The 131,209-nt window shown below is 33.3% G+C and overlaps 3 protein-coding genes across 4 annotated transcripts; 1 reads left to right on the top strand and 2 right to left on the bottom strand.

The window, feature by feature from the left end:
- Positions 1-74,461: 74,461 nt before the first annotated feature.
- On the bottom strand, positions 74,462-82,081 carry LOC106664669 (cyclin-H). Its single transcript, XM_014390603.2, has 7 exons — positions 81,876-82,081; positions 79,400-79,519; positions 77,762-77,955; positions 75,994-76,195; positions 75,705-75,933; positions 75,301-75,412; positions 74,462-74,716 (listed from the first exon to the last, which is right to left on the bottom strand). The coding sequence occupies exons 2-7, from the start codon at positions 79,514-79,516 to the stop codon at positions 74,572-74,574; spliced, it is 999 nt and encodes a 332-aa protein (XP_014246089.1). The 5' UTR covers positions 79,517-79,519; positions 81,876-82,081; the 3' UTR covers positions 74,462-74,571.
- A 1,142-nt stretch (positions 82,082-83,223) lies between these two features.
- Positions 83,224-106,910, bottom strand: LOC106664463 (homeobox protein MSX-2-like). Its single transcript, XM_024228656.1, has 4 exons — positions 106,754-106,910; positions 90,010-90,167; positions 83,667-83,803; positions 83,224-83,573 (listed from the first exon to the last, which is right to left on the bottom strand). Exons 1-4 carry the CDS (start codon positions 106,908-106,910, stop codon positions 83,405-83,407), a joined length of 621 nt encoding a protein of 206 aa, XP_024084424.1. The 3' UTR covers positions 83,224-83,404.
- A 7,561-nt stretch (positions 106,911-114,471) lies between these two features.
- Positions 114,472-130,651, top strand: LOC106664563 (GRIP and coiled-coil domain-containing protein 2-like). Of its 2 annotated transcripts, none has more exons than XM_014390402.2 (21): positions 114,472-114,637; positions 117,651-117,765; positions 118,689-118,744; positions 118,845-118,928; positions 119,011-119,179; positions 119,282-122,508; positions 122,593-122,673; positions 124,193-124,400; positions 124,470-124,564; positions 127,267-127,410; positions 127,620-127,798; positions 127,856-128,060; positions 128,125-128,292; positions 128,369-128,575; positions 128,635-128,864; positions 128,921-129,101; positions 129,438-129,614; positions 129,673-129,769; positions 129,832-130,055; positions 130,185-130,293; positions 130,360-130,651. In XM_014390402.2, exons 1-21 carry the CDS (start codon positions 114,611-114,613, stop codon positions 130,410-130,412), a joined length of 6,036 nt encoding a protein of 2,011 aa, XP_014245888.1. In that variant the 5' UTR covers positions 114,472-114,610; the 3' UTR covers positions 130,413-130,651. The 2 variants fall into 2 exon arrangements, with proteins under 2 accessions (XP_014245888.1, XP_014245887.1); XM_014390401.2 differs by lacking the exon at positions 114,472-114,637 and adding an exon at positions 114,660-114,770.
- Positions 130,652-131,209: the final 558 nt, after the last annotated feature.

The raw sequence follows: 131,209 nt of genomic DNA, 5'->3' as shown, positions 1-131,209 counted from the left end.
AAAAAAAGTGTTTATATTTTTTTAGTCTAGTTTCAAATTTTTACTTTTTTTTGAGAAAAACTATACAGGCAACTCAAGCCCTGTACAACTTCAAAATTTCGAAAATATTACCCTATACATTGTGACAGATCATTTTAAAGAATTTTTTATATTGAAAAGAACGATGCAATAGGATTTCAAAACGGTCAAAAAATGATAAAGTTGTGGCAAAAAGTTTGAGAAAAAAACAGTCATTTGGTTTGCTATTTACTAATCACATTTCATGTTTGAACTGCCTGCCTTGCGTAAAGATGTAAAGATTTGCTCTTTTTAACCTCTTGTCACCGGTGCTGAGATCGATAGAGTCTGGGGAGATGGATTGACAAGGAATTTCTTTCCTTTGACGCAGTTCTTCAACTGTGGTTGTAAGGTTATGATTGGAGTAGACACTGTTTTTTAAACTGCCCTACAGAAAATAGTCAAGTGGAATTAAATCGGGTGACCAAGGAGGCGAACAGATCGGGCCATGAAGTCCTATCCATTTATTCCGGAAGTGACGATTCAAATAACATCTCACCTGCGAAGAATTGTCTTCCATTAATCTGGAGAATCATTCCTTGTTGTTGTTTCGTAGGAACATCATAAAACAGAGATGGTAAAACCTCCCTCAAAAAATTGTGGAACTGAGCACCATTTAAATTATTTTCCTAGAAATAAAGACCAATTAATTTATTTACGAGAAGTCCACACCACGTTGATACTATGAACCACCAGAAGATTTTTTTAAGAGATTTTAAAAAAGAAACATTTTCTTTATCGTGCCAACGTTTCGATCTTTATTGAGATCATCTTCAGGGCCTGGGATTTACAAACATTGTTTACATATAACAATTACATTTTGGATGTGGAAAAGTGAATTTATACAATGCAAAATAGAAATACTTTGATTGAATATATAAAAAATATATTTTGCATTGTATAAATTCACTTTTCCACATCCAAAATGTAATTGTTATATGTAATCAATGTTTCTAAATCCCAGGCCCTGAATCTCAATAAAGATCGAAACGTTGGCACGACAAAGAAAATGTTTTTCTGAAACCTAATCACACCAGACCGCACCTCACGATTTTTAAATAAATATCTAATTTTATTTTTTGAAAAACCTTCCAACATTTCAGGGAGAGGAATTCGGATGTTCGCGAACATACAGTAAAATATTCAACTTTTCGTCGAAATTATTCTGTCGGTTTGATTTTGCCATAACTTACTGAATGTAACGATTAGGTCCTATTGTAAAATTTATTTGCTTCCAAAAATTAAGATTTGCTCTCATAATGCGAGTTTTACAAAAAAATGGCAATTAATGTTTATTTTAATGCAGAAGTAAATTATTGGGATTAACAACTATACAAACGAAATGAGTTTTTTAAAACTTTTTGCCATAACTGTCATTTTTTGACCAATTTAAAATCTGATTGCACCATTGTTTTCAGCGTAAAAAAAAAACCTTTAAAATAATATATAAGGATGTGCGGGGTCGTATTTGACATTTTGAAGTTGAACACGGCCTGAGGTATCACGTAAATTTTTCTCTAAAAAAAGGAAAAATTTGAAACTAGACTAAAAAATATTAAATATTTTTTATATTTTTTATAGCGTCATTGGTTCATTCGAGAGAAATTCAGCCGGGCCATCTAAAAAGTACACAGTTGTTATAATTCGGTTAAATGGTTAATATATTTGTTTTTAACTAACTATAAAAAATTAAAATTCTAAAATGTTTAATCACAGAACCAACACAAAATCTTAATCACAAATGTTTTTTCAGTCTTATGTAAAACCTGTACTTTCCCAATTTGCGCTGTGGTCCTATATAAAATTGAAAACAGTTTTCCACGCTTTAGAACGATTTTTAAGTTTTGCGCCGGCGAAAAAAGCTGGCAGTGGAACGGCGCGGACTCGCTCCATACAAAAAAATAAGACGGGCGGAAAAGAAGGTGGAGCCATTTTGTGATCAGCCATGTTGCCTGGAGGCCACCCTATTGACCGAAAACCGTTTCTCCAGGAAACGATCATCCTACGCTATCTCTTGGCTGCAAGGAGAAAACAATTTCCTATCTTTGCAGGGTAGAGAACCTACCGTGGCTGCTTCTAACTAAACTACCGATACCGTCCGTTCTGAAAACATAGAGGGCTTTTTTTTATGCGATGAACCTTTGGCCACTATCTTTTACCTTGCTAGATAGAAAATTATGAAGAAGCTGAAGGACAGAATCGATATTATATTGATTCCAGAAGAATTTTCTAAGATATCTTTGTGTAACTAAACGAATTTGCACAATTCGGACATACCAAAGAAACTTGAAGACCAAAATCAACATTCAAGCTTTCAACTTGTGGTTTGGTCGTTACCGATCATTTTGCGCTGCCTATAATAACTAGTTTGGTCTGTCATACGTGTTTCGGCATTTCGACATCTTCAATTATGGGTTTGTTGTTGAGAATTAAAATAAAAGACGCTTTTGACAGACTAAACCAGGTGGTAAGCAGACGAAAACGATTTGACGGTATTGTTGAAAAAAAAAACCTGTGCACATTAATGTTGCACATCATTAATTTTCACTGCTATTTATTGCATACAGTTAGGAAACTATAAATATATTTATTTAGAAATCATGANCTGTCACTAATCACCACACATATAAATATATTTTTGAGAATTCGCGTGTTAAAAAGAATCTCGTATTTAGACACGTCATGTTCAATGATAGCCAAGTGTTTTGTATATGAAAACATATTTCGATATACAGAACAACACGTCAACTATAAAATTGATTGGTACATGTATGAATGTATAATTCTTAATGAAGTTGATAAAAACTTGTAGTTGTCATATGGTTTTTCAGTTTTCACAGTTTACAGCTGACTTTAACAAAGAGCCAATCGATATATTTCAAGTATTATAATTCATACTGCGCTTATAAAGTTGGAATTTTGTTTATACAAGTTCCAACATGTTAGCTATTAACGGATATCATGTTGCTTTTTGCGGCTTTGTTTTATTAAGGACTAATTGAAATATTTCATCTGTTAAACAGGCAGCTATTATTACACTTACACAGACCGGTTGGCCGCTGAGGGTACTATAATAAAAGCTCTCGTGGAATGAAAACGGCTCGAAAATTGGACCTTCAATATGAAGGATGTTCTTTTGTTTCTTTTCCCTTGCTTATTATGTAGTGAAGATGGTATTCTAATTTATAACTAAAGTCATACATTCCAAAATGGCCATTCTCCAATTCTCTCAACGGGGTTTAAATTGCGTTTTAGTATTTTTTGACTAGGAGTAGATTTAAATGTTGGTTTTTATATGGTTATAAATCTCATAGAGCAATTTATTTAATGTTAAGTAGAGTGTTACTGTTGAGCTTAAAAGTATCACAAAGGCGTTATTTGTTAATTTTAATATAATTAATTTAATAATTCCTATATATGTGCATTTGTAAGAAAAAAGGAAAAATCAATAAATCGATTCATTTATTATGGCACAAAAGGCTCAACAAAAAAGTCTTTGTTGTTTGACTTCCAAAACCATCAATCCCATTTTTAAACATAATTTGATGTAATTTTTTTTTTAAATTTACCCGGATCAATATGCGAAATTTTAAAAATAATTACTATAGAGGAAAATAAATGTCTTTAAATTTTGTACCCTTTTAATTAAAAGGCCAAATTCAAATATTTCATGTCTTACATTTATTGTAAAACATCTTAAAATAATTATTTTATCTACATATCCTAATTCTAATAAACTTCCTGGCAGTACGCATTTCTGATTGTTCTCCTTATGATGCTGCCTCCGGACTGATGTATCATCATTGCGATTTTAACATTTGAAACAGCTGTATGAAACAGATCTGCTGAAATGAATGTAAACCATTCACCTAGATTCTTCAACGAAGACGTTCTTCTTCTTCCTCTGCAACACTTACCTTCAATTTTTCTTTGCGATCAGTCGTAAGATTTCAAGTATTTCTCTTCGTTTTAGGTGGCCGTAGTAAGTTAATTTCCTCTTTTTTATGTTGAAAATCTATTCTTTATCTTTTTCTATGGACTTTTCTTCATTTTGATATAAAGCCAACCCGTGAAATTTAAACATTCTGCGATAGAGTCATATCACAGGCGGTTCAAGCTTATGTAAATGAGTCTGTTTCAGGATTTTATGTACAAAACGCTATGGAGAAAATCGGGTCATGAAAATTCTTAAAGCTAAATTCAAATTTCAAAGAAGGCTTGAAGTTTTATAAACGCCTATCGAGCAAAGCTAATTCTTCTTCTAATTTCTGTAGTCTGGTCGTCGTTAGCAGTGAATAATGTCCCCAGGTATTGATATTTCCCCCCTCGCTCAACTATACAGGGTGTCCTAGGTAAATTTGAAGGGGGGGGGTAGAAATAAATCAATTAGAACTCGCTTTGTAAAATAAAAATGAAAAAAATGAAATCAAATTTACCTTAGCTCACGTTTTCGAACATTCAAATGTTATTTTTCAACTCTACAAGAACGTTATTTAAAAACCTGGATATATCAACGTAAAGCATATTAGATGAAAAAGTTTTTGTGAAATTTGACAAGTTGTAGGTATATTTTTGTAACCTCAGTAGAACGTGCAATCATGACCAAAATTTTAAATTTTGTAATTTTGACATGTTCCAACTGATATTGGCTAACATTTTATGTCATTCAGATTATTGCAAAGAAGTACCTTACAGCAAATCTAGGGTTCTTTCAAATGGTGTAATTGGATTTGTTTTAGTCACAACATTTTGGAAGTTGTAAGCGTTTTTATATGGTAAGGTAGTGAAAAGTTGAAAAAACCTAAATTGACGAATATCTGCAAAATAGAGAACTTTCCGAAAATTTTCTCCTGAACATTTTTTGCTCCAAACGAAGAGTAGAATCGATTCCCTGAGTTTCGTCAGAAGGAACTGGGACACCCTGTATGATTATTAAATTCACTAGTTTTCGTGGTCCGCTTGACCAATTGATATATTTCAATTGATTAAGGTTTTTAGTTGAGATAAAAAAGTCTGTGTCACACGCGGGATTCGAACCCGCGATCTTCGGCTGAAAAATGGCAAAAAGGAGGGAAAATTCAAAAGTTGAGGTTAAGATGGGAAGTTAGTGTCAAGATCGTAGGTTCGAATCCCGCTCGTGACACTGACTTTTTTTTATCTCAACTAAAAACCTTAAGTAATTGAAATATATGATTATTTATGATTAAACTCGGAGCATAATCATTAAATCGTCTTTCTTACTATCATATATTTGATCTTCTTAGCATTAATTTGTAGTTTTTTTAATGATGATTATTTTAAACTATAACTGTATGTGTTATTATTTTTCTGAAAAACCTCATTTTTGGAAGATGTTGCGTGTACTATTATACTGTATTCCTATTAAGCCTACACTTTAGATAGACATATTTTACTAGTGAAGACTAAATTCTGTTTAGTAGAAGAAGACTCATTTGTAGAATTATTGATAACTATTTATTTGGGTAAGGTATCGAATTTTCATCTCAAATCTATATTTATTTTAAAAATACACTCTTTACCTTCAAACAAATTAGTTTACATTTACAGGTGTAAAGTGAGCTCCAAGTTTAGGTACAATCAAAGTACAAGTTTGTCCTTAAACAGATGGAAATATGATGTAACGAAGCGAAGGACGTCCTAGAGAAGAAACTAATGCCATTAGGGTCTTGAGGTCGTTGTGGTTTTTGAAAAAAAATTCATGTTGGGTTCGAAGTGTCGATAGGATTCGAACCCGTGACCTTTATCTTACAGTGATGTGCGCCCTGTCAACGCCAACCGTTGCGGCCACCGAAACCCGACTGAATTATAATTCACATTAAAAAATATTTTCTTGTTAAACGTTTATCAAGTTCTTTTATTTCGTACTTTGTTTTGCAGATGTGTCTGTATTATGTGCCGATAATTACAATATTTTAAAAAATTGCAGTATAGCTACGTAGCCTTGGAAAGATTATAATTAATGTTAGTAATTGATAATTCTAGTATAAATTGTGTATGTATGAATATGAATGTAGGTTTTTATCTGGTGATAACGCTTTTTAAATGGGCGGGTCATTTTGACCAAGGGTTCATAATAATAATGAAACTTCTCTGTAAAGCTTCCGTCTAATTAAAATTAAGTTCTATTGTTAACTTTATCCTCCGTACTTCGTGGGATAAATTCTATTAATTGACAAGGTGAGCACATCCTGTCCTTACTTGAGGATCTTTTGATTGATTAAGATGTTAACTGTGCTTTTGCGTTAATGTGTTTGTTTTTGCTTTTTAATATTTTAATACTGTATTAATTTTTAATGAATATTTTATTTACGTTTAATGCTATTTACATTTTCTAATAATACGTCGTTTTCGTACTCATTTAATTTATTATAATAGTCTTACTGTATAATTATAGTGACTCTATATAATTACATATGTATATGTATTTTCTCACATCATTTCAATAATAAAAGCACTAACGGTAAGTAATGTCATCATTTTATTTATGATGAAGTGCTAAATTGCAATTGGTCACAATCCAGAAAATGTGTGGTAATTAGTGACCGTTTATCGATAATTAGTCAGAAATCGTGAGATGCGGTCTGGTGTGATGTAGGTTTCAGAAAAACATTTTCTTTATCGTGCCAACATTTCGATCTTTATTGAGATCATCTTCAGGGCCTGAAATTTACAAACATTGTTTACATTTAACAAATACATTTATGATGTGAAAAACTGAATTTATACAATGCAAAATATATTTTTTTATATTCAACCAAAGTATTTCTACTCACTCAAAATGTTTGTCTTCTGTGCAATTGTGCCATTTTTGTGTGTCGTGTTGAGAGTGGCAGTGAGATATTGCTGTTTTATGTTTATATATGTTGGATTTTGAAGGGTGGGGAAGGGTGTTTGTAAATCCTAGGCTCTGAAGATGATCTCAATAAAGATCGAAACGTTGACACGATAAAGAAAATGTTTTTCTGAAACCTACATCACACCAGACCGCATCTCACGATTTCTGACTAATAATCCAGAAATTGTTAATTTATGACAGAAATGTATGAAATTAAGATTTAAAAAACAGTGAAAATGAAATTAATAGCAGGTCCAAAAGGAAAACTTGAAAAAAGACAAACATGTATTATAAGCGAGAAATTAAATCACCACTTTCTAATTGCTTCGCATTTGAATTAATTCGATGGAGGTCAGCAATGGCAGCAACCGGTCGGCAAACAAATTATACGAAAGACGAAAAAACGAATATAAACGTTTGTATAATCATTACAATAAGTAATTTAAAAAAATTATATTCTCCCACTCTGCCGGGTTGAGGCACAATACATATTTTTTAAATATTAATTTTTTTTACATTTATATCAGCTTGTTTTTTTTTTCCCTACAGGTACGGATATCTTTAGACTGCATTATATGCCAGAACAATAGTTCCACAATGATTAATATTATAATGAAATACAGTATAAATTAGTTATGAGGGTATTTGAAATTGTAATGGGTTGAATTGTCGTAACAAGATGTTTCCTAACTGGGTGAGGAGGCCCCCTCGATAGTTTGTAAGTATTTATTTTTATTCGTTTCTTCCCAATGATTCATCGGCTTAAAATTCTATTTCACAGCTGCTGCCACTATTAAAATTGAAATCAGCATGCTTTTTTTCCACCCCTGTGCAAATGGTGAAAATTGAATAAAAACTCAACTTGAGTTTTGTTACATGGCAGCAAATAATAGAGAACAAAATAAAACTGGCTGATATGGATGAAAATGAGGTCTTGATACTTATCCCTGCTTAAATCATGTATAAAAACTACCGTGTAAATTATTTCCAATTCTATTCCATTTCAAGTACATATAAACGAGTTTTATGACTACATTAATACGTTTTTTTAGTAAAGTTTGTTATTTACATAAAATATTTATAGTTGTCATTCACGTTCAATTTATAATTGTAATACAAACACATTAACCACTTCATAAATTGATTATTAATTACATTATATAACACTCAGTGAATCAGAAGAAAAACAATTAAAATCATACTACTTATAAACAATAAAGCTGATTAACAGTACTTAAATTAAGTCATTAATTTATCCTAGTTTTTATTAAGCTTTCTGACAAATGTGAGATACATTAATTCAGAAGAAGGTCAATTATAAATTTACACCGTTAACTTAAGTAATAATTATGAAAGTTTTCATATTGAAAATAACATTTTACAATATTTTTCAACTAATTAAGGTTTTTTAGTTGAGATAAACAAAGTCGGTGTCACGAGCTGGATTCGAACCCACGACCTTCGGGTTGACCTCTTTTTGAATTTTCCTTCCTTTTGGCCATTTTTCAAATGTGTAATCTGTAAAAGGTGGGGCTGAGGTGGGAAGTTAGTGTCCGAGTGGTTGGAGGTCACGATAGCTCAAGTGTAGAGCAGCGGCGTATCTAGCCGAAGATTGTGGGTTCGAATCCCGCTCGTGCCATTGACTTTTTTATCTCAACTAAAACCCTTAATTAATTGTAATATATTAATTGGTCAAGCGAACCACTAAAAACTAGTGGATTTTGTAATATATTCTAGACTCACCGCTGACCAGGTTATCTAAGTAAAGTAATTTGAATAGCAGATTTATTGAAAGATAACAAAATATTCTTATTTTATCACTACGCTGAAGTTATACTGAAATAGAATATTTCCCAATTATTAAGCAATAATTTCTTATAAAGATACACTTGTTTATATGTATATTTGAGCTTTTACGAAATAAAAACAATAAACTTTTTCCCTTTTTTTTGTACTTTTTTTTCGTCACGGTTCTTAGCTCCAGCAATTATCCACGAACTACAGATGCGGCGCGGAACTGGTTCTGTCAAGATAAATCAAGGGCTGAGAGGATAAAAACTATATTTTCCGAAGGGGCCCCATGGTCGGATATTAGGTCGACAATTTCAGGGTTTTGGGGAGCAGATGTTTGCCCTTTAGTTTTTTATCTCGAGAAAAAAATTTTCTTCCCCTTTACACCAAGGTTACAAGGAGTCAAAACAATAGCATGTACTTAAATCGGCACAGGTCATAACTGGGCGGGCGTTTTTATCCGGATGGTGGACTTCGTCCCGGCCAATTCCCCAGCATTAATTATTCCCAAGATTAAAATTATAACGGTCTGCCCTTATCGGTATCTGGTACTGGGGGAAATCGGCAGAAATAGGACGGTTTACAAGTTCCCACCGTACCAAATTATTGCCGGACTTTCTTTGAACTAAGCGAGCCTTCGAAGACCTCGCAATCTTTATAAAAGCAACTTCCAGCAACGACCAGACTGCAATTTCTGTATTTATATATTTTTCTGTAACTTTATTCTGTTAAATTTTCATCAAAAAGTTAAGGAAGGATTATCCGATTATCCCGTCTGTCCAGAGCCTACCAAACTTCATCGTTGCACATGGAATGCAACATGTTTCGCATTCGCACTTGAAATGTACCTACATTAATAGATGCACTTATATACATGTAATTAATTTTTATTGCTTCCTTAGTTTCTCAAGTAATAGTCAATTAAAAATAATTTCAGAAGTTTATTACACAAGAAATATGGAAAGAAAAAGACCTAGATTACCAGATAAAATGAAACAAAAACTACTATGTAAATTATTAGTGGAAAATTCAAAAATTTGACAAGAGAAAGAGGATTTTTTCCTATTATACTACTTGACTTGTTGTAATTATGTAAGTTTTTTTAAGTACGTGAAATTATAATAATTGTATTTTACAAAACAAATGCTAGCTTCACAAAATTTTTTTTTTAAATAAAAAATACTGCTACCAACAAAAATAGGTCTAAAAAGCATGAAATGATCCTTAATGAATAGATAAATTTCAGCCAGAAAATAACTTTAGGGAGTTAGCCCACGTAAGTGTCCGGCAAGTAGAAAAATGCTGCTCGACCAGAACTTGGGACCCAAATATTCACCTTTCTAAAACTCAACTGACATATCGCGTGGTATGCCTACACGCGCTCTGTACAAAGTTAAGAAATAACACCCTTTAATAAAATGAAGCACATGTTATAATATTTTTCAATTAATTCTTTATATAAGGTGTTGGTTGAGATAAAAAAGTCAGTGTCACGGGCGAGATTCGAACCCATGACCCTCGGCTAAATACGCCGCTGCTCTACCATTTGAGCTATCGTGACTTCGATCCTCTCGGACACCAACTCTCCATCGCAGCCTTCAACTGTTCGAATTTTCTCTCTTTTTTGCCATTTTGAAATGTCGTGTAATCAGAAATGGATTCTCAGCGTTAGTGAACGGAGAGCGATTACTGAAGTGATACTTCTTTTACTTATTAAAATTTAATCCATTTATGTTTTAGAGGTCAATTGACCAAGTCACTTGTTTCAATTATTCTTTTTATGTAAGGTTTTGATTGAGGTAAAAATCTAGGAGGATCAAAGTCACGGTAGCTCAAGTGTTAGAGCGGCGAATTTAGGTGGGTTCGAATCCCGCTAGTGACACTGACTTTTTTTTGTCTCAACCAATAATCTCAACTTTATATAAAGATTAATTAATTGAAAAACGTTATTATAATATGCTCGTTGTTTAGTAAAGGATAAGCGTCTCTGCTAATCTGGGATGGTTGTCTCGATGCTCGGACTCGTAAGTCTGGAGGTAAACAAAAGGTGGACTAGGCCGGGACACCCAACCTCCGGACATGACCACCGCAATCCGGCTCTCAGATGCTAAAAATACAATAAAGCATGATTGAGGGGGCGTCGGTGGCCGCAAGGTTTAGTCTTTGACACGGCGCTCATCACTGTAAGGTAAAGGTGCCGGGTTCGAATCCAGTGGCCCTGCATTCGAACCGGACGTACTTACAAATGGGCTTTTGGTCTTTTTTTCAAAAACACCGGCACCCTGAGGGTTTATATGACCTCTGCTGTTGCGAACCCTCATAAAAAAAATAATAAATAAATAAATACATAAATAAAAATAAAAATTGAGAAGAAAGGCAGTGTCGGTCGTTCTCATTTTGGTTCTCATTTCTCTCAAACCCACGTCATTATAGAAAAGTTACTTGATGTGTCTTTCCTTGACTTTATAAAGAATCTTTATTTAAGGCATTGGTTGAAATAAAAAAGTCAGTGTCATGAGCGGGATTTGAACCCACGATCTTCGGCTAAATACGCCGCTGCTCTAGACACGTATTCAAGTGTTTGATTTCGATCCACTCAGACACCAACTTCCCATCTCAACCTACCTTTCGAATTTTCCCGCCTTTTAGTGATAGAGCAACGGCGTATTTAGCCGAAGGTCGTGGGTTCCAATCCCGCTTGTGACACTAGCTTTTTTATTTCAACCAATACCTTCATAAAGATTAATTAATTGAAAGAAGTTATTTGGTCAATCGGACCACGAAAATATACTGGATTTATAAAGAATGATATGATCATTGTGCTTGATCATGTAAATTAATTATACATATCATATAGGTAAAGGAAATCGAATACTCCACCATCCTAATTGAGTGAATAGTATGTAAATAGGAAAGAATGTGAAGTTTTTCGGAGGATCTACGGAAGAGGTCAACACAAAGAAAAACTTCTTTTCGGTTTTCGCCGAGCTTTCGACAGTTTTTATACTGTCATCTGTAAAAAAACTGTCGAAAGCTCGGCGAAAACCGAAAAGAAGTTTTTCTCTGTGTTGACCTCTTCCGTAGATCCTCCGAAAAAACTTCATGTTTCCAGCAGGTCTTTAATCTAGCTCATCGTTAGGAAAGAATGTATTTAAGAATGAGTGAGAATGTGTGTGTGTTTGTGCCTTGATTTAAAAACTGCATGACCCAGCTGTTAACAGCCCTTGGGAACGTAATGGGTAAGATGGTAGGTGATTCTCGCGGCTTGTCGGGAATACTTGCAGGAATACATAATTTTGATTTTTTACAAGTGTGCACTTCTTCAACTTAAATAAATATTAATCTGCAGTAAAATTTTTACCATTATCAATGTTATTTGACAGTTATTTGTTTTACATAAACCTAAATCTAGAAATGGAGAAGAGCGTCAACAAGACTCAATTTAAAAATTAATACCAGCCAATTTATTAAAAATGCAATGGCTACAAGAAATTTCAGAAGTAGAATCACTTTCATTTCATACGTGCGTACGAACAAGGATCGTTCTGTTCTGATTATAATTATTACGGGTTAATTCTAGACATTCGTTTGAATTACTTTGCCGGCCACAACCAATTATTAAAATTTTCCCGTATATATTTTTTATATCTTCTCCCAGTTTGAGGAATGCAGACTAATTAGAGGGGTCAGGATCGAGTGTAAAAAGGATAAGACAGTTTTTATTTTCTTCTTTTTCTTATTTTCCAGCGTAAAACGTTGGCATCAACGTCTATTCATGAGTCGTAGAAGAGCTCGTCTGTAATTTCGCCTTCGTTTTGGATGTCGGTGGGCACACCTGAAAACAAACAACTTTAATTACTACCTGAGAAGGTTCAGTTCTTAAACTAAAATTCATAGGAAATTCGATTTTTTCCGAATATTAATTAAATTTAACAAATTAATTAAGCCTATTGTTTCGCTTACATAATAATATATTTAATACGCGCATTTAATTTATCGCTTTAGTGAAACCGCAAAAAAAAGAGATCAAAGGTTAAAAAAAAATATAGCTGCTGCTGTAGCACCACTGATGATGTACCAATAACTTGTTCCTCAAAACATTAAACATTATAATTGCATTCAACAATTGATCGTAGAAATGTGTGGTGATTAGTGACCGTTAGTCTTTGATTATTCGGAAATCGTGAGATGCGGTCCGGTGTGTGTAGGTTTCAGAAAACATTTTCTTTATCGTGCCAACGTTTCGATCTTTATTGAGATCATCTTCAGGGCCTGGGATTTACAAACATTGTTTATATATAACAATTACATTTTGGATGTGGAAAAGTGAATTTGTACAATGCAAAATATATTTTTTATTTATTCAATCAAAGTATTTCTACTCACTCAAAGTTCACTTTTCACCTCAAAGAAGCCGACGCCTTATACAAAAATGTCTTTTCTATAACGACATCCTTCCCCACCCTTCAAAATCCAACGTATATAAACACAAAATAGCAAAATCTCATTGGCACTCTCGACACGACACACAAGAATGGCACAATTACACAGAAGATAAACACTTTGAGTAAGCAGAAGTACTTTGATTGAATATATAAAAAATATATTTTGCATTGTATAAATTCACTTTTCCACATCCAAAATGTAATTGTTATATCTAAACAATGTTTGTAAATCCCAGGCCCTGAAGATGATCTCAATAAAGATCGAAACGTTGGCACGATAAAGAAACTGTTTTTCTGAAACCTACATCACACCAGACCGCATCTCACAATTTCTAAATAAAAATTGATCGTAGTTTACATTTGGTGAATGGAAAGTTGGATTAAATCTGATTTCTTAAAAAAAAATACATGTGTAAGTAATATTCTCCGAATTCAAAATAGCTAGTTATTCAGATATCGTGAGATGCAGTCGGGTGTCTCAAGATATCTGAATAACTAGCGATTAACGGTCACTAATCTCTACACATTCAAAATAGCTTTAATTTATTTTTTAAAACGTTCATTTCGTTTAAAAATAAATTTTACTGAAATTAAAAACTTATAAAAGGCTTAAAATCCTCAGATTAATTCAATTTTGCACTATTTTTATTTAATTTTGTAAAGAAATAGTTTTGTAGGTACGTTTTTATTGGTTAAAAAACACTGTTTCATAAGCAAAAGTTTCGATTTAAGAAAATGACTCCTATCAAAATAACTTTATTTGATTAGTTTCAATCCATCTCTAGAGGATGGTTGTATTTTTAAATATTAACGGCGATGTTTTTTTTTTGTTTTTTTAAAGTGATAAAAGTACTTCTTTTCTGGCTGAATAATCCGTTATATTGACTTGATGTGCAAAAGGCTTCCACACTTTGAGTAAGCCCCGACTCTATGTTCCTTATATACATAAAACGCCCATACATAAAAAAAATTTATGGACTTAGTTTTTTCTCAATCCCTTAGGTGTTTTACTAGAAAAATATTTAATTCTATTGTATAATCATTTTTACTATTACTTTGTGGTATGAAGAAAAGGTTTGATACCTTATCCTATTATTATAATAATAAATGTGCAATTTCATAACGAAATAATCTTGGTTTGTTGTAGAAAAATACAAATAAAACAGTTCGTTTTTCAATTTAAATCTAACATTATTTTAACTCATGCTGAACCGGCCTCGAGTCTCTTATTTGGTTTTCTTGAATTACCAAACGCGTCGCGCCATCTTCAGTGAAGAATTTGCGGAAGGAACTGACAGTAATAGTCATAAGGGTCATAAGTGACCCTATGCTGGTTCAGCATGAGTTCACCGACTCGCAGACACCATCAATTATTATCAACTTGTGAAACTTAGTTTACTTAAATTTCCGTACTACACCATATACAAACTTTATATTGGCTGAAAAAAAAGTTAATAAATTGGGTTATAGTTTTCTGTAAATGAATTTTTGGGAATATGAATCCGCTTTACAAGGCCAAATTTTAGTTTATTCAAAAAATATTCGAGCTTAATTTGATTTAAATATGTAAACCTCAGTTTGGGGGAAAAAAGAAAAAAATTAAAAACATGTGTTCAACGTTTTTGGTGACAATAAGAGTGTAGTAACTTTTAATAACAATAATAAATAAAATTGGATCTGTCCGCTGTACCTTGCAACACCAAGCACGTACATTTATCATTAGCAATTCACTATTTTTCTCCAGAAGGAAAATTTCTTTTATTTGATCCTTAGATGGTGTTCAGTAAGATGATCGTCTTGAAAATGGATTCCACATTTGGAATGTTGGCCGGTAGTTTGCGAGTCGAAATCCCTTTAGCAATTAGCTCCATCCAAGTTAGATATTGGAGGCGTCGGTGGCAGCAACGGTTAACGCGTTGGAGTCAGCAGCCGTTCGATCCCGACATACATTACAAATGGATTTTTGTTCAAAAACACCGGCACCCCCGAGGGTTCGTATCGATCAATCAATCAATATAAACTGACAAGCAAAAAATTTCACCAAATTGATTTTTTTTCATTTTCTCGACAAAAGAGACAAAACTTAATCTTTAATCCAAAACAAGGATAAAGGATTGTTCAATGCTTACTTTTTACGAAATTTAAAATGTTTATTCAGGCTCATTTGAATTCTAAGCAGTAAACTGTTTAGTTTTCATCTTTGTTTTCTTAATTTCAATTTTTAATGGCACTTATTATGATGGATGTTCCATCGTGTATGCGACTATCGGAGTTCCCTACGAAAAACTGCGAGACGCCGTTAGAACAAGATGACCGTTTTGTGACATTGAGAATTTTGCGAAACAGGCACCGTACGATTGTTCAAGCGATTGACCAGCTGTAGGAAGTTTGAGGTGTCCAAATTTCTGAACGCACTGCTGGAAGAAGTAAATCGATACGGACTGATGCCTTTTCGCCCAGTAAGAGGACCTGAATTAAGCACACACTGCGTTGCACGGCTACAATTTGCTCGAGGACACATCTATTGTTCTTTGGACGATTGGTCTGCTGTACTTTTCACAGTTGAGTGTAGATTTGCTCTACGATCTCGTGAAAGAGTGTGGGGAAAGTGAAATGAAAGGTACGAAGCCTGGAATTTTTCTCAGAGACCAACCTTTTCAACGTAGTTCAGTGATGGCGTGGGCCGGAATCTCAATGGACAGTCCTAAGGAGTTGGCTGTTGTTAGTAAATAGTTTTGACGGCCACTCCCTATGCGGATGAAATTTTGGAATATCATGCGTTGCCTATCCTCTATGAAATCAGCGACAGCCTGTTCTCTTGCACGATAATGCCCGTCCACATGCCGCTCTCATTGTTAAAACGTACCTTCAACAGCAGAACATCAGGGTCTTACCCTGGCCAGCCCGTTCTCCAGACTTGAACCCCATCGAACATTTATGAGATAACCTCAAAAGGTGAATAAGAGCACGTCCATCACTTCCTGATACACTCCTCGTTCTTGACAACACTCTTCGTGAAAAAAGGGCTAACCTTCAGCAAATTGTCATTTCCATGCTGGTAGAAAATATGCCGAGGCGTCTTCAAGATGCAATTAAAGCAAGAGGAGGAAATACGCGATATTGAAATGTTAAAAATCTAATTAAAACAAAATTTATCTGTCCGTCTTTTTTTTTTCATTTTCCTTAGCAATTTACTTAGACAAAGACACCATTATTAAACGTTAAAAAACGTCAAACTTTGATTGATATATAAAAATATATTCAAATCAAGTTATATTACAAGTGGGTGGAATTTTTTGCCTGTCGTATAACCTGGTGGTTGAAATAACCTCGAAAGAAAAAATTTAAGAAAATTATTTTAAACAGATGTTTTTTTTTCTAAAGTATATGATTATTAATCGTTAGGATAATGCACTAACTAGATGTTTTATATACTATTATAAATATTATATAATAATATTTAATATTCTACAACAATAAGCATGTGTGGATTAAAAACCCGAATATTTAGATCAGATAAAAATGAAATAAATGTAGATTCGTGTTATAACATTGTCGAATATAGAACTCTCTCTCTCTCTCTCTCAGATAAAAATGAAATAAATGTAGATTCGTGTTATAACATTGTCGAATATAGAAGAAACTAGAGGAAATTAAGTTAATCATGTACAGACTAGTCGGGCATTTTCTACAAGGAGGAAAACAGCAGATGTACCTTCTGAAAATAGCATACGTCAATTGAGAAAGTTTTGTGTCTAGGTTAGTCATTATTGGCCATATCTGACCCATTCATAAGTGTGTNTAATACATCACTTGTAGTTGTAAATACCAAATAAATGTAATAAAAAAAATCAATAATGATTTAATAGAAAACAAATAGTGGAAAATTTAGGGTAAATATTGTTTAAAATAAACCCGCTATAAGATATCATTTGAACATAAATTTATTTTTTATTATTATAAAGAATATAATAAATAATAATATATAATAAAATATAATGATATTGTTTAATTGAAAAATATGTTTCTCTCTCTCTCACTCTCTCTTTAATCCCTCTCACTCCGCTGCTTTAATTACTCCTAAGACCAAAAGCAATTTTTTTACTCCGTAGAGAGATGGCGTGATCGCCGACTTGTAATATTGTAATGCAATACATTACATTAGACAGGACTTGGTTGTAATTACATCATCCATCGCGTGCCCCGTGCCCCAGTGGCACTATTAGATCTACTACCATAGGCCAATACACTTTAACCAATTAGCTTTAGTACTTGTAAGATATTGCTTTTATGATTGAATTATTTTACATTTTTAACGCCCACTCGGGCATAGATAAAAATTGCGCGAGGGGATGTTCGCACAACTTAAATATATTATCAATTATAATTTTATAGTTGGTCAACATAATAAAAACCAAAACCAATAAATTATGACGTATATTCCCCCCTGTATAAGTATCCGTCAATTATAGACTTACATTGTATAATTACTTTTTTTTTCCAAGTGAGTGTAAATGTTCAAGGAAACGGAACACCCAAGTTTACATATATTATAAAAATCGCATGACAGAATTGAGCGTTTTCGTAATAATTCCAGCTTATTATAAGTTTTGATAATTATACATTCCAGAAGGATCGGAATATAGGTCCTTACCATGTATGAATATATTTTTATTGTAATTCAACATCTTTGCCGTAACGAACCGACGTTACACTGCAGTCATTAACATAGATTTTTAACGTTTGCCTCATTAGGTTCGTTAGGCACGTCAAACCGTCATTACTATACCGAGCCTTCAGCAGTCCTCAACTCGACTCAATTACCATTTCCACACAATTACCTAGGCTATATATTACTTAAGAGAAACTGTTCGAGGTGGGCACGTTTGGAAAAGTGCCGTTAACAGCAATTTAAACAAAGTTTCAATTACATATTCATTAGAAAATGTAAACAGTGTACATTTTTGTAACCTTGTCAATAAACACTTATAAAAGAGTATGCATCCTAAACTTGTGAACTGGAACAAGTCTTACATTCAAATAAATTTAATAAAGCAAATTCATAGCATATGATAATCTTTCTTTATAAGTCACTCCTCTCTCTTCCTACGTCNACACACACACACACACACACACCCACACTTTCTATGGGGATCGCAGTACCGAGTGGTTAACGTGATAGACTCTCTGCTTGTAGACCCCACCGTCGTGGGTTAGATTCCACCGTCGCCCGACTCTTTTATCCACTACCCTTCCCACCCTCCCATAAACACACAAATACATACGTAGATGTATATACAATACTCTTACTAATAGCCAACTATATTTATGAGCTCTGTACGTACATACCTCCCAGTTTCCACTTATGTGTATACATATTCCACTAACCCCAATTCTTCTTCTGTCTTTTTACCGTACCAATCCTGCCGAATATTACTTTTTGTGCGATATTACCTAACTATAATAATAATTAATATTTATTAATAGACTATAATAGAATTAATACTAATTAATAACTATAGTAATTAATAAATGTTTATTCTTTCCCTGCAGTCTTTACTCCAATCTACTTCCCATAATTTGGTCCCGAAAATCCTACTCGAACATTTAATATAGTACTAATAAGTTTTCACCAAAATATACATATGTTCAACCTCTTTATAGAAATTAATTAAGGTTTTTAGTTGAGATAAAAAAGTCAGTACCACAAGCGGGATTCGAACCCACGACCTTCGCCTAGATACGCCGCTACTCTACCACTTGAGCTACCGTGACCTCGATCCACTCGGACGCTAACTTCCCATCTCAACCCCATCTTTTGAATTTTCTCTCCTTTTTGCCATTTTTCAATTTATTTTTCTTTACAAAAAGGTGATGCGATTCTTCTTTTTTTCTCTAAGCCTGTATTTGAAATCAGTTTTTATCTAATTATGTATATTTTTCGATGTTATTGAACTTTATTTTAAATTATTAAAACTTAATTAACTGCATTCTTTATTTTATTTCAATGCTCCTGAAGTGTGAAACTAAAACTCATGACTTCTCATTACGCTCTTAGCGCGCTGGGATGTTTGCCAATAATAAAATATAAAATGGCTTCGACAAATTTACATGAGTATTAAACAATGTCAATGATGAAAAAAACCTTAAAATGAATATACAAATGATTCTACTTTGGCTACTGTGTGTTGCGTACTTACTTCAACATCAATAAAATTTTAATAATTTACAGATTTGATTGAGCAAATGTCTACTTAAATGGATTCAATTATTGAGATAATAGTATTTAATGGAATTGATTTTAAGTTAGATGGTAGGAAAGACGGGTAATTAATATAGAAAACGCTTTTCGATTGAAATTATTATCAGCTGAATCGGTTATAGGTCGATTGAGTAATTGAACACGCTGAGAAATAGATTAATTGATTGTAAAAAGGCAATTTTTCCACGGAATGGGAAAAATTACTTAGAGACACAATTATTTAAAAATTTATTTTTCGCAGAGAATGATATGATTGTCAATTAGCTTTATGTGATTGGGGGAAATGATTACTTTTTTTGGGAAAAGCACTAATTGAATTGCGGAAAAGGTTATTCCTTGAGGAAAAGTTAAAAATCTATAATTTAACCATCACTTTATTTTACTGCGAAATATTTTTTTTTTCAATAAAATGTTTTCACATTATTCTTAAAACGATCTACATTTATTATAAATTAATTAATTTTATTGTTACTTTATTGAAAAATATGTGGCGTTAATAACCTTTAGTTTGATTGAGAAAAATAATAACACACTAACGCTCAATGAGGATTAGGTACACTATTTTAAATTAAAGATGGAATGTAAGTTACTTCAATTGAATTTAACTGAGCAACAATCCAAACTTACCCAAATCTAAACGCACTTAAACTTTAAAAATCTTCCATGGTCAAAACTTTGGACCGAGGTAAATCGGCTAAGTCTGGTCTTTCACTTTCTTTCATTTGTCGCCGAGAATCAAATAGATTACACGACATTTGAAAAATGGCAAAAAGGAAGGAAAATTCAAAAGGTGGGGTTGAGATGGGAAGTTAGTGTCCGAGTGGATCGAAGTCACGATCGCTCAAGTGGTAGAGCACCGGCGTATCTCGCTGAAGGTCGTGGGTTCGAATCCCGCTCGTCACACTGGCTTTTTTATCTCAACTAAAAACCTTAATTAATTGATTTAATTTAATATTGTATTATCAATGTTCTAAAATGTGTATTTTCATTGTTTTTATAATTCGGTTCTTAAAAATGACTTCAAATAAAGTCGAAAGCTTGGCAGAATTGTCTTTGGATTAAGAAACATCCCCAACTCTGATCTCTACATTAGTACAAATACAACTGTTGGTTGATACAAAATGTTTTATTGTCCAATACAATTTTATAGATATTTTATGTGCAATGCAAGTATGAAAGTGTAGAAGTTTTTTTCGAAATAACATATAAAGCATAATTAAGAACCTTTGAAATTTTTTAATTGCAAAACACTGTACTTTTTCAATCTCATCACACTGTAAGCCATTTATGAAATGACGTCAATATTGAGTATGGGGCGTTTCTCCTTTTGGCTTCACCATGTTCCGCATATGCGTTGGTCTTCGAACGGATTTCGTGCCGGAGGAAAGTTGAACGATTGAAATTCCACGCTTTCCCAGTTCCGATGTGTTTTTAAAACAAACAGTATTGGAATGCGTGAATGGCGTGCAAGGCTCAAGTGGCGTGATCTCCTCACTACAGGCCTTGGTATTAAATTAAAGAGAGGGGGGCCCTAACCACAGGTCCTTATCTACAGCATTGTCTTCCTCCCCCGACCATTCTCTCTCACTCACACGTTTTTCCCTTTCACCCTCTTTCCTACGTTCTTTGAAAACAATGCATACGCAGCAATTAGACATTTTACATTGAAACTAAAAAGATAAAAAAAATCCTCTCGATTAACTTGGTACCTACGCTAACAATAGTTTGTTATTACTATCGCAACACTACGTAATTCAAATTTTTAGAAATTAGATAATGTACGGCATTCAAAAATTTTCCTCTAGTATTACACAAAATTATTCAGAAATCGTGATATGCGGTCTGGTGTGATGTAGGTTTCAGAAAAACATTTTCTTTATCGTGCCAACGTTTCGATCTTTATTGAGATCATCTTCAGGGCTCAAAGTGTTTGTCTTCTGTGTAATTGTGTGCACTCTCAATACGACACGCAAGAATGGCACAATTACACAGAAGACAAACACTTTGAGCCCTGAAGATGATCTCAATAAAGATCGAAACGTTGGCACGATAAAGAAAACTGTTTTCTGAAACCTACATCACACCAGACCGCATCTCACGATTTCTGAATAATTATCGATTAACGGTCATAATCACCACACTAGGCAGTATACGAAAATAATAATAATAAGTTTATTGCACCAACACATGAAGAAAATAAAAATTATAGACAATTCAAACAAGAAAATAAACTTAATTCGGCAAGGTAACCATCTGCCAGTTTTTGGATTAATTATTAACTAAGTCCTATAAAGTAAACATACAAAAAGAACATTAAGCTAAATAAATACAATGATATGCTAAATGTAATATTTAAAACAAAATATTAAATAATAAACTAAATATTTACCAATGCATCAGTAGTACATTAATAGAAATAACTATACAGAAATCGTGAGATGCGGTCTGGTGTGATGTAGGTTTCAGAAAAACATTTTCTTGATCGTGCCAACGTTTCGATCTTTATTGAGATCATCTTCAGGGCCTGGGATTTACAAACATTGTTTAAATTCAACAAAAACATCTGAGCAACATGGGCATATAACGATGATCCCATCTGCAGATTGTGCAATGAGGAGGAGTATACAACCACCAATATCATCTTCGAGCATGCAGTAAGAACTTAGGGAATGAAATTTGTAGCAGCAACAGTCAATGAACTAATACTTCTGAGAAGGATTGAGTCGATTGCACTGAAGTAGGGAACTGGGAGGGACAGCAAGCCTGAAGACTTCGGAGTACAAACCTCGCTTCTTGTTTCATCATCATCACAAAATGTTTAAATTTAACTTTGTATCGTCACATCATCTTGTCATTGCTGTAAGCATTTCTCTCAAGTTTAAATTAATCATAAAATCTGCGGATGTGATATTCTTGAAACATGAGTAGATACAAAAATTGTAGCTGTCAAGGACGAGAGGTTATTTCATGGTGAGGTACCATTTCAACTTTGTTTAGAAGCATCCTTTCCCATCATTCATTTAAATCACAGATAGGTAGTTGATTTAAAAAAAAAAAAACATAACTATTAATTTTTCTTTGTAAATTGGAATATTTATCATTATAACAAAGATTTGGACGGTTTCGTTTTACTAGCATCTAATCAAGTGGGATCTTTGACATTTTTTCTCGTGTATTAAAATTATATTTAGATTTAAGATAACAAATTTGTCAGCATTACATTGAAGGGTAAACACATTCATTGCAAAGATACGTTTTGTTACAGCCTTGAAATTCGTTCGTTATGACAAAAATTAAGATTTTTTACCGACAAAATGATCAGAATTATTTAAAACAATAATTTACTCATACAAAAATAATGCTAATGCTTGAAATGATAAAGTATAATTTTATTCCAACGGCTACTTTTGGTTCGTTTCGGTCACGGGGATCCGGTCTCTCTCTCTCTTCACTTTCGTTTCTGAATTTAAAACACTTTGGTTGGAATGGGTGATATCAAAAGTTATTTATTTGTTTCTCTGTAAACTATATTTTTTCAAATAAATTTTACAACGGTATTGCATTTTGATATAAACTTAAACTTTTGTTGCACTTTGGATCAAATATAAAAAAACATCTGATCAATTATGCTGCGGTACAATGGATAAGCTTAGTAATACTATTTATTATTATTACATAATAATATTATATATATAAATACATATATATGTAGTGTTCTCTTTTTTTATTATATGCCCATTTTATAGTCTCTAAGACCCCCGGGCACTAATAAAAATAAATTGTGAAAATTTCATCGAAATCGGTTCAAAAGTTTTCGTTTTTATGATTAACACACTTACAAACTGTCGGGTTCGAATGCAGGGCCGCTGGATCCGAACCCGGGCCCTTTACCTTTCAGTGATGAGCGCCGTGTCAACGCCTGAACCGTTGCGGCCACCGACGCCCCCTTATATATTGTTAATAATTATAATTACTTTTTGTCATGTTTTTCTGTAATTTTAAAACTTGAAAGTAAGTTTATTTTCAAGATTAATGACAAATGTTATAAGATAAATTAATTGTAAAAATATCATGTATCAGCCAACCAAGGAAACACAAATAAAAATAGTTATTTATTACCATTTTTTGAATACTGTCATGTTAAACAAACTGAAATGAAAATGTGGATAACTGTAAAAGTTGGTTATCGGTTATTTCTGCGCATTAGAATTACAATGTCATTTATTAATTACAAGTACAATTTTTTTCCACATCCAACATGTATTTGTTAAATTTAAACAATGTTTGTAAATCCCAGGCCCTGAAGATGTTCTCAATAAAAATCGAAATGTTGGCACGATAAAGAAAATGTTTTTCTGAAGCCTACATCACACCAGACCGCATCTCACGATTTCTGAATAATCAATTTACATTTATTATACAAAGTAACTTAGTAAAACTAATGAAATGAATTTACTTATTGTAAAGCGGTTTAAATTGTTATAGTACATAAGAGGCACAAAACAGTGGCCATCATTAATATTTTTAATTATTTCTTAGGCAAACCTCTAATGATTATCTTACAATACTTGGTCCGTTTTAAAGGATTAGAGATAAATAAAACCCAGAAAAAAATTCACACTTGTTTAAAATGGGATTTTGTAAGTAAAGCTTTAAATAGGCAATCTCTTTTTTGTTTGTTTTTCTGTAAAACATCTTTCTAACTTTCCGCTGGTTTGATTTTTTTACATTGTATTATTTTGAAGTTTTTTTTGTTTTTTTTTTGAGTAATGGTTTTAGGTGATACAGATTCTGCTTGTATCATAGCTTTTTGGTATGTGGAAGAAGTCAAGCGTATGTGGCCAGGGTAGTTAACATTCCTGGAACAACTGTCCGAAGCGTTCTTCCATCGCTACCAAGCCAACTGGCCGTTACTCAAGAAGGCATGGGTCAGGTCGTCTCAGAGAGGTGATCGTTTTATTGTTTCGAATGCATTCCGTAATCGACATACCGTCTACAAGATCAAGCTATGACCTCAACAAGTTAGAAATGTTAATGTCAGTTTACTCACTGCAAGGCAAATAGAAGCTGGCTTACTTATGACACTGCTCCGGAACTTCTGACAAGTCACAGAACAGCTCGGTTAACTTTCGCAAGAAATCACAACAATTGGTTTGAGCAATATTGGATTAAAATCTTGTTTTCGGATGAGGCAAGGTTTTGTTTGAAGTCTTCTGACTTCTTAGAGAGAGTTAATAAGTTTATATCCTCGCAACATTTTCACTTCTTGAGGAGGTGGTGTTATGATTTGGGCAGGCATTTGTATGGAAGATCGTAGAAACATAATCTTCGTTGTTCCTTAAAAGCCACTAATTGGGGACGGTTTTATTTTTATGCATGACAATGCAAGGCCCCACACAGCTCGCATCGTTCGTGACTAATTGGAACGGGTTTCAATTCAATGCTGGGTTTGCCAATATGTCCTGACTTAAATCGAACAGTTTTGGGACGAGTTGTCAAAGAGGATAAAAAGACAATAAACGATGCCAGAAAATTTGCACTAATTAAAAATTTGTAAAGAAAATATTCCACAGCACTAAGTTCAAAACCTCACAAAATCGATGCCAAGTCGAATGCCAATGGTGTTCAATTAATACACCTAATATATAATAGCAAATACACCTAACTGAATTGAATGTTTACTTCATTATTTCCAAAGTGATATTTCCGGTAAAATAGTATTACTAAGTTAAGGTTTGTAGTTGAGATGAAAAAGTCAGTGTCACGAGCGGGATTCGATGGGATTGAGATGGGAAGTTAGTGTCCGAGTGGATCGAAGTCACGATAGCTCAAGGTGGTACAGTAGCCGAAGTCGTGGGTTCGAATCCCGCTCGTGACCATGACTTTTTTATCTCAACTAAAAACCTTAATTAATTGAAAAATATTAATTGGTCAAGCCGACCACGAAAACTAGGGAACTAAGTTTATTTTTTTTATTTGGCTGTACCCTACATTTTTCTTTAAAAATATCCAGCAATCAACAAAAAATTAAAATTGTAACGATTGTAAATATTTATTTTTTTAAAAACCGAGGGCCACTTTTTTGCTTATAAGTGCATAATATTTTCATTGCTGCTTTTGTATTGAAATTATTAAGTATTAAAGCAGTTTTCGATTATTTTATACACTTGGTGTTTGTCAATACTTTGGTAAAACTTTTATTATTGCCGGGCCAAAAGTAAAAAGGGAAAGACCAATAAACGCATCAAGATTTTTAACCTAATTTACGCCATTTCAACGCGGACATTAATTATTTTAACAGCCAATTGTTGCTAATACTGGACTTGGGAAACAGTAGCAATTCAAAGCTCTATTACCGTTATGGATTTATTATCGTTGATAGATGAAATGATCCGATTGGAATAATAACGGTCGTTACCGTCGAAAATGGAAGGATCAATGGCAGTTTATCAGGCGTAAATTGGTAACGAGCAGATAAACATTGATTGTAATTGTTCAGGTAAGGTGTGAATTAAGTGGACGTTCAAATTAAACTTGACAGTAATTGTGAAGATGGCCCGTTAATAATATGTTATCGTTTTAATAGAACCGAGGTATCATTAGGTCGGGCATAAAGATAATAATTGGATTATGTACGCAGGCGTTTTGCATATCGTTGAAGGATTCGTATTATCTGGAAAGGAATTTTCAAAAGTTGACATTGGCCCACTAACCGATCCGTTGTGGCTCGTAGGTGGCCCAAAGAAAAATCAAAAGACAAGATGGCGAACGGTCACGAAGAGGTTGCTCAGCAACCGGTCAAGGGTGAGGCCCCTCGTACCTGAGCCACTTGTTAATATGGAGAACGTTTACTTAACTGTATTCAAATCAGATATTTTCCTATTTTTCCTCTTTCTTGATAATTTATAAAAAAATATTATTTGAATTTTTTTTTATGCGTTCTCAAGTCTGTTCGTTTTGACGATTTTGTCTATGAGCATGGTATGTTTATAGACTGACAGACAAAAAATTCCGCCCAATTGATTTTTTATCATTTTCTCGATTAAAAAAAATTGTCCTAAATTTGTCTCATTGTTTTACCAATAAATATTTGTTTATGCTATGTTTTCAATTGGGAATATCAATTAGTGGTAAACACCCTTAATCCTTAATCAAAAACAAGGATAAACGATTTTTCAAAGTTTACTTTTTACGAAATTTAAAACGTTTATTCAGTCTCATTTGAATTCGGAAGGAATAAATTGTTTAGTTTTTATCTTCGTTTTCTTAATTTTAATTTTTAAACTTAAACTTATTTTTAAAGTTAATTTAAACTCAGCCACTATGTGCTGAGGATGTTGCGCGCGGTGTGGCACTTAATGATGGACGTTCCATCAGGTATGCGGCTATCGGAGTTCCCTACGAAACTATGCGACAAGCCGTTAGACGTTTTTCGAGAAACTGAGTCCTATCATAGAAGGCCCGGTTCTGGTCGCCCTAGGGTAACAGAACCTCAGGATGACCGTTTTTTGACTTTGAGAATTTAGCGAAACGGGCACCTTCAGTTGTCCAAGCGATCCATCAGCTCAAGAAAGTTTGAGGTGTCCAAATTTCTGAAAGCACTGGGCGAAGAAGATTAAATCAGTACCGCCATAAATCGCCACGTAAGAGGACCAGAATCGACCAGAAAACAGATTTTCCCGGCTTGCATTTGCTCGAGGACATAGCAATTGATCGTTGGATGATTGGTCTGCTGTACTTTTCACAGTTGAGTGTAGATTTGCTCTACTTCTTCCAGATGGGCAACGAAAGAGTGTGGGGAAAGCGAAATGAAAGGTACGAAGCTTGTGATTTTTCCCAGAGCCAACCTTTTAAACTCAGTGATGGTGTGGACCGGAATCATCAATGGAGAGTCACAAGGAGTTGGCTGTTGTTAGTAATTGGACAGCCATTCCCTATGCGGATGAAATTTTGGAACATCAAGCATTGCCTATCCTCGATTAATGCCCGTCATCATGCCGCTCGCATAGTGCAAACCTTCAACAGTAACATCAAGGTCATAGCCTGGCCAGCCCGTTCTCCAGACTTGAACCCCATCGAACATTTATGGGATAACCTCAAAAAGTGAATAAGAGCACGTCCATCACTCCACGATCTTGAAAGGACTCTTCGTGAAGATTGGGCTAACCTCCAGCAAATTGTCATTTCCAGACTGGTAGAAAGTGTGCAGAGGCGTCTTCGACATGTAATTAAGACAAGAGAAGGAAATACGCGATATTTAAATGTTAATTAAAAATATAAAAAAAATTTATCTGTCCATCTTTTTTTGCATTATCCTTAGAAATTTTTTTTTTTTTTCTTTTTTAGACAGAGACTCAACTATTAAACGTTAAAAAACGTGAAACATTGATTAATATATAAATATATATACAAATCAAGTTATATTACAAATGGGTGGAATTTTTTCCTGACAGTGTATATTACAAATGTTCCAGTTAGTTAAATTCACTAATTTCGTGGTCCGCTTGACCAATTAGTATATTACAATTAATTAAGGTTTTTAGTTGAGATAAAAATGTCAATGGCACGAGCGGGATTCGAACCCACGATCTTCGGCTTGATACGCCGCTGCTCTACCACTTGAGCAATCGTGAACTCTATCCACTCGGACACTAACTTCCCATCTCAACCCCACCTTTTGAATTTTCCCTCCTTTTTGCCATTTTTTCAGTTAGGGTGAAAAACGAATTTTCCTGTTTCTAATCTTCGTTCAACATTCAAAAACTAGCGACGAACTGGTGGTATTAAAGAGCGAATTTTTTTTTAATAGAGACTATCAGAGATGCTTAACAAAATAATTTAATTCAACCACGCATATTTCATTAAAGTTGTATTCGTATATGAAATGAAGAAGTTAGACTATAGTAATACTTTTAGCTGGACAAATGTGTTTGTTGGTTCGTTAAGGTTTATTGGGATTCTTCTTTTTTTTAAACACTGATGAGGCGACGATGAGGACTAACAAAGAACGACCTATGTGGGAAGTTTAGAAGCCGACAAATAACCGAGGTCATCGCCGGCTCTGTGCGTGTTTGTATGTAAGTCTTTTCCTTGCCTTTGTATTTTTCAACCTGCAGCCGTTTGAGCGTCACGACCTTATGCCTACCGACCATGCTTCTATATGAACAAAAATGCAAAATATTGTAAAATAAACAATTTGAAAACAGTTAAAACATATTTAATTATGAAAAGGGCTGCGTATATTTTAAAAAATCTTGTTTTATTCTAATAAAAGTAAGTACAACGTGCTTCCACCTCTATCGTATCCTCATTATCTGATTTCTTCCGAAGATGCAACACTGGCCATTTCCGTTCTTTACAAGACGCATCCTTTATGTAAATAACCTTGAAATGTATTTAATTATTTAATATCACGAAATATTTTAAACTACGTGAGGATTTTTTCTGGTTTTTAACAAATGTGTGGGATAATATGAAAATCTACTGGAGAAGAAGATATTTTCAGTCAAAAGTACGTACGTTGACGCCGGACAAGTCGTGAATTGTTCTTGCATAATTCCCGCAAGACGAATCTCATCGTTTAGCTGTTCGAATATATGAACTTCGCCGGCCGAGCACGTCAACAACATTCTCGATCTGATGTGTTATTTCATCGTATGGAGCCGTCCTATAAATAAAAAAATTGTTGGATACATGAGGCCTCTAGGAGGAAATTTATGAGACCGCATATAAATTGACAATTACGCCTATCCACTACATGATTTATTGCCAGATGGGGTTCTCGTTGGCCCCCTTTTTTCCCTTCTGCATTTTTAAAAAAAGTCCAATATTTTAAATTTTTACGTTTATCGAACCACATCAATCTCTGTGATTCAGTGCGACCATTCATTTTTTTAATGCTCTCGAGAAGAATATGTATTTTTTAATAAAGGCAATATAAATATGTAATCTATAAATCCGAAGGTTCCAATTTTAATTTTCTGAGAAATTTGAAAGAAATAATAATACAGTAAGAAAGTGGATGAATAATGACTGTTTTTATTTTGTTGAAAAAAAAGTTGTGGTTTAATCTTGGAATAAAATTTAAAAAAGCAAAAGTTCAATGGATTTCAATTAAGGGGACATCAAACTTATTGGAACGACATTGGATTGATTCTGACGTTTCAATTATATTTATATACACAAAAACCTATGTGTAATGTTCAGTAATTTTTAGGCATTTTAAACTATGTAGCTTTTTTGTGCAAGACGTTGACTGAATTGCTACTAACTAAATCTGACCAATTTTTTCTATTGAACCTGATTTAAAAATAATTTGTTCAATAATAAATTAAGAGGAAAAATTTCTTAGTAAATTAATTTGAAGTACTATTAGTATTAAATAAAAATGGGAAGGAGCAGAACGTCAAGGATAAAAGTCATGTTTAATTTAATCACTCTTTTCTAATAATTTCCAATATGTTAATGTAATTCTAACTTTTTTTTTACTTTTCCTAAATTATAAAAAAATATTTATTTAGAAATCTGTGATGCGGTCTAGTGTGATGTAGGTTTCAGAAAAACATTTTCTTTATCGTGCCAACGTTTCGATCTTTATTGAGATCATCTTCAGGGCCTGGGATTTACAAACACTGTTTACATATTACAATTACATTATTTGGATGTGGAAAAGTGAATTTATACAATGCAAAATACATTTTATATATTCAATCAAAGTATTTCTACCCTGATTGAATATATAAAATATATTTTGCATACTTTAAATTCACTTTTCCACATACAAAATGTAATTGTTATGTGTAAAAAATGTTTGTAAATCCCATGCCCTGAAGATGATCTTAATAAAGATCGAAACGTTGGCACGATAAAGAAAATGTTTTTCTGAAACCTACATCACACCAGACCGCATCTCACGATTTCTAAATAAATATCGATTAACGGTCACTAATCACCACACATAAAAAAAAAATTAAAAAATTTCTTTCTTGTGAATCGCGACGGATTCTCGCGTTGAACATTGTCAAATCCTTGCTGTTATTCATATAATCAATTAATTTTATCGTCTTGTTATTTATAAATTAGGGTAATTTTTTTTAAAGATACCAGATTTTCTTTAAATCACAATCAAAATTGGAATATTTTATGAGAAACCAGGGCAGACTAATAAATTAAAATGCCAAGCCAAAAATTTACAGGTTTGTAAATACACACAGTATGCTAGTAATGAATATTAATTATTTAATCCTGGAATAAAATGTATAATTTTTTTTAATTTTTAATTTTTTTTAACGAGGGTTCACAACAGCAGAGGTCATATAAACCCTCAGGGTGCCGGTATTTTTGAAAAAGCAAAAACATTTGTAAGCATGTCAGGATCGAATTTTCTGGATCGCTGGATTCGAACCCGGGACCTTTACCTTACAATGATGAGCGCCGTATAAACGCCTAAAACGTTGCGGCCACCGACGCCCCTTAAAATTTATAAAAGCAAAAAGCAAAGTTCAATGTAACCATGATGGATTTCAATTAAGGGTACAACAAACTTAGTGAAACGATATTGGATTGTTTCCGAGGTTCCAATTACATTTATATGCACAAAAACATGTGTGGTATGTTCAGTAAATTTTAGGCATTTTAAACTATGTAGCTTTTCTTGTACATGAGGTTGACTGAATTGCTACTAACTAAAACTGAATTTTTTTTTTGTTGAACCTGATTCAAAAATATTTTGTTTAATAATAACTTAAGAGAAAAAATTTCTTAGTAAATTAATTTGAAGGTTTACTATTAGTATTAAATGAAAATGAGAAGGTGCAAAAGTCAAGGATAAAAGTCATATTTAATTTCTTCACTTTTTTCAAATAATTTACAGTATGTTAATGTAATTCTACCTTTTTTTTTACTTTTCCTAAATTATAAATAATTTTTTTTAAATTCTTTTCTTGGTGAATGGTGTCGGATTTTCGCGTTGAACATTGCCAAATTCGTCGTACAGGAAGACAGGTTCCAGGATGATCAAATCAAACAACTGATCAATGTTGATAATATATAATCTCTGAGTTTCGATTTAACGATTGAATTAAATTTACAACGGCCAACGTTTATAGTATATCATCCCCTTGACACAGTTTTGAAAATTGAATTTCACTTCAATTTCCGCTCAATTCGAACTCGTTCTGCAACATTGACAGGATCTGTTTGAATAAGGATTTTTTATGTAATTTAGCCGTCAGAATATTTAAAGTTTGTGATACCTATTTTAAAAACTAAATTTCGAATAACTCTACGTTTCAAGTTCATTGACATTAGACAAGAGATCAGGCAAAAAATCGAGCGTTATACATAATTTTAACGATTTTTTGACTGTTATTCATATCATCAATTAACATTTATCGTATTTCAATTTATCAATTAAGGTAATTTTTTATTATATAAAGACACCGGATTTTCTTTACAGCACGGTCAAAATAGGAGTATTTTATGAGAAACTCGGGCAGATAATCAATTAAATACCCGAGCCAAAAATTTACCGGGTTGTAAATAAACATAGTAAGCTAGTAATGAAGATTAATTATTTATTAAATATCGGTATTAAATAAATGAAAAACATTAAATTACTACGATTATTTTTGGACAGCCTAATAGGATAATAACTGACCTCAAATTAATCAATACGCTGTCACTTTAGCTTGAGCTGATCAAGTTATAATTTAGAACAAAATATAGTGTTACTTCATATATGTAGAATTTTTAAAGAATGAAATTTGACACTTGAATGGAAGGAACATAAGATCGTTTTGTTTTATTTTTTGACCCCTTTCAATAAAAATATTGATACACCACGAACGGTTCACATTAAATACGAATCACGTGGCCACTATTATATTTTACTGTATAATAAATTAATAACTATTACAAATTTTTAATCGAGTAAGCAAATAGGTTATAAAGGTTCGGCCAAAATATACACTCAGGCACAAAAAAAACCCGGTCACTCGTATTTTGTTGTTTATTTCAAACTATTGTATTTTATCGTTTTATTAATTACAACGTATTTGTTTTAATGTAAACCAAATTAAACAAGATTAGACATTCATGGGTTTTAACGAAAAGTTTTTAATTATGATGGTTTGAAAGAAAAATCATCAAACGTTGGAAAATTATTTAGGGATATACTAAAATTTAATTAACAATTTGTTACATGGTTTTGATCTTAATAATTCGTATTACCTCCTGACCTCGCGGAGAGCCTCAAGTCTTCTAATAAGCCATGGATTTTGCCTTGTGAAACAAAATCCCATTCTTCAGCAAGGTTTGAAGCTGATCAACGCTTGTTGGAAACTGCGAACGATGTCTGACCCGTCTGTCGCGAACGATATCAGGCGAACGTGCGGGTGATCCTCCAAGCCTGGAGCTACATGCGATCGAGCATTATCATGCATAAACACGAAGTTATCTCCAATTTATGGAGCGAATGGCACCAATCGGTTCGGTACGTACGTCTTGACAGTCATGGCACATGAAGCAAACGTTCTTCTCTACACACGGCCCCATTCATCAGATTGCCACAAACAAACCCGGCACTCATCTGTGAAGAGAACAGCCCCCCATTTTTCAAGTATCCAAGCGAGATCCTGATTTGCGGACAGCCTTCTACTCGATACAGATAGCAAACCAGATACGGGACATCTAGAGATTAGGCTATTCCGCGAAGCCCTATGAGTGTTTTAAAGCTCACCCTTGTATTACGAACCGTTTGTAGGACTTGCGTTAAATGACGGTTCCGTAGTGCGGCAAGAGTAACAAAACGATCATTAGTACAGCGCCGTCGACCACTACCTTATCTTTTACCACTACTTTTTATCAAGACTTCCGGTGGACCTAAAACCGGTGCAGACCATCGACTACAGTAGAGCGCGGCACACCCATGTCGTCGACTATGTAATGACGTTGGCCAAAGCATGTGCCGAGATCTTCTCGACTTAAAACAGTACTTTTGAACAAACACAATAATTAAATTTTCACTCAAATTTATTGTTTCATTAAAGAAAACAATTAACTCACTCGACAAGTTGGCTCTGGAAAGGAAGAAATTGAACATATTTTCTTTGATTTTGATCTATGGAATGTCAAAGGATTAGTAACTCTAAAAGTAAACGACAAGTTATTAATGTTCTGTTTACGTTTTAACTCAACCATTAATTTCTATACCTTGTCATTATGGAAAAAAACAAATAAATACAAGTTCCGGTTTATATCTTTAAGTATAAAATGCATATTTTAATCTTTAGACTAAATTATTTAATTAATTTATTCATTTATAATAATTTTGTAAATAATCTATTTTATAATTATAATTAGTTAATTAATTTAAAAAATTATCATCTTAAACTTAACTGCGAAATTTCATTTAATTGCTTTCTTTTTCAATTTTGACAGTGCATATGGCATTAAAGAAGTAAGAAGAAAAAAATCTTAGCTTTACTTCCTCATTCTTTGAAATATCTATTCATACTTTATTGATATAAGCAATAAATCATTTAACTTAGACGGTTCGACATTTATACTTTTGTGTAATCAGATCGAGTTTAGAATGCATGATAAATCTTATATATCAGACTGATTGTAAGACCCCGAGAAAACACAAAAAAATGCGTGTAATTATATATAGTTATATAAAGTCTAATGAAAAACTTTTAATATTAACCTTTCAATTTTTTATATTAAGAATAGTTTATTTTTTAAAAGTAGGCAAGCTCTTGAATTTTATTGTGAAAAATATTCTTTGAAAAAAAACTATATCTCACGTTTTAACTTTTTTTTTACTAGGTGCTTAAACATTATGTTAATCTAAAATGTGTTTTTTAACCTTTCAATTTTTATATTAAGAATAGTTTATTTTTTTTAAATAGGCCAGCTCTTGAATTTTATTGTGAAAAATATTCTTTGAAAAAAACTATATCTCACGTTTTAACTTTTTTTTACTACGTACTTAAACATTGCGTTAATCTAAAATGTGTTTTTTAACCTTTCAATTTTTATATTAAGAATAGTTTATTTTTTAAAAATAGGCAAGCTCTTGAATTTTATTGTGAAAAATATTCTTTGAAAAAAACTATATCTCACATTTTAACTTTTTTTTACTACGTACTTAAACATTATGTTAATCTAAAGTGTGTTTTTTAACGTGGTGTGATTAGTAGGCCGTTAGTCTTTGATTATTCGGAAATAGTGAGATGCGGCCTGGTGTGATGTAGGTTTTAGAAAAACATTTTCTTTATCATGCCAACGTTTCGATCTTTATTGAGATCATCTTCAGGGCTCAAAGTGTGTGTAGGCACTCTCAACACGACACGCAAGAATGGCACAATTACGCAGAAAATAAACTCTTTGAGCCCTGAAGATGATCTCAATAAAGATCAAACGTTGGCACGATAAAGAAAGTGTTTTTTAACCTTTCACTAAAATGTTAATACTTAATACTTCTTTATAAGTATAGTCTTTGGGGATCGTTATAATTGAATAAAATTAAATATTATGTGTATGTGTTTCTATATATTATTAACTTCGCATCATTTTTATTTGCGCAGTTGTTATTTGAAACTAGTTTTTGGTACAAATCAACCATTCCGTTTTGATAGTTTTTTTTTAAATATTATTATTACCTTCTAAAGTAATATTCGTTCATCAATATCGGTCATTTTGAATATCGTCATAAATTAAAATGTCGGGCATGAGGGTTCATTTCTCACACAAGGATAACGTCCGTCATAAAGAATGATCTTCGTTTTCCCCTCCATTTTGATGGAATAGTATTCAGAACCGGTTCCTATCCCCCTTTTTTATTACGTTTGATTTATTGTGATAGAGGGTGGGGCCGATAGAAAAGCCAATCAAAAACGGCATCCGTTTTTAATTGGCTTTAAAATTTATTGTCCATTTTGATTGGGTTTAATAGGGCCAAGTATATTTGACAGTATTTTGTATCTAAGAAACGATCTTTATATCATCAAGCCGGCCAGTTTCCGTCCAGGAAGCAAATACTAATTTATATTAAAATAGACGTGATTAAAACTGGGAACTTTAATTTCTTAATTCATATTAATATCACGTATTTACATAAAAGTCAATACAAACTTCCTTTTATTTTTAAATAGAAAAATTACACACACACACCTCTATGAAATAAATCCTCGCTGAAACGGTTCAATGATCATAAACAAACAGAGCAGACGTATAATTTTTTTTTTAAATTTTGTAAAACCTTTTTACATCTTATAGCTAGCACAAAAGTTGATGCTTACTAATTATCTTAAATCACTTTGTATTATGATATAAAAATTCATTTTTGGGTATCATTTAGCATATTGATTATAATTAATCAATTAATTTAATATATTAATAAATTCATAATTAATATTTGGAAGATATATAATTATAAAAAGACTAGAACCCAATTCAGTCTTGATGAAAAAACAAATTCACTTGTTACTGCCAAGCTTTCGACCTATTTTAAGGTCACCATCAGGGCAAAACGATTTAATATATGCTGATATTGAATTTTTTTCCCCTGATGATGACCTTAAAATTGAAAGAAAGCCTGACAGCAAATTTTTTCATCCATTCCTGAGTAAAAAAGTGATCGATACATCTAACAATTTAAACAGGATTGATACTTCAAGTTGCACAATTGGTGATTTTTTTTCATAATTTATGTTACTATAAGTAGAAAATGAAATGAAAAAAAAGATGATTAAACTAATTATATTAAATAATATTATCAAAAATACGCATCGTTTAACGCGTGTGATCAAAACAAAGGAAATAGATTGATCAATTGATCCAGAAACCGTTGGTAGTAAATCATACCAACACCTAAGATAAAACATGGAACAACTTTCACTCTTCCGAATAATATAAACTATAATGGATTTAAATTTTTTTGTCTTCTGAAAATGGGGCCAGGTAAGTTTGCCATTATTGATCATATTTTTGATAACCATGCCAGTTTTTTTCCTGACGCTTCGCCACTGCATCTTTCCAGGTATGATAGCATGGAGTGGGACAATGAACATTTGAGAATTTAGCATTTTAAATTCCAATGAAACATCAGCAAATTATTGGGGGGGAGTTGGTATAGTTGTAATTTGTAATTTCAATCATGTCTAGGGTTTTCGGATTTTTCCCCTAAAGTTCATTTTATGTTAATTTTAATTTACGAAATATTTAATAAGAAGAATATAAAATGAATAATGTTAAGAAAACATTAATTAAGATTTTTAGTCGAGATAAAAAAGTCAATGTCACGAGCGGGATTCGAACCCACGACCTTCGGCTAGATACGCCGCAACTCCGCCACCTGAGCTATCGTGACTTCGATCCACTCGGACACTAACTTCCCATCTCAACTCCACCTTTTGAATTTTCCCTCCTTTTTGCCATTTTTCAATTTATTTTTCTTTACAAAAAGGTGAAAATGCGATTCTTCTTTTTTTTCTCTAAGCCTGTTTTTAAATCAGTTTTTATCTAAATATATATATTTTTCGATGTTATTGAACTTTATTTTAAATTATTAAAACTTAATAAACTGCATTCTTTATTTTATTTCAATGCTCCTGAAGTGTGAAACTAAAACTCATGACTTTTTATTATGCTCTTAGCTCGCTGGGATGTTTGCAATGGTTAAATATAAAATGGCTTTGACAAAGTGACTACAAATTTTGAAGTTGTAGGGTTGAGATGGGAAGTTAGTGCCCGAGTGGATTGAAGTCATGATAGCTCGGGTGGTAGAGTAGCGGCGTATCTAGACGAAGGTCGTGGGTTCGAATCCCGCTCGTGACATTGACTTTTTATCTCGACTAAAAACTTAATTAATTGAAAGATATTAATTGGTCAAGCAGACCATGAAAACTAGTGAATTGATAAAGAAAAAACAATAAATGTACCTGTAACTTAAAAATTCGTTAGCATATAAATAATTTGCGTGTATTTTTGAAATAAGCATTCTCTTTAGGATTGTTTTTAATCATATTTTTAAAAAAATCCTATTTCAACTTTTATAATTTTCATTTTTGGCCTGTCCAGCGTAGTAAAACGCAATAAATTATAAGATACAGTGATTTATTAGTGTTAAAAGTATTACATAAAAAGTATACGTTATTATTAAATTATACCAGGGCGACCTGTATTATTAACATTGACCTCGTCCGACATATGAAAAAGCTGCTCTCTTTACGTAATTTTTTTATTATAGTTTTTATTTCAATTTCAACTTTATTAGATGAACGATAAGTTAAAGCTTATTAATCAATATAAGGATCTAATAAGGAAGGATTTTCCGTATTATGGCAGGAATCGGCGATGAGGTAAGAACCTCCGCCCATGGGAGAAATCATAGGTAATTATTTTTTCAATTAAAAAAAATGTAAATTATAATCAATTGACCTATTGAGCAACTTATTGATGTGTTAATCCATTTTTAGTTGAAACAATACAACAGTCCAGATTTTCTTTGAATTATTCAAAGGTTTGCAGTTCCAGAAATGTAAAAAACACTATCAACGTATATATAATTATTTTAGAATGGTTTTATAAAAGAGAAGATTAGAGATTATGCCGGTTTGGCGCGGCGCCTGTACCACGCCCACTGGTATGGGTACTCCGCCTCATTGGACCCCATGGCACATTAGCCAACCTCCACTCTCACTAACCTGTCCCCACCACATTCCAGGCGGCCTGGGCTTTTTCTTATTATTATAATATCCTACCTAAATAAAAAACGTGGAAAATCCCATGGTCATCACGCCGAGAGGGTTGACACAGTGACAAAACTCAGCCTAAATAGAAGTCCTAAAAGACCTCTGTTCTCTCGAGATGACTTCGTCGATAAAACGTCTATACATTTTTGAAAATAGCCAACGACAATAATCTCATACGATAATCATATGTTATTACACGCAGAGAGATTCGTCAAAATCAAAAGCCGAAGACGGTGGTGTGTTCGACTCCTACAGTGAGAATAGGCGGGCAGGAGATGATGGATTTTTAACGAACTCGCTTTAACATTTTATAATTTAGAGACCACACAACGTATTTTTACCATTACGTAAAGTCTTTGTATACACCGCCCATAAAAAAAACCTGGTTTTTACATGAAAAATTGGCCAACTTTGGACACTTTCTCAGCCTTTTAAGTCACAGACCTCATTTTTTAGATGAGTCTACGCTGTACAAGATGGCTATCTAAATGTTTTCCTATATTCAGTCATTCATCAGTAATTTAAAAAAAAAATTAATTTCCGCACTTTTTATGAAAACTTCAAATTGAACTGTGTAGCCGGGAAATCGTCCTTGGAGCGGCGCCCTGTAGAAATCGATAAGAAATTTTAATAAGCTTTCAATTGGTCACCTCTACCGATTTTCAAGAATACGTAAATTTTGAACAGTCGTGTTTTGGTAAATTTGATGCCCTACAACTTTTGTTCCGAGTACCTTTAAAAAAAAAATTAACAGGAAAGCGACAATTTTTTTACTACTTTGGCCTTTTGGGATGAGGTATGCTCTTTGAATAACATATTGAAATAATAAGTTTATGTATGGTAAAATCGGGTGAGTGATCGGTTTGATCCATGAGCACGTAAAACACCATGTTTTTTAACTTGAAACTCGCGAACTGTTGAGGATTCGGGCAAAATGGAAAGTGACCAAATGAAAGCTCATTAAAATTGTCTATCGATTTCTATAGGGCGCCGGTCCAAGGACGATTTTCAGGATCCACAGCTCAATTTATAGTTTTCGTAAAAACTGCAAAAATTAATATATTCCTAATTTTTTATTTAACAGGTGAATGACGGGTGCGTCGATGGCCGCAACGGTTTAGGCGTTGACTCGGCGCTCATCACTGTAAGGTAAAGGTCCCGGGTTCGAATCTGGCGGCCCTGCTTTCGAACCCGACATACTTACAAATGGGCTTTTTTTTCAAAAACGCCGGCACTTCGAGGGGTTGATATAACCTCTGCTGTAGCGAACCCTCGTATAAAAACAAAAAACAGTTGAATGATTGAAGCTAGGAAAACATTTAAAAAGCCACACTTGTTCAGCGTAAAATCTAAAAAAAATGAGGCCTAGTACAGGTCATAACTTAAAAGGCTGAGAAAATATATATTTTCTAATTTGGCCATTTTTTCGTGCAAATCACACAGGCGGTTTTATTATGATGGGCAGTGTAGTATGCCTGAATCTTTCTTTATAGTTTATTTGTTCCATAATCTGTAAAAATATCTATTTCGATGGCCAAAATTTGCATTGTTCATACATTCCGTAAGCCCATTTTTTGTGTCAACACATTTTTTTTAACATTTAAGGTTAAGGTTGTATTGCCCTATGATGACCATAAAGCCGAAAGCTCAGCAGTAACAATTGCATTTGGTTTCTCATCCAGTCCATACCGAGATCCAAATTATTCATGACTAAAAATATTGTCTATTTGGAAGACACTTTACACTGAAATCTCTGAAAAATATTTTAAATTACAGATGAATTATTAAAAAACAAGAGATATATGAACAATATTTCCCGAATGAAGTGAACTCACGTAATTAACTACGTACCTAATGTTTTTGCATTTCACCATATCCAGTACTGGGTCTCTTTTTTTAATCCTAGAGAAGACCTGAAAAGTGTCTGATAGAACAACCCAGCAAAGATAATCAGACAGCGGACCCGGAAATCACGTAATTATAATTTATAATTATACACCTCTTACCAACCTTACTTGTATGGGTACGTAGAAGCGTTTTATGCAAAAATACATATGGATATGCATACATTTCTACTGTTCAACTTGGTAACCCGTGCGGAGGTGTGCTACCAAGGTGTGGGGGTTCAGACATGATAAATTCCTAAAAATGTGAATTTATTTGAAACTGTTTCTGCCACGTGTGCTATTGAGCATCAAAAAACATTTTCGAATATTGACTGAATGCCTATCTAAACTATCGACTATCAGTAAAGCGATGTCAAGGTACAGTGAAGTACTGCTTAGCATTTTTTATAAGTGAGGTTATAAAAACAAATGCTTTTTTTCGTTTCGGGAGTGGATGATAGCGACTAGGAACTATGGCTGCAATTCCCGTTTCACTTAGGCAAACCGGCAAGAATCAGAGATTAGATTCATACGCAAAATAATAAAATTGTGAGGTTTTCTCTTGTGGTCTGCTGGGTGACAAACCTATGGTTTGATAGTGTCTACCATCTTTGCCTACCTCTACTGAGAGAAATCGCCCACACTGAAATGCCGAAACGCGTCTGAACCAACAAAAATCAGCGACGATAGGCATACCAAGCTGATAGTTAATTATCAAATAATAAAATAAAATTGTTTAGACCGAATCTTGAGCAAGGGTCATACGATTTTAATGTAAACTACTGATAGACTAAATAAGATTAAGTATTTCCGTAAGGAAAGGAGTTTGGTAAGCTTAGGGTGGATAATAAAACTGTGTATTAAATTCACTAGTTTTCGTGGTCGGCTTGACCAGTTATTATCATTCAATTATTTAAGGTTTTTAGTTGAGATAAAAAAGTCAGTGTCACGAGCGGGATTCAAACCCACGACCTTCGGCTAGATACGCCGCTACTCTACCACTTGAGCTATCGTTACGACTGATGAATAAATAATTAATTCTCGTTTTATATACAAAATTACTGAAGATATGCAAGAGATTTCTTAAATTTTTAGGCTAGTAATAAGAGTTATATTTATTTATTATAAAAATTCTATTGTTTTTAAAAATTATTATATTGCCTTTACATTATTTATTATTTTACTTTAGTTTTGAACACATGGCATCACTATTATCTTTTAAATTCACTAGTTTTCGTAGTCCGATTGACCAATTAATATTTTTCAATTAATTAAGGTTTTTAGTTGAGATAAAAAGAGATGGGAAGTTAGTGTCCGAGTGGATCGAAGTCAGGATAGCTCAAGTGGTAGAGAAGCGGCCTATCTAGCCGATGATCGTGGGTTCGAATCCCGCTCGTCACACTGACTTTTTTATCTTAACTAAAAACCTTAATTAATTGAAAGATATTAATTGGTCAAGCGGACCACGAAAACAAGTGAATTTAATAATCCATAATTTTGTATTAATGTATAAAGGGGTAGCTATATATTTATGGACTCTTTAAACCATGATGAGACAGTAAATCAAAAGGGTAAGACCCAATACAGACCCCTGAGGCTCTCCGTATTCAATGATCCTGTTAATGATCAAAGTGACAACTATCCTTAATTCCCCTCACAATGACTCGTTTTGTCAAATGACTAATCTCTCAAGCGCCAAGTCATCAAGTTTCTATATTCTGACTTTCTGAACTCTAACTGAGGGATTGAAAAGAATTTTAAAATTAGTCAACTTAGGTAATTACAATGTACGGTCTAATTGTTATATTTATATAAAAATAAATAGACATGTATATGCATTTACATTTATTCACATTACAAGACTTTAACATTTAATCGTCTTCCTATACTGGTTTGGTCTATCAGGCACATGTCTGCATAAAAATTTGGCTTACTAATATTTTATGCACTATCGTAATGTAAAAGTTATAAAAAATTAATTAAATCTAAAGTTAATCCTGCCAGGACAAACAAATATGCTTAACCTTTGCCCTTGACCGGTCGATTTTCCAAACCCACCACTAAAAATGTAGAAATGCCGGAACAAACCGATGGGCATAGTGTGGCCAGGATGATCTAAAACGACCAAATTTTTAAGTTCATCACCTCGCAGGCCTTAAAAATCAATCTCACAATCTACAGTTTATTTGCGAACATGATATATGCTGAAGTCTTTATCAAGTTTGGAGAGGATTTTGAGAAGAACCTCGTTGAACTCAAGGTGGACTCTGACAAATAAAAAAAAAAATATTTCACATCCAACCAAATACATAAGACTTTAACGATACCTGAATTTGGTGGCCTAATTTTTCAGATTTCAGTTGTACATTTCGTTTGTACCTGTACCACATAGCAGTAACTATTTTATAATCCTTCCGATCAATGTACATCCGAAATGAAAAATGTTAAAAAAACGGGGAATTTATTTTATACCGTACCAAAATAATCATCAATTTATATAGAAAATATTATATATAATGAAAAATTTTCATTGAAAAAAATAAGAAGCTTACTAATAAAATGTAAACTACTAATATACCATGTTACTTATTTTTTCAAATGTGGTCGCTGATGAAAGCGTCCAAAAATTAAATGTAAAAATAAAACAATAAAATATCTTTCGATTAATTAAGGTTTTTAGTTGAGATAAAAAAATCATTGTAACGAGCGGGATTCGAACCCACGACCTTCGGCAATTTACACTTGAGCTATCGTGACTTCGATCCACTCGGACACAATACAATAAATACAATAAAATATATTTAAAAAACCTCATCGAAACGTTTTTTCAATAAATTATTAATATAAAAACAAGACCACAAGTCTTTGATGATAGACGTTTAGGACGTTCAGAAATTGCAGTTAGTGAATCAATCCATTTTTGATTGATACGTATGGCAACACAGTTTTGTATTTTTTCAATCCGTTCATGATCATACGAATGTATTTCTAAGCTGAAAGTTTGCAGACTTAATGAAGTTTGCCAGGTATTGTTATCTACCATTCGCACAGGTAAAAATCCATGGTACATTATAAAAATTATAATATAAAAACTTTAAATTCTTTTTATAATTAAGAAAATTTTGTAGGTCACGAGAATCTTGCACATCATAAACGAACATGAAGCACATAAGTAAGCTATTTAAGTTTTTTTTCCACAGGGTGAACAATTAATTGATAGAAACGATGAAAATCATATACAAAAGGCCCGATACTCATATGTTTCGGTAAGGCATGTCTGATGAATTGGCGGAAGAAAAAATAAATCAATTTCTACACTTAATAAGATTTATTTCACCAATAATGGTGACTTAAGTACTTAATCTTCTACCACAACCGCCAATTAAACTTCAGAAATATGTAACTCGAGCGAGTTGAAGAGGGCTGTGTAAAAAAAAACCTATTCCCACGGCGTGGCATAACAATCTGTAAAACAGGGTTTGTAGTTGTGGAAAAACATGACGAGGGCTGGAGAACAAATCAAATGGTAATAATTATAAGCGGTGCTATTTCATGTGAAGGGGATCTCTATGGTGGATGCATACATCATAGCCTTTGTTAATCGCTGTCAAGATTTATGGGATAACCGAGTTTAATTTTTTTTTGTATTTTGTACCCTTCACATTGTATGAATTTAACTCTCTCCTACAGGAGTACGAACATAATTATTGAACAATTGTTTTAAGGCATTTCCGCTCGAACCAAATGCCAATGATCGTTTGCATATACGAACATAACACATTCCCCAGGCACAAAAAACACGAACAATTATATTTGTTGAGAATGATTTACAAGTGATTTTTTTTATGAATAAATTTGAGAATTATCTCTTGAGGAGTGTGATTCGTTGTGTAATGCCCTTAATTAAAAATCATCAATTTATTTCAAACGGGCGGTATGAATTTTTTTCATTTGTAATTAACCAATGAATGTTCATTTACATTTTCCTCTTGCTTCTCCCCTTGCTAGTTTGCATGAATCAGAAAGCATTGCATATTCATGCTGTATATTATGGAAAAAAAGGTAGGTTTGACCATCGAATAAATTTATATTTAATAATTTTGAATTTAAACGGCTGTACCTAAGTATTCAATAGTCAAAGAATACGCCATGCCCCTGGATCTCCAATGCGTTATAGAATAATTGGAAATGTATCTACTCATTACAATGAATTAAAATAATTAACGATAAATGTTTTTAATAAAAGTAACGCATGGACATCTCATCGGCAAGAGACCGAGGAAATGCCCCATGTGCGGCGCAATTGTAACAGTAAGACATATTTTAGAAGAATGTGAACAACTAGCGCACAGAGCACGGTGTTGCCTTCCCAATGACATAACGAAAGTACTAAAGCACAACAGTGATTATAAACGGAAGGTCATTGATTACCTAAAATTAATCAATGCGTATGCTATATATAACCCACCACATGTGGTATATCCCTTCTATTTGTATAAATGTATTTATTTGCGTGAATGTCGAAGTATGCATGCATGTGGCTCTGACGGAATATCAAGTACACCAGGCCCGGCAAAATAGTATAGGTACGTTATATATTTGTAGTATGATGTGAGTGACGGGTCATTGGCATTTCGTTGGTACTATACTTCCCAAGTGTAGTGGCTTGTCCAGAATGAATGTATTTATTAGCGTGAGAGTTGATGCGTGAAAGTACGTGGCTGTCGAGGAATATCGAGTACTCCACAGGCACGTCAAACAATTTAGATTAGGATAATTTAGTGTATGAGTGGAATTTGTAAATACCGTTTGAATGTATTTATTAGTGTGAAAGAAAGGAGGCCGCAAGATCGCGATAATCTTCCGACCTCGAATTTAGTTGTAGTGTAGGTTAGTAAATTAGTATGAATGTGTATTATGAAAATGTGTATAAATAGTATATCTATGTATTTTAATTCATCACGTGTGGGAGGGTAACAACAAACAAGATAATGAATCACCTATTAGGTGAATTAAGTGAATCGGAACGCAACAGTCGTTTAGTTGAGGCATAAGAAGACTCAGAAAAGAATGTACACATAAGATAGCTAAAAAGACAAATGTGAGAAGGCTTTATATGTGGGCGGAAAAAAAAACCAGTAACACAATTATGTTCAAAAATGTACAGTTTTATTTGTTAACAAAACTAAGGTACAATATGCATTCAACTGAATATTGGTTAGTTGTGTCAGTTGGTCCAACATATCTAAAATTTACTTTCTGTAATTCGTAATTAAATTCAAGTTTCCGTTTCCTGAGAATCGTTGTTGTTGGTGTATTTTTATTTAATTCTGGGTTCTCAGTGTGTACCTCGTCATTTGTCGAGTTAGTCGGTTTGTGCAGACATCATTTTCCGACGTGTTCATCTGCTGGCAAACATCCGACAAATTCAACAAAATATGACATGTGCTAAAGCCTAGTCCAGAGTATAATGTCTGTCAATGTTGCGCATCTTTGTTCCTGCCTTTGTTACCGAAACGATTTGTGAACGTGTTTCATTGAAAAAAAAAAAAATTGAACGTGTTTACACTCACAGTGCAGGAATATTTTGATCTTAGTAGGAATTACGAAAAATCTTTAAAACTACATAATCGAAAATATACATAGCTCTCGTCAGTGGGATGTTACAAATAGTGCCAATTCAAAATGTAAAGAAACTGAATGATGTTTTGTAAAATATAGCGAAATCATTAGCTATAAGATTTATTAGGTTTCGTGGTCCGCTTGACCAAATGAATTCTTTTCAATTAATTAATCTTTAATTAGCTATAAGATTGGTAAAAAAGGGCACATTCCACATAAAATTTCTACAACCTGCTCCGTCTTCAAATTTGACGCCGGCCACTTGTTATGTCCCATTAATGCTTTTCATATCCACTTTCTCATATCCACTCTTCAGGGCCTGGGATTTACAATTTAAAATGTAAACAATGTTTGTCAATCCCAGGCCTTGAAGATGATCTCAATAAAGATCGAAACGTTGGCACGACAAAGAAAATGTTTTTCTGAAACCTACATCACACCAGACCGCATCTCACGATTTCTGAATAATTATCGACTAACAGTCACTAATCACCACACATTTTTTATACTCTTTTTATTCGTTATATCTGTATATATTATGTCGAATAAACAAAAACCCTCACTTTTATTATTAAATTGTCAAATTACTTATAAAAATCTATTAAACTAATGAAGCCCCACGGCTATGAATGACTTGGTGTCACAAGTGGACAATGATTAAAAACACATGTCCATTAACATGCAAACATCAATGATCAACAAGTTGTGCTAATAAAGATATTTTAACACAAATAATATAACGAAATTTTTTTACGTAAATAGTAAAATAATCAAGTACATAGTAGTAATATTCAAGTCAAAAGTAATAATGAAAAAAGTTATAGGCTGACATTTTTGAGGTGTTTTCACTTTCTTATTTCGTATTACTCAATACTGATTCAGTATCATTAATAGGTGAACTACGAATGGATGCGATCTCGCCTGAATAATTCGATCTGATCTATGGGTCCGCCTGTTATCGCGATTTGCTCTCAGTCGAGATGTTGTCCTGCAAGCACACACCTAACTAAGAACAAACAGCAAGAAATTGTAGAGATTGTTGATAAAACGGCATGCCATTAAATAATAATTCTGATTCTTTGTATCGAAATGGTCGAAATGGCCGATTCTTACCCACGTTCCATAATTCTTTGTATCAAAATGGACGTTCTAGACCTAGAACGCTTTTTTATTTTCATTTTTTAACGGTTCGTATAGCATGTATTATATACCGTGATATCGACGGGGGGTGAACACATACTTCGACGGTGTCGATGCAATTTAATTTTTCGTGGGCCAGTAGTGGCGGAAAAGGGGTAGATAGCGGAGAATGAAAAAATATTGCCGCTCTACACGCCAACGTCTTGGCATGAAAAATTGAACACCGGGAGACATATTTATAACTCCATTTATTAAAGACCTGACGGCTTCGCCGGAAATTTATGACTCAATCTGTCGGATCTTGTAAATCGTCATTGTCTAATGCGTGTTCTTCGGAGGACAAGCCGTAAATTTGTAAACAGATTCAGGCCTATTCTTGTTTAATGCAATTTCAAGGTTTTTACTAGAGAGAACTACAAAACGTTTCACCACGGAAACAACATACATGACTACAGATAAACAAAACTTTTTTCCTATATACATACATAAAAAACTGTTCTTCATGACTTATAGTAAATAAATGATTTTTTTACAATATGCGCATTTAGGGCCGAAGCTGAATAACGGACTTGCGGTCAAAATTAGAACGAACAACCGAAAGGGTCTCGCGTCGAGGACGTGTGGAACAGTAGTAGTTGTGAAAGAGGCCACATCTGACACCGCAACAACCTACAAGATAATAACCCAGTACATCCTCTTTGCTCTTTGGTTCGACTTTTTGACCAGACGCCGACTTGCTTTACGGAGAGGAAAAAATATAGACTCGTCTATAAAGTCAAAGATGCCATCCGGTGATATTTTCGATGTGCACAGCTGGTCATACTTTCTTTTCTAACAAGTCTTCTCTCTCTACCCGTTCCGTTTGCGATAACCAGTTCCAAGTAAACCATAACGAATGAAAAAATGGACAAAAAGAATAAACAAATTAGAAAAAAAGAAAGTCGTTTTGCCTCATCGAGCAACTACAGCAAATTTATGCAAAATTCTGAAATACCTTACATTTTAAATTAAATATTGAGTTTCAACTATGCAGCATAAAACAAGTATGCATTAGTATCTGTCATAAATATATCGATCATTATACGATATAGTCATTAGAAGCCCATCATATGATTATTTTTGTGTGGTGTTTAGTGACCGATAGTCAATGATTATTTGGTGATCGTGAGGTGCGGTCTGGTGTGACGTAGGTTTTAGAAAAACATTTTCTTTATCGTAGCAACGTTTCGATCTTTATTGAGATCATCTTCAGGGGTCAAAGTGTCTGTCCGTGCCCTGTTCTGAGTGCCCTTAACACGTCACACAAAAATGAACCATCTACACGTAAAACAGACACTTTGAGCCCTGAAGATGGTCTCTATAAAGATCGAAACGTTGGCATTATAAAGAAAATGTTTTTCTAAAACCTACGTCACACCAGACCGCACCGCGATCTCCAAATAATAATTATTATTTTTAAGTTCACTCTTACAAAAAATAACGAGCTAAAATTTTTTTAATTTTTTGTAATAGTATAATTTCCGTGGTTTCCTTAGTTATATCAAACTTGTAATTGTATTGTTCTACGAATTCGTAGTTCCCTTGAACCCGACTTTTTTCTCACGGATTAATCACGATACATTTGTCATTGCCGCAAGGGCACATTTTCTTATAGGGTTTCGTCGGTTTTTTTTCCAGTTTTCATTTATTTTCCCATGTAAAGTCCAGTCTGACATTGTTACTACATATTATTTATATGTTAACGCCATATCTGATCATTTATAACGTTGAAGAAATCAGTTGCAATTTATTCGGTGGTTAATAATTCTGAGTTGGAAATTTAGGAAGAATTTAGTCAGTAGGCCTAATGAATGTTTAGTTAACAATTTTACAATGGTAGAAAGATCTAGTAACAGCCTAAACCTAGTGGCCTAACAGCATAAACCAAGTATGCATTAGCATCTAGCATCGATATACCAGTTAAAGGTCAGATGTTAAAAGTTAATTATTTTTCACTTAGAGAAGGTGAAATGGCCAATAGATCATTGAGAAACAGTAAAAGCAAATCTTCTTTACTTTATAGATTTATGCAGGACATTACATGAGTTTAAATGCTCCCCCAATAAAAACAAAATAGATTTATTTGAAGTTAATGATTTAAACGACGATTTTTAGATAAATTAACTTCCAGTCAACGTTTATTGAAATAAATTAATTAGAAATATTCTCTAAGCGTTAACGGAAGATTTCAGAAAATTATCATTATAGGTTTCACGTTGACTTTTTGGACAAACGCCGACTTGCTTTACGGAGAAAAAAAAAACTCGTCTATAAAGTTATATGCCATCTGGTGATATTTTCGATGTGCACAGCTGGTCATACTTTCTTTTCTAACAAATTTTCTTTCTCGACCTGTTCCGTTTGCGATAACCAGTTCCAAGTAAACCATAACGAATGAAAAGATGGAAAAAAATAATAAATAAATTGGAAAAAAAGAAAGTCGTTTTGCCTCATCGAACAACTACAAAATATTTATGTAAAATTCTAAAATACATTGTGTTTAATTAAATATTGAGGTTCAACTATGCTGCATAAACTATGAACCTAGCATGGATATACCAGTTAGAAGGCCAGTTGTTAAAAGTTAATTATTTCTCACTTAGAGAAGGTGAAATGGCCAATAGAACATTGAGAAACAGTAAAAGCAAATCTTATTCACTTTGTAGCTTTATGCAGGACATTACATGAGTTTAAATGCTACCCACAATAAAGACAAAATAGATCTATTTGAAGTTATTGATTTAAATGACGATTTTTAGATAAATTTAACTTCCAGTCAATGTTTATTGAAATAAATTAATTAGAAATATTCTCTAAACGTTAACGGAAGATTTTAGAAAATTATCATTACAGGTTTCACGGTGATAGAGGTAAAAAGTCGGAACGAGAACGGTCCCTACTACAACTTTCAAAACCGTGCACATGGGTGTGCCTCTATTTCAACATGGATCGGTGAAGACGCCCATGCTAACACGTATTTCGTTATTTACGACCGGATCTCCTTAAGCCCAAGCATGGCCGCTAAGAGTAGGGAAAAAAACACCGATAAATATCTATCATGAAACGAAAAACCAACCGTTCATTCCTTGCCCTAGGTACCCTGATAAACCGGCTATTCAAAATTTTGTTTATTTTGATTCGCGCCGGTGAGCATTTTGAATTGTAGCGACCTTCCGAATTAACTTTGCGATTTGTTCATAAGGTGTACAAACAGTTGTAAACCGGCACTAATTGCGCCATTAACGTCCCGCCTTTTAAAGAAGATGCTAATATCCTACTAATGTTAGTCGAAACAGTGACGATAATAATAATTTATGACGGGATCATGATAATAACAGTCAGATACGGCCAATTTGTCCAATATTACCTGTGGTGCCCAAGCGTGACTACGACCAATCCCGGAATCATTTTTCAATTTATTGTACAAATATTTTAATTATATTGTTTGACCTACAACTATGTATTAAAAAAATATGCAATGGTGAAAGTACATATTTCCACATATATAAAATCTATAAACTAACCAACATTTACAATAGACATAGCAGTCAAATTTTTATTATATGTACATAATAATTTTTGCATTAAGCGAAGAAATGTGTGGTGATTAGTGACCGTAAATCGATAATTATTCAGAAATCGTGAGATGCTGTCTGGTGTGATGTAGGTTTCAGAAAAACATTTTCTTTATCGTGCCAACGTTTCGATCTTTACTGAGATCATCTTCAGGGCTCAAAGTGTTTGTGTCGAAGAACATGGGATTCTATGAACAAATTTCAACTATATATGGACAGGAAGCTAAAAGTATTCTGAAGGACATCGCCAACAATGAGAAGAAACTCGCATCGGCTATCAACCAAAGAACTTTTTTGTTGAAATGCAGAAAAAAAAAGATCTTCCTCGGAAAGATTCAAGCTGTTTTTCAAATAAAAAAACATAAAAAGATTCTGGCACATAACAAAAAGACAGGAATTACCATTCTTACTACTAGACATTTCGCACGGACGACTCGGACGATAAAAGTCGGCCGGTGTTTTATAGTGACTAGTCAGTACAGTCATTGTTGCAATTAGGCTCTTTCAACGTGGATTCACGGTTTCATATCGCCCGATAGACTTTTGACTATCGTCTCCAACCAAAGGCTAAGCGGTCAATCTTTTGCACGTGTTTTATTCATTTATACAATAATTTAACATAAATTCTATTTTGTATATTTATATATAGCTTATCAATGCTAACATCTTTGCTTAGTGTAGTTTATATAAATTATTGGTTAATAACATTTTAATTTGGCACTCTCAACATGACACACAAGAATGGTACAATTACACAGAAGACAAATACTTTGAGCCCTGAAGATGATCTCAATAAAGATCGAAACGTTGGCACGATAAAGAAAATGTTTTTCTGAAACCTACATCACACCAGACCGCATCTCACGATTTCTGAATAATTTTAATTTGGTATTAGTTATATATCGCAAAGGAAGCAAACGACAATGTTGAAGAGGACCAAGAACGACTGTAGACCAAGGTTGAGCTCTTCATCTCAAAAACGAAGAAGGCCGATCCATTGTAGTCAAGGACATTAGAGGCGGGGATATTGCCTTTACCAGAAACTTTTAATAAGAGAAAAATTCTCCGGTTTTAGATGGAGTACTACAAATGATATGACAGAACATAAATCAATTTCTTTTCAGTCTATTGTGTAACCTCTCATGTGTTTCCGTGTACCACCTTCGTAATATAAATATTTTCAAATATCACTTGATCATCAACTACCTCAGCAATCAACCGCTCAATATGACCAAAATTTTGTAATACACAACGCGGCAGACCTCATGGAGAAAGATCTTTATTGGTTCAGTCAAGCTCCAGTGGCTATGACGTTATCTCAGTATCAGAGTTATCATTTAAATTGATTTAATGCCATTTCTCACTATATATATATGTATTACACATGGTGGGCGATCAAGACCCGAGGGGTTAAATGCCTGGGTAGACTCGTACCCCATCCCTAAAAGGTCCGGGACTTGGTCGGCTCACGTGTCCTGCATACATCCCTTGGACTTGTTCACAAACCCCAAGATTTTGGACCATTTTATCTTGGGGAGTGATTTGGTGATGTCCGCTCCTTCAACGATTTCAAATCTAGACCTAGCATATCTATCATATTCTGCGAGGTAGTGCCTTGCCGTTTCTACTTTTATTTCGCAAAAACGGCAAAAGGAATTTGGTAGAATACCTATTACGGAGACGTGTCTTCTCAGTGGCCAGTGGCCCGTCAGAATACCCTATCATCCTCCTAATTTCCTTCCTTGAGATAGAGAATAGCTGGTTTGATCACCTTAACAAACTCCTTCGATTGCCTGTGTCTGGGGGTTAAATTACACTCACTAAGGAATTGTTTCATGCCCCAGTTATTAATACTCTCCTTTGCTGTGCTCATAGAGTGAGGTAATACTTGTGGCCCGACAAACGCAGTATTAGAGCCTTCTTTGGCCAGGCTATCCGCCTCTTCATTGCCATGGTGTCCTTTATGTATTGGGTTACCTTGTTCTCAAACCTGGAAGAGATCCTATTGATAAGATCTACGGATAAGTCTTTTTGGAATGACCTAAGACTAGCCTGACTGTCAGAAAAAATTCTAATATCTTTTCCCTTAATTTTATTTTCCATAAGTGTTCTACAATACACATTAATGGACGAGATTTCCGCCTGAAAAACGGAGGTGTTATTGCCAAGAGGGGAGGAGATGCTGATTCCTAATTTAGGTATGTAGATTCCTGCACCGCTCCCTCTGCCTTTGATAAGTGAACCATCTGTGTAGCAGTTTTCTCACGTTGCTATCTGCCGGTGAATGATATCTTTCAACCGACATATAGTTCATCAAATGTTCACAACAATGATGAAACAGGAGTACAGAAATCATTTAAAAAATTTATTTCATGCATCTTATTTCTTCAAAGGGGCAGTTAAACACACTTCAGCTTTTCTTTGGTCTATTAGATGTACCCAACGATCAGATTATTTTTCGGTATCGAAAACGATAGTTTAACCAAAGAGCGGCAACACCCCCTACGATCTACGATACAAAGATACTAAAACGAGGGCGTCAGTAAATTATCGACCAGTATGAAAGGGACATAAAATGTCCTAGGATATTCAAAGTCAAGAAATAATTCAGCTTGTATGTTTCGATTTTTTGATAATTCGGAAAATCATCTTTGACTGCTTTTCAGCATATGAGATCCATGAATGTAAAAAAAATCTGTCCATTTTTGTCTATTGCACATCGCCGCCCTCTGTACACACACACACACACACNTAAGCTTCCGTCCTACCCATGCAAATGAGAAGATATCGATCACACATTAATCTTTAATATATTTATTCTTAGATCTGGCAGATGCCCGGCACGTCATTGATGACTGACTGATATAATGTTGTAATTGTTGGTTTCTTCAAAGGCCGATTTGTAGAAAGTTTTGAAAATTTAAATTTCCGATCAGAGGCCAAAATATGTAATCTTTCAGCTAGGACATATTTGTTTACCCATGTATTATTCATTGTATCCAGGTGCACGTTAAACGACGGGTGGGAGTTGTGTTATCCTGCAAGTAGTGCGGTGTGCGAGGGAGAGAGGAGAGAGATAAGCATGGAAGGGAGGAGAGCGACTCGGAAGGGATCTGCATATTTATAAAGTAGGAGCTGGCCGCGTCGGTGGACAAGCCATGCTAGAGTCTATTAACTAAACTGAAAACATGGTTTCTAACCGCCAACCGACCAAGGAAAAATGGACGTGTGCATTGGCCAAAATGAACAAAATCCGCTTTTCGTATATATTCTCAAATTTTACGCTTATTTAGTTTGGCGATTTTCTGCATGAAAGATATTTAAGCGAAGAGTTTTTCACGTAGTCTTAAAATTGAACATACATGAATTACAGATAATTTAACTTCTCAACGGTCTCTCTGGAATGGATCTGCCAAACGCTTTAAAAATAATTTATTTTTAATTAAACTTTAAGTAAATTTATTTTTTGCCCCCTGCCTTGATTTTCCAAGCAGGTTATGTTGTGTATCGTAGTTTCATATTTTATATGATACGAAAACTATTTAGTTTATCCAAAAGCTGAATTGATTAACATATGCATTTTTGATAATAAATTTTGTTATTATTGAAGAAAAGAAGTTGAAGCTTGACGTGTAAATTGAGTGTTTTCTTTTCATTCAAATTAGACTTATCCTTGATTTTTTTAATATAAAAATTATAATATTTAAAGATATATAAATTATATGGAGATAATTGATAGAAAAGTTATATGAAACCTGAATTCGTCACTCTTTAATTAATTGGTAGTTCCTTTATTCTTTGTTAGGTGTTAGCTTATTCAAAAACTAAATTGATTAACATATAATTTTTGTATAATAAATTTTGATATTGTTGGAGTAAAGAAGAATTGAGTGTTTTCTTTTCTCTCAAATTAGGCTTTTCAATGATTTTTTAATATAAAAATTATAATATTTAAAGCTGATATAAATTATTGTACAAATATTTTTTATGATATTGATTGACCTACAACTATCTATTAAATGAGTTTTAGGCCTTTTCCCAAATCGTTATACCATTGAATGTTTTCTGCTTGTATTTGTATGAGTGTTGTGCGTGCAAGATTTCTTTCTTTTTTCATGAATTTTTGAGGCTGCCGGAGCGGAAAAATGAAATAGCAGAAAATATAAATATTTGGGTAATAAACTACAATGCACCAAATCGCATTTTAAATTAGAAAGATAGCTCCCTCAAAAAAAAAGTGGATAAAGAAAAAGAAGTGTTATTGTGTTTTTGTTTCTTATTATTGTTAAGTAGCATTAGTTTATTTTTCATATTTGAATGGAAGAGTAAAAGGAAAACGATGAGCCTAAACTCATGCTGAGACTGTTGTTAGTCTGACTCCGTTATTATTATTCTTCTTATTATTATTGGCGATACAAGCCTATGGGAAATGTTTAAATTATGGAACGAAAATTCGAAATTCCTAATTAAAGAGAAATAAGTTTTATAATTTAAAATGGAATTTTTACATACATTTGTCCGTCCAAATTGAGAATTTTAAAAGATAAATTAAAGCTTTGGATGGCAATAGGATAGATTATTTTATGAGTGGATGTTTGGAGTCAGAGCTTTATAGCACTCAGTAGGGATGTAAGTAACGTAAGATAGAAGGGATGGTTGTGGGTTCGAATCCCGCTCATGACACTGACTTTTTTTATTAACTAAAAACTTTAATTAATTGAAAAATATTAATTCGTCAAGCTGACCACGAAAACTAGTGAATTTAATAAGTTAAATGAAGTATATCTTCACTAAAGCTTTCCGAGGCCATTACATTTGTCGCCGAGAATCAAATAGATTTCAAGGCATTTGAAAAATGGCGAAAAGGAGGGAAAATTCGAAAGGTGGAGTTGAGATGGGAAGTTAGTGTCCGAGTAAATCGAGGTCACGCTAGCTCAAGTAGTAGAGCAGCGGCGTATCTAGCCGAAGGTCGTGGGTTCGAATCCCGCTCGCGACACTGACTTTTTCATCTCAACCAAAAACTTTAATTAATTGAAAAATATTAATTGGTCAAGCGGACCACGAAAACTAGTGAATTTACTAAGATAGAAGGTTTGGATGTTAGGGCGTGAAAGCCAATAGATCATTGAGAAACAGTAAAAGCAAATCTTCTTTACTTTATAGATTTATGCAGGACATTACATGAGTTTAAATGCTCCCCCAATAAAAACAAAATAGATTTATTTGAAGTTAATGATTTAAACGACGATTTTTAGATAAATTAACTTCCAGTCAACGTTTATTGAAATAAATTAATTAGAAATATTCTCTAAGCGTTAACGGAAGATTTCAGAAAATTATCATTATAGGTTTCACGTTGACTTTTTGGACAAACGCCGACTTGCTTTACGGAGAAAAAAAAAACTCGTNAGCTGATCTCAATTATATGGAGATGGTTTGGAGAAAACTTATATGAAACCTGAATCCATCAGTCTTTAATTAATTATTAATTAAATTATAAACAATTAAAGTATTCTTGTGGATTTATTGCTGCTTTTATACAGGTTGCTGTTAAAGAACAGACATTTTCCGATTTGTCTGTGTTTTTCATGTTTTATTGATAAATGAATTTATTTGATATAAAAAAATGGATGTATTTGTTTAAATAATTCCTTCAGTAAGGGACTAATCAGTTTTTTGGTTTAGAAGAAGTTCTGTTTCTGTTCCCCCAGGGTTCAAACCATTCATATCAAGCCACTTCACCGATCTAGTATCTGATAAGCTTCCGTCCTACCCATGCAAATGAGAAGATATCGATCACACATTAATCTTTAATATATTTATTCTTAGATCTGGCAGATGCCCGGCACGTCATTGATGACTGACTGATATAAACGCTCTTGCCTCTTGAATTATCGCTGGACGTTTTATAAGAAACGATCGGAACTGGCTGTATTTATGATCAAGCCTGCAGTGATTATACAGGGAGTAATAAAAAGCTTTGCTGTCCCGCCTAGAAGAAAAAATGATTAATAAACAAACTTCGTTATAAAAAAATGGAGAATGTTTTAGTCCATTTTAAGTTATCGGTTTAATTCTTGTCTAGAAGAGCATATAAAAACATCTGAGTCTCTAGTACGTATATGTATGAATGGCGTGTAATACGGATGCCGGCGCCAGAAAGTCCCCCTGATTATAGTCATTAGTGAACATCTCGGCCACAATGTGTTAAAGTATAATTGTTACCTTTCTCTTGGGCCGGAGAATTTGGGTTTTTTTCACCGATCATTGTACTACCTGGTCGATTCAGCAAAGACGGTCGGAAGACCAAAACCCTTTGCACTTACCGTAATATTAAAGCGAACATGATTATAATAAAATGTAATCCCTTTATTACGGACACACGATCGACCGTCTCAAAGGAGTGAAAATAAATCTTTTATCCCGTTAAGGACACACGACAACGATAATTTATACTTAAACCACGGGAGGTATTCATGAAAGAAATGCTTTCAACGTTCGCGTATATTATACATGAAAAAATAAACAAGAATTAATGTATTAAAATTAATGTAAACTTTCCTTCTGCATAATATTTTAGGCCGAGCACAGTTCGATTATTTTTTATGAAAACCTGTTTATTTACCTAAAAAAACCTAGTTTAATATAATCACTGTGATTCTTAGTGTTAAGTATATATTTATGTATTATTAATATGATTTATAGCATGGATAAAATTCAAATTTATTATGTATGCTGGTTTAAGTAAATATTTCTTGTAGGCAGTCGTTTTAGAATATCTGTCGTCTCCTTTAACAAAGAGAATAAAAACTGTAAATGTAGATTATTATTCATAATCCAGTACAGTTCGTGGTCCGATTGGCCAATTAACATTTTTCAATAAATTAATATTTATGAAAGGTATTGGTCGAGGTAAAAAAGTCAGTGTCACAAGCGGGATTCGAACCCACGATCTTTGGCTAAACACGCCGATACTCTACCACTTGAACTATCGTGACCTCAATCCACTCGGACACTAACTTCCCATCTCAACTCCAACTTTTTTTTAATTTTCCCTCCTTTTTGCCATTTTTCAAATGTCATGTAATCTATTTGATTCTAGGCGACAAATGACTTTTTTAAATTATAAATATTAATTTATTGAAAAATGTTAATTGGTCAATCGGACCACAAACTGTAATGGATTTAATAATTAAATTAAAATATAACTTCACAAAAGCTCTCCGTGGGCATTTAATTTGTCGCCGAGAATCAAATAGCTGACACGACGTTTCAAAAATGGCCAAAAGGAGGGAAAATTCAAAAGGAGGGGTTGAGATGGGAAGTTAGTGTCCGGGTGGATCGAAATCACAATAGCTCAAGTGGTAGAGTAGCGGCGTATTTAGCCGAAGGTCGTGGGTTCGAATCCCGCTCATGACACTGACTTTTTTTATTTCAACCAATACCTTACATAAAGATTCTTTATAAAATCAAGGCAAGACACATCGAGTAACTTTTCTATAATGACGTTGGTTTGGGACCACAAATGAATTAACGACCGTCTCTACCGACGCTGCCTTTCCGTCAATCATGTTTTATTGCATTTTTAGCATCTGAGGGCCATCTCAAGTGGTAGAGCAGCGGCGTATCTAGCCGAAGGTCGTGGGTTCGAATCCCGCTTGTTACAATGGCTTTTTTATCTCAACCAATACCTTTCATAAATTATTCATAATCTTGGAACCGTTTATTCTCTCTCTTTATTTTTTGTTCAGAAGCGTTTTGGCAACCAAAGCTAGGCAAAAGAAAAAAGCGAAGCTACGAGGACTGAGTACACCTAACATACCCCGGTGCAAAGGAAGGTATCGGAGGAAATCATAAGAAATAGTTCGATAAAATGTAAATGGATTAAACGGTTCAATTATCCTACATAAAACAATAGAATATATCTTATTTTTATTCAAATTTATAAATGAGCGTATTTCAACTTTATGAGATTTTTCTTAAGGCCTCAGGGGCAGACACGTTTCGACTTTACGCCATCGTCAGTAGAAACTTTATACTGTTTGTAAATTGATAATATTGTACGTATATTGTCACTGGCATCAATAAGGTGCCCCCGTAAGATAAACACGAAGGCCTAATACACTTACCACACTCCACTAAAGATTGTAAAAAAACTGAAGCGTCTGTCTGACCAAAACAGTAATGATAGAGAGATTAAAATGAGTGAATTTTGTTATACATATAATAATTATAAACAACATTTTACGGCAAAACGGTATTAAAAGACCTGCAGTAAAATACAATTATGGAAAAATTCAGCGTAGGGTCGCGAAAAAATATATCCCAGTGTCAATGATGGGAGGGTTGATGCAACATGAAATACTAATTGACCCTAATTGATTTCCGTTCCATTTATTTTCTTAAATGACCTTAATAATAAATTCCCTTGGTTAAAAGAGATACCACGGTGGCCCAGTAGTTAGGGGTCCGACGGTATTGCCACGCTAGCGGTTCTGGGTTCTAATCTCGGCACATCCTTTGCTTTTTAATTGGGAATATGACAAAACATATTGTAAAGTGGTTTGACCCTTCGTCCGCGATACCCAACGAGTAGTGGTTGGACGTTTAAACCTTCCTGTATGACAGAAATTTCTTTACTTTTAAATTTCCGTTGGATTCTTTGGGCATCATGGTTTTTTTGTTAAATTTACTGTATGATTTTATTTTATAAAAAATGTGTTTATATAAAACGCTTCAATTCCCTACACCCTTCTCAAAAATGCGAAATAATCGGCCTTTTTTAGAAATAAGTTTACTCGTTGAAATATAATTATCGGTTTTCTTCTTGTAGGTAGATTTCCGCCGACCTCCTTTGATTTTTGGGCAGCTCTTTCCTCCCAGGGGTATTCCGAGGGAAAAGAAGAAAAAACAAACCCCTGAAAAAAGATGAAAAAAGTACGGCAACGGATACTAAATAAAGGGAATAATAACAGAGCCAAGTCGAAACGAGACTCATAATCGGGGTCAGGCGCCTATTACGCCCTGGGGCCAAAGACCCACCGACAGAAAAGCACAACCCCGTACCCACTGACTTCCATTCATAACTGGACAACCTTTAATTATTTGATTTCTGATTCTTCCGTCCACATTTATATAAAAAATCTGTAGGATGAATGGGTTGACTTCAACATCCATAAAATACAGACGTCAATGAGAGGGATTCAAACTTACAAAAACGAAAAAAGAAAAAACAAAGATTTTTTCTTACAGCATTAAAATAATGTGTTAAAACATTTCCTTAGTTACCAAACTTATTTCCTAGTTAGGTAACATTGCCAAGGTCAAGGTAATTCATCCTTGATATATATTCAAATTTCTATAAGCTTTTATTATCTTAATTAAAAAACCAGTCTACTCTTCTCCAATAACAAATAACGTGGAAATACAAAATATGTTTCTATTTCGTGTAATTGCATTATTTATTTGTTATTTGAACTTTTAAAAATTACATCATGGTAGCAAAATTCTTCTCAATTTAAAATCAACGTTATAAAATGTTTCTATTTTCACATAAACTACCCATCAATTACCGATAAAAATTATTTGAATTGAACTTAAAACGGAAAAACAAATTGAACATCATTTTCCCTTGGTGACACGATTCAATTTGGTATAGTCATTAGTGTAGTGTTTATTTTTTCCATGTTTTGTATTGTACAATTAAAACGCAATTTGGCTTTAATCGGCCCACAATAAAACTACTAAAGAGTATATTGTAAAAAAACCTCGAATTCACTAACGAGATTTTATCAGTTTGAAAATTCATTACATAATGATCTAGGAAACGAGGAAAACAAACTCCTCAAATATCTATCTCCTGTAAACATCTGATAATCTTTATTTACATATTTAATACACCGATGGACAAAATAAACGCACGACTCTTAAATTTCACTGCATTGAGGTTTATTCATATTTCCCTACCACAAATAGGTTAGGTTGTCATAATAAGCCAAATAAGTACCTAATTCTTTAAAAAAATAATGTGTAAAGGGCAAAAACAAACAAAAATTTTGTCCCTTCCACCTCTGGCAAGAATCAACGACCGTTGCCTTCGTATTCGTTGGAAAAGATTTCTGGTAAAATCCTGACAAATTCTTTCCATTCATCAAGAACAGCCGTTTCCGACTGTTCCAGGGTGATAGGACCTGGGATTCGCCGACGAACTTGTCGCTTAAGTCGGTCCCAAATGAGTTCGATTGTGTTTAATCTCTTCGGCTGGCTACACGAAGCAATCGCTTCCAAGCTCCATGGGGACTGGCATTATCCTGTATTAGAAAAAATCTTTCACCGATGTGGAGGGCAAATGGCACTACGCGCTCTTCGATTCAACAGCCAATTCGGAACGAACTTCCGAGGAAATACCATCCCTGAACATCAAACTGCGGAATGCCACCTGAGTACACCGGGGCCTTTCTCCCGAGTTTTTCTGAGTTTCTGAACGAGCAACGAGGAGTCTGGGGCTTTTTTCTTTTCTTTTTTCTCTGCCTTCCCTTCACCCACCTGTGGGAGCAAACATGGTCGTGATGTTTTAATCCTCACTCAGAAACTCACCGAGTGTTAAGCAATAAGAATAGAAGTAGGAGTGAAGTGAGGTTGGCCTCAAACTAGACATCACTACTTTGATAGGCTGACTTTTTTGGAAGGGAGTCTGGAACATTTATCTTCTCTTTTGAATTATGTCGGTTTACGGCAAAAAAAAGAACTAACTTGGACACAGTATAGATATCATTGCAATGATAAGCTAATTTTTTGGATAGCGTCCTTTTCTCCACGGGTAGGTTTTTCTTCGGATATCATACTTTTTACTTCCTTCCCTTCTTTAAAGCGGCACAAGTTTTAAGATACTTGGACTTTTTAGATTTTTCCTTTACTTACAATATAAAACCTACCTTTGTACCAAATATCACCTATACGGGAAGTGCCTAATAATTTTGATGATGAGAGTTCCACCTTCCCCCCCCCCTTCAAAGCGACATTAATTTCGGGAAAAATTGCAATTTTTCAGATTCTTACCATTCACTAATTTTCGTGGTCTGCTTGACCTATCAATATCTTTCAATTAATTAAGGTTTTTAGTTGAGATAAAAAAGCCAATGTCACGAGCGGGATTCGAACCCACGACCTTCGGCTAGATACGCCGCTACTATATCACCTGAGCTATCGTGATCTCAGGTGGTAGAGTAGCGGCGTATCTAGCAGAAGGTCCTGGGTTCTAACCCCGCTCGTGACATTGGCTTTGTTATCTCCACTAAAAACCTTAATTAATTGAATTCTTACCATTACTTATAAAGCCTATATTTGTAACAAATATCACATTTATACTTCTACTTGAAGTGCCTTATAATTTTGATGATGAGAGTACCCCTCCTCGATAAAGTTATACTAATTTTGAGAAAATTGCAATTTTCAGATTCTTACCTTCTTTACTTTACAAGTACGAAATTTCATGTTTCTGCCTATACGGGAAATGCCTTATAATTCAGATGGTGGGACGACACCCTCCCTCCTAAAGCGGCATTAATTTTGATAAAACCGCAATTTTCAGATTTTTTCTTTTATTTGCTATATAAAACCTACCTTTTTACCGAATTTCACATTTCTAGCTGTTCGGAAAGTACCTTATAATTGCGATGATCAGTGAGTCAGTCAATAACGAAAACAAAAATTTTGAAATTTGAAAAGCCTTAATATTAAGTGCTCAAATTTTTATAAATTTCTAACCGAGCTTAATTTATGTTTCAAATTTTAAAAGCCCACCTTAAGAGGAAGCAGAGATACGAGGGTGAGAAAACCGTGCGAATTGGTTCGAGAAAAGATTCACACGACAACTTGCAGTAATTTGGCCAGATACAATACATAAAAAAGCAGTATATAACAAAACATTCTGTATTTCTTATACAAACAGGAAATGCAATAAAAATCAATAGAAGGACACGCAAGAAAACTTGCCGGGATTATAGAAAAATCCCATGGTTTTCTCACTGACATGCGCTTTTCCGGAAACCCGATCTTGACGTACCCCTGACTTTAGAAAATATATTGTCTTGTAGAAATCATTTATTTGTTTTGTTGAATATAAATAATGTCCTCCATCGGGAGAATTGCTTAGAAAATGCCCGCTCTAGTAGATACTTTAAACCTTTCAAGGGTTTATAAAGATCTCACCCTGACTGGGATCCGCTGGTTTTTTTTAAAAATTCGCTGTGAGGTGTCACGTTTGACGTCAAGGAAGGACACTCAGGAAAATGTAATATTTGCAATTCGCTTGCTGTTGAGGGCATATTTCACTTCGTGGCCGAATGTTCAATGTTGAGTGATACTTTTCACGTTTTTTTCTTTTGTGTTGAAAAGATAAAAATTCCTTCAAATATTAAATGGATTAGATAGGCATATCCTGATGCGGTATGTCCGGCATGCTTGGGGATATCTTAAAATGTTAATTCAGAGTTAAGTAAATTTTCACCTTAATTTTTATTTAATACTGCTTCGCGTATTTCCTCATTTTCTTAAGTTTTTCCTGGATTTTTACTTAGTACGTGAGCCGTTTTATTTTATATATATTCATTATATTTATTATTATTTTTTTACATTATATAAAAAAAATCAGTTATCATTGTAAAGAAGAGTAATTTATTATGGCAACAACCTCCGGCAGGCGGATTTTCTATCCATTCCAGGGTTTTGTCAATTATTTATTTGATGTTATGGAAATCAGGGTTATGGTCTTTAACAATGAATTATTACTATAACCTTGCCAAGCTTTCTTTTATTTTATTTTTCAGAATTAAAATCAAAAGAGCATTAAATGTTTTAACTATTATGACCCCCATCTAATGAGGAGGTATTTTACCAACAATGGCTTTGTAACTAGCCTGAAGAAGAACTAAAAGATCGAAAGCTTGGCAAGGTTATAATAATAATTATTATTTATAATAATAGTTATAATAATTTAATTGTTATAGTTTTAATAGTTATAATAATTGTTAAAAAGACCATATCCCTGAACTCCATAACATCAAAGTCTGTTCATAGTTGGTTGACGTTGGTTCATAGTACTATATACTTATTCAGAAATCGTGAGATGCGGTCTGGTGTGATGTACGTTTCAGAAAAACATTTTCTTTATCGTGCCAACGTTTCGATCTTTATTGAGATCATCTTCAGAGCCTGGGATTTACAAACATTGTTTACATTTATTTGTTAAATCTCAGACCGCATCTCAGATTTCTGAATAATTATCGATTAACGGTCATTAATCACCACACATTACTATATACAATTATTTATTTGTTAATTATGTACACATTTATCAATAAAAGTATGTCGATCCATATATCTAATAAGAAATATATGGTTGGAACTGTAATGGACGGTTAAAGTGACATATTCCTAACATTTTGTTTAAGTTTTTAGTACCTAATTTCTCATTAAAAAGAGATCAGAAATATTCATCGTCAATGTTATTTGCATTCCGAATTGACAGGTTTCAAAGGTATTGCTAAAGGAGGTCACAAAGAACGTGACACAACTCATGGCACAGTTTTGATTGCGAAAAGTCACCAGCTCGCCTAGCTTTGTGATTTATGTTTTTGTTAATGTCACAGAATAATTCTGAACCTTTATTGTAACATAAGCAATGTTTTTTGTTTTGGTTTTTTAAATGCGTGTTAACAATGGAGTTTAAAGCTCTGATTGTAAGATTACACGCGTTTCATGTAAAATGGGCAACTGGCTTGTAGAATTTAAAATGCAATCGTTATTGATTATTAACGTCCATTGTTTGCGCGGCCTGGTTTAGCTGTGTTAATCTGAATCTATGAATACAAAATGTATAAGTAGAATTTTCAACAGGCATGTAAAAACGTCATCGAAACGTGATACTTACTCAATTCATCGAAGTCCTTTCTTCAAACGAACTTGTTCTATGTAAAAAATAAGCACAGGAATCGCCGAATGCGCCAAAAGACGGTAAGAAGTGAGAGTAAGAAAAGACCGTGTTTGACGTTCAAGCTCTCGAAGGAAACTGGCTTAAAAGCTAATTTTCAAACTTTAACAACTGCGTCTTTTTCTACGGTAATTTTATTTTCAAAAATTACACAGGGCAGGGGTCCGGGGCCGTTATTATTATAATCTGAGTTTAATATCGAATTATCTCAGGAGGCTGGGCCGTTTGGGGCATGCACGACTCTAACAGCTATTAGAGGATAATTTCATACAGCTATTAAGTACTGGGCAAACGAGAGTCAAGAAGAAATAAAAAAGCAGTTAAACGTCCTTTCGGCCGTTAAATGTGACCAACATTCGGTTCATTAATAAATTAAAATTAATGACGTTCATGATTTTCATCGAGCAAAAAATAGACTAATTACTCCTTTATAAGAAGGATGGGGTCAGAATGTCAGATGATTATTTTAATTACACCTATGTTTGTCAAATGCGCACCTTTTGATATGTAATACCCTATAAAAATATGTTTTACATTTCTAATTATCCCTCGAAATAAATAATGCATCTTCGAAGTGTGTAGGTACGGAATTTTGAACTACCCTGTTTTACTTATATTGAAAACGTTAATACTATTTAAATAAATTAACGTTTATGCTTGGCAATGTGCTGCCTCTATTTTATAACCATGCCGTATTTATTATTACAATAATTTTTCAACCTAACACGTCACATTTACTCATAATGGAAAAACTCGGAATCATCTACTTCACGTCAAAAAATTGCATTATTAAATTTTATACAATAAAATATTTTCATTCATTCAAAGTAAAGCATCACTTGTTCACCTTATCATACTTTAAACGGTCTTCATACAACATTTTTCTCTTAAGGGAAATCCCAAAACACATTCGATACTATTTAAGAATGTCTATTTTTTGCTATCACCACACCCGTTCATTCCTAACGGTATTTTGGTAGCCAGTTACACAGCGAAGTGTGAGGCCTGTCATTATCCTGCATAAGTAGGTAATTAGTGCCTGTGAAAGACATGAAGGCATCACATGTCTCGTAGCTGGTAGAGCTGTCAGGACCGAGCTAGCGCAAGAACACAGCCTACCAAGAACACCAAAGTTAACGTAATTAGCACAATGGAAAAAAACCCTTTTTTAAATTATCTCCTTTTCATGTTTACAGCATTTTCTTCTTCTTCTTATATTGCGATGAAGTTCCATCGGGTCGATTTGTAAACTTGTGTATTCATCTAAATTCGAAATCGTTTTATAATAGTTCCACAAGTTTTGTACTTAATGGGGTGTAGATTAATATTTTACTGTTTCTTTTGACCACCATAGCTTGTAATTACCTGTACCTAATATAGAAAGATAATGGATTTCATTTTAAAGTAAATGAGTGTTGCGTTAAATTTGCCCATCGGTGTATGTATGGGGGTGATAGATAAATGGAGATAGATAGGGTGAGAGAGAATTTGTTACACAAAAAATAGATAGAAATAAGAATGTAAATGATAGATGGATAGTTATAGAAAGAGTGTGGGCAAAGTTGGAAATACTTAAGTAAATAAATATGTATGGTACAGAGTGAGGAGAGGACGAAGTAAACAGTGCTTGATAGATAGATATTGAGTGTGAGTGAGTGAGGCTGAACAGCTATATCAAATGCTTATCACACGTCATATACATTCTTTTGTGAGGTTAGGGTGCGTCGGTAGCCGCAACAGTTAAGGCGTTGACACGGCGACTCATCACTGCAAGGTAAAGGTCCCGGGTTCGAATCCATCCGCCCTCCATACGTACAAAGTTTTTTTTTTCAAAAACACCGATATCTCGAGGATTGATATGACCTCTGCGACCCTCGTAAAAAATGCCTTGATAGACTAAAACAGAAAGGAGAGGCAGACTTCAGTGATCTTTTTATATTACAATATAATGTCAAAAATAAGAATTATACTTTATACATTACCATAAATAAAGCTCACTATTTGCTTTAATCTGTACAGTATGAACTTGAGTCAATTTTAGCTTTAAACCCTATTGGACTTTCTGTGCCATGAATTTATCTATACTTAGTTGCTTGTAATAATGTATAACCTGTTTTACGAAGTAATACCTTATTATGTGGCTACAATAAAGCTAATTTTTTGCATTGTATAAATTCACTTTGTTCCACATCCTACATGTGTTAAATTTAAACAACGTTTGTAAATCCCAGGCCCTGAAGATGATCTCAATAAAGATCGAAACGTTGGAACGATAAAGAAAATGTTTTTCTGAAACCTACGTCACACCAGACCGCATCTCACGATTATTCTTATTCTAACTATGCTTTATCCGACCCCAGAGGACCAAAAACATTTACCCATATCCCACTGAACCCAACACTGAAGATAAAACGCGTCTGACAGAGAATACCAACCAGAATAGACAGTCTAAAATGATTTTTTTTTTATTATTATATTTATTCTACATGCTTCATACAAAATATTACATGTAATACAATAACCATAAATATAAAATATATATATATATATTGGGATATCAGATTCATATTATGGCGAAAAGACAATTATTGAAATTGTTAAATAATAATAAATAACGTTAATAAGTAGAAACTAATTTAAAACTAAATAAACAAATAACTTAACATTTAACTAAATTACATTCAAATCTGTTGCTTTAATGAATGTGTCAAAATGTTCATAATATTCTCTCTGCATGAGCTCCTCATCAGGCAGCCACTTCTTGTCTTGCAGTAGGCACTTTCGTATCCAAACACTACGCAGTGGTTCTATTAGTGGGCACTCATGTATTAGGTGTTTAATGCTTTGTTCTACTGGGAAATTAGGCAGGCATGAGCATGATGAAGATTCTCTTAGATGAAAGCGGAAAAAATAGCTGTTGTTTGGGCCGTGATCGGTTAAGATGTGGGTTAGTGGTGCGGATAGTTAGTTGGGTGTGCGGCTGGAATCTATCGGCAACTTTGGGAAAGAACTTTCTTGTCTGCCTTCCATTATTTGTACTTGACCAAGCATTTGCCCATTTTTCCAGGCTCTCTTCGAAAAGTTTATTTATAATTGATGACTTTGGAAGTTTGGTGTATGCCAAATTCAAAATCTCGTCAGTAGATGCTAATTTGGTCAGTCTGTCAGCTTCTTCATTTCCCTCTATTCCGCAATGAGCCTTAACCCTAGTTGTACATTAACATTCTGTTTGACTAGAGTTTGAATAATTTTCCTTATTTGCTCAGGCAAAAAGCCATGATTATTATAATTAATAATTGATTCTAAGGACACTTAAAATGATAAATTTGGCAATATTCCCTTGTGATTTTTTATTCATAGCCCATTGCAAGCTCTTCAGCTCTTCAGAATGGTCAAAAGTTCGGCTTGATTATTGGAACATGCCTGATGCAGTCTGTATTTTTTAAGTCTAAAATGTCTAAAATAGTCTAAAATGATTGGAAACAGCCAAACTACATATATTTAAACTATCAATTTTTAATTTAATTTAATTTTATATGTATTTATTACGTATGCTATATATTATCAATTGATTTTATAATTTTGATTATTTCTGTTGATGTTAAAAACAATAAAAGCCATTATGTGTTACTGACTGTCGAGAATAATGTTTTGCAGTGGGAATTTAGTAAATATGTCTTTGTCGATTGTAAATTGACATTTTCCTCGCACACGCACGTGGAAGGCAGTTCACATGCCATGAAATTACCTTTGCTAAAAAAATTCCAGTTTTCCTTCTAACTTTGACATCTATTTTAAAACACAGGGTATGCTGCGATATATTCTAGACTCATAATCAGTCCATTCAATACACCAATAGATCATTGCATGGCAGTATTTCCAGTAATCTAGACGAATTTCTTGTTGGGATATAATGCTAAGGTCATCAGGTGTTAACGTCATAATTACGACCATAAGAGAGGCTAATGCGGGAATTCTGAAAATACAACCTTTCAGCTTGTTGACCTTAAAATTATTTATAAGCATAACCATCCTCACACACCGACCTTATATTGTTCTACTCTTTGGAAAATTTGACGATAAAAACATCTGAATTGAATTTACAGGAAGCGGTCAGTCTCTCCTTTTATCCCGGCGCCCCTATAATTTTTAAAGCGAATTAATTGTATAAAAGATGGGATTGTCAGATAATGCCGAGCCCGTCTAATGCGGCGGGCTACCGAAGAAGGAACGCACAATTATTTTCTCGTTAGAAACCCAACCTGTTGCCCTGAGATATTCGTAAAAGATGACATTTCATCATCTGTTTTAGTAGCTATGAAGTAGCTTTAGCCTGGAGTCATACACAGCTGCCTGTTTGAGCCAAGCAGCCGCAACTTGAACCCTCTCCATTTTCGCTTTTAATTTCCTAAAAGACTTTTTCATTAATACAGAAAGTAAATATAAGGTCCTTTCAGTTTATGCGAACTTTGATCTTTTTTTTTTTTTTTGACAAAGAGAATTTCATCAATTCTGAAAAATTTATATCTTAATGAACAAAAACACCCCTGAAATCAACAAAGCAACCCGAACACGCAAAAATGTTATCAGTCAAAAGTCTCCTTTAGTTTTTAGCATATCAAGGTTCATCTATTTGCTATGCTGCTATTATCGTTAAATACGAAGGACAAATCATTTTCTGGTAGGGAAATAACTTTGCCTACTGCTGCTTATCGCCTCAAGGTAAGTTCCGATTAATAACAGAGCGCTTCTGGACCAGTTAGAAAGAGAAGGATAAAAAAAAAAGAGATTGAGAGATAACCGACCATAACAGATCTACCTTGCATACACTGCCACTAACATTGTTTAGCTTCCGGCTTAAAATATTTTTTCAATCGAAGAACGTGATTTGTGAATTCATTATTGATTCTAATTTTTAATCCGATTGGGGCTAAATTTCAAATAAAAAGTGAACTCTTGTTATGGCCACTTGTGAGGGCTGAAGTTCGTCTAAATTTTACGCTAGGTTCAGTTTTAGAAAATACTGTAGAATTATCGAAAAATTTTCGGCAGTGTTTGAACAGCCAGAACGCGCTGTAAGTGTATGAAGCAATAAATTGCACGAAAATCTAAACAATAAATTTGCTAATCTGCTATGCCTCATCGATAAGGATTAAATGGCGTGCCAGAAAAAAAAAAGAAATCACGACATTGGTGTTAAATAATGTGTAATAATAATATGAAAAACACGAGCAAAAAATGCGACATTTCTTCAATAAGATAAGTTAAAAATGACTAATGTCTATAATTGGTTAATATAATTTAAAATTGAAGAACACCTTTGGTTTTATCTAACAGTTAATGCTTAATTATGGCAATTTGTATAAGATATTTTGAGTTTTTTACCATCTCGATGTGGCATAAAATACACTAAATTTAATCCGAAATTCTAAATTTTGATTTGCAGTATAATAACTATCATACCGAGCATAATTTCACCATCAAAATTCTATAATACAACAGATTTTTTTTAAAGCAGTACTACAAAGATGTACATATTTATATTATACAGGGTGGGCAACCAAGACCCAAGGGGTTAAATGCCTGGGTAGACTCGTCCTCCATCCCTAAAATGTCCGGGACTTGGTTGGCTGCATAAATCTCTTGGACCTGTTCACAAACCCAAAGATTTTGGACCATTTAATCTCAGGGAGTGATTTGGTTCTCCTTTAAAGTTTTTAAATCTAGACCTAGCGTACCTATCACACTCTCCGAGGTAGTGCCTTGCCGTTTCTTCTTTTATTTCGCAAAACGGCAAAAGGGATCTGGTAGAATACCTATTACGGAGAGGTGTCTTCTCAGTGGGCAGTGGTCACAAAGATGTACATACTTTTTATTTTATTATCAAAGATGTGTTCTTCAATCTTCAAAAAAGTTTGCTTAATATAGCACGAATTACTACCAACTTAACTTTTAGTATTTCACTAATTGGATATATTCGTATACATTTGATTATAATCACCTATTTAATTAATTTGAGAAGACTGATTACTGATTTATATAAGCACAACACATTTGTACATATTTGAGCCTTCCACTTCTTGCAGGCCACTAGCTTTTGCACTTCACAATGACTGGCAGGCCTAGAGAATAACCCGCTCCAAGTGTTGACAAACCGAGGTCAAACTTCTGTTTTTTTCATCCAGCTACCGATGCACTGGGTACTGTCAACAGTTAGGTCATTTCAGCACCGAACACAATCAGTTCCTAAATCCATTCATACTCTCACTCACTCTTAAGTACTTACTTATTTACTTGGTGGAGTACTCAATATTCCTACATCACTCTCTACATTATGTAACTAACCTAATGGGAGTCGATGGGGTATTCTGCCATCAACCCTGTCACACAATACGCATTCCCGCTAATAAATACATTCTCATATCAGGTAACATTCCTATGTGCTCTCTATATGGAGCCAAAGAATTGCACCCTTCAATTAGGTGGGACACATCGAGCAACCTCTTTTCGCATGCCGGATACATACACTATTTTGAGAACAAATTATAGATTTGCCTATTTTATTTATAATTGAAATCTGCATGCAATTATTGGTTACTCTTTTATCCTTTTTTATTTGTTTATTCAATTTTTTCATTACACAACAGGTTTTTATTAATTATAAAATAGTTGAAGATCTGAAGTTTGTACAATATAACAGCTGAAATTTTTTTTCTAACCTTGTCTGCTACTTGTAGTAGTATTAGTCTTTATTCATCATTTGTTAGAAATTGTTTGTTAATTTAGGGTTGACTTGTCCTTGATTATTTCATTTCATCATTTTCCTACTAAAAAAAGAAAAAAAACAGTAACTGTATATTTTTAAACCTTTTTTTCATAAAAAGGATTTGCTTTAAAATAAAGTTTTGTTACTGGTTAATTTATTTCACATTTGTCTTCTACGTTTTGTGCTGTTTTTCCTTTATCTGCCCATCATCAGGAAACCCTTACAAGATGTACAGTCATTTAGTTTACATTATAGTATTAGTAATTAATGTCATTTACATTTTTATTTTATGGTTAAAAAATCGAGATTACTTATATAGCAATCTTGCCTGATATCTCATTGTTTTTTTTTTTTGTTTTTTGTAAGTAAGCTATCCAATTTTCTCTCCTCAAATGTACATACAATCCACTGGCAATGTGGTGTTCAGACTGAGTTAATCTTCGAAGAAATTTGAAACCATCTATTGTAATAAAACTTTTATTATATCAATTTGTACAAATATTTAAGATTGTTTTACCCTTATCACATCAAACACCTTACACAGTTCAGACTGTATTCTGTGAAATATATAATGATGTTCATATACAATAAAAGAAAATTTCATCTCTGTAAATTTAAGTATAATAGCCAATTGACTCAATTAAAAATCAGTGGCCGGTAGCTAGGTTTGAATTTATCGTTGAGAACAGGATGGTTGCATGTGAAAAGCTAGTATTTCAGCCAGGAACCCCATCGCCGCTCCTAATTACAACAGTAGCAAACCGTTAATAAATTTCAAGAGAGTTATTGCTCTTGAGACCCTTGGCCGGTTATCTCTGAATGTCACACATGCTCCACCCACAAGCGACACATAAATATTTGAAAGTTGAGCTTGAACACCATTTTAGCCCTCTTGACATATTTACTATGTGCATTTTAACAAGTTTTATTGTTGAACTCAACAGCACATTAGTTTAGACCTAGAATTTTATTTGAGAATAATTTGAAAGAAAGCATTTTAATTAAAGTGGGCCAACCCTTTCTCCGTGACACCCAATAAGTAGTTGGATACAAAGCACTCCTTTATGAAGGAAAGACTAAAAAATTATTTACTTTTTAAATATTATTTTTTATACAAGGCAAGGGGGAAAGGAGGAGGAGGCCAGCAAATAATGGCAAAAGAAAGAACCCTTTTGTTACATATAAATTGCCAAAAACTAGATCTATCAGATAATGGGTTTAGAATAAGTTCTCCGTTCAAAGAGATTGTATTCCAGGACACAAAATAGCAAAAAAGTTCATCAAAGCACCTGCAGAAACTAACAGCAGTACTTCTAAGGTTTGTTAAGACTAGAATGATTGTAGTAGTGGAGATATCGCTGGAAAGAAGAAACAGTAGAACATGGTGTGATGGCCTATGCAGGCTGAGATTCACTCTTACTCCTGGGAGAGGAAAACCCTAGGCCTGAAGGATACATGGGAACCCTTAACAGAGCTTTGGGATCTGATAAAAAGCCTTAACAAAGAGCTCAAAATAATAGAAAAGAGGCTGACATTTCTCACACCAGACAAAAGAAGTCTGCGAAGAGGCACCAAGGAATGTGCTCCGTCTAATAAGAAAAAATGCACTTTCCAATGCTACAATTTATAGGGGTTCCACAACACCCGCTTAGGTCGCAATGGAGGAAAATATTGTAATTCTATACCAATCCCCCAACGTCAAATAAATAAATAATAAATAATAATAAAAGAGAGGTTACCTTAACCTTAAGCGGCCCATAGACGGAATATAGATCGCACAATAATTTGACGGTTGCCCCTTAACGTTCAATAATATTGTACAAAATTTTGTTTGTGCAATGAGCTTGAATAGTTTGAAGGCGATATTGAAATTTGTGCAATATTTTCCACTTGTTGATACTTCACAAACTGACTGATATTGTGCAATAATGCCAACAGACGGTGCAATATTTTCCAGGTTGTACAATATATTTTCAACTTTTCGTCAATCATGCAATGTATTGCACAAACTTTCAATATCGTCTACACACGATCAATTAAATTGCACAACCCAAAATATTGTGCAATAATATTGACCGTCTATGGGCTGCTTAAGTAAATAATATGTCGGCTCGAAAATAAAATATGCACCCTGCTGTACATACTGATGTATATATGTTAAACTGGCAAAAGAAATTTTCTATTCTAACCTATATTTTAATATGTACCTAAACGAATGATTTTACATTATGATTACAATAATCCCAAGCCGAAGGTCATGGGTTCGAATCCCGCTCGTGACACTGACTTTTTTACCTCAAATAAAAACCTTAATTAATTGAATAATTATATTATTGACAAAATATCATATAAGTAGTTAATAGAATAAATTATACATGTTAATCATTTCTGTGCAATGTCTTTTAAAGGCTTAATAATTCTGCTGATAAAAGTTATTTTCGATAAATGTATCTATTGTCCCTGGTCATACTGATCAGATTATTCTTGCTTGTTTAGTCTGTCATATGAATTTCAGCATTTCGCAATCTTCAACGGTTGGCAGAGAATTCATAAACAATAAATTGTCACACCCCAAAACTATTCCACAATTTACGTAAATGTTAAAATAACAAAGTAGAAAAAGGAACTGAAAACTTCTTTTTTTTTTTGGGGGGGGGTTCCTTTGAAAATATCGCCATGATTTTTTGAAATGATTGTTTATTTTTATTTTTGTAAAGGTGGAAAAATGAAAGGACCCTCAGAGGCCTCCAGGGCTCCCCGCACCAGAAGCCTAGGTGATGGCTGCCTCCTTTCTTATACTTTCCTCTGTCTTTTACAAAAATTTGCATGCACTATCTTCATCCCCCGATCATCGGAAAATTGTTTCTGGGCATTCTAATATTTGATGGACTGTTGCATGTAGGACAGTTGGGAGATGTACTTATTCCTTTTCTATACATATAGCTCCCCCATAGGCCATGGTTAGTTTCCATCCTATTTTTGTCCGCCTCCTTCCAAAAACCAAGTTTTGCTTTAATCTTTGGAAATAAAGCTCAATAGTACTTGCCAGCAGATGATGCGCTCTAGTTTTTATCCCATGATTGGTACACAATTAGTTTAAAAAAATTTTGTTTTAGGAATTTTCGTGTAATGGGATACACCACACTGGTCTAACTGAAAACCTCACTGAATGTAAAAGAAATTCATGTAATAAACTGTGCTCATGTAAGAACTGAAAAATAATAAATTCAATGAAACAAAAACAGTAGGGTAAATACTAGTTTAAAAACTCATCTCTTTTTGTTTAGTTAGTTGCGCACATAGCTATAATTAATATAATATATACAATTTATACACATTTGTTCAACTCATTAGGTACAAAACTTAATTACGAATAAATAATTATTAATGTTTTTCCTCTGATGGAATTGTATTTACACCCAATAATTTTGAATCGCTCTGCCCTTGAGATTTTCTTGTGGCTTTTGAATATCTCCTTGATGCTCTTTCGTCCTCGTCATCCAACAACCCATGCATCCTTTCCTTGTATCTAAAATGAACAATAAAACATTAAAAATGTCGATGTTATTAAAAACTTAATTATGTCAATTTGTAGACATATTTAAGATGGTTTTGTAACATATAGTATAGTAATATTGATTAATGAATAAAATGTACAAAAATGTATTCATATTGTATAATTAATAACAGGCCCTGATGGTGACCTTAAAATAGACTGAAACCTTGGCAGTAGCGATTGAATTTGTTTTTCATCAAGACCATACAAGATCCAGATTATTTGTGATTAAAAATTATGACTGTTAAGTCTCATTTATAAGAAATTCAAAAATAACTGGTAGTTGGTGATAAACTTAATTGAAACGTGTTGACTTTTATTTTATAATTTAATTTTGTCAAAACAATTACATCTAGCAGTTTGATCGTGATCTACTCATTCTGGATTTCGAAATTTCAGAAGCTAGAAAACATGAGAAAAATGAACTTGAAAAGTTTGACCAAAAAAACAAAGAGAAATCTTAGGCCAGCCAAGATAATCCAGAATGATCATGTTTAATATACAACCATACAAAATTATTCCCAAGAAACCATTATATGCTTTATACTCTTGCTTACACTTGGCTGTCTGGATTATTTTCTTCATTTCGACATAATTCCAGCCTTTTTTCCAGGCTCTTAACATATTCCCTCGATGGCGGTTCGGTTATTTTATACAAGACACGTATATCTGTGAAACAAACAAAATGAACGAATTATGATTTTTTTAAAAGAATTTTCAAAAGCATACAACATGAGATAAAGTTGATCGAATTTTTGTCATACTAAATGAAAAATTGAACTGCTCACTTTCATGTACCAATTCATTTCAGATTGGGCTGAGGTGTTCAGGTTAAGACGTACTCATCCCATACACACCTGAGAGAATTCTCAAATGAGTGCGCACAGCCAAAACGGAGACAGACCCGGTAAGTGACCCAGTGCCAGTTCAAAATATCAATACAAGCTGGATTCAAACTTACTCCGTACGGCTTCTATGAGGTCTGTAAGGCGACTGGCATCCCCTCCAAGCAGTGTTTGTGTAACATAAGCATCCAGATTTTCTTTGTTTTTACTAACAGAATGAAGTATCGCTGCCAAAGCGATTTGCGATGGAGAATACAGCAAACAAGCATCAGTCAGGTATAAGTTGTCCAATAGTTCATCGATGCCACCTCTAAGTTTTTCTGGATTGTCTAATTGGCTTCGCACCTTAATGTGAAAAGACAGTTACTTAAAAATTAAAAAAAAATATTTGGAAAAATATTTTACCTTAATGTCTATAAGGAATCCTTCAACAGGTCTGAAGGGGTTATGAACAGTTAAATGATAATTCAGCTGCTGCATTAGAAGTAACTCATTATTTATTATAATATCAGCGGCTTTTTCTCTGTCTCCTTTTATATTAGCAACAAATTGGACAATAGATACATTAAATTCTTCTACTTTAGAGGCAAGATAAACACAAGTAACCCTAGAAAAAATAATTTCAATAAACTTTAAAAAAAAAAAAAAAAAAAAAAAAAAGTTTAAAAGCTATGAATCCTAATTGGACGACATGGATGCATCTATACTGACAGGCGAAAAATACAGCCTACTGGTTTTTTACTTTATTTTTTGACTTTTTTTCTCATTTTCTTTATCTGTTTATACTGGTTTCTAAATTAGGATGCCATACGCAGGTGAATACACTTAATCCTTATTGTTTACTTTACTTTCGTGTGTTTATGTTTAATTTTGATGGAATTTAAAATTTCGATTGTCACATTTGAGTTTCAACCAAATTGATTGTTTAGTTTTGTGCTTTCTTCATTTAATTTCAATTTTATTTTTTTATTTTTAAATATTTTTTATTTATTTATTTTATTTCATTTTATTTTTTTTAACAAGGGTATTTCAACTACGAGGTCTTTTTTTTGGGGGGGGGGAAGAAAAACCCATTTGAATGTTGGGTTTGACTGCAGGGCTGCTGGATTTGAACCTAGGACCTTACAGTGATGAAGGCCATGTCAACGCCTAAACTGATGCAGCCTGGAACGCCTCCTTAATATCAATGTTCATTTTTATATTTTACAGTTAATTAAGGTTTTTAGTTGAGATAAAAAAGTCAGTGCGAGCGGGATTCGAACCCACGATCTTCAGCTAGATACGCCGCTGCTCTACCATTTGAGCTATCGTGACCTCGATCCACTTGGCCAAAAATGGCAAAAAGGAGGGAAAATTCGAAAGGTGGGGTTGAGATGGGAAGTTAGTGTCTGAGTGGATCAAGGTCACGATAGCTCAAGTGGTAGCGGTGTATCTAGCCGAAGGTCGTGGGTTCGAATCCCTATCGTAACACTGACTTTTTTATCTCAACTAAAAACCTTAATTTATTGAAAGATATTAATTGGTCAAGCAGACCACAAAAACCAATGTATTTATATTTTACATTTTTCTTAGCAATTTGCATTTATATTTTACTTGTTGAAACAAAACAACACAGTATAAAGATTAAAAAAAATTTAGGGCAGTTATGGTAGAAAAAATCAAAGAATCAAGTAGGCGAAATTTTTTGCCTGTCAATGTACAAAATGCATACATTAAAAGTCACACATACCCACATGAAATGTGCAATAGGGGATACAGATTCAGAGGATGTTAATGGCAATATATCTTTTAGATAGGTTTTATCTTTTATTGCAGTTATTTTTTTTATCTATCACTAGATATGTCTTTTTTTAATAAATTGTGATGAATAAAATGCAATATGTGTATTAATAAAACTACCTATTATTGAGAATAATCCTTTTGGTATTATTTACATTCCAATAAAATAAAACAATAGGAAAAACAAATTTACTGAAAACAACAATATCAACAGAAATTTATTTTGAAAAAACTAAATTTTATACTTTTGCATTAACAACACACAGTTGTACAATGTATTGTTTGATTTCAGCAACTATTTTAACATACAATCAGCAAATTAAAAAAAACAAAAAAAAACACACTTCTTCAGTAATTCTATCATTTTGAAGAAAGATAACAGCGAAATACTTACAATATTTCTTTTGGGTGATAATCCATGACGGAGTTGTTGACATAAAATCGTTTAAAGTAATGAAATGCAGTTCCAATTACAGCTCTTGGCATAGGCGGCTGGAATCGCCGGCATAAATCCCTCATTTGTAACTCGTAAAATTTAAGCAACGTTCTTTCTTCCTCCATATTCAACATGGCCTGTTTTGCTGCTGGCTGGATCCATAATATAAAATAACATCAATAAAAGATATTTGATTTTCTGACAAATCAACTTAGGAAAAATGCTAGAATGGGTTCAATAATGATTCATATTTGAAACAATTAGTGTAAAGTTAAATATTAGTTTATTGAATATAATTAATTTTTTATTGAATATAATTTAATTTAATAATAAGTTTTAGAGTATATAATAAGTAAAAAATTGAGATTTTCAGATCAGCAAGATTCATTTGGTCCTTCAGGCACTTACTGAGAGATATCTTCATACACAATTTTGCCAATTATCATAACATTTAATTATTTAACTGGTCTCTTTATCTTTTGTATTTATTACTACATATTTTTTTATTGTGTCACTTTGAGGCTAAATTTATGTGTAGGTTTTGATCATCATTATTTATTTCCAAATCCATTTATTATTTACGTTAAATTTGTTGTACTATTTATTTTTTAAATAGATTGTTACAACATTTAATTTAATGATACAGAGCTTATGCGTACGTAGTAACAGTGAGAGGTGTAAATAATCGATGTTATTCTCACATTAAACTTCTCATTTATTTGATTCCACTATTCCTCAGAAAGAAGTAAAGGGGCCATTTTTGCTAAGATGACGCTTTGTACGATGGTAGGAATGTATAAATGAGGATATATTAGACAAGGCTTGAACAAAACTATTGGAGTGATGGGAGAGTTTACTGCGAAACCTGGACAATTTTTGAAAAATTATTTTTGAGTTAAGCAGGATTTCAAGCTCATTGTGGAGGTGGAGGCTCATTTTAACACTAACACAGACCATTTATAATTCATCTAAGGATTTGAGATTGAAGGGATTGGAAACATTGGTTATTGTTAGCTTTACAGGTATTCTACGGTTCTATACCGCACATTAACATTTTTCATCAAATGCTAATATTATGTAAGAAAAGTTACTGTGCAATCTAAATAAATTAAAAAATAACGCAATAAAAATTAATTAAACATTATAAATCTCTGAAAAGGTAATAAAACTGAAATATCAGTGCTGCTCCTGTAAAGCTGTAGAGTAATTCTTGTTTTTAACAATATTGAATTTTACTGATATATAAAATAATAAAATGGCTACAAATAGCCTGGTATGTCAGGGGCAATGGTGGGAATTGATCCCACGACCATGGGATTTTTGAGCAGAGCCTAGCCCTAACCTCGCTACTGTGGCTCCACATAAACATTAATATGGAATAACTTAACCAGAGAACATAATAGTTTTTTATGTTATTTATTTTATTTTGCCTCTTCTGGCTTTGGCAATCTATATACATATACATACATTCTAAAAACAAAATACCGTTTATTAGTAAAAGTAAATGGAAAAAAATCTAATCTTCTTAACCTGATGCAACTGGGCAACCATGTGTGCTATTAAAATATATATATTTATTGTAAATGCATAATTCACCTCCAATTTGTCTTGATATGTTTCAATGTAATTTCTATTGGCAGCAGCTCTAAGAGTTTGAAGCTCCCCTTCATCCTTAAACATCCAATTTTTCTTTTGTGAGCTTGTTGGAAACATGGTCTGAAAAATGACAATTTTATAAAGAAAGCAACTATCATTATTGAACTCAAATTGATGGACATTAAATTTAAATATAAATCAATTATTAAATGTATGTAAAATAATTATTTAAATGAACTTCGTTGAAGATAAGAATGAGGTAGTTTTTTTGTCGACGTTTCAACCTTTATTCGGGTCATCTTCAGGGTATAAAGTGTGGTGCTATTCTTGTGGTGACATATAGATGTTGTGTGAAATTGTTATGTTGTTAGACACTAAATTACCTCATTCTTGACCGTTCCTCACTACTTCAACGAATTATGAACAAAGGTTAGTAAGAAACACACATTAAAATTAACATTGTTGTTAATTTTTTATTTATTTATTTTTATTATTAACAATGGTTGCATTTTTGAAAGATGTACATTTCTACTTTTTTAAGAACTACAAAATAATTATTGGTCCACAATGACATTCTTGGTGACAGAGAGCTAATAATTTAAATTCTAGAACTTCACTAGCCATTAGGGTTGTACTGCATCAGTTTATAAAACTATCAGTATCGAAGTTCAAGTATCAATGCCGATTACGAATTTTTAAAAGGATTGAAAATTAGTAAGATTTTTTTTTTTTGGGGGGGGGGTAATGGGGCTTGTACAGTGAGGATAGGGAGACTAGTTTGTAAATAATTAAACTACAAAGCATACGCATGTACAGAGACACACCTATCACTTCTCGCAGTCCATCGGTATTTCGACCTTGTATAATTTACAATAAATTACTGAAGGCCTTGAGAATCAGGCAGTCCAGGGTCAGACCTCCGTCTTATTTTCCAGCTGCCGAGGTTGGTCTCCGGGGGCTTCCAACAACAGGGTCATTTCAGCCCTCAATGCAATCAGTTTCTAAAACCAAACCCATTCACACTTTTACTTTCTCTTAAATGCATTCGTTCCAATTCACTCAATTAGTACGTGAAATTCCTCCGTCACCCTTTAAGCCTATTATATAACTACCTTAATTGAGGGTTAACGCGATACTCAATATTCCACCCTCTTACACTGGCATTCACACAAATAAATATATTCATTCACTCACAACGCATAACAGTATTTACTGTTATGTATTGTAGTAAGGATTTTGGATTGGTTTAGGAAGGATCCAGCTAATGGCGTGTAGTTCAAAGCTATATTATATTTTTCAATTGTGATTTGAGACCAATCGCTCAAAATTTAGAGCATGCGTGTTATTATTTAATCACTCTAGTACTTATGCAAATGTACATAATTGTATTTTTTTAAAGAGGGTTTGGGACAGCAGATGTATATGTGAATGTGGGTTTTTTTCACTGCGTATAATCTGTGTTTTGTTTGAATCCGTATATTTATTAGTGTGTATGGTGAGGGTTGATGTGAAACATAGCCGCATAATCGCCCCCCTAGCAGTGTGTTTAGGATCAATGGTGAAATATTTATAAAAGTACCCCATCAACCCTAATTTAAATTAGACTAATAATACAGCAGATCAATGGAGGAATATCCAGTACTCCACTGACTAATCAGAACGAGTGCAATGCATGAATAAATTTATTTGTGCGATTGACTCTAATATAATTATCATTAGGCTAGATTATGCATGCATTTGGGGCTGAAATGACCTAGCTGTCAACAGCTCCTGTTGGAGTCTAACCCTGTTGGTTGAGAAGTGACGATCTCCTGGGTATCTGGCTTAAACTAGCGACCCAGTTACTAACAGAATGGGTGAACTTCCTGATGTTTAGACACTAGGGTCGGCAAATTAGGGAGTGACAACCCTTCAGGGTCTGATAACATGTGCCTACTACTACATGTAAATCACTCTTATGAGTGCTATATACGATATATGCTACAAACACCTAACATAATGTTGCATGATAAATACATAAGGATTTAATACGATTAAATATTCTATGGAATTGACAGGTATGTTAACATACGGCTAGCAATAATTTTTTCTCACTGTTATTAAAATAAAATTGTTGTCTAAATGTTGCATACATAATATAGTGTATTAGTCTATTAGTTATTAAGTAATAACCATATGTTTTTGCAATACAAAGACAAATAGCTTCATTGACAAGGTTCAAATTTTCAAACTATTTTTTTGGCCTTATGGTCTAGCATATTGGCCAAATCTCTAAAAAAAATTCAAACTTCAAACAGACAACTTCTTACTCAAAATGGAACTTTACAAACTTTGGTTTGATTTCCTGCTGACAGTAACTTATTTATGTTATCAAGTTATCACTTTTAAACTAAAAATTGCTCTTTAAAAAAAAATTGAGTGCTTATTTACTTTAAGTACGCATTATTCAGTATTATTAATACATTAAAATCATTACCTCCGGCTGTAGAAGCCAGATTGATATAGAACTAATAATATCAAAAGGCTTCTAATACCCCGAATAAATAGCTTCTAATCTTTTTATCAACATGAGAAGTGTTTTTTATATAAATTTATAAATTACGAGTATGGAAATAATAACTTCCAAACTATAAACACTGAGGTTTAGCAACTTAGCTGAGGTTTAGCACATTTTACAGTACAAGGAGGTAATAGGACTTAAAAAAGTCGCGTGTTGTCTCGACCGAAACTGTTACGTCACTAAAGTAAGTAACGGTTAAATTAGAACATTGTGCGTTGTCTGAACGATATGCGGGGTAATAAACCTGAAATTTGGTCATTACCAATCGTTGCGGTCTGTCAGAAGAGTTTCAGATTCTCATAATATTTGGTATATCTACACAACATGGAAGAAGATTATTCGATTATACATTATTATTTTCTCACCTAAATTTCCGAGTTCCACTCTAAATCAAAAACTTTCTTCATATTACTCATCGCATTTCTCGTCATTATCTTATTCATTCTGGTATCAACCAACTCCAGAAAATAGGTCATATCTTTGGTTATTCAAAATTCTTCTATTCAAAGAGAACATATTATCTCTTGCCCTTCTTGTTATAAATTTGAGAATAGTACTGCCACAAATCGTTTGTCTTGTGATCTCCTATGGGTTCTATAGACGTATTATAATTAAAACAGATCTCGAAAATCATCTGCAACTAATAAATCTAAGTTGTGGGTATTTATTGTATAATCTAGATTTGTGGATGGGGGTTTCTCTATGGCATATTAACATGTGGTTCTATGCTCAGTACCATTGTTTTTCGAAACTGTACTCAGTTGGCTTCTTAAGTATCTAAAGCATGGTTAAATACTTACTATTTTCTTCACTATTATTCCATTTTTTAAATAAGTGCCCTCATTGATGAATTACTTATGCGATATTGAATATTCTTATCATTTTTTAAATAACATTTAGACATATATCTCTAATAAGCCAAGTTCGTCCTTATTTTGTGCTTGGTGTTTAGCGACCGTCAGGGCACCCTCAACACGACACACAAGTATGACACATCAACCGGAAAACAAACACTTTGAGCCCTGAAGATGATCTCAATAAAGATCGAAACGTTGGCACGATAAAGAAAATGTTTTTCTAAAACCTACGTCTTACCAGACGGCATCTCACGACCATTTCGTCCTTATTTTTTAAAGTTTAATTTTAACGAAGAATATAATTTGGTTTCAAGCTGAAAATATTATGAAAGAGCTGAACGCTCAAGGTAAGCAAGCAAAGCACGCCTGTAACAAAATTTTAACTTTTATTTAAATTAATGCTCGAATCTACAATTGTTTTTCGGTTTAATTAAATACTTAAATTATTAACAAAGGGAAATCGCTATCAATAATAATAATAATAATATGTATATCCAGCTTATTCTCAAAAACGCAAATCCACCTCAACGTTAGTGGAAAAATATCAACCAAATCAATAAATTGAAGAAAAACATCCAATTGACCAAACTATCTCGGACTTGATGGTAAAGGCGGTATATCCAGTTGGGGCAGAACAGAAGGGAAGTCAGAAAAAGGTGACTGGTGGATTAAGTTACTGGCCAAAGGTTGTGCGTGGGGTAGGAAAGGGGGTGGCAGAATTCCTCCAACCGAAGACCCACCGGGACAGTTAAAAAACCTGCAATCATCATTTTAACCATGTCATTTAAATACATTATTTATCGAAAATATTTATATACATGCTAATATGTATTTTTAATCTTTTCCTTACCATAATCGATCTCCAATGAAAATTGGTCGCGATGCACTAACGCCTAAATTGCTGTAGTACTGCTGTGCCAGAAGTTCCAAGTCGTTAGTGTATTTGCGTTTCCATTTTGTCCTTCTGTTTTGAAACCAAATCTTTATCTGAAACAAAGCAAACAGTTTTTTTCTATTATCCTTGAAGGCCTCCTTTCTAAACGATATTTTTTGCAATTGATTGCGAGATTTGTCAGCAATTTGAACGAATTTGATCATTGTGGTCTGTATATTTCCATAAGCCATCTTTGGTTTTTGTGGTCTTTAAGACGACATATAGCGAGATTAGGCGGATGATCGAGAAAAAGAGGAACGACAACCGTGTGGACAAAGTATTCGTCACATTTGGATAGAAAATATTCCTAGTTGGTTAGTTTATTGCCAAAATATTTCATGGAAAAAAGAGATCAAAGACGAGAATATAGCAGAAGAAGAATAAGAAGAAACGGTAAGAAGACCGATTTGAATTAATCCGTTTACATAATTTTGCATCGAAAAAGACAAAAAAAAAGTAAGTTCCTCACTGAAGAAGCGCAATGCCGAACGCATTTGGGTAATTCGTCAAACCCGTGCGTTCAGATGGACCCCAATGCCGGATCAACATGAACCAAGAATAGTACAAGAATAATAGGATATCATATGGCAATATTTACAAAAGAAAAAGTCAAAAAGGGAAAAATAGTAGAACAAACTGAAGAGCGTGAATGACATTACTTCAGCTTTTTCTTCTTATTATTGTATGGATATTGCGGTTTTCATAATAAAAGAAATTCTTTTGAAAGCACCTCAAAAATTTACATTTCTACTTCAAAAAATCGTTCTATCTTAATACAAGAATTCAGTATTATATTCACATTTTTCGTACAAATGTTTTCATTTAAATGAATCATGTAAATAAATTCACGAATATGTAAATAAACTCAATAATTCTAATTATAATCGTCAAACGTATAACACACAACAAAAAGAAAAATATTATATTATAATTAATGATTATTTGGAGATCGTGAGGTGCGGTCTGGTGTGATGTAGGCTTTAGAAAAAAAATTTCTCTATCGTGCCAACGTTGCGATCTTTATTGAGCCCTGAAGTGATCTCAATAAAGATCGAAACGTGTGGTGATTAGGGACCGTTAGTCAATGATTATTCGGAGATCGTGAGATGCGGTCTGGTGTGATGTAGGTTTTAGAAAAAAAATTTCTTTATCGTGCCAACGTTGCGATCTTTATTGAGCCCTGAAGTGATCTCAATAAAGATCGAAACGTGTGGTGATTAGGGACCGTTAGTCAATGATTATTCGGAGATCGTGAGATGCGGTCTAGTGTGATGTAGGTTTCAGAAAAACTTTCCTTTATCGTGCTAACGTTTCGATCTTTGTTGAGATCATCTTCAGGGCTTAAAGTGTTTGTTTTCTGCGCAATTGTGCCATTCTTATGAGTCGATACTCGTGCACTCCCAACACGATACACGGTCACTAAACACAACGCATTATAATTAATAACACTAAGCACCAGCCTCTTTTCTTTGTGTAGTGTAAACCTATTTTTCCCACTAATATTTTATAAAAATAACAATCCAAGTTTTTTATAAATGTTAAATAGGTTCTTCTAATTGGTTAGACGCTCATAATTTTGATTCAGCACAAATATTTATTTAAGACATAAAAACTGTAGTTTCAAAAACTTAATTAGGACGTTTAAACGAGACAGAAGCATAAATATGCTTCTAGTAATGACGCAATCAAATCGTAGCCTTCTAATAAGCTGGGTATTAGATTCTTCCTGAGGCGTTAAATGTTAATGTTGGGAAGATATGATAATGGTAAGGACTCAGGTGAAAAATTGCCTCCACATTGAAGAAGATGCAGTGGCAAAAGTATAACTCGGAACCTAATGATGACAGAACTAACCGGTGCATTCAATAACGATAAATCACCACGGAGTTGTGGCTGGAGTGGATGCACGTGGACGTCTTTATTGCTTCCCTGGCGCCTTCTCATCCTTTCCCTTTTGGGGTTCATTTTCAATTTTAATCGCCTACCGATCTTCCGACTCGGAGACCCCTTTTTGTACAGTTGGCCTATTAGAGGGAGATTTGACTAGTACGAGACTTCCTAGTAGGATGACTGTTATTAAACTTTTGAATGGGGACATGTTTCGGTGGGCATGCAACGGTTCAAGCGATTGGCTTAAAAACAAACTTTGCTAGTAGATTCCATATTCAAAAACGGACCAAAAAGTAGTAATTAACTATGGTCCGAAACTCAACAGTTTAGGAGTTAGTTCACTTTTTATGATTTTTTACGACCTTCAAATAAACTAAAAGGTTTTGGATAAATCTGTTGATATCATTGCAGACTACGTTAAATTTCCAATAAGATGTGATGAATGAAATAAGCGTTTTAGTAGCAAGGACTTTGAAATTATTTTTGAAAAACTTACTATGGTGATTCTAAACTACTATTTTCAAACCTAGAAACCAGCAAATTTCAGAAAACCTACTCCATTTAATATCGTTTTTAGTGGTGCAATTGTTTTTTTAATTACTTTTTTCAATCTTACCAATCCTTCAACCACGGTTTTTTCTTTCCCTTCACCAATTTCTTCATGTTTGAAAAAGTAATTAAAAAAGCAATTGCACCACTAAAAATGGTATTAAATGGAGTAGGTTTTCTAAAATTTGCTGGTCTCTAGGTTTGAAAATAGTTTAGAATCACCATAGTAAGTTTTTCAACTTTGAAAAAAAATTATTTTTCAAAGCTCTCTCTACTAAAACGCTTTTTCACCAAGGTTTACAAGTTTAGTATTGATCAAATCGTATTGGAAATTTAACGCAGTTTCCAATGGTATCAACGGATTTGTCCAAAACCTTTTAGTTTTGGAGTTATCATTGTTTATGTGAAGCAAGGTCGTGAAATCTTAAAAAATCAAAAAAAGTGGAATAACTCTGAAACTGCTGAGATTCGGACGATAGTTAATTAGGACTTTTTGGTTCCATTTTGAATATAGAATCTACGGGCAAAGTTTGTAATACGAGTAGCAAAACAACCTTTGTAAAAGTAATTCATTTTATTCAGTTTTTTAACTAGCCGTCTTTGGGTAAATTTAATTATTTAAAAAAAAAAGTTTTTCTTTACTAACAGTACTTACCATCATTGGATACAAAATTTAAATCAGAACATACGATGATTCGTGCGTATTCATAGTTTATTTCTAAATTCTTAAACTCTATCTATAGATCTAAGTCGATCCCAGATGTTTTCTATCTTTAAAGAAAAAAAAAAATAAAGAAAAATGCGGAGGTCGCTAAATGTAATGGTATCAAAACGTTTTTATTTACGAAAACGACCGCAGCCAATTATAAATCAACCTATTACTCGATGGCCTATGATAACGAGCTATGATTTAGCAGATATTTCGTGTAAAATATGATAAGATGACAACTTCTAAAATAACGCCAGGCGAGGCTGTCCCCTTCGTTTAGCTCCAGTTAGAACAGTTCAAGTATAACGATTTTTAATTTTCAATTCGTATTATTATTTATATTTTTAATGTGGTGATTAGTGACCGTTAATCGATATTTATTGAGAAATCGTGAGATGCGGTCTGGTGTGATGTAGGTTTCAGAGAAACTACTCACTCAAAGTATAAAAATGTAATAGTAATATGTAAACAATGTTTGTAAATCCCAAGCCCTGAAGATGATCTCAATAAAGATCGAAACGTTGGCACGATAAAGAAAATGTTTTTCTGAAACCTACATCACACCAGACCNCGAAATTACTCTGAAATGGTTGAGAATCGGACCATGGACAATATGAACTTTTTTGTTCATTTTAGGGTGAAGAATCTACTGGAGAAGTTTGTAGCACGAGTAGCAATTCACCCTGTATATAGATATATGTACTATATATCTATGTCTATATATTTTTAAATATTATTGAAGTTGTACTGAGTATGATTGAACTTAATCTAATTAGAGAAAATCTTTTAGATATTACTTACAAATATGCTTAGATGTAAATGTTTTTTTAACATTGGGTAAGTGAATGAAAAGTTTTATAAATTTAGGAAAGAATGAATTCTAAAAATAGTGTGTACAACAGAATGGCATTTTAAATGCAGTTTGAGAACGTGTAAAAGTAGTTTTTTTAACTTTAAAATAAGAAAAAATATCAAATGGGTATTATGGTTTTTGTATTGTTATTATGTCGTGGAAAATAGTCAAAATGTTGTATTTTAACAAATCATCAATTTTTAAAATAGATATCTTATAGGATAACAGTGTAGATTACAGATGTAGCGAACACACATATTTATAGTAATATGTAACTAATGAAGATTTTTACTGGGAAGATTATAAATTAATGTTGTTATTATGTCATGAAAAATAGTCAATGTTTTGTTTTTGCGCAATCATAAATTTTTAAAATGGATTAATTACAGTATTTGTGATAAATTACAGAATAACACTGTAGGGGGGGGGGGCGCAACGGTTTAGGCGTTGACACGACGCTCATCACTGTAAGGTAAAGGTCCCGGGTTCGAATCCAGCGGTCCTGCATTCGAACCGGACATACTTACAAATGGGCTTTTTTCACACCGGCACCCTGAAGGTTTATATGACCTCTGCTGTTGCGAACCCTCGTAAAAAAAAGTGTAGATTACAGATAAGCGAAATATTTATAGTAACATGTAACTTATGAAGATTTTTACTAGTAAGATTAGAAATTAATATTGTTTTTATGTCATGGAAAATAGTTAAAATGTTGTGTTTTACCAAATCATCAATTTTTAAAATGGATAAATTATAGTATTTGTGATAAATTATGGAATAACACTGTAGATTACGGATATAGCGAATACACACATTTTTATAGTAACATGTAACTTATGAAGATTTTTACTAGAAAGATTAGAAATTAGTATTGTTATTATGTCATGGAAAGTAATCCAAATTTCGTATTTTAACAAATCATAAATTTTTAAAATGGATAAATTATAGTATTTGTGATAAATTTAGAATAACAGTGTAGATTGCAGATATAGGGAAGACACATATTTATAGGTATATGTAACTTATGAAGTGTTTTACTAGAAAGTTTAGAAATTACTGCAAAGTCATAAATTATATTGGGAAACATTAGTGCATTAAAAAGCTTTAGCTTCATGGATGTATTATTAATATTAAATTATTCAGAGATCGTGAGATGCGGTCTGGTGTGATGTAGGTTTCAGAAAAACATTTTCTTTTTCGTGCCAACGTTTCGATTTTTATTGAGATCATCTTCAGAGCCTGGGATTTACAAACATTGTTTACATTTAAAAAATACATTTAGGATGTGGAAAAGTGAATTTATACAATGCAAAATGTATTTTTTTTATATTCAATCAAAGTATTTCTACTCACTCAAAGTGTTTGTCTTCGGTGTAACTGTGCCATTCTTGCGTGTCGTGTGAGTAGAAATACTTTGATTGAATATAAAAAATATATTTTGCATTGTATAAATTCACTATTCCACATCCTAAATGTATTTGTTAAAAGTAAACAATGTTTGCAAATCGCAGGCCCTGAAGATGATCTCAATAAACATCGAAACGTTGGCACGATAAAGAAAATGTTTTTCTGAAACCTACATGACACCAGACCGCATCTCACGATCTCTGAATAATTATCGATTAACGGTCACTAATCACCACACATTAATATTAAATAGTTTTTTAAAAATTGATATACAATATGGATTGATGAGACAGTCAGCAAATTATCTTTGAAAAAAACTCTGTTTAATTTTTATTAGAATAAAGTTGTTTTTCTAGTTGAAATTTTATTATAAACTCAAAACGTTTGGCGAAATACCTACAGTTCAAAGTAAGTAGCAGCAAATCCCTCTAACTTTGATAGAAAAAAATGAAAAAAGTTTAGAAATTACTGCAAAGTCATAAAAACGCTTTTAAAAAAAACTCTATTTAGTTTTTATTAGAATAAAGTTGTTTTTCTAGTTCAAATTTTATGATGTACTCAAAACGTTTTGCCAAATACCTACAGTTCAAAGTAAGTAGCAGCAAATCCCTCTAACATTGATAGAAAAAATTGGAACGTTTAACGTAAATGTACATGTGGTGTCTTCCCCTACATAGAAGAGGCGATAGAAACAAAAAAGAATTAAGTTTTAATAATAAGAGGATAAATATTTAACAAAACAAAACACGAATCTTTTTTTCTTCAATCCTTAAAATGAATTATAACTAATTACTATAAATTATACTTGATAAAAATATAGGCCAGCTTAGTGTTATTGTTCTTTTTCTCACCTGTGTTTCCGTCAATTTAAGTGTTTTTGAAAGTTGGCTTCTTTTAGCGACAGAAAGATATTTGTTGTGTTCAAATTCAGTTTCAAGAGCTTTGATTTGGGATGACGTGAAGGCGGTTCTTGGCCTCTTTTTCTTATCCCCCTCAAATTTTTCCTCGCCTGAAACAGAAAGTTATTTGCGCAACGGTTAACCACACATTTCTACAATAATCTCATGACTGATTTTGACAGAGGCAAATACAAAAATAAACCGGGTAATGGTTTGGAAACATGAGAGTATAATATCACTTAATGCCAAGTTTCCAAACGATTTTAAAACGACACACACCATTTGAAATGGAAGAGGTGGTCAATTATAGCTGAGATTCACTGGTCGTTGACGGCGCGTGGAAGATACGATAAAATCACCTCTTCCATTTGCCAAGGTTGGAAAAGTTTTATTACTCGACTCGTCGTTTTTTATTTATAATAACAATTTTTTTAAACTATGAAGTGCCAAATGGCTAACGGTGAATCAAACTGTCGTGAAAATAGGTTACGAATATATCTTTGTAATCGGTGGATAACAAAAATGTACAATAATGTAATTTTTATAGCGAATTGAAAGTGAAATGTGAGTTAAACTTTTTGTTAAGGACTCGCGTCCCTGGGAGCTGAAAGCTGCAAACTGCGAAACAGCGTTTTCACGCGCATCTCTACGCGCGAAATGGGTAAGGCATCTGAGCTTTGTGTCGGCAAAATGGAAGAGGTTTTAGCAGACATCTTACCAAAAATCGAATTGATCGCCTTAGAATCTTTAGTGTACACCAAAGACAGAAAAGACCGCAAAAGGACATCGACCCTTTTCATGACTTTTCGGAAGGATTCGAAAATTCTACCTTTTCACATATTGTCGCTCTTATTGGACGCAAGGCCCAACGGGCGAATTATTCACTGTAAAACATTAAAAATCCTTTTATATAATGTTTTAAAGACATATAAATGAGATTTTTACAGATTGATCACACCACACACACACACACACACACACACACACACACACACACAAAATTTATTTGTTGATTAAACGTTCCATTTAACAACGCAAAGTTATGTCTCGTGGACCTTTCTTCTTCTTGACGTGCGTTGCACATTTTACATACAATACGTATAATACATACATATATTTAATAGCTTACAATTAATTAAGGTTTTTAGTTGAGATAAAAAAGTCAATGGCGCGAGCGGGATTCGAACGCACGATCTTCGGCTTGATACGCCGCTGCTCCACCACTTGAGCTGTCGTGACCTCGATCCACTCGGACACCAACTCCCCATCTCAACCACACCTTTTGAATTTTCCCTCCTTTTTTGCCATATCTCAACTAAAACCCTTAATTAATTGTAATATATTAATTGGTCAAGCGGACCACGAAATTAGTAAATTTAATGATTAAAAATGAAGTATACTTCACTAAAGCTCTCCGTGGCTATTTCATTTGTCGTCGATCCGATTACACGACATTTGAAAAATGGCAAAAAGGAGGGAAAATTCGAGAGGTGGGGTTGAGATGGGAAGTGTTCGAGTGGATCGAAATCAATATAGCTCAAGTGGTAGAGCAGCGGCGTATCAAGCCGAAGATCATTGGTTCGAATCCCGCTCGTGCCATTGACTTTTTTATGTCAGCTAAAAACCTTAATTAATTGTAATATATTAATTGGTCAAGCGGATCACGAAATTAGTGAACTTTTATATTATGTTTTAAAGACATATAAATGAGATTTTTACAGATTGATCACACCACACACACACGAAATTTATTTGTTGATTAAACGTTCCATTTAACAACGCAAAGTTATGTTTCGTGGACCTTTCTTCTTCTTGAATACTTATAATACATACATATATTTTATATACATCAATATATTTGATAGCTTTCACCCACGCCTACAATTTACACATGAAATCGAAAACCACAAAACAATACCATTTTCAGATATACTCGCAATAAAACAACCATATGGCACATTTATCACAGATCGCTACCTCAACTTTACATCTCACCATCCTCTTCATACAATAATAAACACGGCCAAAGGGTTACTTCACAGAATGATTATCCTAAGCCATGAATCATTCCACCACAAGAACATAAAGATATACAAACAGATCCTCCATAACAATCACTACCCTAAACACATAATCAACAGAATAATCAACAATTACAACTCAACACTAACACCATCCACAATAATACTACATCAAATCTATCAAATATAGACAAACCAACATACATTTCCATGCCATTCATTCACGGCCTATCACATAAATTAAACACGTTTCTCTCGTCCGATAACTTTAAAATAGCTTTCAAAAATTATAAAACAATTCAAACACTTTTTTCCAAAATTAAAGATCCCATACCAATAACAAATAAATCTGATGTAATCTACAAAATCAATTGTTTAAACTGTCCGGCGACTTACATCGGTCTTACATCCCAATATCTGAACAAGAGAGTAAAACAACATACCTATGATTGCAAAAAACCCAAGCAAAATCCTACACCACTCGCTACCCACGATTTTGAACACAAACACAGTTTCGACTTCAACAATCCAAAAATATTACACACAGAACAAAACAAACATACACGTAACTTTATTACAGAACAGACACATGTAAACTCGGTCGCAGCTACGCCAATATCATTAATCAAATTCAATATCGATAACATTCATATATACATCACATCACACAAAACATATAATATAACATATAAAACATTCATCAAATTCCACACATCAAACATTTTTACGTAGTCTAATTTTTCAACAATTTAGCTTTCCTTTTCCTAATTATTCCCATCTATATAATCCTGAAAGGATAATCTGGCCGAACTTTTACCAACGTTTTTTCCTTTCGTCGGCTATTTTCACCTCAAAGAAGCCGGCTCCTTATACATAAATGTCTTTCTATACTGACCTGACTTCCTTCCCCACTCCTTCAAAATCCAACGTATATACACATAAAACAGCAATATCTCACCTGCACGAATGGTACAAATACGCAGAAAACAAACACTTTGAGTGAGTAGAAATACTTTGATTGAGTATAAAAATATTTTTTTGCATTGTATAAATGCACTTTTTTCCACATCTTATATGTATTTGTTAAATTTAAACAATGTTTGTAAATCCCAGGCTTTGAAGATGATCTCAATAAAGATCGAAACGTTGGCACGATAAAGAAAATGTTTTTCTGAAATCTACATCACCCCAGACCGCATCTCACGATTTCTAAATAAATATCGATTAACGGCCACTAATCACCATGCATTTCTTGTTTAATATGAGTTACTTCAGAAGTAAATATGGCTGTCTCCATTTCAAATAATATTAAAATAGAAATTTATACTTTTTCGAAAACGATTAAAATAAGTTCTTTTGACTTTTTGCTAATTAAATATAGAAGCAGATCAGAGATGTGGTCCAATGAACAAACTATTGTAACTCCCTATCGTTTTCGATTGATCAAAAGTTGTTTTAAAAATAGTTAAAATCCTAAATTGTTTTTGTAAATAGTATGTTTCCATGTGAGAGTTTATATGGACTATCTATATTTTTCATAAATTGTCCTGAGGAAGGCGAAAGTTATAAAAGCCGAAAACTTGGCCATGTTTAAAAGTTTTACTCATAGGACTACATCCTTGATCCATTCTAGATTCACAACTGCTGGTCGATAACTATATCATTACAGGTTTTTCGTAATTAATGTTTATTATGCCCATGCTGAGGGGCGAAGTGTTGAATTAAAAGTTTAAGTCATCCCGATAATAGAATAGAAAGTACCTCATGTAATTGAAGACTCGAGGAATACAATTTCAATTTTCTATTAATGTCTTCTGTCATGTCTGTTACTGCCTTACAATGGTGCCTTTTCGTCTGTTATACGGTCAGGTTGGACCATAATAATAAAATAAACCAAAAACGCTTGGCACGATAAAGAAAATGTTTTTCTGAAACCTACATCACCCCAGACCGCATCTCACTATTTCCGAATAATACGTATATACAATTTATGCAAACTCTGGCGGACGACATTAGCCATGCCATTATATTTTGTATATTATTCAATTTGTAGGTCTCTCTCTCTCTCTCTCTTTCTCTCTCTATATCGTAAGTTTACGATAGTCTTCAGGATGAAAAGATTTTTTATTAGCTGTAATTTTTATAGTAACAATTTTGGCTTGGATTTTGGAGGGAGCTATATTTGGGTTTTGAAAAGGATGTGTCGTCGTCTGCGTATAAAGCAAGGGGTATGTAAGTCTTTAGAGGGGTACAGTAGGCAGTATACAGGGTGTCCTTTTTATTAGATGGCCCGGCTGAATTTATCTTGAACCAATGACGCTATTAATAAAAGCGTTTAATATTTTTTAGTCTACTTTCAAATGTTTACCTTTTTGGAGAAAAATTATACAGGGTACCTCAGGCCCAGTTCAGCTTCAACATTTCGATTACGACCCTATAAATCCTGACACACCATATTAAAGAATTTTTTTACGTTGAAAACAATGGTATAATCGGATTTTAAAATGGTCAAAAAATGACAATGTTATGGCAAAAAGTACAAAAACAAAAAAGCATTTTATTTGCTATTTATTAATCACATTCCATGTTCGAACTGCCTGCAAAGATTTGCTCTTTTTAACCACTCTTCATCAGAGATCAATGCGATAGAGTCAGGGGAGATGGATTGACAAGCTTCTCTATCCTTTGCCTCGGTTCTTCAGCTCAGGTTGCAGGGTTATGATTGGCGTAGGCATTGTTTTTTAAATGGCACCATAGAAAAAAGTGGAGTTAAATCCAAAGACCGAGGAGGCGAACGGATCGGGCCATGAGGTCCTATCCACCTATCCGGGAGGCGACGATTCAAATAGTGTATTGTGTGCGGGGCATCCGTCAAGCTAGAGAATCATTTTTTGCCGAAACAGAGGAACTTGATCTAATAGCGTTGGTAAAACCTCCCTCAAAAAATTGAGGAACTGAGCACCATTTAAATTATTTTTGTATAAATAAGGCTCAATTAATTTATTTCCGAGACATCAAATATTGATACTGACCATCTGATTGTGACAAGAGTACGAAATTCCTGGAATTTCCTCTGACATCGTTCGAAAAGTCAACGGTTTATTATGCCATTAGATGTGAACATGGATTCATCAGCCCATAGGATGTATGGAAGAACGTTTTCTTCAGGCTCCCAAATCGACGTGCAAGGAACGTTAGACACCTGTCATAATATTAAACAATTTTTTTTAAATAGCGTCATTGGTTCAAGAGAAATTCATCCCGGTCATCTAAAAAGGACAGCTTGTATAAGAAAGGACCTAGGATGGTTCCTTAGTAATGTCCAGTTTTAATTCTACTCTTGGGTCTTTTTTGAATCTAACTTGGCAATTGTAGAGAACTCTCAGACAGGAGAGAATCAGTAAAACATCTTTTCTTCCTTTTGGCACCAAAGAGGTAATAGTTTGTAATGAGAATGTTGACACCTTTCATCATAAAATGTCTGATAAGTGTCGCAGCTGCGCGCTATGTTCTTTCGCATTCCTCTAGTAAAATATTATAACCAATATATTTGCTAGATAACGAGATCTACAACTGAATATATCCAGTTTTAATATTGTAGTAAATAATATAATACAGAAATTAAAAAAGTGTTTTGTTGAATTGAAAACATAATTTAAGGTGACAAGGAAATCAAAAGAAATATGGTTTAAATTAAAAACTTATAATTCAGTTTAAATCTAATTACTAACGTACCATAAAATTTACAATTAAATGGAAAATAATTGGCTGTTTGTCCAGTAAAAATTATGATTTTCTCATTTTGGAATTTTCGGAGAGATGTCAAGAATTGCCAAGTTATTATTTTTAATTCCAAAAGAAAAAAAATACACAAAAGTAGTATTAGGTATTTTAACATTAAACTTAAATGTTCTTAACATTAAATTAAATGGTGTAAATGTTCCCGAACGATTGACATTTTCTCTCTCTGAGGAATTATAATCATTGGCAAAGTATTATTTTTACTTGTAAGTAGAACCTAATCAAAAAATTAGAATATTAGAATTACTTCTGGTACGAAACTAAAAATTCAAAATCACTTCGCAATATTAAACCTTTTAAATATAGTGGTCCACTTGACCAATTAATATATTTCAATTAATTAAGGTTTTTAATTAAGATTAAAAAGTCAGTGTCACGAGCAAGATTCGAACCCACGACCTTCGGCTAGATTTAATTAAACAAGAATTATTTTATAAATATCATAACTGAATGACAACTTATTTATTTACGTTACATTAGCGAATAATAGCCGATAATCAAGTATAAATATGTACAACTCCACTTTTTTCACAACTATTTGAATTTTCTTAAAGAAGTTTAAAACTGATTGAGGTCATTAGCTCTACAACATATACTAGTTTATGAAGCATTAATCAAATATCTTTCAATTAATTAATGTTTTTAGTTGAGATAAAAAAGTCAGTGTCACGAGCGGGATTCGAACCCACGATCTTCGGCTAGATACGCCGCTTCTCTACCAACTAAAATCTCAATTTACTCTTTTATCTCAACTAAAAACCTTAATTAATTTAAAGATATTAATTGGTCAAGCGGACAACGAAAACTAGTGAATTTATATAAGTTAAAATGAAGTATACCTTAACTAAAGCTCTCCGTGGCCATTTCATTTGTCGCCGAGAATCAAATAGATTACATGACATTTGAAAAATGGCGGAAAGGAGGGAAAATTCAAAAAGTGGGGTTGAGATGGAAGTTAGTGACCGAGTGGATCGAAGTCACGATAGCTCAAGTGGTAGAGTAGCGGCGTATCTAGCAGAGGGTCGTGGGTTCGAATCTCGCTCGTGACTGACTTTTTTATCTCAACTAAAAACCTTAATTAATTGAAATATAGTTTCAAATAGTCAAACATTTATTGACTTTATTGTTAAATAATAAATTTAATCCGTGAAAAAAAGCAGCACGCATGAGAGACGTTTTAAATATTAGTCGAGGCAGTATAGGTTGATAAGTATATGTTTATTGCTATCAAGGAATGAAAACAACCTAGTAATAAAAAAGGCATAACAACTTAAAAAGAAATGCCATTAAATAGCCGTACTAGTTACATATACAATTCGACTTTACACTGAAGCGGGCGTGTTTAGAAAATTAATAAGAATTAATGACCTGAAGAGTTGTTTCTTGTCCGCCTTGTTATACTAAAAACTATTGACGATTTATAATAAATCTATGCAAATATTGTTAATTGTAAGGATTTAAATTGCGAAAATGTGTAGCGTTTAGCGTTTAACTACGGAAATCTTTTGGAAATAATGACGAAAAGAGTGTTTTTGGATAAGGGTAGGTGATTGATGCGGTTGGGAGGGTCACGTTGTCTATACATACCTCCCTGAGCCTTGTTAACAGACTTGGCACATTGACAAACTCTTCCTAATTACAGGAACCATACATCTGAAGGCAAACATTCATATTTCTCAGAGCATTGCCGTTGAAATATTTTCACAACGGGCTTTCAGATTCATGTTTAATCTTCAGTGTAAAATTCTCCATCCCGAGGGAAACGTCCAATCCAAAAATACCAAGAGCTGTAGGTTTTCTTTAATAATTATAGGTTGATTTTTAACTCCGTGCTAAACGTCTCCCGATCGTTTAAACGTAAGTTATAAAACCGGTGAGGACATAACTTTGGGTAAGAGGCGGTTTATCTTGTAGGAAGCCCTTTGACATGTGTTACAAGTTTAAAATAGAGCCGAGCAGTAAATTAGACTTGGAATAATTAGGTAAGAGGAGGAGCCGTATCTAATTTAGAAGTGATAAATGCTTAAGGAGAAGGCAAGTGATCTTTAGATTATCTCTGGATATTTGACGAGTCCATCTTGTCAACGTCTTTTATTATAAGAAAAATACATGCCATATGTTCTTTGTCGTATTATGAAAACTATATATCATACTCTCACGATCCATTTACCATCTATAAACAAGTTTATTTATACTCGCTTTTTATTTATTTGGTACTTTAATTAATTTCCAATGTTTTCTGATCAGAATTGGGGGCATTCCGAACCATTCTCAGATTATTCCTCTGATATGCGCTGTACTTTAAAAAAAAAAGTTTTGTGTTTTATTTCACGTAAAATCGTAGAATGATACTATGATAATATTAACAAGGTTGCGTATAGGTCACACCCGTCTCACGGGCGGTCACCTCTTATTGGGTAGAAGTCAAAAACGCTGCCCACTCTGTGGAAACCCGGTAACGGTAAGACACATATTAGAGGAATGTAATAAGTTAAGAGAGTACCTAGAACAGTGTGACCTACCATCTAATTTGGAAATAGTTCATGAGCATAACAGTGACTTCAAAGATAATCTTATTAGGTATTTAAAATTGATAAATGCGTATGGATATATATAACCAAGGACACGTGGTGTATCTCCATTTTGCAGTGTGAATGTATTTATTAGAGTGGGTGATGAGGTATCTATGAATATCGAGTAGCTCACAGGCCCGCCAAATTAGTTTAGGTAATTATATATTAGATGTGAGGGACAGGTCGCCGCTATCAGGGTTGTAGTAATACTGCCGAGATGCTGCGACTTCTCCATTATGCATGTATTTATTAGCGTGATTGTTTTGTGAAAATGGACGTGGATGTCGAGGAATATCGAGTACTCCACAAGCCCCCCGGAAAAAAAGGAAATTAGATAAAGATTTATGTAAAAGTAAAACATTGATTTTATTATTAACCTATGATATTTCATTATTAATTTATGATAGTGCCAAGCCTTTTTGGTTTATTTATTATTATGGTCCAACCTGACCGTATAACAGACGAAAAGGCACCATTGTAAGGCAGTCGTTTTGTCATGACAGAAGACATTAAAAGAAAATTAAAATTGTATTCCTTGAGTCTTCAATTACATGATGTACATCTATTATATTATCGGGATGACTTAAAGTTTAAATTCAACACTTCGCCCCTCAGCATGGGCATAATAAGCATTAATTACGAAAAACCTGTAATTATGTAGTTATCGACCAGCCGTTGTGAATCTAGAATGGATCAATCAAGTCCTATGAGCAAAACTTTTATAACATGGCCAAGCTTTCGGCTTTTATAACTTTCGCCTTCCTCAGGACAAATTTATGAGAAATACAGATAGTCCATATAAATTCTCACATGGTAACATATATGTAACAATTATTTACAAAAACAATTTAGGATTTTAACTATTTTTAAAACAACTTTTGACCAATCGAAAACGATAGCGAGTTACAATAGTTTGTTCATTGGACCACATCCCTGATCTGCTTCTATATTTAATTAGCAAAAAGCCAAAACAACTTATTTTAATCGTTTTTCGAAAAAAAATAAATTCCTATTTTAATATTATTTGAAATGGAGACAGCCATATTTACTTGTGAAGTAACACATATTAAACAAGAAAATATCCGTAAATTAACTGAGAATTTGTTTTAACCTGCCAGAAATGAAGGGTAATTCTTGTGGGTAGTACGTGCAATAATCTGTTATAATAGACAATAAGCTCATTTATTATTTCTGTTCATGTTTGATAAAAGGATTCCATGTTAGGATGTAACGAGAGGTGACCAATTCCTCCAAAATTGGTTCAAAACTTGAAAATTGAACAAATGAAACATGTTTAGAGAGTTATGAATTTACTGAACCAGAGGTTCTTCTCACAAAATTCGTTAGCTAGCTTATGTACAATACAATAAACATATAAGGGTTTTCTTGTTGATAGTTTCTTTGATTTGGGTATACGAAATTGTGCCATGGGTAATGTTTTGTAATGGCGGAAAACGGTCGGTGTTGTGGGTACCTAAACTGTTTTGGTCGAAATAACTTTGCGTTTTTATCAGTCCAAAATTTTTTCATCTTTGAATGGATTGATGGCTCAAAGCCATTAGTGAACATATTAAGTGCCTCAGCAACTTCCTAATTGACAAAAGAGAACTCGTGGTCTTTCTTAATCTTGTTAATAGAATCCGTAAACCTAATGTCCTACCGGCTGCGCTGAATTTAGTTGAGATAAAAAAGTCAGTGTCACGAGCGGGATTCGAACCCACGATCTTCGGCTAAATTTCGCCGCTGCTCTCTCACTTGAGCTATCGTGACCCCGATCCACGCGGACACTAACTTCCCATCTCAACCCGACCTTTTACATATTACACGACATTTGAAAAATGGCAAAAAAGAGGGAAAATTCGAGAGGTGGGGTTGAGATGGGAAGTTAGTGCCCGAGTGGATCGAGGTCACGATAGCTCAAGTGGTAGAGCAGCGGCGTTTATAGCCGAAGATCTTGGGTTCGAATCCTGCTCGTGACACTGACTTTTTTATCTCAACTAAAAACCTTAATTAATTGAAAGGTATTAATTGGTCAAGCGGAGCACGAAAACTAGTGAATTTTTCTTCTTCAAATCGTAATCAAAATGATGTTAATAGTTCGGTCCCAAACGGATGTCATTTTTGATGAGGTGACTGGATGCTCAGCTCAATAGTTTAAATCAGCATTTATGTAATTATCCCTTGGGAATCATGATGTAATGTGCATATGATACAAAAACCTACAAGTAATGGTGCGCGCACGCCCACACACACACACACACACACACACACCACACCACACCACACACTCGCACACATAAACTATTAATACTCGAAGAAACGAGACTGATTTAAACAGGTGTACAGTTCGGTAAACCACGCTGAACAATTAATAGCACTAGTTAAAGCTACCGACTTGATTATCAATTAACTTTACATGCAAGATTTAACAATTAATGTTAAAACGGATAGTGAGGTGTCTCGAAATCGCTTACAAAATTGAAAAACCAATCTACTTTTATTTAACAAATTAGGGTAGTTGTGTATAGTTGCGTAATTCTTAGTGTAAGGGTCATAGGCGAAAGGACCGTCGCCTGTTTTCAGTTTGGTTCGTGGGTAGATATTATTGTATTTATATTGAAAAAATTGCAAGTAAATCAAATGCTTATGGCGCTTTTGGGCGAAATAGCCGAAAAAGGTGTCTTCTAAAAGTTTATTCTTTTTTTAATATTTATTTGTATCCTGTATATGAATTATACAATTTGTAAATTGTTCTTAATTCACTAGTTTTTGTGATCCGCTTGGCCAATTAATATCTTTCAATTAATTACGGTTTTTAGTTGAGATAAAAAAGTCACGAGCGGGATTCGAACCCGCGATCTTCGGCTAGATACGCCGCTGCTCTATTACTTGAGCTATCGTCACCTCGATCCACTCGGACACTAACTTCCCATCTCAACCCCACCTTTTGAATTTTGACATTTGAAAAATGGCGTAAAGGAGGGAAAATTCATAATTGACCTATTAATTATAACAGTTATCAAAGGTCTTGGCTGTGATGAAAAAGATAGTGTCACAAACGGGATTCGAACACACGACCTTCGGCTCAATACGCCGCTGCTCTACCCACTTGAGCTATCGTCACGAGTCGTGGGTTCGAATCCCGCTGGTGACATTGCTTTTTCATCTCAACCGAGACCTTAGATATAAAAGTACAATTCATTACAATTGTTATTTATAGTTCTATACCAATAGATACCAATAGTAAAGAACAAACAAGATTATACTGTAAAAATATAATTTACGAATCCTTTTGGGAGACAGTGTATCAGAAAAGAGATTTTCTAAACTGAGGTTTGTAAAATCGTGTCGTAGGTAAAGTTAATGATTAGGATTTCCAAATTGGGAGGCTAGTATGATAAAATATTGTCTCATAAGAAAAGAAACCATTTCATTTTTACATTAGTATAAATTATCACCATTCTATAAGTTAATTTTAAATTTAAATTTATCAGTATAAGTAACATGATTTTTTTAAATTTAATTTGTCACTATTTTTACCCAATGCCTATTATTTGATTCTACAATATCTTAAGGATTGATTTTTCATAGTAAAACAGGGATTATACGTATATATTCAGAAATCGTGAGATGCGGTCTGGTGTGATGTAGGTTCAGAAAAACATTTTCTTTATCGTGCCAACGTTTCGATCTTTATTGAGATCATCTTCAGGGCTCAAAGTGTTTGTCTACTGTGTAGTTGTGCCATTCTTGCGTGTCGTGTTAAGAGTGCCCTCTGAACCTACATCACACCAGACCGCATCACACGATTTCTGAATAATTATCGATTAACGGTCACTAATCACCACACAATTTTTACCTCTGTCATGCACTCGAGAATATATTTACCGCTACATACGCAGATGACACCGCTATATTAACAAATTAACCCTCGTCTACACAAGCTTCGCTATGACAAAGCCACATGTCAATTATTGAAAAATGGTGCGGTTATTCAATGTTTAACACCTCAAAGTCACATGTCACTCATACATTCCGCCGTGAAACTTGCCCTAGCTACTTTTACAATGAACCTATTCCTCAATACGACGAATTTAATTATTTAGGATTTGATAGAAGACTAACTTGGATCAGCATACACGATTAAAACCAGACCCTTAACGAACAATTTAAATTGCTTTACTGCATAGTTTTCTGCCCTTCAGAATTTAATTACTATTATTATAGTAAGCACTAGTAATTGAGAAGACTTTTAATATGTTGTCGATTGATTTTTCGTGTGGTACACTAACCCATACAATTATTAAAAAATACCCAGGATGAACGGTTGAGAGTTATGTATTTGTTGTGGAACAGAGCCGATCAACCGTCATAGTTTGGTGTCGGCGGTTATTTTTATCCAGAGTTAATCCCCTGGTTTTATCCTCCGAGGACGAGTGAATGATTGGCTTTATCAATGAACGGTATGGCTTTGATCATTAACACCAACTGTGAATGGCTGTGGCCAAAGGCCGTAAAAACCTAATTAGACGGCCAAGTAAATTTGAGTTGTTTCATTCGATACATTTCTTCTGTATCGACGGTGTAAAGCATATAATTATGTTAGTTTATTGCTGTGGTGTGACGCTCCGCTAGGAGAAAAGAAATAATACAAGCAAACAATTATCTTAATGTAATATATACTGAAGTAAAACAGTTCGTAACGACTTTTTAATAGAAATGTAAAAGTAAAATTGTCCTATTGTTTGTGCAAAAGTTCTGTTTCGCCTTTTTTCATTGAACAAGTTCATTGTGTACGTTCAATGGATTGAAAGGTAAAAATAAATCATCATGTCCGCTTTCTTAGATTTTATTTTAATTAAATTTTTAACTTTTTCTCTCAAACTGTCACACCTCACACACCTCTTTCTCTCACACCTTACAAATCCCCTCAATCACTCACTCTCACTCTCTCTCTCTCTCTCTTTCTCTCTCGCTCTCTCACTCTCTCTCTCTCTCTCTCTCTCGCTCTCTCTCTCTCTCTCCCCTCTCCCACACACTCTTTCGTTTTTTCTTACTTTTCTCTCTGTTTCTCTTCTTCTTCTTNAAACAAACAATATCATTTGGAAGAGGATTAATAAGTGTTGACATTCATACAAATGAGTAATCCTGTAAACGTAAACAGAATATTTTATATAGATTTTTTTAAATGAAAACTTAAAATCCTGCATTATTTTCCGGACAACCCAATATATATATATATCAAATCTATCTATCTGCCTCTTTATCTGCTGAAAACATCCAAATGGCAATAAATACAGCATCGTTTAAACATCCAAAACTGAAATGAAGAACTCAAATATCGTCCTACTCTAAAATAATACAAATATTTGAAAAAATAAAAAAGAATCATAAAAAATTTATATCTCCCTCAATTGTATTCTATAAAGTAGGTTTTCAATATTGGTGAAAGAATAATTGAGTATTTACTTCTAAGTCTCACCGTTGATTATGGCCATCATTAGAAATAGATATATCAATAGTTATATAATCATTATCATGGTTGACTTTCCAACAGAAGCATTGTATATTGTAGTATTCCAATAAATGAAGTAAATTTGTAAGTATTTGTTGAGTACAACATGTTTTTTCGGGTCTACTAATGTCTACTTTAAAAATTTGTATTTATTTACACTTCTTTTATCCTCGTCATGTATTTTTGTATGGTGACGTCTAAGTTTTCTAACAGATTTTGTCTTGGTCGTCTATTCACTTGTTATAAAATTTGGAGTCAGAAATCGTTTGTTTCTCTTTTTTCCTCTCTGTTTCTCTTTTCTCTCTCCCACTCTCTCTCTCTCTTTTTCTCTCTCTTTCTCTCTCGATCTCTCTCTCTCTCTCTCTCTCTCTCTCTATCTATCTATCTATCTATCTATCTCTATTTCTGTATATCTGTCTATCTCTATGTACCTCTCTAACAAATTTCTGGAGAATCGTTAAGTCTTTATTCCATCATAAAACAGATTTTTCTTGCTCGTCTATTTGTTTGTTAGTATTTCGAAATAGAACTGTCATAAGCCGTTTGTCTTGTGATCTTTATGAAGTTTTTTTTGAAAAAGTACGAAGATCAGAACTGATTTCAAATATATTTGCATCTGGTTAATTGTAAATCGTAGGTACTATTTAATTTATTATCTAAGTTTGAGGGGCATTTCTGCGGCATATTGATACATGATTTTACTCTATACTGAGCCCCCATAAATAAGACATGGTTTTAATTAATCTTTTCTTCACTAGTATCTCATTTCTTAATAAGTGCAACCATTGATGAATTGCTTATTATAAGATCTATATGACTCTTATGATTTTTTAAAGATAAGAATGGTTAATGGCGATGTCACCGCAAGAAAATCCTGTAGAATATTGACTCTTTGCTCTTGGTTCAGTGATTGTAATCGACGAGGCGTCTGAACGTGATTTTGTGTGTGTGTGTGTGTGTGTGTGTGTGTGTGTGTGGAGCGTTGGTTACAGTAAAATATGAGGTGAACAGCTTTATGACTAAGAACGATAGTTTATTATTGTGACAAAAAGGAATATATAAATCGTAAGTAATTAAAAAAAAAAAGGACAATAATTTAAGACAATTCGTATGATTAAATCTTCAATTTATGCACCCTAGAAGTTTATTAAATTATAATTAAATACTAGTTGGCAATAATTATAACTTATGAGAATGGCCAAATATATTGTTAATTGTACGGCAAATCTGGCATTTTTAAAAGAAAGTAATATTTATTTGAAAGCCTTAATAAATAGAACTAATTAATTGTTTTTCTTTATCATTTAATATGTAATTTTTATCTTATTAATTGTAAATTAATTGTACAAAGAAGAGTTAAAAAATTATTTTTGCCATTGGTAATAAACATCGTAAATCATACGTATGTGTGGCGATTAGTGACCGTTAATCGTTAATTATTTAGTAATCGTGAGATGCGGTCTGTGTGATGTAGGTTTCAGAAAAACATTTTCTTTATCATGCCAACGTTTCGATCTTTATTGAGATCATCTTCAGGGCTCAAAGTGTTTAGCACTCTCAACACGACACGCAAAAATGGCACAATTACATAGAAGACATACACTTTGAGCCCTGAACATGATCTCAACCAAGATCGAACGTTGGCACGATAAAGAAAATGTTTTTCTGAAGCCTACATCACACCACACCGCATCTCACGATTTCTGAATAAAAAAGGAAAAGAGAAATTAGCATTAATTTTTTATGATTTTCTGACTTTTCAGGTACAACGAACTAACCAAGTACCCAAATAAATAAAACTAGATAATTCAACTTTCTTCCAAAGATCCATGAACCTTCATGATTCATGATATTTTATATAATTTTATTGGATACATAAAGCTTTTCATATTTATATTGTGAAATTCGCTTTTTGCCACCTTTAAGGTTGTTTACAGCAAATCAAAATTAAAAAAGCATTGCAATAAAATATATATTAAGAATGATACTTGATACTTCATACTTGATCATCTTTTAATATAAAATTATAATGTTGAAAACTGATCAGCAATTATAATGGAATTAATCTAACATATTTTGGACTTATCCATTTAATTCAAACCTCTTTTAAAGTTAATTACTTTATCATTTTTATTTACTGTTAAATCTCACAATATATTTTAAATTTAAAAAATTTAAAGTTGCCCTTTAAACAGTATACACTATGGAGGGGCACCTGTTTATACAGATAATTCGCTAATAATTATCTATTATTTGTAAAGATTTAGTAAATAACATTTTGGGACTTGAAACGTCCTGAACAAAATATTCTCTTTTTTGTTGTTATCAGGACGATTTTGAAGTTAATCAGAAAATCCTTAAAATGACAAATAATTTCAATATATTTTGACATACGATATAGAAAACTACAAAGTGACGATACTATCTAACACTATTTGTATATCTTTATGGTTGTTATATTTTTCTAATCAATCATTTTCTTCTTTTAAAACTATTTTGTATAAATAACATCCCCATCTTCGGAAGCCAAATATCCCATTATTATTTTTTATTCTTTACCTATTTGGTATTTCTGTTTGCATTTAACACATCTAAGATTGGTTTGTTTAAATTACAATTTTAGAAATTTTGTGTCCCACCATTCAAAACTTGAAACGTATGACTTAGGAACAAATTATCCGATCAAGAAGGATCATTACTGAACAAGAAATTTCATCGTGAATCAAACCTGAAAGAACGTTTAATATTTTATTTAAAAAAGCTTTATATTAAAAAAAATAAATTACCTGGTATTATAGTCGGCGCCGGTATGTGCCATGGTGCCATATTGCGGTTTTCCCCAGGATACCGTACCTTATCTTCCTTCTTGAGCAGGAGTGTTTCGATTGAAAACGGATTTTTTCCCGGTGATACATCAGGATTGTTGTTCACTTCGCGTTCCATGCTTAAATCACGACTGCTTAACAGGGATTAAAGGGAGGAGAGGCGTGAGAAAAGAGGCGGAGTCAAAACCCAATATATATCCGGTTGAAACCAACCAAATGTTCTGCGCCCATCTTTGCTCCTCCTTCTCTCCGAACCCCGACGATCGCAAAAACAATCCGATTTATAAAGGGAAAGCGTTTTTACGGCTTATATAATTAGAAGGCCATGAATCGCTTCGATAATTTGATTGGTCGTAATAAATTAAAATGAACGTAAATCTATTCTAAAAAGTGTGGCTTAAGGTCGCATAATTGTAATGTACGTATTCGGTTGACGACTGGTTCAAATACATGGGGTGTTTTAATTACAACTAATTTCATCTCTTAAATCTCCCAAAATACTACTATAATTAATCATGAATACTAAACACTAACTACAACAAACAAATACAATTCACTAGTTTTCGTGGTCCGCTTGACCAATTAATTCCTTTCAGTTAATTAATGCTTTTAGTTGAGATAAAAAGTCAGTGTCACGAGCGGGATTCGAACCCACGACCTTCGGTTAGATATACCGCTACTCTACCACTTGAGCTATAGTGACTTCGATCCACTCGGACACTAACTTCCCATTTCAACCCCACATTTTGAAAAATGGCAAAAAGAAGAGAAAACTCATAAGGTGTGGTTGAGATGGGAAGTTAGTGCCCGAGTAGATCAAGGTCACGATAGCTCAAGTGGTAGAGTAGCGGCGTATCTAGTCGAAGGTCGTGGGTTCGAATCCCGTTCGTGACACTTACTTTTTTATCTCAACTAAAAACCTTAATTAATTGAAAAGCAAATATAATGTTGATAAAGAATAAGTGACAAGTACTGAGCAAAGGAGTTACTCAATAATGACACACCAATATAGGTAAACCTAAGTTAAACAATTGTCAGCACTACTCAAGCTAAGATCACTTGGACGTTTAGTCGGCATTGTGAAATATAGAAAAGTGTGGTAGAGGAATTGGTATACTAAGAGAATGGTAGCTCGGTTTAATGGCGTGGGAAACATAAGGGATGTTGAGATCATGGCCGAAGAGTACGATTGGACATATAGAAAAGAGCGTTTGTGCAGAATGTTTCAGATGAAAGGATTCGGTTCGATAGCAGTTGGAAACTTTGGCTGAGATTTTAATTCTTAAAAGCATATGGCAAATGATGTTGAGTACTGAGAGAATTAAAGACACACCGAGAAATAGAAGATTGAGAGACAGACAACTATAGAGATGGTTAATCAGGGGGTCAGTCAGATGGTCAATCAATTAGGGATGTTAAGATCATACTTCTACAGGATCATTTCTGTAGAAGATCTTCACAAAATCCGGCTATAGAGATAGATAGAGAAAGACCAAAGAAACAGAGAGAAAAACAAAGAAAAAACGAACGAGTGTGTGCGAAAGGAGAGAGATAACATTGAGAAAGTGACACACAACAGACAGAAAATGGCAGATAGAGAAACAGAGATAGCGGAAAAAAGGTTTGGTAAATAATAAAAACAATCTGGTGTAGTGTGAATGAATTTTGGTGTATGCACGTAATTTATTAGGAGGGCTATTCCCAGTTATCCCGTAGAATATCGAGTACTCTGAGGTATACTCGATAGTTGTGAGATTTTCGAGTGACCTGTGTTATTGCTCTTATGATTTCAGCTGCCCTCGCTAATTAATCTGTAGCAGCTCTAACCTTAACCTCTCTCTAACCCCTTAACCTCTTTTCTAACCTTAAAGTCTCTATCAGGGCTAACCCAAATTACTCCAAGGAATACTTTGGGGTCGTGTGAATGCTAACACCGGGCTATCGTGTTTTATTTAGTGAGGCTTGGGAAATAATAACTCATAATAATCTGGTGGATGGATTTTGGTGTATGCGAGTAATTTATTAGTAGGACTATTTCAAATTACCTCGATGAATAACGGGCCTGGGGTAGTGTGAATGACTGTGAATTTAATTTATCAGTTTATTCTCTTATTAAATCCATTAGAGTTCGTGGTCCGATTGACCAAATATTCGAATTTTCTCTCCTTTTTACCATTTTTCAAATGTCGTGTAATCTATTCGATTCATGGCGGTCGTGACACTGACTTTTTTTATCTCAACCAATACCTTACATAAAGATTAATTAATTGAAAAAAGTTATTTGGTCAATCGGACCACGAACTCTAAGAAAAATAAAGTATATCTTCACTAAAGCTCTCTGTGGCCATTTCATTTGTCGCCGAGAATCGAATAGATTACTCGACATTTGAAAATTCGAAAGGTGGCGCTGAGATGGGAAGTTAGTGTCCGAGTGGATCGAAGTCACGATAGATCAAGTGGTAGAGCAGCGGCTCTATCTAGCCGAAGGTCGTGAGTTCGAATCCCGCTGACTTTTTTTTATCCCAACCAATACCTTACATAAAAATTAATTAATTGAAAAAAGTTATTTATTAGCGTGAATTGAGGGAATATTCCTAATTACCCCGATGAATGTCGATAACACTGGGGTAATGTGAATGACTGAGTGTATGTAATTTATTAGCAGGGATGTGGGACATATCCCCAATTACCCCGAGGAATATCGAGTTACCTGATGCAGAGTGTACGAATTTTGGAGTAAGCGTAATTTATTAGCAGGGCTATCCGATATCGCACACCCACAACAAAAGTGTGTCGAAAAATTATAAAAACCGGATTATTTAGTTTTTTTTTAAACTATTCGTGTGTGAGTCTACAGGAAAAATGACACAACTGTAGGTGGACTCTTAGCTGCTAGGCAGCACTAGGTGTCTTTTGAACTGGCGGGAACGTACTGTCACCATTCACGAAAAATGTCATATCTTAGTTCTGTGCCGAGCTTTAAAGCATCGGTGTATGAAATATCTGTAAAAATGACTTTTACATCACGTGGACAAACATTCTAAATTTGTTAACAACTAACAAAAAGGAAACTGCCATCAATAATGGTAATGAAGTCAGTTTTCAAATTCAATTACTTTGGGGCAAAGTGTTATGGGCATTGGATCTTCTCGTTGCACTTTGATAACAGGCAATAGGAAGAAAAGTACGACCTATAATGATAATAGTTCTGGGTTTTCAGAATTTTCTTACAAATCGGGGAAGCATGAATGCTCAGCTTCAAAGTTGCAGGACAAAAAGTTACAGAAAATCAAAATATTGTAAATACTGAATTACCACAATTATATTTTATGCGAAAAAAAGATTGCATGTTCTTAGTTGAATCTAACCTTCTAAGCATTCCTAGTTCTTATGCTGCGTTTTTCTCTTCATTGTAAGACCAAAGTAGAACTATTTTTAGAATTATTTTAGTTTTCAATGTTAAAGTATCGACCATTTTTCTACTCATGAACACGATAGATCAAGGTATGGTCTTGAAGAAAAAAGCAAATTCAGTCGTTACTTTCAAGCTGTCGACCTATTTAAAGATCACCATAAGAAAAACATATATGTATTATTAATTTAACAATTGTTTTTCATAACGTGAAATTAATATAGGCCTTGATGATGACCTTAAAATAGGCTGAAAGATTGGCAGTAACAATCCTGATTTATTTTAGTTTTATTTCTTTTATTGTAATAACATTCTAAATTATATATATATATATTTTTTTTAACAATGTTGTCATTTAATTACTTAAATTCACTAATTTCGTGGTCCGATTGACCAATTAATATATTACAATTTATTAAGGTTTTTTGTTTATAAAGTTTGGGTAAAAAAGTCAATGGCACGAGCGGGATTCGAACCCACGATCTTCGGCTTGATACGCCGCTGCTCTCCCACTTGAGCTATCGTGACCTCGATCCACTCGGACACTAACTTCCCACCTCAACCACACCTTATGAGTTTTCTCTTCTTTTTGCCATTTTTCAAGTTATCATTTAACTTTCACATTATTTTATAGCTTCAATGATGTTTTTAATAATTATTCAGAAATCGTGAGATGCGGTCTGGTGTGATGTAGGTTTCAGAAAAACATTTTCTTTATCATGCCAACGTTTCAATCTTTATTGAGATCATCTTCGGGGCTCAAAGTGTTTGTCTTCTGTGTAATTGTGCCATTCTTGCGTATCGTGTTGAGAGTGCCGTGTCGTGTGATGTTTTTAATATTTAATTACATTATTTTTAATAATCAATAAAATCTTTATTTTAATATTTTTTTGTATTTTAAATAGTTAATTAGTCCTGACTCCATGAGGATAGCACATTTGGGCCAAAAATAATCTCAGTAAATCTTACTACATGGATATTATATGCTCGTTTGCTAGGTTGTATGTTGTCTGTTACAATCACAAAAAAATTAATACCCATACAGTCATTCATTGACCTCTATTATCGTTAGAGCAAACAACGTAAATTACTGAGAGCCAATAAATGCAAGAAAAGTGTCACAACACAAAAAGGGGTAGTTTTTTAGGGGTACTGCAGCTGGATTTTTAAAGTTTTAATGTTTTTGTTTTCGCTTAAGTCTTGGAGAAAGGAAAGACAATACTGATTGATCATGGCAATTTTTATTGCCAACAATGGCGTGTACTTAATGCATAAGTCAAAAAGTAAACTTCCATTTGTTTCTTCTGTAAAATTTTCTTTTTGTTGAGTTTCGTTTTTCTTGTAATTGTGCGTTATTTCCGAGGTCTGGACCCTTGATTGCCAACACCCGAGGTGGGTGATTCTCGTGTCCTGCCGATAATTTATTTTTTATTCCAAAAGTAACCGAATTATTAGATAGACAATGCAATTAGTGGAACGAGATTCCACAAGGGCAAAGGTCCTTGTACTGTTTCCCGAAATTGGGAATATCAATTAGAAGTAAACACGCTGAATCCTTAATCCAAAACAAGGATAAAGGATTTTTCAATGTATAATTTTTACGGAATTTAAAATGTTTATTCAGTCTCATTTGAATTGTGAAGCAATAAACTGTTTGTTTTCGTCTTTGTTTTCTTACTTTCAGTTTTTGAACATACAAATGCTACTTAGTGCTAAGGATGTTGCGCTTGGTGTGGTTCTTATTGATGATGGTCGTTCCGTCAGGTATGTGGCTATTGCCATCGGATTTCCATACGAAAAACTGCGATACGCCGTTACACATTTTTCGAGAAACTGGGTCCTGCGATAGAACGCCCGGTTCTGGATGCCCTAGGGTAACAGACCACAGGACCGTTTTTTGACATTGAGTATTTCGCGAAACCGGCACCTTACTGTTGTTCAAGCGATTCATCAGCTCCGGAAGTTCGAGGTGTCCAAATTTCTGAACGCACTGCTCGAAGAAGATTATATCAGTATGGACTGATGGCTTTTCGCCCCGTAAGAAGACCGAAATTTCCAGAACACACGGATTTGCACGGCTCGCATTTGCTCGAGACACAGCCATTTGGTCTTTAGACGATTGGTCTGCTGTACTTTTTACAATGTAATGTAGATCTGAAAGAGTGTAGAGAAGGCGAAATGAAAGGTACGAATCTTGTAAATTTTCCCAGATCCAACTTTCAACGTAGATAAGTGATGGTGTGGGCAGGACTTTCAATGGAGAATCGCACAGAGTTGGTTGTTGTTCTTGGAGGGTCTTTGACGGTCACTCACTATGTGGATGAAATTTTGGAACATCGTGCGTTGCCTATCAGCGACAATGCTATTCTAATGCACGATAATGCTCGTCCACATTCGCTCACATAGTACAAACGTACCAGAAACAGCATAACATCAGGGTCTTAGCCTGGCCAGCCTGTTCTCCAGACTTGAACCCAACCGAACATTTATGGGATAACCTCAAAATATGAATAAGAGCACGTCCTTCATGGTAGAAAGTATCCCGACGCGTGTTCGAGATGTTATTAAGGCAAGAGGAGAAAATACGCGATATTGAAATGTTAATTAGAAATCTAAAACAAAATTAAAACGAATTTTATTTGTCCGTCATTTTTTAAATTATTTTATTTTTCATTTTCCTTAGCAATTTACATTTTTTGTTTTTACTTTTCTAGACAAAGACTCAATTATAAAACGTTAAAGAAACTTTGATTAATATATAAAATTATATACAAATCAAATTATATTACATATGGGCGGAGATTTTTGCCTGTCATTGTAAATGTATTCATCAATGCCTAGGGCATCTCCAACCCACACCTATCGACGTTTTATTAAACAAATCCCGGAAGAATCCCTTAGATATTCGAAGAAAATTCATCTCCGATAATTTATTGTAAATTACCCAAAAACTGGAATTGTCAGTGGAGTGCGAGAAGTGGTAGGCTCAACTCTATACATGTGTATATGTGTCCAGATTTCAGCTTATATAAATCCACATTCAAAATTATTAATGTTTATAACCAGATTTAAATTAACATAAAATAATTTTACACTCATACAGAAACATTTTTTAAACAATAATTCTTATATTTATTTTATTTNAAGAGGAGAAAATACGCGATATTGAAATGTTAATTAGAAATCTAAAACAAAATTAAAACGAATTTTATATGTCCGTCATTTTTTAAACTTTTATTTTATTTTTCATTTTCCTTAGCAATTTACATTTTTTGTTTTTACTTTTCTAAACAAAGACTCAATTGTAACACGTTAAAGAAACGTGAAACTTTGATTAATATATAAAATTATATACAAATCAAATTACATTACACGTGGGCTGAGTTTTTGCCTGTCATTGTAAATGTATTCGTCAATGCCTAGGGTACCTCCAACCCACACCTATCGACGTTTTATTAAACGAATCCTGGAAGAATCCCCTAGATATTCGAAGAAAATTCATCTTCGATAATTTATTGTAAATTACTCAAAATCTGGAATTGTCAATGGACTGCGAGAAGTGGTAGGCTCAACTCTATACATGTGTACATACATGTCCAGATTTCAGTTTATATAAATCCACATTCAAAATCATTAATGTTTATAACCAGATTTAAATTAACATAAAATAATTTTACACTCATACAGAAACATTTTTTAAACGATAATTCTTATATTTATTTTATTTTTTAAGTAATTTTTTTAGGTAGTAGTAGCCTACTTACTAAAATTGAAATTAATATTTTTTTTATTTGGGGTTAATTATTAGATATTAATTAATATTCCAGGTTTCTTTTCTTTTTTATTAGTTCATTTTTAAATTTTTAGTTGCTAAAATTGGTGATTATCATAAGGCATCATAGTTTATGATCGATCATTTCTGGTAAGTCATTTATGAAACAATGCTAATGATTATTTACATTTTTCATTAATAGAAAATGTTAAAATTTTTTAAGTATAGACGGATTTGTTCACCAAAACTAAAGATTTTTAAACATTTTGATTTGCGCTGTGTTACGCAATTTTCGGTGAGGGGGAGTTCAATTAGGTTCCGCTGGGTTATTGTTTTTTTAAATTAAATTGAGCACTTTTTTCAAGAATATTTTTGGTAGATAAAAAAAGAGCGACTGAAAGGTTATTTTTGAAAAATCATGAACGGACATCATGATCATTGTAATCATTTTCCCCTATTGATAACACTGAAATGCTCCCGTTTACACTTTACGCAGTAAGGTTATGTTGCACCTGACAGAAAAACAGTTGATTAAGATGTGGCTGTCAGTGTTATGATTTTTATTGTTTACAATAGTTATAAATTAATCAGTTTTATTTCAATTTACTCGAGCTGATATTCATCTCGCTTCTTGATGCAGTCGCCGGCTGAAAAGAACAAAGTAGGTTTATGTGAATTATTCTAAATTAAACAAATTATCGCCCAGAAAGTATTGAAAAATGAGCTGAAGATTTTTGACATTCTTAAAAACGTTGATGTGGAATAAATATGTTTTCTGTAGGGATGTCAGTTACGTAAGTCACAAAGTATCAGTTACTTAGTCTTAAATCGTAAAGAGTCAGTCTGTAAAGTTAAAAAATTACATTAGCTGTTCAATTATATTATGTCCAAGATTTTGCGATGTATTTCAAAACCTTTCTTGTCACATTCAAAACCAATCATTCTCAACTCTGTAGAAGTGAAAAATTTAATAGAACTGCCTCAGTCTTGAAAAACATTTGACCTAACCCCATCGAATGAAAGTTTGTTGAAATAAAACATCCATATCACATATCACAGTTTATGTAGACTCAAACGCAAAAACCACGCTGACTTGCATGTCTTGCAGTTTAAATCAGAGCGCTGCATGAACGCAATATGGCACACTCCTGCTTTATATATTTTATGATTGAATTACGTATGAAATTATACGTATACATTGATGGACAAATTTAATGCACAACTCAATTTATTTATTTTAAAATTAAATCCACCATATTTCTACATTAGTTGCAGGTAATTAGGAGCTATTGTAGTCAAAATAAAGAATAAATAATGCTTTGTTTATTTCTTTTGTTTACTTTTGTACTGCTTAATCCTACCCAACTTGTGGGCTCTCTTACCACAGCTCAGAAAATGGCCAGGCTTCAATCCACACGGAAACATGTGAATTGTACATTGGAAGATTGGGGACGAGTTCCCTTTACAGATGAGGTGAGAGTTGGCCTCAAATCCTACCTTCAGTTGGTGGTAATTTCATATAGAGATGCCCAGGAGAAAGGAACGCCCCATGCTATATGGTTTTTCAGTTGGCATTCCATAGTGGGTCATTGATGTACTGGGGTCGCATCTCCTTGGACGCTTGAATCGAATTGGTTGTTGTGTGAGGAAGATCTCAAACTTCACAAAACTACTTACAAGACATAATCAAAGAACATATAGTATCATTTGCGTTAATTTTGTCCATCAGTGTGTACCAAAACTGTCTTTCCATACAAATCCAACTTATCTCAATTAATATCAGCTTTCAATATTACAATTTTATTGTTGAGCACTGTAAAGAACTGAGGGTTACCTTTCCACTTGGTTTGATCCCTGATTTTTAATACACTTGATCAATTGATTGATATATAAGCTCAATTCTCCACATACATGTACATACGTATACACGTACAGAATTTAGCTTAGGACGTTTCATAGCAATCACCCACTTTGGATCTGGCATCTGGGGTCAAACCTTGGTCATTTATTCTAACACCCAAATTAGACTACAAGGGCTGTCAACAGCAAGGTCATTTCAGCCTCTAACATATGCAATTTTTAAAGCTAGGTAGTCGCACACTCTCATTCATTCTTAAATACATTCTTTCCTATCCATTCACTCAAGTAGGGCTGTTGAGTACTCTATATTCCTCCATCACCCTTTACAACTATATAAATAATCTAATGGAGGGTCAATGGGATACTCAATATTCTATCACCAGCCCTTTTGCCCTATACATACTCATACTAATAAATACATTCAGTTTCAGTAAACACAAAATGAGATATCTATCAGTACTGTACTCAATAAAATAGCAAATAAAATTCAAAATTATGAATGGGATATGGCTTATTTCTTTGGTATCTCATAAACACTTAAAAATTCACATCAAAATTAGTCAGTGAACACAAACAAAATCTCCAAAACCTGGAGAACAACCTGAAGATATCTTTGGTACCAGGAATTTTGAGTAATACGAAGGTAGACACACTGGCCAGAGGAGGATCTGCAAGTCGATATATATAGGCTCTGAACCTATTCTTTGGATTACAAAATCTTACATCACAGAATGAATAAAAAAAAAAAGCAAAAGGAGAAGTGGATAAACTCAAAAATTGCTTGATAAAGTAAGCTTTTTCTAAAACTGATTGGCCAACTTACTGCTAAGTTAGAGAGGGCTAAAATCAGAGGAGTGGTTACTGGTCACTGGCATCTGAGAACATCTCCACAGCATGGGCATGTTCAATAATTGCCCCATTTTTTGGTTCTTTGAGGAGGAAGAAACTGTGACCCATATCTTCGAATGCAAAGCACTGCTCAATGAACAACAGTCAATAACCTAGCATTTCTTAGAAGGATCAAGTTGAACTAAGGAATTAAAAATGTATAAAAAGCCAGAAGGCTACAGGGCTTGGGGAACAAAAGCACTTCCTACTATCCATCATCATCATCTTACACACTTCTTTGCTGATAGATTCAGATAAATAAATAGCTATTTATTTATTGGTACAATACATTTCAGGGCCAATCTGGATCCACTCTTCTGGGCTACACTTAATATATAATTTTTTTTCCATGCAGTTTTTTTTTTCGAATGCAGGGCCGCTGGATTCGAACCCAGGGCCTTTACCTTACATTGATGAGCACCGTGTCAATGCCTAAACTGTTGCGGCCACCGACGCCCCAATATAAAATATTATTTATTACATTAAATAAAAACAATTCAGTAAAAACCAAAACCAAGATACATTATAAATTATGTTGCAATGTAAATAATCTCTTGTAAAAGAAAAAACAGCCAACCAAAAAAGGAAGAGTACAAACTTCTATTAAAAACTGTAAAATAATTGCATTCCGAATATATTTAGGAATGATTGATGTGCGGAATTCATTGATCAAAATTATATGTACTTTAAAAAATAAAATTTTCCATTAATATGACCAAAATCAAAATCAATCACAATACATCTATACATACAAAGATATATATATTTAAATACTGTATACCTTAATATACATTTATATACAATGACATTATTGAAATTCATTTTAGTGGTAAACTAGGCTGTTTTTAGATATAAATTACAAACCGTATTCAGATATGCCAAGAAAAATATGAGTTGTTAAGCATATGTATTTTTACATTTTTCAGACCCAAGCTCCTCCAAATGCAGAGGGTAGCAATGGTGAGCTAACAAAAGAGCAGCTTCTTGTCAAGTGTAAAAACTTGCTTTCTATCGCACAGAAGGCCAAAACTTCTAAAGATGGTAAGTTAACACATCAGTGATTCACAAGACTTGTTCATCATCTATCAAATCAGCCACACTTGCTTAACCTACAGATAATTTACATATTAAACAAAATTAATGTGGATGGCACACAAGGTCTAAGCCCCCGTCCACATCCCTTAAGGTCTTCCAGGGTTTGAACTCAGGTGTACCCTCAGAAATATAGGCTTTTATTAATTGCAATGAGAGCTCAGTGATAAAATTATTTGTGTTCATTTTTCAGAGACCCTAAGCCTGTATTTACAACAAGAGAGTAGATCACTAAGCCCATTATTCAGTTTGATTTAGTCTTTTTGCATTTTGCTAACTCCTTATATTAGTTCTTCATGTAATTTTAGTATAAAAACGTTAAATACAAAGGAATAATCTGAAGAAAAAAAAAAAGATTTTTTCCAAGGTAACCAAGAATCAAAAAATGGAAAAGGATATCTTATAACAGTTGCCAATTGACGGATGTAAATTACCGAAATGTCCAAAAATTAAATATAAAAATAAAGCAGGAAAATTTATTTAAAAAACAAGTTTATTTAGTTAGAAAAGTTTATTTAAAAATACTACCAATTATAACTACAAAATTTAATACTTCTATACAGTGTAACTTAGCATCCAATTTTGGTGTCAAAATATTACAATCCAGTTTCATTGGCAAAGCTGGAAAGCCATGACTCAAAAAATCTAAACTTTATATTTGGAATCTTTATTTAAATAAATTAAGCTTTCAAGACAAATTTTCAGCAATATAATTTAATTTAATGATTTCTTCTTAATTTTTTTGTCTTTTAATAAATACATCAAATATTTATTTATTTTATTATATAAAATTAAAAAACATAAATCATTATGTAATACATTGATTTATCTAATATGTACTTTTACACTTCATGAAAAATGTTTGTTTACAGAGGCACAAGCAGAAAATAATAATTTAAGGGCAGAATTGGATCGAATTAATGGCTTGGTAAGTGTATTTTATTATTTATTTATTTATTGTTAAAAAAAAATTTTTATTTTTTTGTATTTTTAATTTTTATAATAATTTTAATGTTTGTTGTTTTTAGCTTTCATCTACCACCAAGCAATACAAGACTGCTGAAGAGATGCTTGCTGCCCTTACAGACCAGAAGCTCAAACTGGCAATGGAGGTATTTAATAATTATCAGTTTTTTTTTTTTTTTTTTTTTATTGCAAATTTCGTTCATTTTATCTTTTTTATATTGTCCTCAGATTGATGATATGAAGAAGGAAAGAATGAAAACAGCAGGGGAAGTTAAAGTTCTATATTCTGTCAAACAAAAATGTGAAGCTGAAATGGAAAACTATAAGCAACAACTTCAAAAAGTCTCAAAAGAAAATAATGAACTATTGCTTGCTCTAGAGAGTCAACAAAAATCTGGTAAGCTTTAAAAATTTAGCTAAAAAAATTATAATTGGTTGATAAATAGGGTATATAATTTTATCAGTTTTAACTTCTAAATGATGCTTTTTGTTTTATCAGAAGCTCAGATGCAAGAAGACATAAGAAAGCTTCATGAAAACCATGAAAAAATGGTTCATTATTGTTCTGAAGGGAAAGTAGAAAAGCAGTGTTTGGAAAAAGCTCTCGAAGAGACTACAAACAGATTAAAGAAAATAGAAGAAAAACACAGCAATTTTTTCAAAACGTATTCGCAAAAGTTTAACACAGATGTCGATGACTTTGATTCTCTTATGGACTCGCTAAGTAATTTTTCAATGTCTAAAAGTTCTGAAGACTTGAACAATATGGAATCAGAGAAAGTTGCAAAACTTATAGCTGAGCTTAACAGTACTAAAGCTGATCACGACAAGATAGTTCGGAACCTCGAAGAGGTCAGGATAGAAACAAGACAATTAATAGACAACTCCGAACAACTTAATAAAGAAATCGAAAAACTAAAATTGGAGAAAGATAAAGCAGAGATTGAATTTAATTCTGTTGTTGGTAATTTGAAGAGTGAAATTGAGACAACTATGCAAAAGTTGAAATTATCACAACAGGAAAACAACAATCTCAAGGCCAATATTCAATTGTATGAGGAGAAACTACAAGACCATACATTAATGGAATCTTATGAGGATCAAAAAGAAAACTACAGGAAATGTAACGAAGAGCTTACAAAGGCAAGGCAAGATCTAGAAACTTTAAACAAAGAATTCAGTGATATTGTAAAGACAAATGCCAACCTGCAATGTACTAATGAAAAAGTGATCAATCTCATTAAAACAATTAATGATTTCACTAAAGTCAGCTTTGATACATTTATGGAATTCATAAATAACAAGAAGTTATGTGCAAACACAGCTGAGCAATTTATAAGTCAGATTGATACAAAGTTTCCAGATGAAGCTTTTGATCGAGTAGAAGGTGTTAATGCCAATTTTAAGGCTGAATTTATCGAACTAATTTTGGCAATGTTTAATATTGTTCTTTCTAAAGAAGATGAGAGTCAAAAACTTGTTCTTCAGTTAAATTCTCTTAAAGAATCTTTGCAAGAAACATCAATCAGAGAACAGGACAATGCTAAACTGTTGGAGCAATGTAAAAAGTTGAAGGAAGAATCGATAAAGCTTGAAGGTGAAAAAGACAGACTGGAGGGAGCGCTACGTGTTCTAGATGATAAATGTAATGGGTGTGAAAATGAACTATTCAGTGCTAATGAAAAAGTCATTAAAACCCAAGAAGAGTTGGCTATATTAAAATCAGAATGTAGTCAAAACATGATGTTGATCAAGGAACAAGAAGGCCATCTTGAGAAATTTAAATTGGCTCTAGAAGCAGCCAATAACAAGTGTAAGCATTATGAAAATCAACTAGAACAGCACAAAAAAGAAATGGAAACATTTGATAATTTGAAGAAAGAATATGAGAAAGAACTGTCTGATTTTAAAGTCAAGAATAAAAAATATGAAGAAGATGCCCAAAATGCACAAAAAACTCAAGAGAATTTATTATCTCAATTAAATTCCCTCCAGGAGAAAAATAATTGTTTTCAAAATCACATCGTCAACTGTGAAAGTGCCAATAATGAGTTGACGAGTAAAATCAATATTCTGAAAGAAGAGAATAAAGCTAAAAATACTGAGATAAATGATCAGAAGGGACGGTTGGTAGAGTTTGAGGTGGAATGTAAAAATTATCAATCCCAAGTGGCAGAATTGAAAAGTGTCAAAGAAATGTTAAATTCTCAGTTAAACGATTTGGAAAACAGGTGCACGGCACGAGATAAAGAAATTGAAAAATTCAAGGAAGCCAGCGAAAAACTTCAGAAGCAAGTAAACATTTTGCAAAAAACAATAGAGGAAAATGAAAATAAGTATAAAAATGAAAAAGAAAAGCTATCAGTACAATTAACAGAAGTAAAGGCTAAATACGAAGAGCTTGAAAAGCTAAATTCATACGAAAAGAATGGAATGGAGGAGCTAAAAGTTGAATTAAATGATATGAAGTTAAAATGTCAGACTTATGAAAATAAATATCTCACTTTTGAGAAAGAAAAACAAGAACTCGTATCTTTGCATGTAAGTGAAAAAAATTCTATAACTTCCAATTATTCCAATTTGAAACAAAAGTGTCATGATTTAGAAATGACATTAGCTCAACTGGAACAAGACAAAGCATGTTCAATTGCCGAACTTAAAGAATTGCAAATAAAATGTAAGTCTTACGAAGAAGAATTAGTGCTCAGCAATAACGAGCACAGCAAATTAAGTGCAGATTTAAAAGACTTAAGCGAGAATTCTAAAGAGTTCAGTGCTCAGATTGTATTGAAAGAAAACGAGATTGAAAAGCTGAGCAACCAGCTGGCAGAAGCCAGAGGAATTTGTGAAGAATTCCAAAATACAATCGAAATGGTGAACCAAGAGAAATTAAAATTAGTGGCTGAGCTTGAATCAGTAAAAAATGATTATGAAAAAATTAAAGCTGAAGTCGCTCAGTATCAAAAAGAAAATGCAAATTTAAATAAATACACCGAACTTCTAAAACAAAAAGATATTCAACTTGAGGAGTGCACGATGAATTCAGAAGATATTAAAACAAAATTGGAGAAGAGTAGAATTTTTCAAGAAGAGCTAATGTCCAAAATGATGAATTGTAAGTGTGAAGTAGAATCTGCTTACAATCAACTATCTCTGGTAGAACAGCAAGCCAATGTTATGAACAACGAATTAATCAAGAAGGTAGAAACTGAGACAAAACTGATGGAAGAAAACCAAAACTTAATTCAAACCTTGAACAAAAAAGAACAACACTTAAATGATTTAAACAGTAAGCTGCAGGTCCAGGCTGACAAGGAAATGAATGATGTTCAAGATCATCAACAGGACATCAGCAACCTTGAAATTACTATTTCTTCATTAACAGAAAAATGCCAAGAATATGAAGAGCTTAACAAAGAATTGAACCAGCAGGTATCGGCTATGACATCGCATATAGAACAGATCTCTTTAGAGCACAAAGCAACACTTTCAATTAAGAAAAATGAACTGAACAAACTCAGAGAAGAGATAAACGAGTGCAAGGAATTACTCAATTTTAAAACATTGGAACTTGATGAAATAAACAAAATTTGGGCTGGAAGGCTCAAGACTATCAAAGTTGGACTCAGGGGAGTACAGAAAAACGCAAAAGAAATGGCAAACATGTCTTATACGTTGCAGCAGACATTTTCTGATAGACTTTCTTCGCTACAATCAGAAATTAAAGTGAGTTTAAAGTTATTCTTATGCGTGTATTTTTTTTTTCCTAATGTCTTCTTCACTTAAATTTATGTACAATTTTGTTTATAGGAAAAAGTTAAGAAAGTTTTACAAAATGAAGCTGCCAACACAAAACATGAGCTTCTAGATGAAATGCAATGTATGAATGAGGTTAGTCAATTTAACTTTTCAATAGAAAATTATAACATTACAAATTTTAATTAATTTGAATTTCTTCCACTTCAGTACTATGTTACATTCAAGATTCATTTTTCATGTTTTGTTGTTTGTTGTTCTTGTTTAGATTCATTTTTTCATGTTCAGTACTATGTTACTTTGTATATTGAACATTTGGAAACATTTACAACCGCATAAATCAAAAATTCTAGTTTGACCATTCAATCCATAGTTCTACACATTTTTTTGAACAAGTTAATGTAAAAATTTTAGCAATCAATATTTTTTATCATTTAACAAGTGTATGTATTGAATCATTCGTGAGGTAAATAAATTTGAAACCAATATTTGCAAAAGTAAATTGAGACAATTCAGTAAAGAAGGCAGTAGAAAACTTAATTTAACTACAAATTATATAAAAATATATTCATTTTTCACTCTTAAGACTATTTTAATCTGAAATTAACTTAATTGGTATTATTTAAATTTAATTTGATTGTATAAATTAAATGTTTTTTGGGTTTACGCTGGCATATTACCCATGTAGTTTTCTATTTTCATTTTACTGTCGAGCGGGATCGGCCGACCAGGACCAGGTCCCTGCCGCGCGCCCGCATCCACTCTTTCAGCTCCATCATCTTCTCATCCTCTAAATTTTCATGGTTGAAGATAATCAAAAAGAAACATTTATCGACTTTAGAAATATGTTGAAAGCTAATGGATTATTGCTTATTAGGACAGATTAAGTTTATTCGTTTGGAAATGTTTGGGACTTTGCTCAGATTTTTTAGAATTAGAAATTAAATGTTACAACAGATAGATTTTATTAAATTGAAATGTAATTAATCTTAAATTTGTTTCTATATAATTTTGAGCCCTCTTCAGAGATTGTTTTTATTTTTTTAAAGGCATCATGAACTCATATATTAGCCAGAGTATGTAGTTGAGTAGGTGTTTGCTTTAGTGTAGTTGAGAGGAAGGGAATTGTGAAAAAAGGGGAATTTAACCTACATTCGTGGGGTCTACAAGCCGAGAGTCTATCAGGCTAACCACTGGGCTACAGCGGTCCTCTACCCCTTAAAATGTTTAATTTGTTAAAAACTAAAATCTTTGTAAACCGACTTTATAAAAATATCTTGTTTTTAAAAGTTCATACTACTCCCCAGTAATTTCAGCTGCACTTTTTGAATATAATCAGCTGAAATTAATTTAGTCGGCTTTTAGAGAAGTCTTTTATTTACTTATTTATTTATTTTTTGTTTGTTTTTACTTTTTGTAAACATATTTTGTTTAAGGCCTTAACAGTTTTCTTTAGAGCATTACAAAAATATAATTTTAACCAATTGATATTAAATGTAGGAAAAGTTATTTCTAAGAATCGCTACATGGTTCAGAATAAAATTTACCCCCCCCTTTTTTTGTTTACAATCTTAAAACAATATTCAATGTACGCATTGCAATAAATATAATAAAATAATGTACAATACTTGTACTAATTTGTATACCATTTTAGGCTTTGAAAGAGCGAGGTGAGGTGATTTCACACCTGCAAGAGGCCCTTAAGGAAGAAGGGATGAAACATGAAGAGCTTAGAAAAGAGTGCATCAGTCTTCGGGGTCAGATAAAGGAAAAGGAATCACTTGTGGAAGGTAAAGAACACCAGATTAAAGAATTAGAGGGAGAGCTATTGAAAGCCAAGGAAATGAAGGAGCCTACTGCAGGTAAATTTTGTCCTCATTGAATTATCAGCCAAAAATTTAATTAAATTTAAAATTAACGATTTTTTATAGATGTTGATGTATTAAGTACAAGTACAATCAGCAAGACTGAGGACACTATTCGATTAAGGGACTTGGAAGAAAGTTTTGAAGAGAAATATGTAAAAGTAAGTTAAACTTTTTATTAGGTTTCGTGGTCCGCTTGACCAAATAAATACTTTTCAATTAATTAAGGTTTTGGTTGAGATAAAATGGTTGAAAAATGGCAAAAAGGAGGGAAAATTCAAAAAGTGGGGTTGAGATGGGAAGTAGAGTCTGAGTGGATTGAAGTCAGATAGCTCAAGTGGTAGAGCAGCGGCGTATTTAGCCGAAGGTCGTGGGTTCGAATCCCGCTTGTGATACTGACTTTTTTATCTCAGCCAAAACCTTAATTGAAAAGTAAGTTATAACATTTTCTATTATGATTATTCAGAAATCATGAGATGCAGTCTCACGATTTCCGAATAATCATCGACCAATGGTCACTAATCACCACACATTTTCTACTATATTATATTTCAAGAGACACACCTTTTTTGCCCACAAAAAAATCAATAATATTTAACAATAAAGTATCACATTTATTAAGATTTGTTGGGGAGAGGGATGGGGTTATATCTTCTGTTTTCATTTTCAGGGATGTACAATAATTTTTTGTTAGGAATTAACTTAAATTTAAATCTTCAATTTGAAATTTTTAAATTTAATGTGCAATTTCTAGTCTTATCCAGAGAGTTCTGAGATACTTTATTGCAGATCATGTAAATATTTACCACTCCAAAAAAATTACATCATCTGTATATAACATGTTTCTGGTAATTTAATTAGTGTAAGGCATAAAAGGAAATGAATAATGCTCAGAAAACAGCCCTGGGGCACACTATTTTCCTGTTGATACAGATTAGAAAGAGTATCATTGCAGTGAACTCTACTGTGCAGTGAATTAAGAGTATCTGTACTAATAAAGGTCAGAATGTGTCCATTTGTTCCAAAAGAAATAAGTGTATCCAGTTTTAATCAATATACTTTTTTAATCATTTTTTATTAATTAAAATCATTAATCAATATACTTCTCCCAATGTGATGGCAAGTTCTCTATACCCTCTGAATATAATTTTGAGTCTTTATTATTAACAAATTATATAAACGCATTTTCGAACGACTTTTGATCAATAATTTTTTTAAGTTGAAAACGTCCAGGTGGCTTAAAAAAATGGGGAAGAGGTCTGGAGAATATGGAGGGCGAAGCAGAACCTCATAACCAAGATCCAACAGTTTTCGTGTTGTCACATGTGAAACATGGAGCTGAGCATTGTTGTGTAACAGAATCGGCCATTTTCGATTGAACAGATAGCTTCAATAATGCCAATTTCTCGTGCATTGCTTCATTGTGATGGCAATACGTTTCAGCATTGATTGTTTCAACAGTATTCAAGAAGCTGTAGTAAATCAGCCCTAATGAAACTGATGAAAGAGTCACCATCACCTTTTTTTGATGAGTTTGGGGCTTCGGAAAATGTAGTGCTGCTTCTTCTTTGTCAAGCCACTTCCACAATGTCAGCTGTTATCCACTTTTTATCACAAGTAACAATTCTATCCAGAAAAGTTTGTTTCTGTTTTGGCAAAGAAATGTTGCACAAACTTGATAACAATGATTCTTTTGATTATCATTAAATGCATGAAGAACCCAACTTTCGAGCTTTTTCACCTTTCTAATTGCTTTAAGGTGGTCAGCGAAATTTGATGTGCTAACTGGAAGATTCTCTACAAGTTTTTGAAAAGTTCCTCAGGGATTTTCTTCGAAAGCTCATAGAACATCATCTAGGGAAAAAATTCTGCCACAAACTTCTTTGTTTTCAAGGCTAAATTCTTCCTTTCAAAACTTTTTAAACCGTCTCTGAACAGTGCTCTCACTCACACTGCCATCGCCCCAGACTTCATTAATGTTTCTGGCTGTTTGAGCCATGTTGCTACTGAATTTAAACTTGTAAAACAAAATTACGTGAAAATCATGCTTTGACATCTTAGACTGAATTTTCCCACTCAATAAAAAGCTACTGAGGTAAACATTTTTGTTTGAAAGAGGATTAAAAAGTATTGACATTCGAATAAAAGAATTATCCATCAAACATAAAAAGTTTATTATGCAGAGGAGTAAATTTGAAAGAAAACATGAAATCCTGCAATATTTTCTTGGCAAACCAATAGAAACATGTGGAAAGTTATATTCTCATAGACAGGCTTTCCTTCCTTCCTTCTTCTCATTAAGCAGGATGCTTTCTAGGAGAAGTTTGTTCAAAATATTTAACACTTTATTTTGCTCAGATACTTTCATTTTTTTTAATACAGTAATACCACATAAAATTTTATCATATGGAAAGCACAATTAACTCAATTTTTGCTTTTCGAAATCCATATGGCGAATCTCTTGATGCTCACTTGCTACGAAAACCACTTTTTTTAAATGCTGTATCCCTTTCATTGGGAAGTCACCACCAGGCGGTTTTCCCTGTGGTGGGTTGAAAACTGATTCACCCTGTGTATGAACAAAAGAAAAAACCTAAAAATCCCTATATAATCAGGAAAATAAAAGAGTAATGGATTAAAGACATACTCTTCACTGTTCAAAGGTTAAATACTAACTAAACTAGTAATTGAAACTCTTAAAATAAAAACATGATATCTACTATCATTGAGCTTTCGCTGACTATTGTGGTATAATAAAAATTATATAATTACTTATATATATCATACATGTATCTAAATTTTATTGACAACCCAGCATGGTTTCTTTTATACACATTTATATATTTTTTCTCTTATGTTCTAGCTAAAAATGGTTGCTCTCAAATTAAAAAAACGCCTGCTGGAAACAAACCAGCAGCTGGAATCTGAAAGGGTGAAATTTAATTCTGAAAAATCGGAATTGTTAGAAAAAATCCAACATTTATCTACAGCGGCAAAAAATGTTCAAGTAAGTGTTGAAAGTATATTCTTAACAGCATAATTATTTTCCTGACTACTGACTGCCTCAATAATACTTTGAGAGGAGGCAGTGGCTTAATAATTTAAGAATTCTAACTTGAAGTACTTCGTACTTTTTTTTACCGTGTAACTTCACCATACTAAGTATATTAATGTAAAAAAGTCATTACCCACGAATAATAATTATTTTAATTTCAGAAAGTACAAGAATCCTTTGACTTAGCTCTTGATGAACTTGAGGTGTTGAAAAAGGAGAAGACCAATTTGACAAATTCTTTAACAGAAGTTTTAAAGAATGAAGAGGCTCTTAAAACTCAGGTTAGCACATTGGAAACTTCAAATCAGCATCTGCCAATTATGAAAAAACAAATTGATAGGTAAATATGAAAAAAGTTTTAAGTAAAAGTGTAAATTCAAATGATATGAAATTTTAGCCTCAACGTTGCTCTAAAAGAAGCCAAAAATGAAGCACAGAGGATCGAGATGGAAAAGAAAGTTGAAGTAATGAAATACGAAGAATTAAAAAAACAAGTTCAACAACAGGAAAGCAAAGTGCAGGAACTCACGGCCTCACTCGAACAAGCAGTCCGACAAGGGAAAAGTAACAACGTGTTGGAGTTGGAAATTAAAAATTATGAAGTAATTGCAACGTTTACTGGTAATAGGAATCACTTTTTTTAATAAAAGTTTTACATTTTTTTAGAAGCTATGTGCAGACATGACATCACAATTAAATTCAGAAAAAGTAAAATTTTCAAATTTGGCTGAAGAGAATTCCTCACTTATAAGCACCAAGAAAAGTTTACAGGAACAGATTCAAATGCTTGAAAATCAAATAAAATCAGGAGAGGAGATAATAGAAAATATGAAGGTACTATACAGCAAGATATTACATGCTTTGGTTCAAACAAGTTATTTTTTATTTTTTTAAATGATCTAAAAATTAGAAACAATTGGCGTCTTCAAAGGAGAAAAACGTTAACATAAATTCTGACATGGAAAGTCTGCAGGCACAGGTTGCCGATTTAAAACGAGAGTTAAATACTGCTAAAAACAACAGCGAACAAACAACTCTAGAAATGTCCAACATCACTGCAGAATATGCGAGGAAGGAGTTAGACATGCAGAATAAAATTGTTTCACTAAGGGCCCACGTGAGTTCACAAAAAGTTTTTTTTTTTTTTTTTTTTTTTTTTTAACAAATTTTGTTCAGGTGCAAAGCCTTGAAACAAATTTGGCCTCTACTAAGCAAGAATTAGGAACTGCTAAATTAGAGATCGAGCATTTAAGGGAAGAGTTTGACAGCTACAGAATACGAGCTCAGAGCACACTCGCCAAACAGAAAGGCGATTCTGTTTCTCAAGGGGAGAAAGAAGCGAGAGAACTAATCGATAAACTGAAAACCGAACTCGACGCCATTCGTGAAAAGCTTGAAACCACTTTGTATGCTTGCTTATTTGCATTTTATACTAGGCAGTTTACAATATTATAATTTACAGGTTAGAAGTAGATTCACAGAACAACAGGATTTCATCGCTCCAATCAGAAAAAAATAAAAGCGAGAAAAAGTATGATGATGTAACGAAAGTTTTGCATCAGAAGATAACTGACTATGACACTTTAATGACAGAATACAAAGCTTTTAAACTGTCGACAGATACTGTCTTACACAATCTCAAGGTATTATTTTTTTTTAACATCATTTTGCCAGTTGATTAACATCAATAGTATTACTCCACTCAGTGCACTTATGATTTTAATTGTTAATATTATTCAACTTAAATTGGAAGATTTCTTATTAAAGTGTGAACAGGGTTGTTTAGTCTGCTTATCACTGATTTGGTCTGTCCCTCCACAAACCTGCCACTGAAAAATGAAAAATGGTGAATGCAGACAGATCAAAACAGCAAGAATAGCAGGGTGATAAGAAATGACCAAACTTTGTTGATGTGCTTAAGTTTATTACAAGAAAATAATTTTTTACCCAAAAATTTGAATAAAGTTTCTTTTACTCAGTCACAATATGAATCCAAACAAGAAATGATCCTGAAAGAAAATGCTCAATTGAAGGAAACAGTGAGCCATTTAAAGTTTGAATTAAATGAAAAAGAATTCTTAGAGTCTAAAACTGCACATGATTTTAACATCCAGCCCTATGAAGAAGCAGTACTTCAGGAAAGGGAAGATGCCGAGGTATCAGTAGTTTAAAATAGATAGAAAATGACTTGAATAATAATGAACAATGCTCTAGGGTTCTGAAAGTGTTCCTACTTCAGTCGTCCGTAGGCTTAGCAATGTTGTACCTTTGGACGTTCTTTTGAACAACCCGATCGATGATGAAAACCGAGGTGTGTTAAAATTGATTAAAAATTCTAACGTATCTATTTGTTTAACTTGAATTTCATTTCAGTGCCAGTACTTCAAGAACAGTTGGTCAAACTTAGAAATGAACTCGGGACGTACGAGGTTAGGACCAGGCATCTATCAGCTTTGTTGAGCGAGGCCGAAAAAGATGCTGCAAGAAATTCTCACCAAAATTTGATATTGAAGGAGGAAGTTAGAAGGTTGGAGAGGAGCTTAGAAAGACAACCCCATATCGCTAATACAGAATATTTAAAAAATGTTGTATTCAAGGTAGCAATTTTATAATATTTAATTATATTACTTACAAAGTTTTAATAATCTGTATTTGGTTACTTATTTATTTATGCAGTTAAAATATTAGAAGTTTTCTTAAAACATTGAGTAATAATTATATTTTAGTTTCTCACACTGCAAGGAGGCGATGAAAAATGGAGGCTGATCCCAGTTCTTGATACAATATTAAAGCTGAGCCCAGAGGAACATCACAAACTTGAAGCCATTGCTAAAGGTGGTTGTCAAAAACACATGACCAACAATTATTACAGATTTAATCAATCACTTTCGGCTGTTTCAGGAGAAGGGAGTTCCAGTTGGGGCCAATATCTTCAGTCCTGGACCGGTCTTTAATTTGAGGTAGAATGATAAAAGCTTCTGAAAACCTTTACCATTCCAACAATTACCTAATTGTGTAAATAAGGGTAAATATTGTATGTACAAAAGATGTAAGTTTATGCTGTAAGTTTATTTACTACAGGAGACTCCAATTTATTGCATTCAAAAGTCTTGCTTACAGGGAGAAAAATGTCAAAACATTTTTAAAAAGAGTAAATTGTATATTTATAACACTGTATATAAAATTATTTAGGAACTTCAATAATATTGTTATTTTGTATAGAACTTCTCATTAATAAAATTTTATTTTTATGAGATAAAATTGTTTTATTTTATGAACCATACAAGAGAAGTAAGTTTTTAAGCAATAAAAAATAAAATGATTTTACTGCAGGTGGTGTTTTCAATGATTGAATGGCTGATAATATATTATTATGATATTAATTATTGCATGCAATAAATAATATATGCATACAAATAAAAATACAATTTATTTACTATTAATATAATTACATTATATTTGATATAAAGTTACAAAGTTTGAGAAAGGTTTAAGGCTCTCTGTTCTATGTTATCATTAAAAAGTATTAATCAGTTATTAAATTTATGGTCAGCGAACAATCATTTTTGCTAAACAGCTCTGATTTTGGTTCTATTGAATCATATGCAAAACATAACGCTATTTATACACCTAAGATTGGTTTAAAGCTATGTCAGCATGCCAGAGGAATAAAAGGTTTCATGTGGTCAATATGAAATAAAATTAGTTCAAATCCGTTGTAATGTGTGTTCTAACAAGAAGGCACGAGAAT

This window comes from Cimex lectularius, unplaced genomic scaffold (assembly GCF_000648675.2).
Source record: "Cimex lectularius strain Harlan isolate CLEC.00 unplaced genomic scaffold, Clec_2.1 scaffold301, whole genome shotgun sequence".
NCBI lineage: Eukaryota > Metazoa > Arthropoda > Insecta > Hemiptera > Cimicidae > Cimex > Cimex lectularius.
The sequence above is the reverse complement of the archived record's forward strand: the minus strand, read 5'-3'. Positions and strand labels throughout refer to the sequence as shown.

What these genes read in the sequence shown, in the direction of transcription:
- LOC106664669 (XM_014390603.2), bottom strand. Translation starts at nt 79,516, where the DNA reads ATGTTTCCAACAAGCTCACAAAAGAAAAATTGGATGTTTAAGGATGAA. An exon ending in TATCACCCAAAAGAAATATT is followed by an intron (nt 76,196 to 77,761) that starts GTAAGTATTTCG and finishes TATTTTTTCTAG; the next exon opens with GGTTACTTGTGTTTATCTTG. An exon ending in AATAATCCAGACAGCCAAGT is followed by an intron (nt 74,717 to 75,300) that starts GTAAGCAAGAGT and finishes TGTTCATTTTAG; the next exon opens with ATACAAGGAAAGGATGCATG.
- LOC106664463 (XM_024228656.1), bottom strand. Translation starts at nt 106,910, where the DNA reads ATGGAACGCGAAGTGAACAACAATCCTGATGTATCACCGGGAAAAAAT. An exon ending in GGCGCCGACTATAATACCAG is followed by an intron (nt 90,168 to 106,753) that starts GTAATTTATTTT and finishes TTTCTGTTTCAG; the next exon opens with GCGAGGAAAAATTTGAGGGG. An exon ending in TTCATTGGAGATCGATTATG is followed by an intron (nt 83,574 to 83,666) that starts GTAAGGAAAAGA and finishes TGATGATTGCAG; the next exon opens with GTTTTTTAACTGTCCCGGTG.
- LOC106664563 (XM_014390401.2), top strand. Translation starts at nt 114,732, where the DNA reads ATGTGGAATAAATATGTTTTCTGTAGGGATGTCAGTTAC. An exon ending in AGAGAGTCAACAAAAATCTG is followed by an intron (nt 119,180 to 119,281) that starts GTAAGCTTTAAA and finishes TTGTTTTATCAG; the next exon opens with AAGCTCAGATGCAAGAAGAC. An exon ending in GATCGATGATGAAAACCGAG is followed by an intron (nt 129,770 to 129,831) that starts GTGTGTTAAAAT and finishes ATTTCATTTCAG; the next exon opens with TGCCAGTACTTCAAGAACAG.